The sequence below is a fragment of the Gobio gobio genome (genome assembly GCF_949357685.1).
Source record: "Gobio gobio genome assembly, chromosome: 22".
NCBI classification, from domain to species: Eukaryota; Metazoa; Chordata; class Actinopteri; order Cypriniformes; family Gobionidae; genus Gobio; species Gobio gobio.
In genome coordinates, this window is record NC_137118.1 from 31160142 (window position 1) to 31304320 (window position 144179).

Consider the following 144179-nt stretch of genomic DNA (forward strand, 5'->3'; position numbering starts at 1 on the left):
GAGACTGTGTTCGTGGGTGGTCTATGCTCTCTCATGAGAGCATAGCCACGTCGGCGCGCTGTTCGTCTTGCCTTTTTCATAAGGGCTTGAGTGTTCAGCGCGCCGTGTGCCGTCTCACGGCCACGCCCACTGTCTCACGTGTCTGCTGGTAGCTTACAGATGGGATTGCTGGTCCTTGAAAGGGGACCTAGCATTTCATTTGGGGCTCTAGCAGAGGACAGATGTCAATCGCTGCATCGGAGAGAGGGCTGTTATGTGTTGAAAATGAAGATGATGCTGAGATTCCCACCGTAATAGTGGGCGCTCGTGCTGAATCAGATTCATACTTGACAGCCATGCTTTCCCGGATGGCTGAGGCATAGTGCAACGCGTAAATCGCCTTGCCTGCCCCTTGCCTTTTTTCGGATGTGCATTGGAAGGCTTTGGCATTGTGGAACTATTGGTGGCAAAATATGGAACACCAAAAGGGCCATAATCTGTATAAAGTTTTCCTCTCTCTCACTACCCTCATCGGTGGGGTGGCAGTGCCACTGGCAGGCCACCTCCGCCCTGCTTAGTGCAAGAGGGTAGTTCTGAGCTGAGGTTGAGCTGCGCACAGCGCTGGCCCTTGGCTAGACGATGTCCACCCTGGTCCAGAAACACAATTGACCCGGATTTGGTCTGGAACTGTTCTTCCCCGGAGGAGGGCCGGGTGGAAAACCATGAGTAATTCTGTTCCGCCACTGATGTTAAAAACAGCCAGTCGTACCCCAAAAAAAAAAAAAGAGCAGTTCCAATACCTCTGGGTCTCGGGAGTTCAGGAATGGCAGCGTGTGACGCTACAGACCCTCGCCGCTTTCATTCCCCTCCCCACAAGAGGGCGAGAATGGCAGTGTGTGACGCTACAAAGCCTCGCCACTCTCATTCCCCTCTTCTCAGCGGTGCGTGGACAACAGTGCGCGACGCTATGCCTCGCCACTCTTGTTCCCCGCTGAGGAAGGAGGTGAGGCAGACCGTGCGCAACGCCACAAAGCCTTGCCACGCTCAGCCCCTCCTTCATTTGGGAGCGTGCTTGGCGGTGGTCGACGCTCCCATGCCTCGCCACCCTCAGACGCCTCTCCCTTCGCCAGCAGGGGGCGCTGGCTGTGGGAACGCACTCAAGCGGCCTCCCCACACTCGCACGCCCCCTCCGCGGATGCAGGTAAGTGTTGCACAGCACACTCAGATCCCACTTCGGGCCGCTCCATGCCGTCCGAGTCGGATCCCTGCATTCCGCGTCGCTGCCCCGCTGCGGGTATGTCTGTGGTTAATCCCCTTGCTCGGTGTCTGGAAGCCTGGCTAGAGCTTCCCAGCCCGTCTCGGGGCCGTACCATCAGACTCGGCTATGCGATTCAGTTCACCAGGCGTCCCCCTAAGTTTGGAGGCGTTCACTTCCCAGTAGCGAAGGAGAACGCCCCCGTGCTCCGGGCGGAGATCGCAGTCCTACTGGCGAAGGACGCGATGGAGCCGGTCCCTCCAGCCGAAATGAGGTCCGGGTTCTACAGCCCGTACTTCATTGTACCCAAGAAAGGCGGCGGGTTATGGCCGGTCTTGGACCTGCGATTCTTGAACCGGTCCCTTCACAGGCTGCCGTTCAGAATGCTAACGCAGAAGCACATCTTCAGGTGCGTCCGTCCCCAAGATTGGTTTGCAGCGACCGACCTGAAGGACGCGTACTTTCATTCTCGTTTCCCCTTGACCGGCCCTTTCTGCGCTTCGCGTTCGAGGGACGGGCATGTCAGTACCGCGTCTTGCCCTTCGGCCTGTCCCTGTCGCCCGCGTCTTTACGAAGGTTGCGGAGGTGGCCATTGCCCCCATGAGAGAGCATGGTGTTCGCATTCTCAACTACCTCGACGACTGGCTGATCCTTGCCCAGTCCTGAGAGCAGTTGTGCGAACACAGGGACAAGGTGCTCAGTCACCTCAGCCAGTTGGGACTTCGGGTCAACTGGGAGAAGAGCAAACTCTGTCCCACACAGAGGATCTCTTTTCTCGGTATGGAGATAGACTCGGTCGCCATGACAGCGCGCCTCACCGAGGAGCACGTCCAGTCAGTGTTGAACTGCTTGAACATTTTCAGAGGCTCCTGGGGCATATGGCATCCGCAGCCGCAGTAACGGCGCTCGGATTGCTTCATATGAGACCGCTTCAACGCTGGCTACACGATCGAGTCCCGAGATGGGTGTGGCACAGCGGTTCCCTCCGTGTCCAAGTGACTCCGAGGTGCCGCCAAACCTTCGGCCCATGGTCGGACCCTTTGTTTCTACAGGCGGGAGTTCCCCTAGAACAAGTGTCCAGGCACTCCGTTGTCTCCACGGATGCCTCATCCACGGGTTGGGGTGCCACGTACAACGGGCTTGCAGTTTCGGGTCTGTGGATGGGGCCTCAACTGCAATGGCATATCAATTGCCTCGAGTTGTTAGCAGTTCGTCTTGCACTCAGCCGCTTCAAAGTTCCGCTCAGAGGCAAGCAAGTTCTGGTCCGTACGGACAACACTGCGACCGTTGCGTACGTCAAAAAACAGGGTGGTCTACGCTCTCATCGCATATCACAACTCGCCCGCCATCTCCCCTTATGGAGTCAGAAGCATCTGAGGTCGCTTCGTGCCATTCACATTCCGGGCCTGCTCAATCGTGCAGCCGACGAGCTGTCACGTCAGCCGGTGCTTCCGGGAGAATGGCGACTCCATCCCCAGGCGGTCCAGCTAATCTGGAGTCGTTTCGGGGCTGCACAGGTAGACCTGTTTGCCTCCCCAGAGACGACCCACTGTCAGTGGTTTTATTCCTTGACCGAGGGAACCCTCGGGTCGGATCCCCTGGCCCACAGCTGCCCCGGGAAGAACGCAAGTATGCGTTTCCCCCAGTGAGCCTTCTTGCGCAGACACTGTGCAAAGTCAGGGAGGACGAGGAGCAAGTCCTGGTGGTCGCTCTATATTGGCCCAACCGGACTTGGTTCCCGGAACTAGTGCTTCTTGCGACAGCACCTCCCTGGCCCATTCCTCTGAGGAAGGACCTCCTGACTCAGAGACGGAGCACCCTATGGCACCTGCATCCAGACCTCTGGAAATTCCACGTCTGGTCCCTGGACGGGACGCAGAGGTTCTAGGTGACCTACCGCAAGCGGTAGTTGACACCATCACTTCCGCTAGAGCCCCCTCTACGAGGCGCCTCTATGCGTTGAAGTGGAACCTGTTCGTCGATTGGTGCTCTTCTCGCCGAGAAGACCCCCGAAGATGTTCGATCGGTTCTGTGCTTGCCTTTCTACAAGATGGGTTGGAGCGAAGGCTGTCTCCCTCCACCCTCAAAGTCTATGTTGCCGCTATCGCCGCTAATCATGAGCTAGTAGATGGAAAATCTCTAGGTAAGCACGATCTGGTCGACAGGTTCCTTAGGGGGGCAAGGAGGTTAAATCCGCCTCGTCCTCCCTCCATACCCTCTTGGGACTTAACTCTGGTGCTAACTGCACTACAGAGAGAACCCTTTGAGCCTCTGCAGTCAGCTGAGTTGAAAATTCTGTCGTTAAAGACAATACTCCTGACTGCGTTGGCCTCAATCAAGAGGGTAGGGGACCTGCAGGCATTTTCGGTTGACGAATCGTGCCTGGAATTCGGGCCCGGTAACTCTCATGTGATCATGAGACCCCGGCCTGTATATGTGCCCAAGGTTCCCACTACTCCCTTCCGGGACCAAGTGGTGAGCCTGCAAGCGCTGCCTTCGGAGGAGGCAGACCCAGCCCTAGCTTTTCTCTGTCCCGTCCGTGCTCTCCGGACTTACGTGGATAGAACGCAAAGCTTCAGGACCTCAGAGCAGCTCTTCGTCTTTTACGGAGGACAGCAGAAGGGAAAGGCTGTCTCCAAGCAGAGGATGGCCCACTGGATAGTGGATGCCATCGTCTTGGCTTATCAGTCCCAAGACGTGCCCTGCCCGCTCGGGTTAAGAGCCCACTCCACTAGGGGTGTTGCCTCTTCCTGGGCGCTGGCTCGTGGCGCCTCGCTGACAGATATTTGTAGAGCTGCGGGCTGGGCGACACCTAACACGTTCGCTAGATTCTATAGCCTCCGTGTAGAGCCGGTTCCTTCCTGTGTGCTCACTTCCCATAGTCAGTAACACCGAAGTGCCCGTTCTAGTGTCGGCTTGCTGCGCCATTCCCTCCCCTATGGTAGACGGATGCGTGCGCTTATTCTGCTCCAGTCGAGTTCCCCGGATCGGCGAACCCTGTTGAGTCCTCCGCAACCCGCGGCAGTCGGACATGGCGGAGCGTTCGACGCCAGGTCTAACACTCGTATGCATTGGTGGAACTTGTGTTAGGCTGGGTTCCATATGTAGTGACCCCCACGGCGGTCCCATATGTGTATTCTTCAGCGGTACGGCTCCCTACGGCGAGCCCGTGTCTTTCCCTCGGCAGAGTCTCCTCTGCCGTCCCAGGTACGTGTTGTCCCCCTCCACGAATTGGCCGGGGCCACCCCTGGGACTTCCGTATGTTGTGCTGCCCACGGCCAGCCCATACGTGTATTCTCCACATGTTAACTCCCTCTGGGCATGATGTGGCTTCCGCAGCTGCCTTCACAGGCACGCTTTCCCAGCGTTCAATTCAATTCAATTCAATTCAAATTTATTTGTATAGCGCTTTTCACAATGCACATTGTTTCAAAGCAGCTTCACAGAAAGTGCATTTCATAAATGTACATTGAAAAATGTTAGAAAAGAGAATGTTAAAGAAAAAATGTTAGGATAAGTTAATCAATCATGTATTATTTTAGGCCATAACAACGCTGGCGTTGAGTCGTCTCTTCACAGGCGTCGAGTCGTCTCATCACAGGGGCATCAGAAGTCTCCATCAGAGGCTGGATACAAACTGGAGCTGACGAACTAGTTACCTCGGGACTAGTGTCCCGAGATAACAACAGAAAAGCAGATGGGAAATAATTAGCATAGCTGCTGTTCAGAATATTAATGCTGTTGGTGCGATTTAACTGTAGTATAAAACTTATTTATAATGTGAATGCTTGGCTAAAGAGATGCGTCTTTAATCTAGTTTTAAACTGGGACAGCGTGTCTGAACCTCGAACAATATCCGGAAGACTATTCCAGAGTTTAGGAGCTAAATGTGAAAATGCCCTCCCTCCTTTAGTGGACTTAGATATCCTAGGAATGACCAGAAGCCTCGAGTTTAGTGATCTTAAAGAGCGCGATGGATTGTAGGGCGATAAAAGATCAGTTAAATACACTGGAGCTAACCCATTTAGGGCTTTATAGGTCAGTAGCAATACTTTGTAATTGATACGGAACTTAATAGGTAACCAGTGTAGGGATGATAAAATTGGTGTTATATGATCATATTTTCTTGACCTAGTAAGAACTCTAGCAGCTGCGTTTTGGACTAACTGTAGTTTGTTTATCGATGATGCAGGACAACCAGCTAATAAAGCATTACAGTAATCTAGTCTCGAGGTCATGAATGCATGAACTAACTTTTCTGCATCAGAAATAGATAGCATGTTACGTAGCTTGGCAATGTTTCTAAGGTGGAAAAATGCCGTTCTTGTAACATATGAAATATGACTTTCGAAAGATAAGTTGCGGTCTAATATAACACCCAGGTCTCTTACTGTAGTGGATAAAGCGACAGGACATCCTTCCAAGTTAAAGTTGTATTGTGAGAGGTTTTGTGGGCAATTTTTTGGACCAATAAGTAACACCTCCGTTTTATCTGAATTTAATAGCAGAAAATTACACGTCATCCAGTGTTTAATATCATCAACACACGCTGTCAGTTTAGATAATTTAGCGTTTTCATCTGGTCGTGATGAAATATATAATTGAGTGTCATCAGCATAACAGTGGAAATTAATTCCATGTTTTCTTATAATATTACCAAGTGGCAGCATATATATAGAGAATAGCAGAGGGCCTAGCACGGATCCTTGCGGCACCCCATAGTCTACTGATGTTATCTTTGATTTTTCCCCATTTAGACAGACAAAATGGTAGCGGTCTGATAAATACGATCTAAACCAGTTTAATGCCTGTCCCTGAACACCAGTGTAATTTAGAAGTCGATCTAATAGTATTTTATGATCTATAGTATCGAACGCAGCACTAAGATCAAGTAGAACTAGTATTGAGATACAGCCTTGGTCAGAAGCTAGAAGTAAATCATTTGTGATTTTAACGAGTGCGGTTTCTGTGCTATGATGTGGCCTGAATCCTGATTGAAATTTTTCATAGATATAATTTTCTTGCAAGAAAGAGCACAATTGAGCGGACACAACTTTTTCTAGTATTTTAGACATGAATGGAAGATTTGATATTGGTCTGTAATTTGCTAGGTTATTATGATCTAATTGTGGCTTCTTAATGAGAGGCTTTATGACTGCCAACTTGAATATTCTTGGAACATGACCTAAAGATAAAGACGAGTTAATAATATTGAGAAGAGGCTCTTCCACTACAGGTAACAACTCTTTCAGTAGTTTAGTGGGTATTGGATCTAATAAACATGTTGTTGGTTTAGATGCAATGATAAGTTTATTTAGCTCTTCCTGTCCTATGGTTGTAAAGCGGTGTAGTAGTTCTTGAGGGGCGATAATTGCGGTTGAATCATAAGACATCATTAATGATTGTACATTTACAATTTTGTTTCTGATGCTTTCTATTTTGTCAGCGAAGAAGTTCATAAAATCATTACTACTAAACTGTAACGGAATATTTTGTTCAGGCGATGCTTGTTTATTTGTTAGTCTAGCCACAGTGTTAAATAAAAACCTTGGATTATTTTGGTTATTTTCTATTAGTTTGCGTAGATGCTCAGCCCTGGCTGCTTTTAGGGCCTTTTTATAACGTGACATACTTTCTTTCCATGCGATTCTAAAGACCTCTAAATTAGTTTGTTTCCATTTACGCTCTAAGTTACGAGTTTCTCTCTTGATAACATGTGTAGCACTGTTGTACCATGGTGCTTTAGTTTTCTCTCTAACCTTTTTTAATCTAATTGGTGCTACAATTTCTAATGTACTAGAGAAAATGGTGCTCATACTGCTAGCCATTTCCTCTAGTTCATCTGTTTGTTTGGGTTCACTTAGCAGCTGAGACAGATCCGGTAAGCTATTTGAGAATCTATCTATAGTGGTTGGAAGGATTGTTCTGCCTGGTCGATAACGTGGCACAACATGACAGATTTCAGCAGTACGCAGTATGCAAGTTACCATGTAATGGTCAGTGACATCATCACTTTGTGATATAATATCTATATCGGTTGGGTTGGTTCCATGTGATATAATTAAATCTAGTGTGTGATTAAGACGATGAGTGGGACCAGTGACGTTTTGCTTGACCCCAAAGGAGTTTAATAGATCTGTAAACGCAGCCCCTAACGCGTCATTTGTGTTATCTACGTGTATGTTAAAATCTCCAACAATTAATGCTTTATCGACGTTGACCAATAGATCTGAGAGAAAGTCTGCAAACTCTTTTAGGAAATCAGCATAGGGCCCTGGAGGTCTATATACAGTAGCTAAGGCTAGAGATAATACAGATTTCTTTCTTACATCTAATAGCGTGACATTTAGCACTAGTACTTCAAATGAATTAAACCTGTGACCTGTTTTCTGGGTAACATTAAGAATATCTCTATATATTGTTGCAACACCGCCGCCACGACCAATCAGACGGGGCTCATGCTTATAACAGTATCCTGGTGGAGTAGACTCATTAAGACCGAAGTAATCATTTGGCTTAAGCCAGGTTTCAGTAAGGCAAAGTACATCGAAACTATTATCTGTGACCATTTCATTTACAATAACCGCCTTAGTGTCACATGCCTGTCCTGTCTTGTGTGCACATGTGGGTTTTGTTAGTGTGGCCATGTGCCTCTGTCATTGTTTGATCCCTCCCCCTTGTTATCTGATTAGTGTTTGATTTCCTCCACCTGTTCCCTCCTGATTCTTCCCCTTTATATAGTTCCCATGTGCTCACAGTCTTTGTGGTTACGTTGTTATGTCTACGTCTCCCGTTTCCCCCCGTGATTTCTTGTGGTATGTTTTTTGTGTTATTTTATGTTTTATTATGTGTTTTGCCCCCTCGTGGGTTTTTGTTTTGTATTTATGTTTGTTTTTGTTAATAAATCCTCTATCTGCACTTGAGTCCTCGCACCTCAGTTTTCTTTCAGCGTAACGTGACAGAACGTAACCACCACTATGAGGACTCAGCAGAGAAGGAGGTCACCGCAAGGACCTTCCTCTTTTGTCTCCTGTCCCCTCTGGGACCGCATAGTCCAGTTCAGTTCCCTGAGCACTATGCGGCAAGAGGGAACTGAGATGAGAGAGTTTGCACGGGAGTTTAAGAGGGCTGCTAAAGGACTGGGATACAGAGATGAGTCTCTTAAGGAGCTCTTCAATTATGCCCTCGACGAACCATTTGATTGGATCATAATGAGAGCGCTGGAGGGGACAACATTCGAGGAGGCGGTGGATTATTTCACTGGCCAGAGGAAAAGGGCCCCTCCCCTGAGTCCGGTGGCTCCATTTCCGGTGGTTCCTGTTCCGGTGGACCCAGTTCCAGTGGTTCCGAAACGAAGGAGGAGGAGAAAGGTTCCCTCCATCCCGGTTCCGGCGGACCCTGTTCCGGTGGTCCCTGTGCCGGTGGTCCCTGTGCCGGTGGATCGTGTTCCGGCGGACTCTGTTCCGGTGGTCCCTGTGCCGGTGGTCCCTGTGCCGGTGGTCCCTGTGCCGGTGGTCCCTGTGCCGGTGGTGCCTGTGCCGGTGGTGCCTGTGCCGGTGGTCCCTGTGCCGGTGGTCCCTGCGCCGGTGGTCCCTGCTCCGGTGGCCTCCACTCCAGTGGTCTCAGCTCCGGTGGACCCCCTTCCAGTGGTCCACGCTCCGGTGGTCCCCATTCCGGTGGATCCTGTCCCTGGGGTCCGTAAGCGGAGGAGGAGAGGGAAAGCACGCTCCGTGACTGTTCCAGTGGTCCCTGTGCCGGTGGATCGTGTTCCGGTGGTCCCTGTTCCGGTGGATCGTGTGCCGGTGGTCCCGGTGCCGGTGGATCGTGTTCCGGTGGTCCCTGTTCCGGTGGATCGTGTGCCGGTGGTCCCTGTGCCGGTGGATCGTGTTTCGGTGGTCCCTGTTCCGGTGGATCGTGTGCCGGTGGTCCCTGTTCCGGTGGTCCCTGTTCCGGTGGATCGTGTGCCGGTGGTCCCTGTGCCGGTGGATCGTGTTCCGGTGGTCCCTGTTCCGGTGAATCGTGTTCCGGTGGTCCCTGTGCCGGTGGTCCCTGTGCCGGTGGATCGTGTTCTGGTGGATCGGGTTCCGGTGGATCAGGTTCCGGTGGATCAGGTTCCGGTGGTCCCTGTGCCGGTGATCCCTGTGCCGGTGGTCCCCGTGCCGGTGGTATCAGGGACGGCGGACTCTGCTGTGCCGGAGGTGCCGATCGGGCGCCCCGCGCCGCCCCGGCGCCCTGCTCTTCCCGTGCCGCCCCGGCTCCCTGCTCTTCCCGCGCCGCCCCGGCTCCCTGCTCTTCCCGCGCCGCCCCGGCGCCCGGCTCTTCCCGCGCCGCCCCGGCGCCCTGCTCTTCCCGCGCCGCCCCGGCGCCCTGCTCTTCCCCCGCCGCCCCGGCGCCCTGCTCTCCCCGCGCCGCCCCGGCGCCCTGCTCTCCCCGCGCCGCCCCGGCGCCCTGCTCTTCCTGCGCCGCCTGAACTCTGCTGGCCGCCTGAACTCTGCTGGCCACCCTGGCCGTCCCGGCCGCCTGAACTCTGCTGGCCGCCTGAACTCTGCTGGCCACCCCGGCCGTCCCGGCCGCCTGAACTCTGCTGGCCACCCCGGCCGTCCCGGCCGCCTGAACTCTGCTGGCCACCCTGGCCGTCCCGGCCGCCTGAACTCTGCAGGCCGTCTGAACTCTGCTGGTGTCCCCGGCCCCCCCGGCCGCCTGAACTTTTTGTGATCCCCGTCTCTCCCTTGTTTTCCCCTTCCTTTTCTGTTTCTCCCTTGTCTGTCCCTCCCGTCCCGTCCTGGTCAGTCCCTCCCGTCCCGCCCTGGTCAGTCCCTCCCGTCCCGCCCTGGTCAGTCCCTCCCGTCCCGCCCTGGTCAGTCCCTCCCGTCCCGCCCTGGTCAGTCCCTCCCGTGCCGCTCTGGTCCGTCCCTCCCGTGCCGCTCTGGTCCGTTCCTCCCGTGCCGCCCTGGTCAGTCCCTCCCGTGCCGCCCTGGTCAGTCCCTCCCGTGCCGCCCTGGTCAGTCCCTCCCGTCCCGCCGTGGTCCGTCCCTCCCGTCCCGCCCTGGTCCGTCCCTCCCGTCCCGCCCTGGTCCGTCCCTCCCGTGCCGCCCTGGTCCGTCCCTCCCGTGCCGCCCTGGTCCGTCCCTCCCGTGCCGCCCTGGTCCGTCCCTCCCGTGCCTCCCTGGTCCGTCCCTCCCGTGCCGCCCTGGTCCGTCCCTCCCGTGCCGCCCTGGTCCGTCACTCCCGTGCCGCCCTGGTCTGTCCCTCTTCGTCCCTCCCTGGTCTGTCCCTCCCGTCCCTCCCTGGTCTGTCTTTCTTGCCCCGCCCTCGGCTGATGGAGCGTCTGGTAGCCGCTCCGTAGAGAGGGGGTTATGTCACATGCCTGTCCTGTCTTGTGTGCACATGTGGGTTTTGTTAGTGTGGCCATGTGCCTCTGTCATTGTTTGATCCCTCCCCCTTGTTATCTGATTAGTGTTTGATTTCCTCCACCTGTTCCCTCCTGATTCTTCCCCTTTATATAGTTCCCATGTGCTCACAGTCTTTGTGGTTACGTTGTTATGTCTACGTCTCCCGTTTCCCCCCGTGATTTCTTGTGGTATGTTTTTTGTGTTATTTTATGTTTTATTATGTGTTTTGCCCCCTCGTGGGTTTTTGTTTTGTATTTATGTTTGTTTTTGTTAATAAATCCTCTATCTGCACTTGAGTCCTCGCACCTCAGTTTTCTTTCAGCGTAACGTGACACTTAGGTGTGAGCGATCTAATGTTTAGAAGACCTAGTTTTAGAAATTGTTTTTGTTCACTAATATTGCGATTTTCTGGTTTAATCACAATTAGATTTTTCCTAGATCCTACAGTAGATTTAATGTTTGACCTCACTAAACGAGGAATAGACACAGTTTCTATATAATGTTCTACATTGGTACTTATGTCAGTTAAGTTAGTACAAAATTGGTTTTGTTCACTAATATTATGATTTTCTGGTTTAATCACAATTAGATTTTTCCTAGATCTTACAGTAGATTTAATGTTTGACCTCACTAAACGAGGAATAGACACAGTTTCTATATAATGTTCTACACAGTTATGTTCAGACACAGTTTCTATATAATGTTCTACATTGGTACTTATGTCAATTAAGTTAGGACAGCAAATACTGTTATTTGGACTTTGACTTACTAGTCATATGATGGCGGTGTGCAGCGCTCTGGAGATGTTGTCCGACAGAAGAGCCGCTCCGATTCTGCTGGGGTGAAGGCCATCAGGACGGAAGAGCCTAGGTCGCTCCCAAAACAGATTCCAATTATTTACAAAGAGCAGCTTCTGTTCATTACACCATGACATTAACCATTCATTTAGAGCAAATAATCTACTGAACTTTTCATGTCCTAGTCGGTACGTGGGAAGCGGTCCGGACACGATGATCGCTGCTTCAGGCGATGTTCTGCGCACTGTCTCGATCAGGCTCCTGTAGTCCCTCTTCAGAACCTCCGTCTGCCGCAGCCTGGTGTCGTTCGTCCCCGCGTGCAGCACGACAGCTCCGATGCGCTCGTCACCGTTCAGGATCTCGGGAACCTGCGCAGCGACATCGAGAACTCGAGCACCAGGAAAGCAGTGAGTGATAACCTTGCCTTTACCTGAGGTAGCGTGGACATGCCGGACGATGGAAGTACCGATGACCACAGCGTCGCGTTCCGTCTCGCGAAGAGGGGAGAAGCGGTTCCAGGTGGAGATCTCGAAGACCGGGAGGGGCGGAGAGGTCCTCGCTCTGGTCCTGGCTCGCGTCTTCCGCTGTGGAAACACCCAGGGTCCATGGCGCTGTGTCGGTGCCGGAGTGAACGAAACCAGGGATGATGATCGCGTCCTGGGTGCTTGGGTCCTGTGCAGAGAAACACGCGGAGTAGACGAGGTCGGAGTCAAAATGTTAGTATCCACTGACTTGTGCGCATCGGCGCGTGATGTTTCAAGCGCCGTTCGCCGCTCTCTCAGCACAGCTTGTCTGTCTAGAAGGCCGCGAATCTGCCTCTCCAACGACTGCAACTCCAACTGCACCGAATGCAGCTCGAACGTGTCCTCACCTGCACTCAAAGGTAACATTAGACACACATCCGAGTTATTCGCCATTGTAGCAGAAGTGCTACGATGGCGAATTGTAGCTATCAGTGTTTACCGGGTGTAACGTTAAACAAGTTACCACGCGTGCAAGGCTAGCGGGCTACGGCTAGTAGCGGAAGTTCGGATATAAGTAGCGATATCAAAGCAATCCGATTGTTTTTTATAGAGAATCGTATCGGAGATATGTTCACACGCTGTAAATAATAGAAAGTATTCGTTTGTAAGCGAGTATTAAGAAGACAATCAAGGATTATGAATCAATTTGACGGTATCCAATACAGTCAGCTGAATGGGTCTTGCGGAACAGCAGCTTGGACTCTCCCTGCGTGAACTTTCCCGCCCGCATCAGATCGGGGTCTGAGGGGCTCATCGCTGGGCGCTGGAAGTGGTAGTAACTGTGGCGTTTTCCATAGGGGATCCCAATTCGTCTGTACGTCCGCTAACGTCGAACGTGACCGACTGAATGGGAACGTCTCGGTTACGTATGGTAACCCTCGTTCCCTGAAGGAGGGAACGGAGACGTACGTCCCGTCGCCACAGTTGCTGTACCATCACTGCAGGTTGAGCCACTAAGTTCGGCTCCTCAGTGAAAGTCCCAATTCGTCGGTACGTCCGACGTACGTCTCCGTTCCCTCCTTCAGGGAACGAGGGTTACCATACGTAACCGAGACGTTTTCTATCTTTCCCATTTGCATACAAACATTAAAGAGATGGGGATCAGTCACAAGGCAGTTATGATGAAGGTCAAAGAAACAGTGCAAAAATCAGAAATGGAGAAGACAATATGAGAATCACTCATTACACAGAGAGTCTTGACATAGTCTCTCAAGGAGCCCCAATAAGTGTCATTGTGGTCACTCCATGTGGCCATAAAGTACTCCAATTACACAAGCCTGAAAGCTTGATGGTCTGTTTGGTTGGCGGACATCAGTATGATTGAACACTCACAGTGTTTTAAAAGCTTCTCTGGGTGAGAGCAACCATCACGAACAGAGACTTCCACAAGAGTGCCTGTGGCTTTGAATACTGGACAGATGTTCACTATTAGTGATCTTTGCTAAGACAGGCATTACTATTGTTAAACCTACAGTACTTAGTGATTTCAGCAAACCTCTAACCTTAAGATTTAACCTTTGGTAAATCTTGCTGCACTGTGATACAGTCACAAGGCTTATTGAAGAAAAAGTGTGCTATTACTCATTTAAATGATTAAACTTGCAGTTTTCAACAGGTAGATGACATAATAGACAAACTAACACAGACTTACACTTTACCGTTTACTTTTTTTGTGGTCAGTAAGGTATTTTTATATAAAGTTATTTTTTTTAAGAAATTAATACTTTTATTAAACAAAAAGGCATTGAATTGATCAAAAGTGTCAGTAAATACCTTTTAGATTGTTATAAAAGATTTCTATTACAAATAAATGCTGAAAAAAATGGATCACCGTTTCCACAAACATTATGCAGCACAACTGTTTTTAACATTGTATCAAGAAATGTTTCTTAAGCATCAAAGCAGCATATTAGAATGATTTCTGAAGGATCATGTGACACTGAAGACTGAAAAAACTAAATACAATTCACAAGTTCACACTTACATATCATTTACGGAGAGTAGTTTTAAATGCGTATTTGGCGTGCTATCCGGGGGGAGGGCTTCGAGCTCCGAATTTGGCCTGAACCCAATAATTATTAAAAGTGTGGAGAAGGGGTGGTGGAAGGTTGCTGATAAACTGTCAATGAACGGAGGTAAGACTGCTGCGTATATATATATATATATACCTCTTATTGTTGATTAGCTGAGTGCTCTTCACTTGTGTCAATTATCTGAACGTGCTTCTCCCGACCTTGTTAATAAAACATTTAAATTTAAAATATATAGCACAATTTTTTTTTATTTACTTTAAATTGTAATAATATTTCACAATATTAATGTTTTACTGTATTTTTGATCAAATAAAGGCAGCCTTGGTCAGACTTCTTTCAAAAACATTGAATAAAATCTGTCTGTAACCTACATTAAAGGAGGGAGCCATATAGGGACTAGAGTATCATCAATACTGTATGCTGAGGTGGGCTCTTTTGACTTGGGCAGTAAACAAGCCCCTAACCAGAACACCCTAGCAACCACATTGCAAATCACTAAAACCTAAACTCAAAGACCTTAACACAGTTTTGCCAGACCGATCTTTCTGCAAGTCAAAATTTACTTTGTTCTGTGAAGTAGTTCCGAGCTGAAAGCATTTCAGTGATGAAAATGTCCATCGACAGGCTCTTCACAATATAATTGTAGCAATTGTCATAAACACAAGAAAATAATTCCCACAGATGGCATCATTTTGATGCCTTGTCTTTGAGCATTTCTCATACGTCTTGCAGAGAAATGCAGTGCTGATGGTCTATGACATGCGTTTCACTGATGTGGAGTAGTATAACATCTCTTTTGGACTCAACTGACAAGGATTTGAATTTGAAAGACATAGTCACCCTTCCCCAATGACACTATACTGGCAAAAATGGTGGGATAGAATACAAATTTCAAATAATTTAATTCAACTGCAAAACATTGCAGTTTGTTTGAGGATCCCGTTCCACCCGACAACAGCAACATTGGCTCAACCAGTTAAGTTAATTTGGGGTGGAACTATCTGCCCGACCAATGATAGAAGAGTGGAGTGTTTGAGAAACATGTTTGGTTGTCATGGTTGTTTTTTGCGATTCCATTTGGTGCTGCTAGTGGCCTATACACACTTCACCTTTAAAATTAATGATAATAAATTATTCATTTGTTTTTAAAGTTGTAATTTTTTTATGTTAAAATATTTCATGCAAGTTGTATATGCAACGAAAATGTCTCGGTTACGTATGTAACCCTCGTTCCCTGAAGGAGGGAACGGAGACGTACGTCGGAACTGACCGACGAATTGGGATCTGATTTCAGAGACCAATCTACTTCGAGTGTGTTAAAAACGAGCCAATGGAGATTGGCATGCGATTCACGCATTCCACGCACCGCCCCGCAGTGCGGGTATAAATAAGGAAGTGGAATGCTTGATCATTGCTTTTTTCTGCTGAGGAGCTGAACTAGTAACTCGGCCCCCAAGCTGAAGTACAGCACCTGGCGATGGGATGTACATCTCCGTTCCCTCCTTCAGGGAACGTGGGTTACATACGTAACCGAGACGTTCCCTTTCAGTCGGTCACGTTCGATGTACGTCGGAACTGACCGACGAATTGGGATCCCTACCAAAACGCCAGGGCGCTGGCCCTGCTTGAGCGCACTGGGCCGTCTTAGATGATACGGAAGTCAGGGCTCCAAAGAGGGAGGTCAGTCACTGCTGTTTCTGCAACCCACCCAGTGTGACTATTGGATAATGCTGGGAAAGCGTGCCCGTCTCGGGAGATGGTACACTGCGGAACCACGTCCTTCAGTGGAAGGATTGGTGGTGGAATACACATAAGGACTAACCTAGCAGGGTAGTGCAACATATGGCAGTCTCTGGGGTGGTTCCAGCCTGGTTCCAGGGGGGGAGAACACGCCCAGAGATGACAGAGCGGGCTCTGTCAAGGGAAAGACACGGGTCTAGCCAAGTAGGGTAGCAGGTACCATGGAAGAATACACATATGGGGTTGCCATGAGGGACACGTTTCACAAGCATACGGGTGCAGGCCTGGCGTCAGACGGCCGCAACGTCTGGAACCGCAGGGGTGACAGAGGAGCTCGACAGGGTTAGCCGTTTCCGGGGAACACAACTGGAGACAATAGACGCACGTATCCGGCCCAGAGGGTGGGAGTGGCGTTGCAAGCCGACACTTAGAACGGGCACTTAGTGCTACTGGCCCCTGGGGGCGAGGATGCGGGAAGATACCGGCTCTACACGGAGGCTATGGAATCTAGCGAACGTGTTAGGTGTCGCCCAGCCCGCAGCTCTACATCACAGCATCTCTTGAGCCAGCACCCAGGAGGAAGCAACACTCCTTGTGGAGTGTGCTCGCAACCCGAACTGGCAAGACACATCTTGGGACTGGTAAGCCAAGACGATAGCATCCACTATCCAGTGGGCTAACCTCTGCTTGGAGACAGCCTTTCCCTTCTGCTGGCCTCCGTAACAGACGAAGAGTTGCTCTGAGGTCCGAAAGCTTTGAGTCAGGTCAACGTAAGCGCGAAGAGCGCGGACGGGACATAAAGCCAGGGCTGGGTCTGCCTCCTCCGAAGGCAGCGCTTGCAGGTTCACTACCTGGTCCCAGAAGGGAGTGGTAGGAACCTTGGGCACGTATCCAGGCCGGGGTATCAGGACAACGTGAGAGTTGTCCGGCCCGAATTCTAGGCACGATTCATTGACCGAAAGTGCATGCAGGTCCCCTACCCTCTTGATGGAGGCCAATGCTGTCAGAAGCACTGTCTTCATTGACAGGATTTTAAGCTCCACAGACTGCAAAGGCTCAAAGGGAGGGCTCTGAAGTGCTCTGAGCACTAGAGCCAAGTCCCAAGAGGGTAACGAGTTTTGACGAGGTGGATTTAGCCTCCTCGCACCTCTGAGGAACCTGACGATTAGGTTGTGCTTCCCCAAGGACTTACCTTCGACTGCGTCATGATACGGCGCTATTGCTGCGATGTACACTTTGAGGGTGGAGGGAGACAGCCTTCGCCCCAGCCCATCTTGCAGGAAAGAAAGCATGACACTAACCAAACACCTTCGGGGGTCTTCCCGGTGGGAAGAGAACCATTCAACGAACAGGTTCCACTTCAAAGCGTAGAGGCGCCTCGTAGAGGGGGCTCTAGCAGGTTCTGCCTGTGGTAGCCCACCTAGAACCTCCACGTCCCGTCCAGGGACCAGACATGGAGTTTCCAGAGGTCTGGATGTGGGTGCCATAGAGTGCCCCCTCCCTGAGAAAGAAGGTCCCTCCTCAGGGGAATCAGCCAAGGAGGGGCTGTCGCGAAGAGAGTTAGTTCTGGGAACCAGGTCCGGTTGGGCCAGTAGGGCGCAACTAACAAGACCTACTCCCCGTCCTCCCTGACCTTGCACAGGGTCTGTGCAAGAAGGCTCACTGGGGGAAACACATATTTGCGCAGGTCCCGGGGCCAGCTGTGCGCCAGTGCATCCGTGCCGAGGGTGCCCCCGGTCAGGGAATAGTACCACTGGCAATGGGTCGAGTCCGGAGAGGCAAACAGGTCTACCTGTGCGGCTCCGAAGAGGTCCCATATCAGCTGGACCGCCTAGAGATGGAGTCGCCACTCTCCCGGAGGTGTCGGCTGCCGTGAGAGCTCGTCGGCTGTCCGGTTGAGCGCATCTGGGATATAAATGGCATGAAGCAACCTCAGATGCTTCTGACTCCAAAGGAGGAGGTGGCGGGCGAGTTGGAACATGCAACGGGAGCGTAGAGCACCCTGACGGTTGATGTACGCAACGGCCGCAGTGTTGTCCGTACGGACCAGTTCATGCTTGCGACGTAGCGGCCCCTTGAAACGGCGCAGTGCCAAGTGTACTGCTAACAACTCGAGGCAATTGATATGCCAATGCAATTGAGGTCCCGTCCACAGACCTGAAACTGCATGCCCGTTGTACGTGGGCCCCCAGCCCATGGAGGAGGCATCCGTGAAGAGCACAGCATGCCTGGACACTTGTTCTAAGGGCACCCCGGCCCGGAGAACGAAGCATTGGACCACGGGCTGAAAGTTTGGCGGCTGTAAGGAGTCACTGGGACCCGGTACTGGCCGCTCTGCCACGCCCACCTCGGGACTCAGCCATGAAGCCAGTGTTGAAGCGGTCTCATATGAAGCAATCCGAGCGGCGTTACCGTGGCTGCAGATGCCATATGCCCCAGGAGCCTCTGAAAAAATTTCAGTGGGACCGCTGTCCTGCCTTTGAATGAATTCAAGCAGTTCAACACTGACCGGATCCGCTCTTCCGTGAGGCGCGCAGTCTGGCTGACCGAATCCAGCTCCATACTGAGATAAGAGATCCTCTGTGTGGGACAGAGTTTGCTCTTCTCTCGGTTGACCCGAAGGCCCAACAGGCTGAGGTGACTGAGCACCATGTCCCTGTGTTCACACAACTGCTCCCGAGACTGGGCGAGTATGAGCCAGTCATCGAGATAGTTGAGGATGCGAACGCCGCGTTCTCTGAGCGGAACAATGGCTGCCTCTGCGACTTTCGTAAAGACGTGAGATGACAGGGACAGCCCGAAGGGCAGGACTTTGTACTGATATGCCTTCCCCTCGAACGCAAAGCGTAGGAACGGTCTGTGTCAAGGAAGGATTGAGACATGAAAGTACGCAGCCTTCAGGTCAATCGCTGCGAACCAATCTTGGGGACGGACGCATTCGAAAATGCGTTTCTGCGTTAGCATCCGGAACGGGAGCATGTGCAGGGCCCGATTCAGGATACACAGGTCCAAGATTGGCCGTAACCCACCACCTTTCTTGGGTACAATGAAGTAGGGCAGAACCCCGCTTGTAGACTAGCAAGCCCTGAGCGGGTTGGGCGCCTCCCTTACGTCCGGCACCAGATGGAGGCTGCTGCCTGGGTTTCGCAGGGGCGGAGGCGGACGCAGGGGGGGCGCCCTCGGCGACAAGCAGGCAGAGGCGCTGCGAATCAGGATTTTTTTTTTTTTACCGCCTCTGTCTGCTTCTAGGCCATCGAGAACTGCTGGGCAAAGTTCTCGACGGCATCGCCGAAGAGGCCAGCCTGACAGACAGGGGCGTTGAGGAACCGAACTTAGTCGGACTCACGCATATCTGCCAGGTTTAGCCCCAGGTTCCTGGACCACTAGTGTGGACATCGCCTGACCGCACGCAGTTCCTGCAAAACCCCTGGGTCGGGACTACCCTCGTGCATGCAGGACAGAGGGTAGTGAGAGAGGAAAAAATTTATACAGATTTTGGCCCTTTTGGTGTTCCATATTTTGACACCAAATAGTTCCATACTGCTAATTTTTCCAATGCCCATCCGGGAAAAAAGGCACGGGGGTAGGCAAGGCGATTTACGCGTTGCACTACGCCTCAGCCACCCGGGAAAGCATGGCTGTCAACTCTGAATTTGATTCAGCAAGAGCACACACCATTATAGTGGGAAACTCAGCATCATCATTTCCAGCGCATAACAGCCCTCTCTCCGATGCAGCAATTGACATCTGTCCTCTGCCAGAGCCCCAAATGAAACACTAGGTCCCCTTGTTTTTTAAAAGGACCAGCAATCCCATCTGTAAGCTACCAGCAGGCATGTGAGACAGTGAACGTGGCCGTCAAACTCGACGGCACACGGTGCGCTGAACGCTCAAGCCCTATGAAAAGGCAAGACGAACACCGCACCAATGTGGTCATGTTCTCATGAGAGAACATGAACCACCCACAAACACAGTCTCAGCATGCTTGTGATGCGATAGAGGAGTGGGGGCCCACGGAGATGTACCCGGCGGGGAAGCACCACTGTAATCCTCAGGTCACCAAGGCTTATTAGCCGAAGTAGCCCTTTTCCTGCTTTTGCAAGAAAAGAAACTAGATCGGGGAATAGGCAAAGGGACTCAACCCCATTTGAGGTTTCATAGTCTCGACCGTGCATCTCTAAAGCGCAGAGTGACGTGCTTGGTTGCTGTAGCAACCCCTGCTGTCAGCCGGCGCCTGACGGCACACGGCGCGCTGAATGCTCAAGCCCTTACGAGAAAGGTGAGACGAACAACGTGCCGACGTGACCATGCTCTCCTGAGCATGGATCACCCACGAACGCAATCTCACATTTATGTGTGAGAGAGATCGTGGCCGTCAAATGAGGACAGGAAACAACCGCATCCAGAAACACACGGTTTGAATGACATCTTGAAAAAGACGCAGGGTCAAACCGTGTTGCTCTTTTAGAAGAGGAAAACTGCTCTTTTAGTGCTGAAGCACTCAGGGAGATGACCGCGGCTCACGCAGTTCAGATGGTGCAAGCCTGCGTGAGCACTCAGAAACAGAAACGCCCAGCCAACCAACAAAACCAGCTCTTTATCTCCTCTGAAGCGGCCATCCGCTGAAACGCACCGTCACACCCGTACTGGAACAGCAGTCCTTCTCACGAGACTCGAATAACACTCTTGGTAGACACAGCAATGACACTGTTCGGCTCCGAAGTAAAAAGCAATGATCAAGCATTCCACTTCCTTATTTATACCCGCAGTGCGTGGAATGCGTGAATCGCATGCCAATCTCCATTGGCTCGTTTTTAACACACTCGAAGTAGATTAGTCTCTGAAATCAGATCCCAATTCGTCGGTCAGTTCCGACGTACGTCGAACGTGACCGACTGAAAGAGAACTATAAATAAGCCAGTTGATAAAATGTAAACACTACCTCTTTGGCGCTTTTGAGTATCCCAACCTGCCCGACAACAGCAATATTGACTCAACTAGTGGTGTGAATTTAGAGCAGGGCTATCTGACTGTCCGACCAAAGGCTGAAGAGCGAAGTGTTTGGGAAACGTGTTGGGGGAAAAAAATCATTATTTTTGCAGTTCTGGGTGGCATGAAAATGACATAATTTACCTTTAAAACATGAGGATAATTCATTATCAATCACTTTAAGGCTTGAAAATATACCTGTCTACCTCCTTGTCATCTTACCCACATGAAAAAATACTATAGTATATTATAGTATATTATAGTAAAATTACAGTAAAATTACTCTAGTAAATACTATAGTGTTTTTGAACAATACTATAGTAAAGATACTTCAGTAAATTGTAGTATATTATAGTATTTACTACACTTTGTTAATTTACTGTAGTATATTTACTATAGTACGGTTCAAAACACTATAGTATTTACTAGAGTAATTTTACTATAATATACTATTGTATTTTTTCATGTGTACTTTCCCACATTCTCTCCTTTCTCAAGACACTGTTGTCACTGTCCTCTCTTGATGTAATGCAGTGACATTTACCTTTACATTCCCTGCTTCATTTTTCAAACTTTTCACGATTCCCCTTGGCATATCTGCTTTTTCAGCCGGTTGAACGGACAGACATTCATTCCTTGCTTGGTGCAGTAGCATACAATTCCTCCTTCTAAATGCCACATTCCCCAACTCAGACAAGCAAAACAATGTGTGAGAAAAAGAAGACCATCAGGTTCAGTCCAGAATACTCTGTGGCCTTTAAAAAGGGGTGCAGAAAGGTGAAGTGCATGGTATTTTTTTCAAATGTTTATAGTTTCTCCTGCCCAAGAGTCTATTCATAGAGAATACAAAGTAATATATGTTTGAGCACAATTGAGCTTCAAGCTGCGCATCCATGCAGCAGTCAGGCTGAATTTTTGGACTGTATTCAGGGCGGCTTTTTCCCAAGAACCCTAACTCTCCTGTACTTCCCTACAGCTATATGAAAAAAACAACAGATTCATCCATTCCCTCAAAATGTTTTAGAGAAGAGAAATAGGTAGACCAGCCGATGGGGGCCGTGTTTGGCATGTTGCATTGGTTTGCAAGGCTTTGATGTTGGCATGTGGCGTGGGGTGGGATTGCCCTGAGACGCAGAGGATTCGGGGGGGATAAGTGGCTATCTCAACGGTCCAGAAACCTCCAGCTAATACAAGACTCTGCAACGGTCTGAAACAGCCCACCATGACACACAAGAAGAAGAAAAAAAAAAAAACAGTAGAAAAAGCATTTGTGCTTGTATGTGTATCCTTGCTTTTTAAAATTGAATCAAAAACAGAAAAAAAGCTGGTGGATATAGCTCAAAAAAATATTTTTAGGTCATTCATTTTACGATATAATTTTTTGGGGGTTTTCATTAAATCGAAAGGATTATTATAAAATAATAAATCACTATAAGTAATACAATATAATGAAAATAAATTATAAATATATAAATTATATATAAAATATAATAATAAATATATATATTTTTTATTTATTTTATTTATAATTTAAATGAAAATAAAACCGATTCAAACCTGTACAAAAATAACTTGTGGCAATTAAATAAATGTCCCAACTCTATTTATCTCATGAAGTTTATATGGGGAATCTATTAAAATGTGTTTTAATGCTCTCATAGTCATGACACAAGGAGGGGGTATGAAACTCGCTCACGGCACAGTCTTTAGAAAACTTAATGGGCAAATAAAAATCACATTAAGACCATTACGATATTCACAATGCTGCTCAGTTTAATATCACGAAACTCATGTCAAATTTTTCGTAAATATTCAGTATATATCACCCAACCCTAACAGTGTGTAGTTTTTAAATTGTGTGTTTGTTGTTTGACCCTGGGTTTAGCTCATTTTCATCACAAACATCAATTCACACTGTTCTATTTGTGTGCATGAGTGTGTATGTGTGTGTGCAAACACTGAGTGATAGATGAAGGCTACACACAGAGCTCGGTCCTGATTAGCAGTGTTCGGCTCTGTGAAGTTAATGAATAGACATTACAGCAGGATCAATGGCGCCTCTCTCCCAGTCTCCATATGAACAGGCTTAATGAAAAAGAATTACACTCGTCAAACTAAGGCCTCTGTCTTCCTCCTGTTCCTTGCACTCTGACTCTGCCTCTTCTGCCCCCTCTTGCTTAACAGTTGCTTTTTTGTATCTCACTTCCCTCCAAGAAAGAAAGAACAAAAACTAAAGCAGCAAATAGATCAGGTAGAATAACAAAGACCTGCTAATCTTTGTCTCTTTTCCTCATGATATACTGCATAGCAAAGTCTAATTCTCCGTTTACACTGACGGCAGTTTTATCACCAAAGGTTGGTCACTAGTAGCTGTAAATCTTATCATAAATTGGATGTATTGGCAGTAAAATAAGATTTTTCAAATTTGACAAGGAATCAGTTTTCTTGCTGCTAAAAACGAACATTCTGCAGGGGATTTTTTTGTGCAGCTGTGCATAATATATCATATCATGAACAAGATGAGCGATTATCAATGCATGAATCAAACTCAGTGTCTGCAATTTTTGACAGCTTTTCACATTTTTTTTATTATATCGCTCTATGTGGGCAGATATAAATCATATAGAACTGAAATCGCTTGCAGTAACATGAACATCCATCATGGCTATACATCTAATGCACAGTCTTCACTTCCATTCGTAAACTTTATATGGAAATCAGTTACTCTTATTAAAAATGAATACTGGCCACATTGTTACTACAAAACGGTCACATTTATTTAAAAAATACCTTTTTTTACATTTTTAACTAACTTTAGTCTATGTAATGTTTGAGCATGTCTGCAAAATTGCAAATTCCACTCCAAAGTAGATTATTTCTTTAAATCAGTAAGCACACTTTCTGAACTTCCTTGTAATGCCTTGATTGAAATCTTAAAGGGTTAGTTCACCCAAAAATGAAAATTCTGTCATTAATTACTTACCCTCATGTCGTTCGACACCCGTAAGACCTCCGTTCATCTTCGGAACACAAATGAAGATATTTTAGTTGAAATCTGATGGCTCTGAAAGGCCTCCATTGGTACAATGCACGGTTCACTCTCAAGACCCTTAAAAGGTACTAAAGACGTTGTTACAAAGTCCATCTCACTACAGTGGTTCTAAAATAACTTTATGAATCGACGAGAATAGTTCAGTGAGTCGAATGAGCAGTTTGGATCGCCAAATTTCAGCAGTTTGGCGGTTTGACACGCGATCCGAATCATGATTCGACTCACTGATTCATAACGCTTCGAAGCTTCATGATGCCGTGTTTTGAAATCGTCATCACTATACAAGTCATTTTTTAGGGTTTTTTTGCGCACAAAAACTATTCTCGCCGATTCATAAAGTTATTTTAGAACCACTGTAGTGAGATGGACTTTGTAACGACGTCTTTAGTACCTTTTAAGGGTCTTGAGAGTGAACCGTGCATTGTGCCAATGGAGGCCTTTCAGAGCCATCAGATTTCAACTAAAATATCTTCATTTGTGTTCCGAAGATGAACGGAGGTCTTACGGGTGTCGAACAACATGAGGGTAAGTAATTAATGACAGAATTTTCATTTTTGGGTGAACTAACCCTTTAAGTTTCCTTCTGGGAACGTTCACGTTACAATATTCCTCATTTAAATAATTCCTGCCCAAGACATATGCAAAATAAAAGGGGCGAGGCCTGGTTGTGTTGCGTTAGTAGTGTGTTGTCGCCATGTCCAAGAGACATAGCCCTATTCGCACGGGATTAGTATTATCTGGGGACCTCTGGTGATTTGTAATAATTGCAGAGAACGTCTGTGATCTTAATCCCGTGCAAATCGGCCATGTCTGTAATATGTAAAGTAAAAATTCCCCCGCAAATGACCTACCATATTTCGGCAAACACCGAGTTGATAATATTAGTCCCGTGCGAATTGGCATCTCTGTGATTTGGCCGGGATTAGGCGGACCGTATATCATTTTTGCAAGGTTTTTGTTTCCTGTGCGCATTTTTATCTTTCACGAAGAATGGAGCTAGGCTGCATAAAATGTGTGTGCGGCCGCACGGATTATACTTTCACTTTAGAATGAGCATCAATTTGGGAGTAGCCTAAATTGCTTGAATGGTGGGTTTAATATTATTCTTAATGAAAAACACAAAAACAGAAAAGGACAATGACAAACTCGCTTAAATGGGCACTTTTACATTTATGTTTGAAACGGAATCTTCCGCCGTATATTGTTATTATTGCTCAGTTCAGTTTTTAATTGTAGCGTCTGTCCTCTAACTGAACTAAATTATTTTTATTCCTATAAAACAATCAAAATGATAACGATTCGACTGTTTATAATTTCATACAGCTATATCTATAACGAAAAAACATTTACAAGTCTTGATATCATATCCGGGAGATAAGTCAGTAAATTCGAGTAAAATCACAGGCTTGCTTATCCCGTGCGAATGCGCCACGCAAAATTCAGATGTGGGTGGGTAATTTTTAAATCAGACGAGGTCCCCAGATAATACTAATCCCGTGTGAATAGGGCAAATCATATACTTCCCTTAAGGCAAAAAGTACAGTCAAACCTAAAGATTTTCAGACACCAGAGATAATTCTTTACAAAGGGGTGCAGGGCACTATAGTTAATTTATGTAAGTGAGGATAGCCACAAAGTAAACTGTGACATATAACCCCAAATTCTTCATACAGTGGACTACCAGTAAAATGTATAAAAATTTGGGACCAAAATTATTCAGACACGTTGTCCTGACCATGTTGTAACGGTGACGGCCCGATAAAGTAAAAAAAAAAATCTAATAATTTTTAAATTTAGATTTCGGTCAATTAATTCGGGCGCCAGACAGGCAATCCTGTCATATTTTAAACAAATAACCCAGCATGAAATGCCACACATAAATCAACTCAAAGTCAAAATTCAATATAAAAAAAATAAAATAAAAATATTCACAAAGAACATAGGATGTGGTTTGGAAAATAATATTGCACAGAAGAAAGGAAAAATTAACAACAAACAAAAAAAACAAAAAAAACACAATGCACTCTCAATTCTGGTTGATAAACACAAACATAATAAATTTAATTCAAATCATTTTCATTTCAAAAGTACCAGATACAGGATATTCCCATACACAAAAGAAAACAGTCAAAGAAAAGAAAAGGGCAAAACAAACTGAAGTCAAAGAAGAAAAACAAACAAATGAAATAAGATGATGAAAAAAAAAAAATAAATAAAGCTGCGAGCAGCGATGACGGGCCCAAGCCGGTGGCACCGCCACCCCGGTGGCATCAGCTTAACTGTGCACGGCAGGCAATAGGCATTTAAAATGGGAAAACATAAAAGGACTATGTCAAATTCATCTGAATTCACCACATTAACTGCAGCAGTTGGTGCTGCTATGGCCGTGAACCACAAAAGTCATATTTATGAGATCAGTTAAATTAAATTATTTAATTTCATGTCAGATGATGTTAATGGTCAATTTCAAATGAGTGCAGAATATCGTACTAATACTCATGTGGATTATCTTAACACTTCTCTTCATGTGTTTTTGACCTACCTTAGCTACCGTTTGTTCACCAATCTTATGAATCAAAAAGCGTGCTTTCATTTCAATATGGGTGGCAGGCAATAAAAAAAGTATAATAAAAAAAAAATATTAAATGGAGCCTAATCACAGAAACTGCAAAGATGATTTTAATATCAGTGTCAGGTAAGTGAAGGATGCGTGTCTAAATTTTCTGGAAGTTTATTATAAACAGACACTTGTAGAGAATCATGTGAAATATATTTTTTTTAATAAATGTGAATATCAGTAAATAATTAATTTAAAGACATATGTGTCAAAAGTGAGCTTTGCAAACACAGCATATGACCTTCTGTAAAGCACATGTATAGAAACACACGCATTCCTCTGTTAAAAAAAGAGTTCTGTCTGAATGAGTACATGAAATCACAGCTGTCAGGTGATAAGAATTGTAACTCAAATGTCATTTAGAAAATTAGTCCTGTATGAATAGTGATATAGTGTCACAGTTTAATTTCTAATGTGAAGTTATCATTTGCTGAAATATGATTTTAAATCCATAAAATGAAATGTAAAATAACTATTTCATGTCATAAGATTTCAAAGGTCACAGCAGCTGTAGCCACCCCTCCCCCACGCACACACACACACACACACACACACACACACACACACACACACACACACACACACACACACACACACACACACACACACACACACACACACACACACACACTGCCCCTGCCCCTAAACCTACCCATAACAGGAGACTGTGTAGTTTACTTTCTGTGAAAAAAAAACTCATTCTGTATGATTTATAAGCACTTTGAAAAGTGAGGACATGGGTAACGTCCTCATATTTCACCCTCTTTTTGTAATACATATGTCATACCCATGTCATTATTCACATTTGTGTCCTTATATTTCACAAAAACATGCCCACACACACACACACACACACACACACACACACACACACACATACAGTCCTTATTTAATCCCTCGCCATGGCAACACCGTTTGAGACATCCAATATCCGTTCACATTTTAGCATCTTCCATATCTTTGTTTCATGTTGACCGAGTTCGATGGCGATTGAATAAATCACCTACGAGGAGAACGTAAAAACTCAGAGCCTGAATTATACATATATTCACGTTCAAACCAAAATATCTGACTTCCTGTTGGTCAGAGCTAATGACTGTAAAGTAGAAAGTGTTTAAAATATCAGGAATCCATTCGTATGTCTATATCTGCCATGTTTTGTCATTATACTGATGAAGTTTGAAGTAAATCGGGTGAAAAAAAGACAGTGATTTAGCATTTTTGAAAGTGACACACTTCCTGCTGCCAGTTGGTGGCCACACTCACACACACACACACACACACACACACACACACACACACACACACACACACACACACACACACACACGCACACACACACATATTTGTTTTTGTGAAATGTGAGGACATTCCATAGGCGTAATGGTTTTTATACCGTACAAACCGTATTTTCTATCCCCTTACCCTGCACCTGCCCCTAAACCTACCCATCACAGGAGACTGTGCAGTTCACTTTCTGTGAAAAAAAAACTTGTTCTGTGTGATTAATAAGCATTTTGAAAAGTGAGGACATGGGGAACATCCTCATATGTCACACTCTTTTTGTAATACCTATGTCATACCCATGTCATTATACAAATTTGTGTCCTGGTATTTCACAAAAACACACACACACACACACACACACACACACACACACACACACACACACACACACACACACACACACACACAGACACAGACACACAAAACTCTTAAAGCTATTTCATTTATGGGACACAGGAACATTTTCTCATAAACCATGTTTACATTGTAATTTGTAGTATATTTTTAAAGCTACTTGGTTACATTTTAATAATACATTATTTTGTATGTTTTTAAAGATATTTTTATTATGTAGACGCATGAAATATCCTCATTAACCACTACGTTGTAATAACAGTGTAATACCCATGTCATTATACAAATTTGTGTCCCTAATAAATCACATAAACAAGCACACACACACACACACACACACACACACACACACACACACACACACACACACACACACACACACACACACACACACACACACACACACACACACACACACACACACACACACACAGAGAGAGAAAGAGAGTTTCAAAAATAACACAACACTGCCACCCTTTAGTGAGGGGAGGGCAGACAGAGAATAAATATTCAGAAGAAATATATTAAATAAAATAAATATATTGATCTGAAAAATAGTATGATTATTTTAAAACTATTTGGTTACATTTGAATAAAACATTGTTTTAGTATGTTTTTAAACACACACACATACACGTTGTAATACCAGTGTAATACCCATGTCATTATACAAATTTGTGTCCTCATAAATCACATAAACAAGAGAGAGAGAGAGAGAGAGAAACAAGTTTTTTTTATCCTGCTTCAAAACTAATACAATGCTGCTATCTTGTGTTCATTGAGGGGAGAGCAGCACACACAGACACAGAATAGATTATTCAAAGAAATATTTTAAATAAATAAATATATTGATCTGAAAAATAGTACAGTCATTTTAAATTAATCTAAGTTCAATTACCAAACATACAATCTTAATTTAATTGAAATCAAAATATGATTTTACAAGATATGAGAGAATTTCTGTTCCCCTTTTTTGTCCTTATTTAATCCCTTGGCATGGCAAAACCGTTTGAGATATCCAATATCCGTTCACATTTTAGCATCTTCCGTATCTTTGTTTCATGTTGACCGAGTTTGGTGGAGATTGAATAAATCGCCTACGAGGAGAACGTAAAAACTCAGACCATGAATTGTACAAATATTCACCTTCAAACCAAAATATCTGACTTCCTGTTGGTCGGAGCTAATGATTGTAAATTAGAAAGTTGTCCGGCCTGAAGAGAACATTATATGTACCGAGTTTGGTGACTGAAGATTAAACTAACCCCCCCACTTTTGTCAAAAGGTGGCGCTAGAGAGCCCCCCATCTCTGCCCGTTTCTGAGGCTTTGCCCATGTGTACTGACTGACATCTCTGATGTGTGTGTCGAGTTTCAAGCAGTTTCAAGCAATTTCAAGCATGCTAAGAGCCTCAAAACAGCCAAAAGATTATTAAACTTTGACACCTTGCCATGGCAACAGTATTAAAAATTTCAGGAATCCATTTCATACGTCTCTATCTGTCATGTTTTCACATTATACTGATGAAGTTTGTAGTAAATCGGGTGAAAATAAGATGGTGATTCAAAGCATTTTTGAAAGTGACACACTTCCTGCTGCCAGTTGGTGGCGCTATAACTTTGACTCACAAAAGTCATATCCATGTGATCGGCCTCTTATAACGAACACACAGCTGAAGTTTCCTCCAAAGTTTCCTGCGCCCTTTCAGGCTTGAGCCCTAATAATAATAATAAAAAAAAGAATAATCTGAGGAAGAACAATAGGGCTCTGCGCCCTTTCAGGCTTGAGCCCTAAAAAAAGAATAATCTGAGGAAGAACAATAGGGCTCTGCGCCCTTTCAGGCTTGAGCCCTAAAAATAAAAAAAAGAATAATCTGAGGAAGAACAATAGGGCTCTGCGCCCTTTCAGGGCTTGGGCCCTAAAAATGGAGATACACTATTCACGTCTTAGTTTGAGTACCGTGTTAATGAGTGTAGAAAGTGCCGAGGTGAATTGTGTTAGTGTGTGCGCGGGGGAAAACCAGCCGGGTTGTATGCAGCGATGCCACAACTTTCCGCAATGGTGAGTCTCTGTGTTTGGGAAACAGCACGGATGATTCCGACAATCGTTAAACCAGATTGTTGCAAACGTTCGGCGCAGGAAACATCTTGACTCTGGGAGTGTGAGTGTCGGAACTAGAACTACACTCCAGCGTCCACTCCAGCAACGGCCCAGCGTTCAACCAGTTCTGAAGAATAACGTCACCGCCACCCAGGTAAGAGGAAATACGTTCACGTTCACCTTCATCTTTCTTTTACGATTTCGTGAAGTTAATGCCACAGCAACAGTTCTTCCATTTAACGCGGAGTTGTTGGCTTCTCAGCGCACATGGATTGAGGCTTTTCGGTTCTCACTTCTCCCGCACTCTGGCACAACCTCGAACACCTCTGTCCACAAAAAAACTATTTTTTTCTCTCTCCATTTTCCATTTAAATTCCTCCTTTTTTTTTCTGATTACCTCATTTCCTTTTCCAATTTGGCAACGGAAGTGGGCGGAGATTACATTTGTTTTTGTTTTTTGTATTTCAGCTTTGTTAAAATGTTTTGCTTAAGTGTTTTTTCTTTAATTGCTAATGTGACCTTTTACACCACAGACTGAACAAAATTAAGTATTGCTTGGTAATTGGTTGACCTAAATTGGTATTATCTAATTGTGTACTTAAATTTAACAGCTGATTGGTTGATTGTAATGCATTACATACCTTTCTATTAAAGTTATCTTTGTTCTGACACATATGTGTCCAAAACTATAACGAATAAACTATGGTAATGTGAGATTATTTTGAAGGTGTCTGAATACATTTTGGTTTGACTGTATGTCCAAATTCACAGTAGCATACTCATAAAAGAGTAGGCAAAAAGTACCTGGGTAATGTACTATTTCCGGTGAGATTCGTAAGTGTGTATAGGATGAACACTTTACTATCCAATGAGGCTACGGGAGGCGACATAACTGACGCTGGTAGGTCACATGATAATGACAACATGGCGAATCTAGTATGTCCAGATTCCATTCATACTACACACATTCATAGTATATAGAACATACTTTTTTAGCTGCCATGAAGTAATTACTTATTCAAAATAAGTGCCTACTCAAGAGAGTATGTGATTTCCACCCCAGATGTAACTGTTATGGCAAGGGGGTGTGGAATTTATGAGTCATGCTCGAAGCAGTTGACCAATCACAAGACACTAATTCAGCCAACCAATCGGAGCACATTGTTCTTTTTTAGAAGGAGGGCCTTCGTAGAGACAGGAAATAAAGTGTTACTGGAAGAGAGGTGCTCAACAATGTTAAATATGTGAAAATAAAGTGTTTTTTTTTTTTTTTTGAACATTCAAGAAAACCTATTCTAGTGGGCTCCAAAAACAAAATCAAGACTTTGTAAAAGGTCTCTTTTAACTGAATGCAAATTAACAGTGGCATGATGTGACAGCTACTAGTGGAAGTAAAGGCACTGGAGGACATCTCTTGTAAGATACTATAGCTGTGTGTGGGCAAGCTTGAGAAGTTAATAGTTACAGTGAGCAATGACCCACAGGGATAATGTTTTTTTTTTTATGTTTTTTTTTTAAATGGTGCATTGAAAACCATGCTAGACATATTCAGCATTGCTAATAAATCATCATGTGCATGATATGATGCATCTTGCACAGCACATTCTCCTCCAGAATGTCCTGTTTTATTTATTGTCAAAATGGAATGACACTCTCATTTTACACCCCATTTGTGATCAAATTGTCAAAAGTTATGGACATTTATGCAGCCCACGAATAACATCAGAGCATCTTGCACTAGAAAAACAGACAGCGACTAACAAAATGGTGTAAATGGGGATTAAACGTCTTTACAATGTACATAACACAGAAAATGTGATACAATTTCTGGAATATAGCATGCTGAAAGTTGCTCATAATTGGCTTTTGGTTTTATTATGTGTGCTCTGAATCTATTTTCCTGTATTAAATGAGGCATAGATGAGAATGTGAGGGTTGGCATGTGTGTCTGCTGCGTCTGTGGTCTGAACGATAAAGACTTAAGCATAAACCAGTCAGTGCTAAAAGGGTTCAGAAAGGTTTTCTCCCCAATCCATGGCGATTTATAACCAGAAGTGTGCACATAATCCAGCTGTGTACGAACCACAGTGGCCTGTAGTCACTGTAGGTCCATCTTGATGTGGGGCTTGACATCATGAGTTCAGAACGTCGGCTTGACACGGTACATTAGAGTTGCTTCAGTGTTATTACTCAGCTTTAGTTCGAAAAATACAAGGCATCACTTCTTAAAATGATCCACGCAAAGTTTCTACAAGCTCAAAAACAAGTTTTAAACCCTTTAGTTTTGGTGTTTTTCCTTTTCCCCCCACACACATACTGATTTTTATTTATCTGTACTGATTCCTCAAATCACCCTTTTCTTACATAAACACTCACATATACATCATAAATATGAAAAACTATTATATAGCAGTTGATTTTACAGCATAAATCTGGCAAATTACAATTTGCGGGCAGATTTGCTATAAATATCAGTTGCATAAATTCAACATTAGTCTAACAGGTTTCCAGAGAAAAATATGTGACAAAAATTCAAAAAAGCTATTTCAGCTCTAAATGTTTTCGGACTAATCTCAAATGGTGGTATTAGTTGATTTAGTTGATTAGTAGATTTACGATAACTGCGTGCAAACAGTGAACACAGCGGGCACCATTAAACAGACAGGGTTTTTCCTACATTGAAAATTTTTCGGCGGCCGCCAAACAATTCTTTTGTCCCGCCAAAGCTTTATTTGATGAGTTATTGTGATTTATGAATGATGTAGAATAGATGCTGCGCTTGTAACTGAGTGACAGAGAGAACGATCAGAGTTCCTCCCCCGCTCGCACTCTCTCTGTCTTCAAAATAAGCATTCTTAGCTTTCTAATATTTCACATATTACGTTAATCAAAATCAAAAGGTCGGAAGACCGAATCTATGTTGCACGTGGCGCTATCAGACAATAGCCGCGTTTCCACCGCAGGAACTTTACCCCGGAACCAGGAACTTTGGGGGGGAACTCGGTGCGTTTCGACCTCAGGAACCAGGGTCTAAATGAAGTTCCGGGTAAATATTTCCCCCTCCAAACGGCCCTGCTTGCGAGGTGGGACTTTTGAAAAGTTCGCGAACTTTCGGGGGTGGGACTTAGGCGCGGAACATGCTGATTGGTTGAGCTCTCGCAGCTATTTTTTTTTCCACCGCCATATTTACAAGTCTTTTGCGAGGTGGGTTCCGTGGGTTTTGCGTTCAGTAAATATTTTTTTTGCAACAATGGAGTTCAACAAAAAATTCGACCGATGGACCGACGACGAGGTTCAGGCTTTATTGAGCATATATGCGGAGGAGGACATCCAGCGGGAACTGGAAACGGCGACCCGTAATGAAAAGGTATACCTGAAGATATCGACTCGGTTCCAGTCACACTGGAAAACAGTGCAGAGAGAAGTTGAAGAAATTAAGACAAGATTACAAGAAATTAAAGGATCATAACAACCGGAGCGGTTCCGACCGGCGTATCAACAAGTGGTATGACCGCTTGGACGCGTTGCTGGGACAGACCGTCCTTTTCTAGGGCAGCGGTAACGAAAGACTCGGCTAGTGCGTTGTTGGAAACCATCCAGGAATCCGAGTGGGTTGAAGGTAAATATATCATCTTGTTATCATCTATTAAACTCGTTGCAGTGTTTAAACACGTTGCAGTAACTTTTTTCAACGTGCTTTTCCAGACGTAACGAGTGGCCCTGATGAATCGCAGGCAACGGAGACCAGCGTATTTTCCCCCGCGGTCACCAGTACGTTATAAAGCTGACAAAAATGTGTATATATTTAAAAACTGATGTGTAATCCTTAATGGTTTTGTTGTTTTTAATTGTAAACTTAAATTGCCCATGATAAAAATTGCACACTGGGCATTGTTCAAGCTGGGCAAACAATTGTTCATTATTTGTAGTGAAAACACTTTAAATTAGATTAGATTAGATTAGATTAGATTCAACTTTATTGTCATTACACAAGTACAAGTACAAGGCAACGAAATGCAGTTTAGGTCTAACCAGAAGTGCAATAGCAGCAAGTGCAGGATATACAATGGATGCGTAAGTGCAGGACATGGATATGTACTGAATATGTATAAATATGTATAAATAGAGAGACGTTATTACTATAAACAGAACTGAATTTACAGGTGAATATGTACAGTGAATAAATATACAGATGGCTATTACTATAAACAGAATTTACAGGTGAATATGTTCTATGAATACAATATACAGATGGCTATTACTATAAACAGAATTTTACAGATAGAGGTATACAATAATATGTTAGGCTAATATGAGGAATAGCAGTGGATTATAGTGCAATAAATTATGGACAGAGCTATCCGGAAAAAAAAAAAAAAAGTGTAAAGTGCAGTGGAAAGTGGTTGCATATTAAAGTTAGAAGTACAGTGCAAAATGCAAATGTAAACATTGGTACTATAAATACAGTCGGCAGTGCAAATGAGCATAATCCAGTTAAGATATGGCAGTGTAAGATGCATATGTAAACAGTTGTTACTGTGATAAACAGTCGGTAGTGCAAATAACAAAGTGAAGGAAGATGTGAGGTAGGAGAGTTATCAGTTTATGAGGGAAGTGGATCAATTAATTAAATAATTAATTGATGGTTTCTATTGTTTCATGGTTGCCTTGTGTATTAATTTCCATGTGTTTCTGTGCAATTTTTCTACTTAGAGAAAAGGAAAAGGGACTGTGACTTTTCTTGATGCACTGAGGGACATGGAGGATGCTAACCGGGCCGTCCTGCAGCATGGACAAGAACAGCGAGACCAATATATTCAGCTGTTACTGGATAGCCAGGCCGAGGAGAGATGAGGAGGCAAGAGCTGGCATTCCACCAGTCAGAAGCGGAAGAAAGCAGACGGCAGCAGAGGGACTTTCAGACCGGGTTTCTGTCTGTTCTTGGACAGTTTGTCCAGTCGTTCAAGAAGTAGCCACAATGACCAGCCGCTTGAATGAAGCATTTGCACTACCACATTTGTACTTTATATATTGTTCGTGTTGGCACAGCTCTTGGAAAGGTTACTGAAAAATACACTTTTTTTATATTGTTGTTTTCACATTTTATATTTTCATTTTATTGTTCTAGTAATTTATTTGTCTTTGCACACTTTTATTTTAATTTTGTAAGAACTAATCTGTCTAAAATAAAGTAAAATGTGTAAAATGTCACTGTGTCTTTAATTTCCACATTCTAACTATATAACCACATTCTAATTGTATTCATATAGTGTAGGAAGCAAATAAAAGGGCTGCTGCTCGCAAGTCTTTCTGAATATGCACATAAACATATCTAGAAAACCCAAATATTATATTTTTAAATGTATAACTATGTGAATGTAGTATAATAACTTATAACCACAACTTAAGTGAAGCCATAAGTGTGGTCCTGCTTCATTTCAAATTTGAGGAAGAAGTCTCTAAAATTATGCATTTAATGAAGCATATTGTAATACTAGTCATGTGATTTTTTTTTTGGTGAATGTTAAGAGATGTTATTGTGATAAAAAATAAAATACTTGCAGTCTAGTACCTAATCTTTCAACTGCTTAATTCAGTCTATTGTTTTCATTCAATTAACTTTTCACACATCTGTCATGACTGACTGACCTCATTATCCTTTTATAGAAAATGTTTTGTTTTGGAATTGAGCTATTGCAACACATTCAGATTCTGGATTGCCCATCATCCCATTTTGCATTAAAATGGTCAAACCAGGTGAAAGTGCACGTTTAAATAAACAGTGTTGGTAATGTGTGTACATAATCAGCAAAAGCAGCGCTGCTTGCATCACCTACACTTGTTATTGTTGCAGACAGTATCGCGCAAAAGTGATTACTGTCCGTCAGTAACTGGGAGAAGCAGTCGCGCGCATTCCCACGTCACCGGACTAATTTGCATAATCTCCCCGGTACTTTAGACCGCGGTGGAAACACAGATTGTAGCAGGTCTGGGGGAGAAAAAGTTCCTGGAAAAAAAGTTCCTGGTACAAATAGTTCCAGGTAATTTCGGTGGAAACGCGGCTAATGTTTTCCTTTAATTACCGCTGGGTGTGAAATGCGCTCAAAAAACATTGACTGATTCTCTGACCAGCTGACATAAACCATACTTTCAATAAACGGGAAACAAATCCTATCCGGTTATGAAGTGTTTTCTGTGTGTTGACAAATCTTTCGCGATGTTCTAACAGACGGGATTCGCACACAAAGCGTCTGCTAATGTCCGATTCGCCATAATGACTCCTTTGAACTGAATCATTTTAACGACTGGTTAGAACAACTGATCTGTCCAACACTGAACTAAAGAATCAGTTAATAATTTACTCAGAACACATCTGAAATGAGAACACAAGTGTGCTTACCCAATTTAGCAAGAGTGGGTGTAAGAGTTAGTTTTAATTATCCCCAGTCTTTCAGCTTATTTATGTAAATAGATAAATAAATAAATAGCCTATAAATCACTTAGTTTAGACTGAAGTTATTAGCTAGATGATAATTTTATGAAATTGTATATGGCAGAAAATTAGGCTATTTGTTCATTTTTTTAATACTATTTTTTAATATTGATATGATTATATACCAAAACAATTATCAGTAAATAGTGTAAAAATGAGGAACAAAAACAAACATCAAGGTATCCCACATGAAAAAATACTATAGTATATTATAGTAAAATTACTATAGTGTTTTTGAACCATAATATAGTAAAGATACTACAGTAAATTGTAGTATATTGTAATATATTATAGTATTTACTACACTTTGTTAATTTACTGTAGTATATTTACTATAGTACGGTTCAAAAACACTATAGTATTTACTAGAGTCATTTTATTATAATATACTATAGTATTTTTTCATGTGGGATCAAAATAAGATTTTCTTTGAATTTATTTTAAATGTATTGTCAGTATTGCGCTTGCAGATCACGTGGGTAGGGTACTTTTTTACTGTGCGTGCGTGCGTGTACAGTGTTGGGCACGTTACTTTAAAAAAGTTATTAGTTATAGTTACTAGTTACTTCTTACAAATAGTAACTGAGTTAGTAACTGAGTTACATCATTATAAAAGTAACTAATTACCAGGGAAAGTAACTACTCAAATATGTCAAATAACTTGGATGCCCCCAATATTAGATATGTTAAATGAATGAATTGGACACTAAATAGAATAAATTATTATTATAAAACATTGTACATTAATGTACACTATTGTAATGTTGTTGTGGGACACAGGGGTGTGGCACAAAATCCTGGGCCCTATGCATAGGCAGTCCTGATGGGCCCCCATGTTCCATGTTAAAATATATTCCAGACTTTTCAAAGGGCCCTCTCCCTAGACGGGGCCCTGGGTAGTCAGGTCCACTTTTCCCCCCACTTCCACGCCCATGGTGGGACAATGTGAGAGACACCTATCAAATTCAATGCATTATTGTAAATATTATCAGTAGGCCTAATATTGTGTCAATTTTATCAGTACTATACTTTCCTTTGGTAGTGGAGCTCATGTTATCACCTGGGTTTTTAGCCACTAATTTTGTGGCATATGATGATGTGAGGCGCTTCACAATCACTTGCCACCGACGTGGAGAGACTCTTTCTTCCTGGGCATAAGTTGCACGTTACATAAATATTCTTACCTTTCACCTCAACTAGGGAAAAGTAGCACTTATACTTCCAGTTTGCGAAAGCTACCTTTGAAGTCGTTGGACCATCGCTGAATGTGCATATGCGTGTGCGTCATAGGTGTGTGTGTGTGTGTGTGTGTGTGTGTGTGTGTGTGTGTGTGTGTGTGTGTGTGTGTGTGAACCATAGGCCGTGAAAAAAATAGGTGTGAACTAACGCCGCATTTTTTTTCCTCAGTAACGCTAACGGCGTTGTAACGGGAGAAACAGTAATTCGTTTGATTACTCGTTACTGAAAAAAATTATTCCATTAGTAACGCTGTTTATCTGTAACTCCGTTATTCCCATCACTGTGCGTGTGTGTGTATGGATGACCATGTCTGTCAGCCACCACCGAAGACCATTTTTGACCCAGGAAAAACCCTGACAGAAAAATATATTCTTAAAAACAGATTCTTTTTAATTCAGTCAAGTCAAAGTCAGTCAGTCAAAACAGTTCCAAGTGACATACTTTTTTATTCATTTACATTTACATTTTATTCTAGCTTTATGCATTCCTTTGTTATCAACACTTAAATATGGGTAAGTTTCATAAAAAAGCTACATTTCGAACAAAAAGCTGAGAAAATCAAGTTTTTGTCAAAGACTATATTGATTCAGAACGATGATCAAACACAGATGGAGTAGTCCATCAACATCCCTAAAGCTTGCACAGTCCTATAGCTTGTCGACAATTTATTTAGTAACATTTGGCAGTTTTGATTTATATGATGCTTAATGTTGATGATCACATTATTTTACATATGCATCTGCATACATACGATCGCTTGTTTTTTTGCATCTTCTTCGCCTGTGTTTTGATCAGGAGATTCTATGCTCATTCAGAAGATGCGTAATAGCGCCCCCTAGCGTATAACAGTGAAGACACGGAAACCAGGAAAATTCCATGTTTGGCAGGGAAGCGTTTTCTCACAAATAATGGAAAATTCTGTGTTTGTCAGGGAAAGAGTTAAAGGTGATTTCTGATTGGATGTTAATGTTTTGACCGTTCATCAGCTAGAAGTAGTTATTCAGTGTTGGTATGGCTGTGGTGTGGATGTCACTATTCTCATAGAATTAGAATGATTATTAAAAATGTAGTTATTATCCTTGGTGTGAACTGTAACTAAATGTACTTCACTAAAATGAAACTTGCTGTATATAAGTCTATACTGACTAGTTATTCATATGACAACATGTAGTAGTGTTGTAGGATCCGCGACCGGTCTTAAGGCCCTTTTTATGACGGTCTTGGTCTTGTCTCGGTCTCGATCACATTTGTTCTCAGACTTGTCTTGGTCTCAGACTAAGAGGACTCTGGATTTTGTTTCAAGACCGGTCAAGACCACAACTGCTGGGATATTACTAAATTGCCAGTGCATTGCCTGATTTATTTATTAACATCATTAATGTGATTGGATGTAAAACTTACTGCTTCAAATGCAATCAATAACTTATTTCTAATTTGATTTATTTATTGTGCCGATTAGGAAATTAATTAGGGATTGTGTCAAAAATATCAGCAAAAATGTATAAAAATGCCCACAAAATTCAAGATATTGTTGCAAAAAGTTCTTGTATGAGATCTGAATTTATAACATGTGATATAATTAACCAATATCACAAGAGCAAGAGAGTTGTTTTCGCAAATCTGAGCATGACTGCAAACATGATATTGCTTTAACAAACATTACGTTTTTTTTTTTTAAACATTATCCTTAACATTATTTATGCATTTGTAATAGGGGTCGACCGATATGCGTTTTTCAGGACCGATGCCGATACCGATTATTACAGATCAAGTAGACCGATAACCGATATTTTTAGTCTAGTGTAAAAATTAAAATTGATGTTAAAATTAAGAATAAAAAGGCCTCTGACAAAGACTCCCTTTAAATTCTTTTACCATATCTTTAATTGGAAGAACTGTTAATATTAACAACATTAATATTAAGAATAATAACATAAAAAGTGCATGGATCATCCAGCAGCATTCTGTAAACATTTTGTAAACCTTAAAGAAGTGACCATCAGTGGATTAAATTAATCACACACACACACACACACACACACACACACACACACACACACACACACACACACACACACACACACACACACACACACACACACACACACACACACACACACACACACACACACACACACACACACACACACACATATTTCACAAAAACATGCCCACACACACACACACACACATATATATATATATATATATATACATATATGTGTGTGTGTGTGTGTGTGTGTGTGTGTGTGTCATTTAATAATGATGTTGTAATTCGTTATATTTAGTATTTTATTTGCTTTATTTATACCCCAAATCGCATGAAAATCACACACAACCCGTAGTCTAATTGTGTGTTTATTGATTCTCTTGATTTTTTGTGTAGAAGCTTTTGTTTGACTGTTTATCACAGAGCTAAAAACCAGGATGTGTACAGGACAGCCAGAAACGTGCCATGTGAGATTGACAGCTATTCAGAATGAGAGAGCGCGGAGATCACTGACGCAAATCAGGAGACAGCTCGATCTAAACGCTCTTAGCTCATCAGATCGCATAATTCAGTGAGAAATAATAGAAATGGTATTCTGTATTATATTATATTAACAATTTTTGAGTACAGGCCTTAATGGACGCTGTTCAGTGAAGCTATGTGAACACAAATAACCCTCAGCGGCAGCAGACGTAAGTGAATTCATTCGTGTTGATACTCTATTCACAATATAACGTTAAGATGGCCGAATGGCGAGCAGCTAAAATAGGTTTTATTTACACTAGCACCGATGTGAGGCTATTTTCAACTCTCATGCTGTTGTTCCAAGTAGCTAAACTCCGTTAAAGCTATCACTGCAATGACGGACATTGACTGGGAATTCACAGTATAACTGGAAACGGGGTTGCTTGTCATCAAATAGATTATATTGAGGTGTTTTGCAACTTCAGTGTAGTGATCTCCGTGCAAATGGAATTCTGGCCGTTTGTTGTGGTAACGGAGAGAAGCGATGGTATCGTTAACGGAGTCCTAGTTATCATCAAGAGAGACTAACGTTACGTGGAAACGGCGATCTCTTCAAAAGGTGTTTGAAGTATCTGATTGAAGATGGAGACGATCGTTAACTCATGTATCTCTACAAGTTGATAGTGATCACTGCTGCCTTACCTTTGCATGATCACTGCTTACCAGCTCCTGTTAGCAAGTGCTTTCGGTGAGAGAGAGCAACATTTTCAGTGCCTTAAGCCTTCCACGTTGATTGACCGGACTCGTGACTCCCAACAAATCAGATGGGTGATGGGCGGTCATTAGTCTAGGTCACAGAGCGGGGCGCTCTGACAGAGGTGGCTGGATCAGAGCCAGATCACGCGCATTTCAAAATAAAATTATTTTATCGGCAAATCGGTTTTGAAAATGACCGATACTGATAACCATAAAAATGCTTAATATCGGCGGCGATAATCGGCCACGCCGATAATCGGTCGACCCCTAATTTGTAATTTACCAATTCAGATGCCTCTTCAGTATCACCTCTGTAGCGCAAAGATGAATTTAGTTGTTAATGATTTCATTTGATTGGTAACAACTCTATATAGTGTCTTATTCTAATTATATTTATTATAAGTCATAAGTCATTTCTCAGGTGGTAATGTTGGATCTAGGAGTGCTGGTCTGGTCTTGGTCTTGACACGGTCTCGTCCTGTCTTGGTCTTGGTCTCAACCCCTCAAAGTCTTGGTCTTGTCTTGGTCTTAACACACATTGGTCTTGGTCTCGACTTGGTCTTGGATTAAAGGACAACTCTGGTGAAAAATTAACCTAGGGGTAATTACCGAGTAGATCGTTCTCTGGGATGCGTTTTCATGAAAATCGAATGTAAAGAGTTTTATCTCTAAAAACAGATTAGCTTATAACGCGAGTGAATGGGGCACAGAGTAAATAAAATTAAATCGCTAGTTTATACCACTAACAAGGCTCAAAATAGCCTCACACTAACACAGTAGCATAATGAGGGTCAGAATATTACGCGTACACAGACAGGAGCCATCTTGGAAAACAGCCTCGACAAGTCGAGCCACGAACGCTGTGCTAAACTGCGATAATTCCTATCGACCAGCATTCCTATCGATTGACAGCGTTTGTGGCTCGACTTGTCGAGACTGTTTTCCAAGATGGCTCCTGTCTGTGTACGCGTAATATTCTGTCTTTATAAAGTATCTTCTTATTAAACTGTTTGTACACTTACAAAGTTCTCAATGCTTTGGTTTGCATGTAGGGACCTTGTTTGAGCCTTGTTAGTGGTATAAACTAGCGATTTAATTTTACTTACTCTGTGCCCCATTCACTCGCGTTATAAGCTAATCTGTTTTTAGAGATAAAACTCTTTACATTCGATTTTCATGAAAACGTATCCCAGAGAACGATCTACTCGGTAACCATGTGTTAATTACCCCTAGGTTCATTTTTCACCGGAGTTGTCCTTTAAGTGGTCTTGACTACAACACTAACATGTAGATATACACTATATTGCCAAAGGTTTTGGGACACCCTTCCAAATAATTGAATTCAGGTGTTCCAATCACTTCCATTGCCACAGGTGTATAAAATCAAGCCCCTAGGCATGCAGACTGCTTCTACAAACATTTGTGAAAGAATGGGTCGCTCTCAGGAGCTCAGTGAATTCATGCGTTGTACCATGATAGGTTGTCACCTATTGCAATAAGTCCATTCATGAAATTTCCTCACTACTAAATATTCCACGGCCAACTGTTAGTGGTATTATAACAAAGTGGAAGCAATTGGGAACAACAGCAACTCATCCACAAAGTGGTAGACCACGTAAAATCACAGAGCGGGGTCAAGGCGTGCTGAGGCGCACAGTGCGCAGAAGTCGGCAACTTTCTGTAGAGTCAATTGCTACAGACTTCCAAACTTTGTGTGGCCTTCAGATTAGCTCATGAACAGTCCGTAGAGAGCTTCATGGATTGGGTTTCCATGGCCAAGCAGCTGCAAAGAGTCAGATGCAGTGGTGTAAAGCACGCCGCCACTGGACTCTAGAGCAGTGGAGACGTGTTCTCTGGAGTGACGAATCACGCTTCTCTGTCTGGCAATCCGATGGTTTGGCGGTTGCCAGGAGAACGTTACTTGCCTGACTGTATTGTGCTAAATGTAAAGTTTGGTGGAGGGGCGATTGTGGTGTGGGGTTGTTTTTCCGGGGTTGGGCTTGGCCCCTTAGTTCCAGTGAAATGAACTCTTAATGCTTCAGAATACCAAGACATTTTGGACAATTTTATGCTCCCAACATTGTGGGAACAGTTTGGGGTTGGCCCCTTACTGTTCCAACATGACTGCGCACCTGTGCACAAAGCAAGGTCCATAAAGACATGGATGAGTGAGTTTGGTGTGGATGAACTTGACTGGCCTGCGCTGAGTCCTGACCTCATCCCAATTGAACATCTTTAGGATAATTAGAGCGGAGACTGGGAGCCAGGCCTTCTTGTCCGACATCAGTGCCTGACCTCACAAATGCGCTTCTAGAAGTATGGTCAAAAATTCCCATAAACACACTCCTGAACCAGGAAAGGGTGGGCCAACTCCATTTTAAACCCTACGGATCAAGAATGGGATGTGATTAAAGTCCATGTGCATGTAAAGGCAGATATCCCAAAACTTTTGGTAATATAGTGTATTTTACAAACGTAGAATTGGTTACTAGTAGATTGTGATTATACTCTAGCCTATGTAGTCTTTTCCATCACAGCATGAAATGCTTATTTTTTTCTTCACTTTTTTTTCATCCAATGATTGTTCAATTTGTTAACTTAAAAAGTACATTTAAGGGCCAGTCTTCCTAGGTATGCATTTTTAGTCTGTTAATTGCCTTTGAATGATGTGTCATTCAACACAACTCCTAATTTGTTTTCTGTATGCAGTAGATAAAACAAAGCAATGATACTAAAACACTTGCCATAAGCATATAACACAACACACTGATAAAGAAACAGGCAGCGTCCCACTTCCAGCTGACAGGGGCAGGAAATTGAGTTTGTCCAGAACAAAAGGAGAGAGTGAGCGTGTGAGAGAGAAACAGCGAGGTTCAGTATTGCCTCTCATTAAGACAGACAGTCAGCGCTCATAAGCGCTGTCATTGATATGCATGCGATCGCCGCAGCCCGTCCATCTGCAGCGGCACACGATTGCTCGTCTATTCACTCAGACATTAGAAAAAAATTAAAGGAGCCTTTATGTTTTATCTGTCTCGCTGCTGAAAGGACGGAAAGACACGTACTGACAGATGAGCGCAGAGGGTCAGTAACACGTCCCTGGCACCAGCCTTTCAATTAGTCTTTCTCTTCAACAAGACATCAGCTGTGTCACATGGGAAGGAAGCAGACTCAAAATACAGCCCATAATAATACAAGATCACTTACACTTTTAAAACTAAAGGTTCCAAAATGGGGTTAACACAGAGATGCCATAGAAGAAACACTTTGTAAACAGGGAACAATTCTTATTAATTTTTTCTTAGTGTAAAGACCATTTTAATAATCTAAAGGCCACTATCCTCCAGGAGCAGGACTGGACACGGCTGATATAGAACCTTTTGTGCAATGGAAGGATCCCATGAAAACATGACAGACAATTAATTCACTTACAAATCATTCACAAAATACAAGATATCTGACCAACTCGCTCACTTGAAAATTCCATATAACAAAGAGAATCAAGCTGTATTGTTACTGTAGAAATAATAAATAAATAAAGACATAAATTATATATATATATATATATATATATATATATATATATATATATATATATATATATATATATATATATATATATATATATATATATATATAGTGAGGAAAATAAGTATTTGAACACTCTGCTATTTTGCAAGTTCTCCCACTTAGAAATCATGGAGGGGTCTGAAATTGTCATCGTAGGTGCATGTCCACTGTGAGAGACATAATCTAAAAATAAAAAATCCAGAAATCACAATGTATGATTTTTTAACTATTTTTTTGTATGATACAGCTGCAAATAAGTATATGAACACCTGTCTATCAGCTAGAATTCTGACCCTCAAAGACCTGTTAGTCTACCTTTAAAATGTCCACCTCCACTCCATTTATTATCCTAAATTAGATGCACCTGTTTGAGGTCGTTAGCTGTGTAATGATCGGTTTTGGTGCTAAGACAAAAGCTGAGATACACACCCCAGCAATTGAACAATAAAAGTCACTAATCTTGAGAAAATATCTCACAGAAACAGTGTGACAACACCCTGACAAACATTTCTCCCCCCTCCCCCTTTTGCCCTCTCCTTGCCCTGTTTTCAAGTCAGTAAATGCAGATATACCAGTGATGATGTATCTTGTAAATCTATTGTTTTATCCCTTTCATGTTTGATGTTTTTTTAAAGGTCTCGGTGCGAATGGTAAAATGGTCTCAGTTTCACTGCAACATGGGCGGATCTACAGGGGGGCAAGGGGGGGCAGGTGCCCCCCCACTCTAGAGCCTTGCCCCCCCAGCTGCCCCCCTAACTTTGATGATCCAAAAACTGTACTTGTAAAAACAACCCGCCAGTATGTCCAATACATTTACCAAAAGTAAACCATTTAATTTTTTATTTTAAATGTATTAAAATTAAAATACATAAAATACCCCTCCCCCCGCCCCTCAAATACTTAGCTACGTCCCTGATTCAAACGTGCAGAGCGGCGTTCGCTCAGTCTGGCTCACACACAGCGACAGCGAGTCTGCTGCGGTGCGGTGGCCCTACAAACCGACTGGAGAGACTGAGCTGCCCCAGAGCCCCTGAAGGTGAAGTGAGTTTCCCCAGGTGTAGTTTAAACACACTTTTAACTTAAAATTACATTTGTAATGAATGTATTGTATGCTAAAGACGATTCAGCAGCAGCAAAAACAGCGAGTCTATTACGTTAGCCAAAATCAGCGGTTGTGATTCGTAAGAGCACTCTTCCCTTTGATTAGCCTAATTTTGATTTTGGTAAAGACAAGAACAGCTTAATAAAAAATATAAAAATATTGTATCCATAACTGCCAAATCTCACGCATTCACCGTGAGACACGCACAATTGACACTTTTCACGCTCTCACGCACAGAAAAATCGCGAAGCAAAGAGGACACGGAGACCGACAGACAAGACAGAGCAGGTTACTTATGATATAAAAAAAATCTCAGCTCTCAGATTCTGTCACTTTTATTACGAAATTCAAACGCTTGTAAATGTTACGTGACAGATCCCTAGCTGCACGTGGACCGATCATCTCTACTAGCTAATAGTAAATAAACACGAATGAACAATGTTGAAAGAAACAGTAGCCTAAAACTTACCTAAATGTATATTCATCATACATAATATCGACCAATCAATCTAACAAAGGGGTCAATATAACAACTGGAGAACAATTATGGCACATAACATTTACCTCAGGAAAGCCATTTAATGATTATGATTTAATGATTTAGCCATTTAGGCTATAGCACATTAGTTGGCTAGAAATGTGCTATAGTCGAGAGTATTTTGCTAAATATGTGTAGTGTACCATATTACATATTACATATTTATTATATTTTTATTTTTATAATTAAATAAAGTTGTTATTATAATAAAAAAAACGCATTATATGTAATTTGAGTTATTTTTAACCTTACATAACACTGCCAGCTGATAGGGCTCTCTGTATGTTTACAGCATTAGGTGAGTTGTTTTTTCTTGAGATTAGGTACATCTTGTGTGCCTAATATTTATCCAAATGAGTCAATATTAAATCAAATCACAATAATTTAATTGAATTGAAATAACAAAAAAGTGTAGCTTACCAGAAATTGTACCATGTAAACACTGTAACATGTTGAGAAACACATAACGCTGTTTTTGAAACATTTTGCTGCAAAGCACAACAACAGTCGCCTTAAGCTTTCCTAAAAAAGATGGGTGATCATGGGTCATTTCATTTGTGGACTATAATTATAAGTTTTTAATTATAATAAGAACTTGAGTATTGTCCACTGTTGTATATTTGCAGTCCACTGCAGCTTGGACACAATTATGGTACTTTTTTATATTTTCATTTTGCTTTTTATACTGTTTTGTTTTGTTTGAACACTGGGCTTATTCCTGTTGTGAATTAAAAACCTTTGTAGTGTGTAAGGGCATGAATAAACAATAAGTACTGTAGTTTAAAAGTGGTTTTGTGTTTGTTTTGTTAAAGCAATTCACATATAGTGATTTCCATGTACCGTCTACCCCTGCCACCCTGCCAAGACCTCTTGCCACCCCTTTGCCCCCCCATGTAAAATTGTCTAGATCCGCCACTGCACTGCAGTCACTAGTAGTATTAGAAAGATTGAAAACTAATGAGAATTCAGGAGTCTCTTCAAAGATATCTGATCCACTCCCCCAAAACCAGGTAGTTGTGTTGCAAATATGTGACCCTCTCTGTGAAAACCCAGCTAAAGTCATTTTTTTGTCATTCGCTGTTTTATATAAAAAAAAATCATCCTACATAATGTAAAGAACATTCTGTGAAAATATAACCTTGATATCTTTAATATTGACTGAGTAAGATCATGTCAAAAGTTAGCTGAATTTCGGCCTCAGAAAATCATGATTTTGAGAAATTCCAATTTTAAAATCAAGCTTATTTTTGAAATTGTAAAACATTTTAACCATTATTATTCTGATAATGTGCCATGTACCACATTAAAGCTAAGATTCTCCCATTTTAAGTGATATAGGACACATTTATGGGAAAATTCTTAGTTTTGTAAAAAAAGTCTATTTATTATGATGTGGATGTCCAAAAAGCGTGAAACATTGAAACGAATGGGGGCACCACAAGAGCTTGATTTACCAAGTCAGTTCACTCTAATGATTTGTAGGCTATAACTTTATTAGTAAAATGAAATCTCAGTAGAAAATGTCATTAATAGGCCTATATATATCCATTAATATATAAAACATCCATAGAAAATCTCACTGTGTAACATTTGGAGTAAATCCAGGACTAGGCCTAATGCCCTAACAAGTTAACAGGTCAGTCTCAAACTTTGTGCAGATAGTTCCCTTTCGTTCAGTCACTACGACGTACGTTAGTGACTAACGAATGGGGGTTTCGCTTAGAAACCAATCATCTTCGAGTATTCAACAGCGCCCAATGGCAGTGCCAATGCCATGGGCATGCAGAATTTGCATGCGTAACTCCGCCCCACCTCGTGGGTATATAAGGAAGTACGCTGGCAACATCGCATTATGTTTCTACTTTGGAGCCAAGAGCATCTCTTCACTCCTACAAGCCTGAATTCTGAAGTCTTCTCTTCAGTCTTCGAGACCAGCGGTTCTCCAGGGTGTTGGTGTGACGGCGCGTTCCAGCGATCTCATGCTGCCTGCCTGCTGATCTGTGCAGTGATCTGCAACAGCTGTGTGTGTGTTTCCCTGGGCGCTTCGGCACTCTGCAGAGCTTTCCTCTCACAAAAAGAGCTTTTTCAAGACGGTTCGCCCGTGCACTTCCGGGTGCGATCGATCTCCGTTGCTGTCGAAGGGCACATTCACTGCTCGATGTGTTTGGGCTTCAGCACGTTCGGGCAGTGTTTGTGGATGCGTCATGTTCCCACTGCGGGAACGTGACCATCGCGATGTCGCGGTCGAGACTCAGTGATCTCCGTGAGGAGAGAGAGTCCCCTCTGCCACACCCCAATCTACCGTCTCCGAGAGAGGTGGTACTTTGGCTGGTGGCCAGGGTGACCTGAGTGCGGTGCCGTGGTATTAAGAACCCCGACGATCATTCCTCGGGCCACGCCCCCTCTCGCACATTGCTTAAACCCGCGAGTGTGGACTGAAACAGCGGCCCGTCTCTGACGCCTCGTTCGTTTCGTTCACGCTCCAGATAGCAGTGAGATGTCGATCGCCGCATCCCAAGGTGGGCTGGAGTCCTTTGGGGATGACGATTAGGTTGTGCTCCGCCTCCGGGTGTGTCAGCGCTGCCTGATCCGACCTAAGGTTGACAGCCATGTTATCTCGGGCAGCCGCGAGTCTCGCGCTGGTGTGGAACTCCGCCCAGTCGCGAGTGCTCGTGGTTGCGCGATTGGTTTTTGGGGGCGGCACCCGACAGCTGTTGGGCCCCGCCCCCAATGCCTTTCGCTCCCGAGATGCATGAGGAGATCACGCGGTCCTGGAAGTCCCCGTGCTTCCCGCGATCGTTTGGTGGCCTCCTCCGCCTTCTCTGCCCTTGATGGGGCCGCGGCCTAAGGGTACACTGGGGCCCCCTCACCCCCACTGTTGAACTCTCTGTTGCGCACTACGGTGTCCACAGAGGGCTTGACGTGGCGTGGTGTGGCTGTCCTAAGCACCCTCCCAAAGCCTGTGGGCTCGTCTACTTCGGTGGCGTGGTCCTGCAGAGCTACGGGCAGGCCGCCGCCCCTTTGCACATGCACAAGGGTGGAGCCGACCCAGGGCTCTTCATTGAGCTGCGTGCCGCAACTGACCCCGCCCCCGGGCGGTGAAGGTGGCCACACGCTCCCTGGGTTGGGCGATGTCCACAGCTGTGGTCCGGGAGAACACCTGGCCTTACCTGGTGATGTGGAGGACGTTGAGCGGGCCCGCCTCCTCAACTCACCCATATCCCAGGCTGGCCTTTTCGGCGGCACGGCTGAGAACTGTGCCCAACAGTTCTCGGCCGCCCCAGAGCAGACTGAGGCTGCAACACGTACTGCCCCGGCGGCCAGCTGCTGCACCAGCCGCCGGCTCAGTCGCCTCAGTCAGCTCGCCGCCGAGGGCGCCCTCCCTCTTCCCGCCCGGCCCCAGCAGCAGCCTTCACCTGGGCCGCGCCGTGGAGGTGGTTGAGGATGTCGCCCAGTCCGCTCCCCAGACTGGTTAAACGCCAGGCTGGAGGCGGACAACTCAGAGATGGGTTCCAGTTCTTCCCAGGGGATGGTAGCAGGGCCTCTCCTTCCCCCGGTGGAGGGCCGGGGGAAAAATCCTTCTGCTGCTGGCCCCCGGGCTAGCAGCGCTTGGGAAGAACTCATGTCCCTGTCTCTGAGGACCCAGAGACCGGTGATGACAGTGCGCGCCACCCACGGGTCCCGCCACTCGCATCCCTCTCTGTCGCCAGCCTCCTGGCAGAGCAGACCCCAGTGGAACGCGCGTCCTTCCCTGGTCTCCTCTGTCAGGACGCAGCCGTTAACCGCACCCCCACACCGGGACGCCCAACAGCCTCCCTTGTCCGGGTCGGTAACGCTGCATCGCTGCCCCACTCCGGGTACGTCTGTAGTCCGAATGACCCTGCTGGTGCAGTTCCTGGGAGCCTGGCTTCAGATTCCAGGGCTGTCCCGCTGGGTCGCGAAGACAATCAGGCGCGGCTACGCGATTCAGTTCGCGCAGGCTCCTCCCTGCTTCCGGGGAGTCCGCTTGCTATGGTCGGGGCCAATGCCCCTGTCATGCAAGCGGAGGTTGCCACCCTACTGGCGAAGGGTGCGATCGAGCCTGTCCCTCCAGCCGAGATGAAGTCCGGGTTTACAGCCCGTACTTCATTGTACCCAAAAAGACCGGTGGGTTAAGACCAAATCCTGGACCTGCGCATTTTGAACCGTTGCCTACACAGGTTTCCGTTCAAGATGTTGACAGCGAGACGCCTTTTCGAATGCGTTCGTCCCGGCGATTGGTTTGCAGCGATCGACCTGAAGGACGCCTACTTTCATGTCTCCATCCTACCTCGACACAGACCGTTCCTACGGTTTGCTTTCGAGGGGCGGGCATATCAGTACGCAGTTCTACCATTCGGGCTATCTCTGTCCCCTCGCGTCTTTACGAAGATTGCAGAGGCAGCCCTTGCGCCCCTTCGGCAGCACGGGGTTCGCATCCTGAACTACCTCGATGACTGGCTCATACTGGGTCACTCTCGAGAGCAGGTTTGCGGACACAGAGATTTGGTGCTCCATCACCTAGCCCGTCTGGGCCTTCGGATCAACTGGGAGAAGAGCAAACTTTGCCCCGCGCAGAGGATCTCTTTTCTCGGTATGGATATCGACTCGGTCGCCATGTGCGTGCAGCTTTCGAGCGAGCGCGCGCAGTCTCTGCTGACTTCCCTTCATCAGATCGAGGGCTAGAGTGCGGTTCCACTGAAACTATTTCAGAGGCTCCTGGGGCATATGGCATCTGCAGCCGCGGTGACGCCGCTCGGATTGCTTCATATGAGACCGCTTCAGCACTGGCTACGCGATCGAGTCCCGAGATTGGCATGGCGGTCTGGCACGCTCCGGGTACAAGTGACTCGGGCCTGCTTACAGACTCTCACCCCGTGGTCGAACCTCAGCTTCTACGGACCGGAGTGTCCTTAGAACGAGTTTCCAGGCATGTTGTTGTATCAACAGATGCATCTTCCACGGGCTGGGGTGCCATGTGCAATGGACAAGCAGCCGCGGGCTCCTGGATAGGACCCCAGCGCCTTCTGCATGTCAATTGCCTCGAGTTACTGGCAGTACGGTTCGCCCTGCACCGCTTCCGAGCGTTGCTGAGGGATCAACATGTACTAGTCAGGATAGACAACACGGCCGTAGTAGCGTACATCAACCACCAGGGCGGTCTACGCTCCCGCCGTATGTCTCAACTCGCCCGCCATCTCGTTTTGTGGAGTCAGAAGCGCCTGAGGTCCCTTCGTGCTGTCCACATCCCGGGAGACCTGAACCGTGCAGCCGACGAGCTCTCACGGATTCAGTCTCTCCCCGGAGAGTGGAGACTCCACCCCCAGACGGTCCAGCTGATATGGGAACGGTTCAGCGACGCACAGGTAGATATGTTTGCCTCCCATTGCTCCCTGTATTATTCCCTGACCAAGGGCACCCTTGGCACGGATGCACTGGCGCACAGCTGGCCGCCAGGGCTACGCAAGTTTCCCCCAGTGAGCCTCCTTGCACGGGTTCTGTGCAAGATCAGGGAGGACAAGGAGCAGGTCATGTTGGTCGCCCCGTATTGGCACGGCCAGACCTGGTTCCCAGAACTTCTACTCCTTGCGACAGCCCCTCCCTGGCCTATTCCTCTGAGACCGGACGTCCTCTCTCAGAGACGGGGCACCTTCTGGCACCCGCGTCCAGCGTTCTGGAAGCTCCACGTGTGGCTTCTGGACGGGACGCGGCAGGTTTGAGTAGTCTTCCACCTGCGGTGGTCGCTACCATCACTTCCGCTAGAGCTGAGTCTACGCAACGTCTCTATGCGTTGAAGTGGAACCTCTTCGTCACATGGTGTTCTTCCCGCCAGGAAGACCCCTGGAAATGCCCGATCGGGTCCGTGCTATCGTTTCTCCAGGAGGGGGTGGAGCGAAGGCTGTCTCCTTCCACCCTTAAAGTGTATGTGGCCGCAATATCTGCCTACCACGATCTCCTGGGAGACAAAAAGGTAAGTCAACACGACCTGATCATCAGGTTCCTGTGGGGGGCGAGGAGACTGAATCCTCCTCGCTCTCCGATCGTTCCCTCTTGGGACCTCTCAGTAGTCTTAAGTGCTCTGCAGAGGCCTCCCTTTGAGCCTTTGCGGTCGGCTGAGATTAAGTTCTTGTCTATGAAGACGGCTCTGCTGACCGCATTGGCCTCGCTCAAGAGGGTCGGGGACCTGCAAGCATTTTCGGTTGACGAAGCGTGCCTTGAGTTCGGGCCGGCTAACTCTCACGTGATCCTGAGACCCCGGCACGGATATGTGCCCAAGGTTCCCACCACTCCGTTCCGAGATCAGGTGGTGAACCTGCAAGCGCTGCCTTTGGAGGAGGCAGACCCAGCCTTGGCATTGCTCTGTCCAGTACGCGCTCTCCGCGCCTATGTAGACAGTACGCGATGTTTCAGGACCTCAAACCAGCTCTTTGTCTGTTATGGTGGAGAGCGGAAGGGAAGTGCTCTCTCAAAGCAGAGGTTGTCTCACTGGACAGTGGACACCATTGTTTTGGCTTACCAGCAGCAAGGTCGACCATGTTCCCTTGGTGTGAGGGCACACTCCACCCGGAGTGTGGCCTCCTCTTGGGCTCTAGCGCATGGCGCCTCGCTAACAGACATCTGCAGAGCTTAGGGTTACATATTTAAATTAAAAATTAGCTCAATAGGGAATTGTGGGTATTAATATTTAGGGATTTATGATTAATCATAACGGGTTATAATCTAATCACCAATCTCCAAAATCACCCAAAATGGGAATACCTCACCTCGGTATTTATACAATATAATATATATATATGGTTAACAACAATTTATTGTAATTAACTACAGATCTACATTAAATAATCACAGAATAACCTCTAGGGAGTTGTTTCAAAATTCCTCTCCGTTCCGTTTAAAGAACGAGCGGAGATTCCTTATCCACTCACCAGGTCTATTCTTCCTACCCAATTTTCGGGAAGTTCATCCCTCTGGCCACAAAGGACAAACTTTCCGAGTTATGGTATTAATTAAAGCATTCAACGATGCTTATAAGAGCTCGTAGCTTAGATCTGACATTAAAGGGACTTGTGTTCCGTGAGCAAAACAATGACAATCAAAACGTGAATATCATAGTTTTAATAAAGATTAATACTACGATTACATATGACTACATAAAGAATACATGTATTTACAGAATAGTGGAAAGTAAAGAGTAGGATGAGGGGAAGGGAAAGGAAAGGAAGGAGGGTAAGATCGTGTCCGATCCGACACCTTCCCAGACAAAACCATTGGAGCCAGCAAGAAATATCACCTTAAACAGGGGTACAATCTTTACAACGCATCTAAATTTCGGTAGAATTGATACTTGCATGGTTTCTTGGTGTTGTGTAAAGCAAGATGCGTGCGTTGGCGTTTCTCAGAGAGTTTGCGCGCTGAAGCGTTCTCTCCGTTTGGTTCTTCCAGAGCTTCGTTGGTCCACGGGACTTTTAAAGGTGTCGTCTTGGAAGGGAAGTTAATCTCGTCCAGCTAAGTGCGTCCGCTGACTGCGTCGCGGAGCGCGTCGATCTTCAAAGGAAACATCAGCTTGGCTGGACCGCGCCGGCTCGCAGGTCGAAAACCCGCGAGCCGCGCTGATGAGATGGGAGGAAAAGGGAATTCGTCTCGTCCGGGGTTCTTGCAAGATGACTGAGCCCCGATATGCTTGTGTTACTGTCTTTTGAGATCCATTAAACTACGCCCACTTTCTCTGAGATGACCAATCATAGATGTGGATTGGAGGCGGGAAAATCCCTTTGTTCGGACTTTTAATCACTCACTGGAATGTTCTCGCTGGCAGCCAAATGAGTAAGGTTTCGCTCAAAAAGGGATAAACCTACCAAAAGGTACATCCCATAATCATCTACTTTGCACCACTGACTGGGACAAAGAAAGAGAAACCTTTAGACATCAAACATGCCTGTGTTTAAATGCATGAAAGACAGTGTATCTCTTTTACAGAGCCATTTTGAGCATTTAGGATTAACATCACACACACATACAAATATATACTTTGTGGTCAACATACATATAACACAAGGGTCATCAAATATTTCTGGGATGGTTAAATTAAAGGCTAATATGAAGAGGAATACTTGTGTGTGTGTGTGTGTGTGTGTCTGTGTGTGTGTGTGTGTGTGTGTGTGTCTGTGTGTGTGTGTGATAGGAATCTATTTGAAGTTCCTCACAAGGTGATAACGGCATGGCCTGCATTGTCTCTGCTGGTCGTAAGGGTGATAGTGCGGCCATTTGGCCAGCCTCAACTGGCACCACTACACTCATTTATATGCTAATACTAATTCATAGGCAGAGCTCTGCAAAAGATCTGCATCTCTGGTGTTTCTCGAACGACCCACCACTTTGATCTCATGTCAAGAGCGACTCCAGACGCTACAGTGTCCTTCGTCCGTACTAGTCTTACGACAGGGTACTCACACTTACGCAGGGCACTGGATGACAGCTGAGTGGCGTTGTTGTATTGGAACCCCCATTCGTTAGTCACTAACGTACGTCGTAGTGACTGAACGAAAGGGAACGTCTCGGTTACGTATGTAACCCTCGTTCCCTGAGGAGGGAACGGAGACGTACGTTTCCTTTGCCACGTCAGCTGTGCTGCCTGGAACGCGGAGTTCAGTCTTGGCTCCTGCAGCAGTAACATAATGCGATGTTGCCAGCGTACTTCCTTATATACCCACGAGGTGGGGCTGAGTTACGCATGCAAATTCCGCATGCCCATGGCATTGGCACTGCCATTGGGCGCTGTTGAATACTCGAAGATGATTGGCTTCTAAGCGAAACCCCCATTCGTTAGTCACTAACGTACGTCTCCGTTCCCTCCTCAGGGAACGAGGGTTACATACGTAACCGAGACGTTAGTCATAACTGTGAATCTTCACTTGTCTCACAATTCGATTAGATTATGATTCATTAGCATTTTTCATGGTTCATTGTGCTTAATAACTCTTTTAGCCTACATAAAGCACGTCCTGCACTTTATGTTCTCATTCATGCATGTTCTATTCGTATAGGTTTACAAACCGAAACCAAAACATCAGACGCAAGAGCTTTGCTTCCAAAGGACACACGCAACTTTTTTCTATTAATATATAATACGGGTTCTTTATTTAGCCTACAAAAAACAGTAGGCCTATATTAATCATTATTAATTAAACTATCAGCTGTTCTGTTCCTTGCACTTCACTTGTCGCGGCCGCCCTGTCAGAGAGCGAATTCATAAACCCAGCGCATCATCATCAAAAGACCAAATTATTTAGACACTTAGCAGCCATTAAATGTCTTTAAAATAAGATGGATGTATAGGCAGAAGGTGGAGTTAGGAAACAAATAAACTGTTCCTGAAATGTTGGTGATGACGCAAAGAAATCCACACAGAAATCGGAACCCGGCTTAAGTCGCCGTTTTCTTGCCTTTCCCGACACTGATCTGATCTTTGGTCGTGCGGATTGATATTATGGTCTGTTTGCACTTTGTAATTGTAAAAAATACGTTTCTGAACCGAATGATATAAGAATCAGGAGTTATTTCTACGTCCAAAGTAAACAAAGAGACTATTCAAATCAATATTTAAGAAGCCCACGTCCGGTATTTTTTGGTGCAAAATAATAAAACGTAGCGTCAATAAAATCATTAATTTCAGCATTTATAATATTTTAAATGAAAAATTGAGTACTGCATCTCAAAGCCCTTGGTATAATCTATCATTTACAGCAATGAACACAAATTGCCGGTTTTGGTCATTTTTATGGCTATGACTACTTTGACGCTCTATATCTCCTAATTAGATTATGCGACTTTAGCCGGGGTTTCACAGACGGGGTCATATATTTACAACCCTTTTGTTCTAGTTGGATTATTTAAGGGTGGGTAACCTAACTCTCGGGGAGAATATTCTGTAGTCAGAACCCCCATGTGGTGCTGGGTCAGTGTCTTTGAGACACTGACCCAAACTGCATGTATTGTGCCAGACATGATGACTCTTTTAAATTATTTTCATATTGCTTTGCAATTGTGTTTTATGTTTTTACGCTGATCAGTTGTGTACCATGGACTTATTTACTTTTCCTGTCTGGCCAAAATAAATGTTAATCTTGATTTATTCTGTATCTTTCTGAAATCATTATTTTAGTAGAGTCCATGAGGAGTAAGTAGGAGTTACCGCAGATCTCTCAGCCAGGGCAGATCATACTGGGGACCCCATGACGGGAGCATGGAGCCAAGCATGAGGGAAAACGTCTCGGTTACGTATGGTAACCCTCGTTCCCTGAAGGAGGGAACGGAGACGTACGTCGGACGTACCGACGAATTGGGATCACTTCTGGGAGCCCCTATCAGCTTCGAGCTATCTAGAACCGGCCAATGAACAATTGGCGTGCGAGATTTGCATCTCGCGCTCCGCCCCGCGCCGCGGGTATAAACAGGAAGCGAGAGCGAATGCACGCTGTTTTTCACTGAGGAGCTACACGTAGTGGCTCGACCTGCAGTGATGGTACAGCAACTGTGGCGACGGGACGTACGTCTCCGTTCCCTCCTTCAGGGAACGAGGGTTACCATACGTAACCGAGACGTTCCCATTCAGTCGGTCACGTTCGACGTACGTCGGACGTACCGACGAATTGGGATCCCCTATGGAAAACGCCATAGTTACTACCACTTCCAGCGCCCAGCGATGAGCCCCACGGACCCCGATCTGATGCGGGCGGGTAGGTTCACGCAGGGAGAGTCCAAGCTGCTGTTCCGCAAGACCCATTCAGCTGACTGTATTGGATAACGCTGGGAAAGCGTGCCTGTGAGGGCAGCTGCGGAAGCCACATCATGCCCAGAGGGAGTTAACATGTGGAGAATACACGTATGGGCTGGCCGTGGGCAGCACAACATACGGAAGTCCCAGGGGTGGCCCCGGCCAATTAGGAGGGAGACAACACGTACCTGGGACGGCAGAGGAACTCTGCCGAGGGAAAGACACGGGCTCGCCGTAGGGAGCCGTACCGTGGAAGAATACACATATGGGACCGCCGTGGGGGTCACTACATACGGAACCCAGCCTAACACAAGTTCCACCAATGCATACGAGTGTTAGACCTGGCGTCGAACGCTCCGGGTTGCGGAGGACTCAACAGGGTTCGCCGTTCCGGGGAACTCGACTGGAGCAGAATAAGCGCACGCATCCGTCTACCATAGGGGAGGGAATGGCGCAGCAAGCCGACACTAGAACAGGCATTTCGTTGTTACTGACTATGGGAAGTGAGCACACAGGAAGATACCGGCTCTACACGGAGGCTATAGAATCTAGCGAACGTGTTAGGTGTCGCCCAGCCCGCAGCTCTACAAATATCTGTCAGCGAGGCGCCACGAGCCAGCGCCCAGGAAGAGGCAACACCCCTAGTGGAGTTGGCTCTTAACCCGAGCGGGCAGGGCACGTCTTGGGACTGATAAGCCAAGACGATGGCATCCACTATCCAGTGGGCCATCCTCTGCTTGGAGACAGCCTTTCCCTTCTGCTGTCCTCCGTAACAGACGAAGAGCTGCTCTGAGGTCCTGAAGCTTTGCGTTCTGTCCACGTAAGTCCGGAGAGCACGGACGGGACAGAGAAAAGCTAGGGCTGGGTCTGCCTCCTCCGAAGGCAGCGCTTGCAGGCTCACCACTTGGTCCCGGAAGGGAGTAGCGGGAACCTTGGGCACGTATCCAGGCCGGGGTCTCATGATCACATGAGAGTTAACGGGCCCGAATTCCAGGCACGATTCGTCGACCGAAAATGCCTGCAGGTCCCCTACCCTCTTGATGGAGGCCAACGCAATCAGGAGTATAGTCTTTAACGACAGTATTTTCAACTCAGCTGACTGCAGAGGCTCAAAGGGTTCTCTCTGTAGTGCAGTAAGCACCAGAGCTAAGTCCCAAGAGGGTATAGAGGGAGGACGAGGCGGATTTAATCTCCTCACTCCCCTAAGGAACCTGACGATCAGATCGTGCTTACCTAGAGATTTCCCATCTACGAGCTCATGATTAGCGGCGATAGCGGCGACATAGACCTTGAGGGTGGAGGGAGACAGCCTTCGCTCCAACCCATCCTGTAGAAAGGTAAGCACAGATGCGATCGAACATCTTCGGGGGTCTTCTCGGCGAGAAGAGCACCAATCGACGAACAGGTTCCACTTCAACGCATAGAGGCGCCTCGTAGAGGGGGCTCTAGCGGAAGTGATGGTGTCAACTACCGCTTGCGGTAGGTCACCTAGAACCTCCGCGTCCCGTCCAGGGATCAGACATGGAGTTTCCAGAGGTCTGGACGCGGGTGCCATAGGGTGCCCCGTCTCTGAGTCAGGAGGTCCTGCCTCAGAGGAATGGGCCAGGGAGGTGCTGTCGCAAGGAGCACTAGTTCCAGGAACCAAGTCCGGTTGGGCCAATACGGAGCGACCAACAGGACCTGCTCCTCGTCCTCCCTGACTTTGCACAGTGTCTGCACAAGAAGGCTCACTGGGGGAAACGCATACTTGCGTTCTTCCCGGGGCCAGCCGAGGGTCCCCTCGGTCAAGGAATAAAACCACTGACAGTGGGTCGTCTCTGGGGAGGCAAACAGGTCTACCTGTGCGGCCCCGAAACGACTCCAGATTAGCTGGACCGCCTGGGGATGGAGTCGCCATTCTCCCGGAAGTACCTGCTGACGTGACAGCTCGTCGGCTGCACGATTGAGCAGGCCCGGAATGTGAATAGCACGAAGCGACCTCAGATGCTTCTGACTCCATAAGAGGAGATGGCGGGCGAGTTGCGACATGCGACGGGAGCGTAGACCACCCTGTTTGTTGATGTACGCTACGGCCGCAGTGTTGTCCGTCCGGACCTGACCGTGCTTGCCTCTGAGCGGCACTTTGAAGCGGCTGAGTGCAAGACGAACTGCTAACAACTCGAGCCAATTGATATGCCATTGCAGCTGAGGCCCCGTCCACAGGCCCGAAGCTGCAAGCCCGTTGTACGTGGCACCCCAACCCGTGGATGAGGCATCCGTGGAGACAACGGAGTGCCTGGACACTTGTTCTAGGGGGACTCCCGCCCGGAGAAACAAAGGGTCCGACCACGGGCCGAAGGTTTGGCGGCACCTCGGAGTCACTTGGACGCGGAGGGAACCGCTGTGCCACGCCCATCTCGGGACTCGATCGTGTAGCCAGCGTTGAAGCGGTCTCATATGAAGCAATCCGAGCGGCGTTACTGCAGCTGCAGATGCCATATGCCCCAGGAGCCTCTGAAAATGTTTCAGTGGAACCGCTGTCCTGCCTTTGAACGAATTCAGGCAGTTCAACACCGACTGGACGCGCTCCTCGGTGAGGCGCGCAGTCATGGCGACCGAGTCTATCTCCATACCGAGAAAAGAGATCCTCTGCGTGGGGCAGAGTTTGCTCTTCTCCCAGTTGACCCGAAGTCCCAACTGGCTGAGGTGACTGAGCACCTTGTCCCTGTGTTCGCACAACTGCCCTCGCGACTGGGCAAGAATCAGCCAGTCGTCGAGGTAGTTGAGGATGCGAACACCATGCTCTCTCATGGGAGCAATGGCCGCCTCCGCAACCTTCGTAAAGACGCGGGCGAGAGGGACAGGCCGAAGGGTAAGACGCGGTACTGACATGCCCGTCCCTCGAACGCGAAGCGCAGAAAGGGCCGGTCGAGGGGAAACGAGAATGAAAGTACGCGTCCTTCAGGTCGATCGCTGCAAACCAATCTTGGGGACGGACGCACCTGAAGATGTGCTACTGCGTTAGCATTCTGAACGGCAGCCTGTGAAGGGACCGGTTCAAGAGTCGCAGGTCCAAGACCGGCCATAACCCGCCGCCTTTCTTGGGTACAATGAAGTACGGGCTGTAGAACCCGGACCTCATATCGGCTGGAGGGACCGGCTCCATCGCGTCCTTCGCCAGTAGGACTGCGATCTCCGCCCGGAGCACGGGGGCGCTCTCCTTCGCTACTGGGAAGTGAACGCCCCCAAACTTAGGGGGACGCCTGGCGAACTGAATCGCATAGCCGAGTCTGATGGTACGGCCCCGAGACGGGCTGGGAAGCTCTAGCCAGGCTTCCAGACACCAAGCAAGGGGATTAACCACAGACGTACCCGCAGCGGGGCAGCGACGCGGAATGCAGGGATCCGACTCGGACGGCATGGAGCGGCCCGAAGTGGGATCTGAGTGTGCTGTGTAACACTTACCTGCGTCCGTGGAGGGGGCGTGCGAGTGTGGGGAGGCCGCTTGAGTGCGTTCCCACAGCCGGTGCCCCCTGCTGGCGAAGGGAGAGGCGTCTGAGGGTGGCGAGGCATGGGAGCGTCGACCACCGCCAAGCGCGCTCCCAAATGAAGGAGGGGCTGAGCGTGGCAAGGCTTTGTGACGTTGCGCACGGTCTGCCTCACCTCCTTCCTCAGCGGGGAACAAGAGTGGCGAGGCATAGCATCGCGCACTGTTGTCCACGCACCGCTGAGCAGAGGGGAATGAGAGTGGCGAGGCTTTGTAGCGTCACACACTGCCATTCTCGCCCTCTTGTGGGGAGGGGAATGAAAGCGGCGAGGCTCTGTAGCGTCACACGCTGCCATTCCTGAACTCCCGAGACCCCGAGGTATTGGAACTGCTCTTTTTTTTTTTTTTTTTTTGGCACCACTGGCTGTTTTTAACATCAGTGGCGGAACAGAATTACTAATGGTTTTCCACCCGGCCCTCCTCCGGGGAAGAACAGTTCCAGACCAAATCCGGGTCAATTGTGTTTCTGGACCAGGGTGGACATCGTCTAGCCAAGGGCCAGCGCTGTGCGCAGCTCAACCTCAGCTCAGAACTACCCTCGTGCACTAAGCAGGGCGGAGGTGGCCTGCCAGTGGCACTGCCACCCCACCGATGAGGGTAGTGAGAGAGAGGAAAACTTTATGGTCCATGGTCCATGGTCCATGGTCAAGCGATCCTCGAATTCTCTGGGTTGAGCGGTGCTTGCAGCCGGTTTCTGTTCGCGAGTCGGACAGAGACTTGTCCTGTGTGCCTTCGTCCCCCAGGTGTATTCCATCTGAACGGCTCTACTTGACTTGGCGGCCCCGAAATCACCTTTTGCGAGAGCGGATCTTGCGTCCTGTTACCTGCCAGGTAGCAAGTGACAACCCTGTGATATCTGAGCGTTCTCAGCCGGCTCGATTTGCTTTGTTCAACGCACGCTCCATCGCCAATAAAGCATTCTTTCTCCGTGATTTATTTACAGAGAAATGCATTGACTTTTTGTTCATAACGGAGACCTGGCAGCGAGAAATGGAATATACTCATCTCAATGAACTGTGTCCCCCAGACTGTTCTGTGTTTGGGACACCGCGAAAGTTGCGGCGAGGAGGAGGACTCGCGCTTGTTTACCGTAACCGTTTCTGCTGCAGGCTGATGAATCCTGATCCCTTCGATTCCTTTGAACTACAGATGTCTAAGGTTGGAAATATTGACTCATTCTATTGTGTGTTAATTTACCGACCTCCTGGTCCTGCTCGTTTGTTTTTAGAGCAATTCGCTGAGTTTTTATCCTCAATTATCAAACTTGATAATGTTTTGTTGCTCGGGGATTTTAACTTTCACATTGATGATCACTCGTGTACTGTAGCATCTGAATTTTTAAGTCTCACTGAATCATTCAATTTTAAACAGTGTGTCTTTGGTCCTACACACGTAAAAGGCCATACACTGGACCTTGTTTTTTCTCTGGGTCTTAACATTGACCAGTTGAGTATTGTGGATATCAATGTGACTGACCACTGTTGTATATTTTTCAATTTGTCTTTTAATATGGAATATCTGCCTAGTAAACCAATGTTACAAAGACGCGTTACAAACCGAACTACCGCTGAAAAATTTTCCGAGTCATTTGATCCTAGTTCGTTCAATGATAGTAATGATGCTGAATCTTTTTTACAGTCTTTTAATAATCACTGTCAATCTGTTTTAAATAACGTTGCTCCACTGAAAAGCAAAAACACTTTCCCTAAGAAACCTTGTCCGTGGATGAATGAAGAAATATTGTCTCTTAAAAGAAAGTGTCGTAAAGTAGAACGCTTGTGGAAATCAACTAGTCTTGAAGTGCATAGACTGTACTTGAAGGAGCTTATTACATCAATGAATTCTATGATAAAACAGACAAGGTCGGACTATTTTGCTAATCTAATAGTTGTAAACAAGAAAAACCCTAAAGTCTTGTTTGATACAATATCTATGATAGTCTCTCCTCTAGCCCCTCAAGTGCCGGTTTACTCAAAAGTTGATTGTAACAGTTTTTTACACGCTTTTGTAGACAAGGTACAAGACATTAGAGCCAGTATAAACCCATCCGAGGTTACATCTTGTTGTTTCTCTTCCTTGTACTCTTGGGAAACGTTTTCACCTATCAATGGTGAGGACATTAAGGGTTTACTAAGAAAAGTGAAACCATCTTCATGCCCGCTAGATGTTTTGCCAACTTCTTTACGGTTAAATGTGTTTGATTTAGTGGGACCATATGTTGTTAAACTGATCAACCTTTCCCTTTCAACTGGATCAGTGCCCAGCCTTTTTAAACAAGCTGTTGTTAGTCCCATTCTAAAAAAACCCAATTTGGATATTTCTGTTCCAGCTAATTACAGGCCTATATCTAAATTACCTTTTTTATCTAAATTGCTTGAGAGAGTGGTAGCAGAGCAGCTGAATGCGTTTCTTGAAAGTAAAAAGTTGTTGGATAAATTTCAGTCAGGTTTTCGTAAAAATCATTCAACTGAGACTGCGCTTCTAAAAGTATCAAGTGACATTCTGATGGCTGCAGACTCTGGACACCACACTGTGTTGATCTTACTTGACTTATCATCGGCATTTGATACATTAGACCATACTGTATTGATAAATCGGCTACAAAATGAAATGGGATTCTCAGGGTCGGTTTTAAAATGGTTTGCCTCTTATTTGAGTGACAGAACATTTTGTGTGCATGCTAACAATATCCTTTCAGAAATGACTCCTCTGTTTTGTGGAGTTCCTCAGGACTCGGTTTTAGGTCCTATTTTGTTTTTAATGTATATTAGCCCTCTTGGTGCAATCATTCGTAATTTTAAGAACGTGTCTTATCACTTTTATGCTGACGACATCCAGTTGTACTGCACATTCAAAGAGTCAGAATTAGATAAATTAACTGAATTGATGGAATGCATGTCTAGCATAAAGGTCTGGTTAAATAATAATTATTTACAACTAAACACAAAAAAGACTGAAACCTTAATTATTGCTCCAGACCAAAAACTACCTCTAATTAAACAACATCTCTGTTCCTTGGACTCAACCATTCAGTTGAGCCTAAGAAACCTTGGTGTTCTGTTCGACCATTCAATGTCTCTGGATGGTCATTCTAGACAGTTGGTCAGAAACTGTTTTTATCACTTGAGAAACATCTCTAAACTGAGGACCTTTTTGCCAAAAGATACCATGGAGTTGATTATTCACGCTTTCATTTCTTCACGTTTAGACTACTGTAATTCTCTTTTTACTTGTTTTAACAAATCCTCACTGAGTCGTCTCCAAATTGTGCAAAACGCTGCAGCCAGGCTTCTAACAGGAACCAACAGAAGGGCACACATTACTCCAATCTTATTTACATTACATTGGCTGCCTGTCAAATACAGAATTGATTATAAAATCTAAGTTCTAACTTTTAGAGCACTACAAGGTCAGACCCCCCAATATATCACAGACTTGCTGTCACCATACGCTTCCTCTCGTACTCTTCGTTCGTCTGGTCAAAATCTCCTGAGTGTCCCCAAAACCCGTCTTAAAACACGGGGAGACCTGTCCTTTCAAGCAGCTGCCCCTAAATTATGGAACGCTCTCCCCCCCGCTCTGCGTGTGGCAGAATCTGTTGACTCATTTAAAAAGCAGCTGAAGACACTTTTATTTAGACAAGCTTTTAGTTAATTCTCGGGCTTTCAGGTTTTGTTTTGTTTTTGTTCTGATGTGTTAAATTGTATATACATTGTAAAGCACTTTGTGATCTTTATCTGTGATAAGTGCTATATAAATAAATTTTACTTTACTTACTTACTTACTTTACTTTATACAGATTATGGCCCTATTGGTGTTCCATATTTTGGCACCAATAGTTCCACAATGCCAAAGCCTTCCAATGCACATCCGAAAAAAGGCAAGGGGCAGGCAAGGCGATTTACGCGTTGCACTATGCCTCAGCCATCCGGGAAAGCATGGCTGTCAAGTATGAATCTGATTCAGCACGAGCGCCCACTATTACGGTGGGAATCTCAGCATCATCTTCATTTTCAACACATAACAGCCCTCTCTCCGATGCAGCGATTGACATCTGTCCTCTGCTAGAGCCCCAAATGAAATGCTAGGTCCCCTTTCAAGGACCAGCAATCCCATCTGTAAGCTACCAGCAGACACGTGAGACAGTGGGCGTGGCCGTGAGACGGCACACGGCGCGCTGATCACTCAAGCCCTTATGAAAAAGGCAAGACGAACAGCGCGCCGACGTGGCCATGCTCTCGTGAGAGAGCATAGACCACCCACGAACACAGTCTCAACATGCTTGCGATGCGATAGAGGAGTGAGGGGCCCACAGAGATGTACGCGGCGGGGAAGCCTCACTATAATCCTCAGGCCACCCAGGCTTATCAGCCAAAATAGTCCCCCCTCTGGTGCACCAGAAAAGAGACTAGATCGGGGTATAAGCGAAGGGACTCAACCCCGTTTGAGGCATCATAGTCTCGACCGCGCATCGGAGGCGCCGAGTGACGCGCGCAGAGTTGCCGTGGCAACCCGCGCTGTCACCCGGCAGCCAGACGGCACACGGCGCGCTGAACACTCAAACCCTCACGCGGAAGGTGAGATGACCAGCGCGTCGACGTGATCCCGTTCCCCTGGGAGAACATGGATCACCCACGACACAGTCTCAACATGTTTATGCGAGAGGGATCGTGGCCGTCAGGACAGGAAACAACCGCATCCAGAAACGCACGGGTGGAATGCCATCTTGAAAAAGACGCAGCGTCACCCGTGTACTCTTTTGTGAGGAAACGCTCTGTGCTGAAGCACTCAGGGGGAAACGCGACAGCGCACGGGATTGTAGTGCAGCCCGTGCCTGTACTCAATACAGGAAAACGCCCAAACCAGACCAACAGAAATTTGTTGCTGTGAAAACAGCAGTTTTCTCTGTAGCGCAGAGGCAGCTGATGAGTCTTCCGCGGTCCCGCTGGAATGTGCCGTCTCTCCAACACGCGTTTCTCCTCTTCTCCGGTTCTTTCAAACTCTTTAATGTCTTGCTGATAGCAGCGAACTCAATTTGAGTCGTCTTCATCTGCCGTGTGGCTCCGAAGTGAATGACAGCGTGCATTCGCTCTCGCTTCCTGTTTATACCCGGGGCGCGGCGCGGGGCGGAGCGCGAGATGCAAATCTCGCACGCCAATTGTTCATTGGCCGGTTCTAGATAGCTCGAAGCTGATAGGGGCTCCCAGAAGTGATCCCAATTCGTCGGTACGTCCGACGTACGTCGAACGTGACCGACTGAATGGGAACCTGATTTCTGACTGCCACTGTTATTATAAGTTGCAGTTTCCGTGACTATCACTAAAATTACACGTTTTGTTATGAGTAAACGTGTGACTCACTTAGAGGTAAGATAGTTCACCCTGCAATCCTCTGTAATATCAGAACTGACTATCTGTGTTCGTTAGAGCAAGCGAAACCGGACGCTTAGCCTTTTTGCGACTCCGGGTCACATGGAGGAACGAATATTTGAAAATAAGTGATACTAAGGAAAATCAACGATCTAAATTAAATCGCTAATCTTATCTACTAATCTTAAAATCAGCTGATAAACTCTAAACGTAACACACTTTATGGAGTCACATAGAATTGGAGTCAGATAAAATTATTAATGGAGTAAGATTTAAAATGAGATATCAATAAATTAAGAGAACTTCACCGAAAGGCTGAAAAGGCTTACACGCAGAATTCCTTTTGACCAAGCCGTTAGCATCCGGTTTTTGGGATAAATGGATGGAAGTTTACACTGCATAAAGACACCTGTCCACCCCATACAATCAGTAAGAATCCAACTACTAACATGGCCAAGACCAAAGAACTGTCCAAAGACACTAGAGACAAAATGGTACACCTCCACAAGGCTGGAAAGGGCTTCGGGGAAATTGCTAAGCAGCTTGGTGAAAAAAGGTCCACTGTTGGAGCAATCATTAGAAAATGGAAGAAGCTAAACATGACTGTCAATCTCCCTTGGACTGGGGCATGCAAGATCTCACCTCGTGGGGTCTCAATGATCCTAAGAAAGGTGAGAAATCAGCCCAGAACTACACGGGAGAAGCTGATCAATGACCTGAAAAGAGCTGGGACCACCGTTTCCAAGGTTACTGTTGGTAATACACTAAGACGTCATGGTTTGAAATCATGCATGGCACGGAAGGTTCCCCTGCTTAAACCAGCACATGTCCAGGCCCGTCTTAAGTTTGCCAATGACCATTTGGATGATCCAGAGGAGTCATGGGAGAAAGTCATGTGGTCAGATGAGACCAAAATATAACTTTTTGGTCATAATTCCACTAAACGTGTTTGGAGGAAGAAGAATGATGAGTACCATCCCAAGAACACCATCCCTACTGTGAAGCATGGGGGTGGTAGCATCATGCTTTGGGGGTGTTTTTCTGCACATGGGACAGGGCGACTGCACTGTATTAAGGAGAGGATGACCGGGGCCATGTATTGCGAGATTTTGGGGAACAACCTCCTTCCCTCAGTTAGAGCATTGAAGGTGGGTCGAGGCTGGGTCTTCCAACATGACAATGACCCGAAGCACACAGCCAGGATAACCAAGGAGTGGCTCTGTAAGAAGCATATCAAGGTTCTGGCATTGCCTAGCCAGTCTCCAGACCTAAACCCAATAGAGAATCTTTGGAGGGAGCTCAAACTCCGTGTTTCTCAGTGACAGGCCAGAAACCTGACTGATCTACAGACACACCGTGAAATATTGCAAAAATAGACTGGTTACATGAGCCTAAGCTCTCTTCAATAAAATCCATGCAAAAGTTAATATCAGATCATTTTAGAATACAGTATAGGATGTACCAAATATTCTTCAGTTTTATGCAAAACAGAAAAATGACAAATAGAATATCAGACCTCTGTCATATGGCCAAAAGTAAAGTCCTTGAAAGGTTCTTGAATTTGAAGTTAACCAAGCTGTGGGAACGCTGTATTAACAACTATCCAAACTCTAAAAGAGCCTTTGTAGGCCTATGTTACCCTTAAATGTCAGAGAAAAGAACAGAATCAGAGATTTTTTTTTTTCTTATAGAAAATTGTACTTTGCATATTATACTATAAAAACACATAATTATAGTTGATTTTAGTTTATCATAGTTGATCATGACGGTTATCACAGAATCCTGTTAAAAAGTCCCAATGCTACACAATGAAATCAATTCACCAAGTTTTATGTAGAAAACCAGCAAATAACAAATAAAAAGGTTTTATAAAAAGATAAAACTCACATATTTCAGCCTCTAAATCATTTTTAGTCAAAAAAGATAAATTACTGACATTTACAATGCACATTATCCTTTATTATTAATAGTATGCGGTCCGATTGTAACCATGCAGCTTTACAGGGGGAGCTTTACAGGGGGTATGGTTTATCTAAATGAGATGTAAATGAGCCCTATTGTCACTCCCAGCAGGTGAGAACAAAATCTTTAGAGGCAAATTTCTCCCTGTTAAGCTTTTTTGAGTGCCTACTTTCAAATGGCCACAACTTCTCCAAATATTATCAGATTTCCATGTGTTACACATCACTGGAAGGCTTGGAGACTACACTTTCAGAATCTGTAAATAACTCAAAATGCCCCAGAACCGACTTGTGTCCCTACCTTCCGTGACTGGTCACATATTCAATGTGACCGGGACCTCTTTTACTAAAATGGCTATAACTTGTGAAAGGAATGAGATATTTTCACCAAATTCAGGTCACATGTGTATGCGCTCAGTCTGAGATCACATGAAAAAATCGCAACGATTGACCACTTGGTGGCGCTATAACAGGGGAAAAACACATGAAAATGGCAATATACGCACCCAAACATTAGTCAGATGAAAATGGGCATTCATTGTCTTCGTCCAGGGTGCCATGATAGTCTATGAGGACATTCGTGTATCTCAAAAAACTCTGTATACGTCATTGCCACAATGCCTTGAAGGAGCCTGAGAAATTTCAAGCCAGCGTTTTTCACAGCATTCACCTCCTTAGACTTCTGAATCCTTGCTGAATCCAATGATACCAAACATGCCAGGTTTCACCTTAAGATTTGTGAAAAGGTGTACCTTAGCACCTAAAAAACATTTGCGAATGTCTTCGAAACAGTTAGTCCAATCAAAACAAAACCACATCAGAAAATTCAGAAACATAGGTCAATAGCTAAACAATAATGACCAAAAGCCAACATTTTTGAAGGAAGTGGCAAAAAAATCCAATCAATGCAGCCCATGCTCTCATAAATATAAGTGGCTATAACTTCAAAACAAAATGAGATATTAACAACAAATTTGACACATATATTTATGGGCACACATTGAGGACACCTAAAAAAAAGCAGAGATGTGTTATAACTGTTAAAAAAACAACAACATATTTTTCCTTAGTTAAATTGCTTGTATTGTCGTGAATGCTCTTTCCCATCTATGATCTAAGTTTATTTGTTTCTTTGGATCCCCATTAGCCAACACCTAGACAGTGACTACTCTTCCTGAGGTCCCAAAAAGTAAAAAATACAAAACTACATTAAAGCTGCAAGAGCAATGAAAGGGTCCTCGCACCCGTGCCACCACCACCTTGTGGGCTTTAGGAACACAGTCACTTGCCACACTTCCTGCTACGAGCTGGACTAACTATGACTAACTAAAATTTTGGCAAAACATCAGACTTTGTCAGGAGGCCACAGACACGCCGTTCAACAAAACTCAAGATCTTTGAAATTTAACATCACTAAGACTTAAGATTAGACTGACCAAATATGATGTTGTTCTGGTTCAATCTTAATGAGGAGTTGCCCCCAGGTGGCACTATAACTATCTAAATATTGGCATGTAGACCACCATCGGTGCTCGGGCCCTAATTAAATCAACAACAATAAAATGAAACATAAAAATACCATTAAATGTTCCTTCCGTTTAAAACTCATTTTACTTCTTAAAATATGTAATATATCTGATAGTAAATCATTGCATATTTTCATTCCTCTAGATATTATAGTCCATTGTTGTGCAGTGGTTTTCAGAACAAAATACATGACTGTCCGTGCACACTTTAAAACAGGAGAAAGATCATTGGTAAAATAATGATAATAATAGTCCTAAACAACTTCCTCGAGGAACACCACATTACTCTTTAAAATCGGAATAACTTCCATAATAACATACACATTGTCACATATTAAACAGAACTTTTAAACCAATGCACACAGTAAGAAGTACATTTGTGACATTTCAATTTATCCAGCAATAATTTATGATCCATTACATAAAATGCTGAGCTAAAATCTAACAATGCAGCTTCTACTAAGTTATTGTCATCAATTTGTGCTCATACTACTCCCTAATATTGATCTGTTAATTCATATTTAGACATTATAAAAAAACGAAATGAGATATTTTCACCAAAATCGACAAACATGTTTATGGGCTCAATCTGAGGACACATAAAAAAAGTGGTGGGATTGTGCCTCTTGGTGGCGCTATAATAGAACACAACATGAAATTCCCATTGACTACAATGTAGTATTATGATATAAAATGCTAATACTATACTTTACTTTAATGGCTAATTGTTGCAGTTGCTCTAACACTCCCAGCCATGTTGGCATGTCTTATTGTCTTATTTGCGCTTGGCCCCGGTATTGCTGCTTGCAGCTATATTTATTATTCCATTTCTTCTTCTTCCGCTCTTGGGTCTATGGCAGCCCATAGAACCGTATGGTACAAATATGTGAAATTTGGCACACATATAGAGGATAGTCTGAAATGTCACCATAGCAAATTTGGAGTCTCTAACTCAATTTCTCTAGCACCACCACCAGTCCAAATTTTGACTCATGTTTATGCTAATAACTTTTGAACCATACAGGCTAGAAACAAAATTCTTTTTTCAACCGATTCCGTGGCTCATGGCGATTCGATTGCACCATATTCCCGCCATTTAGAATTTTCAGAAAAACCTACTTTTGCGAACTCGTTCTAGACAGTTCGTCCGATTTGCACGAAATTGAACCAGATCATCTTCAGACCATGCTGACAAAAAAACTTGCAAATCAAGTTGATAAACGCGTAGACAAATGTTATGTAGCGGTTGCGAAAATACACTTAAGGCTATATCTCAGCAATGCTTTATTGTATTCAAACCAAACTTGGTACATGTCATCACAAGCATGACCTGAGGCAACGTGCAGCGTTTCGGCGCTGTGCCACCTATTGGTCCGGAGATACAAAAAATGGCTATTTTTGCTTATAACTTCTGAACCGTTTGTCCAAAAATCATAAAAGGGCCGAGTCGTCTGATATACAATTTTACCATATTGGCCATTTTGGCTGTCGGTCTTTTTGAATTATGTGCTAAAATGCTGTATTTTATGAACACATGAACGGATTGTTACGAAACTTGGTATGGGTCATCAGCACAATACCCTGAAGGAGCCTGAGAAGTTTCGAAACAGCGCCACCTAGTGGATAATTATTTTTCAAACGCTTATAACTTTGGGTGTGATTGACTTATTTTCATGGAAGTAACTTTTTTAGTCTCCTGAATTCTTGCCGAGTCCAACGATACCAAACTTGCCAGGTTTTGGTGTATGGTTTGTGCAGCGTTGTAATTTAGTGCTTAAAAAACGTTAGCTGATATCTTCGAAACCACTAGTCCGATCGAGACGAAACCAGCGTCAGAAGTTCGGTAACATAGGTCGATAGCTAAACATCAAAACCCAAATGTCAAAATATTGATAGTAAGGGGGAGTAAAATCCAATCAAAGTCAGGTGTCAGTAATTTTTTACGTGTTTTTTCATATAAATGTCTATAACTCCAAGATGAAATGAGATATTTTCACCACAATTGACACACATATGTATGGGCTCACTCTGAGGACACTTAAAGAAATGGTAGGATTGTGCCTCTTGGTGGCGCTATAATAGAACACAACATGAAATTCCCATTGACTGCAATGCAGTATTATGATATAAAATGCTATACTTTACAAATGAATTGGTGTATCATTACAAAACTTGGTATGTGCCATCAGCACCATACCTTTAAGGTACTTAAACCGCCATGTGGTTCATACTTATAATGAAAAAAGGCCTCTTGAGGCTATATCTCTGCAATGACAGATTGACACCCTGCTTTGAAATATTGACACCAAACTTTGCATGTGTCATTGTTCCCTTATTCTGACCACACCACATCAATTTCGTAACTGTGCCACCAATTGTTTGAAAGTGATAAATCATTATTATTGACCGTATTTATCATTTTACAGCTATTTTGCCTAAAATCACCTTAATAGACCAATGCAGTTGGTCTGAGACTCCCAGCCAAGCTGGCATGTCTTGTCTTCTTCTTTGCGCTTGGCCCCGATAATGGCTGCTTGCAGCTATATTTCAAACTGTCACCGCTGCCTACACCCAGACTCGGCTGGTACACTAGCCTCCTGCGGGTTAAAAAAAAATAATTATCTATAAATTTTAATAATTTATTAAATTCTAATATCTACCAGAGTTATAATCCAAATATATGAGACAGAGGGGGAAAAATGAGAATAGGAACAGAGCCAGAGGTGACCGGAAGGTTTTTCTACGCCTCCCAGAACGTGGAGGGATTTCTGCAGCCTCTGTTATGTGATAAGAGAGAAAATCAAAGAGGGTCATTATGGAGGCGCGAATGAAAAATGAGAACAAAGGACAATGGATTGAAAAGAGGGGGGGTATCGTGTGCATATTCAAGTCTACAGACAATAAACAAGTAGCCTACGCAACAAATGCACACAACCACATACTTAAAATAAAACATCCCAATTTGATCTGAAACTAATTACAATCCAGCCAAAGGAAATTAAATAGAGAAAAAGGGAGTTACATGATCCTTAAAGAAGAAGGAATAAATTAAGCGATTATCATGAGAAACGGGAAAATGAGGATTAGTGACGATCAGTGTGAAGCAAGGATGTATTAACATGCTCTGCAACACTAACATATGACTTTATGACACTAAAAATGTATAATTGAACATTGGCGTTGAATATAGACTAAGCTAGCAGGCCAATGCTAAGATAATACATTGAACAGTTTGCTTTATAAACCTAAACTAACTAAACACACACAGAGAATAATATTTTTAAACAATATATAGTTTCAGTTTTATACTATTACACAGTACAAAAACGTTGGATTTGGTAAGATATTTGATCAAAATACAGTAAAAAACAGTAATTTGGTAAAATATTCTTACATAAAAAAAACAAATTTTTTTTTTATTTTAATAAAAGTTGTTTTTCTTATATATATTTTTGTGGAAACAGTGATGCATTTGTTTTAGGTTTTTTATTAATAGAAAGAACAGCATTTATTTGAAATGGAAAACTTTTGAAACATTATAAATGTCTTAATTGTCACGTTTGACCAATTCAGCAAAGTCTTTGCTGAATAAAAGTATTTCAAAAATCTGCAGAACCAATGTACCAGTGTTTCAACCGGCTAGTTAGCAATCCTTGTATTGACTTGCACAAATTCATCAAAAACTGCCTTTCAAATACAACATTACAATTTCAACTATAAGTTCATCATAAATCGCACTAAACTACCAGCTCTCAGCAAATAAATCCAATCTTGAGCTTTACTAGTAAAATAAGGATCTTTGCCCAAAGGGTTCAATTAAAATGGTTTGAAATTATTCCGGACAGTTAATGGATGCTAATTCTCAACAGTAGGTGCTATGATGTCAGGCGGTCATTAATCAGGGCTGTTTAACCTTTCTGTAACCTGCAGAACTGATACTCAAATACATTTTCATTTGCTTCAGGGGAAAAGAAGACGTGCTTTGACCTTTTATTTAAGTGTTAGTAATCTAACGCTTCTAAACGACCGTTTTCATGCTCGCTGGCCTTTCCTAAGCATTTTGTGGAGTAGCCTATGTATGTGTGTGTGCACGCATTGAGGCCGAGAAACCAAAATGAGATAGAGACATCCGGTCTATAAGAGTTATTCAGGTGCAATACAGCATGGTAATACCCGCTGGTTTGATCTGAGTCCATTTTCATAATCAAATAAAGAGAATCCTATCAGACAAATTCAATTCATACTGCCAGCAATATGCTGTGTATTCAGCATTCATTTTCAGAAGAATACACTTAATTTCACTGGACAATTTTGTTGACGTTGTTGGACTGCTGTAATAAAGATGAAAAAGTCACGAAAAAAGCCTGGTGTCAAATAGAAATGCAAACATTTAAATGCGAAGGATTACACATGTCATCCGAGGCTGTGCGAGATTTCACGCTGTATTAGGCATCGGGTGCTATCTGAAACAAAGCTTGCTTGGAAAAGGTCATCCGTCAAGTGCATGTATACCAAGGAGATCAGCGTAATCTTAAATAAACACAATTATATATGTCGAGGCATGTACAAACACATACAATGGAAAATAATGACCCGACATTGCTCCTTAGAGCTTAGAAGCTGGTCACTCTTTCCATACAGTTACAATGAAGGCTAACTGAAGCTTTCAAGCTATAAAAAGGACAATAAAGCACCATATACACATTATTTTATGAATTATGTGTCTTCAGAAGATTGAAAATTATAAAGTTAATTACAAAATTATGTAATTATTCACTTAAAATCTTGACATCTGGCTTAGTTCTCCATGGTGCATTCATGAAAGAACAGATCAGAAATTATTTTTTATTCCTTATAATAAATTGATCAATCCAGTTTGCAGAACTGGTCTGAATGATTTGTTTTGTGAATTGCACTGATCTGATTTTTGAGTTCTCGATCTCAATCTGATTAACAGCCCACTGGGAGGACGATTAAGAGTTAATGACATTGCAATTAGCTTCAGAAGACCTGAATTATAGTGCTCAAATTGTATTAACCATTTTTATGATGATATTATGGTGTTTTTTTAAAGCTTGAAAGCCTCAGTGTTCACTCATTTTACTGACTAGAATAATTCTACCACCTTTTGTGCCCCACGGAAGAAAGTCACCGGTTTGAAATAACATGAGGATGAGCAAATGATGACAGATTTTTCATTTTTGGGTGAACTGTCTTTTAAACACTACCCGTGGTTTAAGCAACAGTATCCTGTCACGCTTCCTGCTGCTGAGTGTGTGTGAAAGAATAGTAATGTTTTATATCAGTGTCAGAACACCCTGTATTATGCCACATCACTCAGCTCTCTGCACAAGTTTACTGGGGCTGTCAATATCAATCTCTCTCCGTCTCTCTTAGTGAACTGATCCTTTTAGTTCTTGTGCATCTGAAATGACTCACACATTCCATCTCTTCCTCAAAACTCTTCCCACTGCGGTGCACCTCGAAAACCTCTCTCTCTCATTCCCATTTCAATTCGACATCAAAGAGGTGAATCAATGCTGAGCCACTAACGTTCACTTATACAACAGCGCCCTTCATCACAACCTCATCCTCATGGTTTAATAATATATTGTTATTCCTTTCTCCCTCATCTTTTTTTCTTTCAAAGATTTTTCATTCTAATCTGTTTCATGCACACACCAAAAAAATGTTCATGTGTGCTTGCATTTAATTCCTCTTTAACCTTTAACATTGATTTTTGTCTGCTTTTAAAGTTCAGCCTTGTGGGTCGGGTGTATTCAGAAATGGCTATAGATGGAGGCGGAAATTGTATCTATATAAATATCACAGGCTTTTTCTAATTCTTTTTTTGTACTCCTTCTACCTTTACTGTGTACAGTGACATGGATGGTTGGACCAGGGGTTTTATAATATACTTTATAATATATTATACTGTATGTAATATAGGCATACTAGATAGGCATACTACAATATTCTGCTTACAGTTTTTCTCCATTGGTTTGGCTCATTTCTTGAAACAGAAATTACATTCTCAAAACAACATGGACAAATCTCCAAAGCACTTGGCAATTGTTCACAACAGAATAGCCTTTCTCATTCATTTCATCAAATTGCAAATGTCTAAGTACATGTCTCAATGTCTCTGTACATCTTTGCAAATGATTAAGTACAGGTAGCCTACATTTAGCACAATTTCCAAGTGAATAGATCTTGTTGATCTAAACTGATTGTTTGATTGTCCAATGGTCGTTCGCTCCAAAACGTATCAGTGTCATTTAATTGTATCAGTGTCATTTAATTGTATAAGTCATCACATGCACAATAGTCTGTTCAATTGTCAAAATTAGTCAAGAACATAATACCATGAATACCATATATGAATCCCTTGGAACATATGATAAATTTATTACAGCAATTGACAGTCAGGTGAAACTAGAACTTGACTAATGAAGGAGGACTTTCACACATCTCAGATGACCAACTGTCAGGCACAACCGTAAGAACAATGAGACTGTCATTGGGGAATGGGGTAGAGCTGCGTACATGCCCTAAGCCCTGGCCGCGAGGTCTCCATGCATTAGCCATTACACTTCCACAGGGGCTTTGCAGACAGATGTATTCACCAAATGAAAACACTAAAATAGCGTTGGCACTTCAGCCCAACCTCAGCAGATATAAAAAACAAACCTTTGAAAATGCATGAATGAATCGAATGATTTTACAATGTGGAGAGAAATAAATATTTTCATCAATATGCAGTACTGGTCTTGTGTGTACTGTTTGGTCAATATATTCATATAATTTACTCTAAGTCAAGTCAAGTCAAGTCAACTTTATTTATATAGCGCTTTTAACAATGTAGATTGTTTCAAAGCAGCTTTACAGTGTTAAACAGGAAAATAATGCAGCATAATTTTATCCAGCTGTATAGCCATCCTGGAAAAAACGCTGATGTCATCAGTTCATTTCAATTATCATACAGTGACAGTGTGGGCTTTAGATCAATAATTAGATCAGTAATTTAGTTTAAATGGTTAATTTAGTTTATTAATTAGATTTATTTCGATGTTTAGTTGAAAAATTTAGTGTCCCCAACTGAGCACGCCAAGCCAGAGGCAACAGTGGCAAGGAAACCAAAACCCCATTAGGTGACCTAATGGAGAAAAATAAACCTTGGGAGAAACCAGGCTCAGTCGGGGTGCCAGTTCTCCTCTGGCCAATTAACAAACAGCGTATTATTATTATTATTATTATTCTGGCAGCTTTACAGCTCAGAGGTGATAATAGATCAGAATATTCGAGGGACCGGGGGCAACATGCTGGAGACGGGTTTATTGAGGATGATGTTGATTAAATAATTATTAAATTTCAATATTCAAATGATCGGAGGCAACACGCTGGAGACGGGTTTATTGAGGATGACATATCGATTTAAGTATTATTTAATTGTAATATTCGAACAATTGGAGTCAACACGCCGGAGACGGGTTTATTGAGATGCCGTGTCGATGAGGCAGTTGCAGGGGGAGTCTAATCACGGTCTCTGCAGACACTTCGGGGTCCTGTGTTGGTCTTCTCTGGGCGCAGGTCCACCATCTGATCTGGATACGGCCCGGATCCGGCTGACTGCAGTAAAACTCGGGATAAACAGAGAGACTATCATTAGCGTAGATGCCATTCTTCTGATGATGTAACGAGTACATCAGGTGTTATGGGAAGTGTTCCCGGTTCCGGCTGACCTAGTTAATGCAGCCTAACAATCATTTCATTGAAAAAGTATTTTATGTGTATGCCACAGTAAAGAGATGTGTTTTTAGTCTAGATTTAAACTGACAGAGTGTGTCTGTTTCCCGAACAATGTTAGGAAGACTGTTCCAGAGTTTCGGAGCTAAATAGGAAAAGGATCGACCGCCTGCAGTTGATTTGGATATTCTCGGTATTATCAACTGGCCAGAACTTTGAGACCGCAGTAGACGTGATGGAGTATAATATGTTAAGAGCTCGCTCAAGTATTGGGGAGCTAAACCATTTAGTGCTTTGTAAGTAATAAGCAAGATTTTAAAATGTATGCGATGTTTAATAGGCAGCCAGTGCAGTGTTGACAGAACTGGGCTAATATGGTCATACTTCCTGGTTCTAGTAAGAACTCGAGCTGCTGCGTTTTGGACCAGCTGGAGTTTATTTATTAAGCGAGCAGGGCAACCACCCAGTAGAGCATTACAATAATCTAGCCTTGAGGTCATGAACGCATTAACTAACTGTTCAGCATTTTGCATTGAGAGCATGTGTCGTAATTTAGATATATTTTTAAGATGGTAGAAAGCAGTTTTACAGATGCTAGAAACGTGGCTTTCAAACGAAAGATTGGTATCAAAGAGCACACCCAGGTTCCTCACTGACGACGAGGACTTGACAGAGCAGCCATCAGGGACTGCAGGGACTGGGGACTGCAGGTGAAAAATAGCCTTTTGGCTAACTCTGGCATATTGACAGATATGTTCATTAATATGCACTGTCCCTGTAAATAAATAAATAAATAAATAAATAAATAAATAAATAAATAAATAAATCAAGTGTTAGACAGTATTCTAGGTTACTACTTGTGGAGCTTTTTTGTCCAATAATTAAAAATTACGTTTTTTCTGAATTGAGTTGCAGGAAATTACCGGTCATCCAATGGTTTATATCAGCTTTGCATTCCATTAATCTTGTGAATTGGTAAGTTTCTTCAGGGCGTGAAGAAATATAGAGCTGAGTATCGTCAGCATAACAATGAAAACTAACGCCATGCTTCCTAATGATATCTCCCAGTGGTAGCATGTACAGGGTGAAGAGTAGCGGTCCTAGCACTGAGCCTTGTGGTACTCCATACTGAACTTGCGATCGGTGTGACATCTCTTCATTTACTGCTACAAACTGATAACGGTCGCATAGGTATGATTTAAACCATGATAAAGCAATTCCACTAATACCTACATAATTTTCGAGTCTATTCAAAAGAATGTTGTGGTCGATAGTATCAAATGCAGCGCTAAGATCGAGTAACACTAATAGAGAGATACAGCCACGATCGGATGATAAGAGTAAATCATTTGTAACTCTGATGAGAGCAGTCTCAGTGCTATGATACGGTCTAAATCCTGACTGGAAATCCTCACAGATACCATTTCTTTCTAAAAAGGAACATAATTGTGAAGACACTGCCTTTTCAAGTATTTTTGACAGAAAGGGTAGATTTGAGATTGGTCTATAATTGACAAATTCTGTAGGATCAAGTTGCGTTTTTTTAATAAGTGGTTTAATAATAGCCAACTTTAAGTTTTTGGTACATATCCTAATGACAAAGATGAATTAATGATATTAAGAAGAGGATCTATGACCTCTGGTAGCATCTCTTTTAATAGCCTAGTCGGTATAGGGTCGAGCATACATGTTGTTGATTTTGATGATTTAACGAGTTTAGCCAATTCTTCTTCTCCTATAGCAGTGAATGAGTGTAATTTTTCCTCAGTGACACTACAATACTCTGTCTGATGTGATACTGTAATAGACGGCTGCATGGTAGGGATGGGCGATATCTTATCGTTTGCGATATACCAGTAAAAATTCTCCCCACGATAAGAATTTGACTTCCCGCGATAATAACGATAAAGCCTAGTTGATAGCGCGACCCATCCGCACCGTGCCACCGCTGGCCGTCTCTTGATGCTTAAAGCGTTATTACTTTATGATGGCCGCGGTGGCTGCGTTCGTCAATTTGTATAGCTGAACGGGGTTGGAGAGAGAATTGTCTTGTGGTGCCCCCCGCAGCACTCGGTGCCCTAAGCGCAGCGCAATGGGAGCGGCGGCACTGAATCCGCATCTCACGTGCAGAGCGAAAACAACTATGGCAGAAGCTGCGGAAGAGTTCATAGCTAAACGAGGGGCTACCTGAGGGCAATCTGAACCTGTACATACAGATGTATTTTCACTCGCTGAGCACTTGGACTGAGCGCTTAAGAGATTCGCTCTGTGTCAATCGATCGGTAAAGCATACTATTTCTGTTCATCCCAATGAATGCGCAGTGTATTTGACGCACAGTAAACACTAGTGTGAGGCGCGCGACTGAGAGCGCTCAGTGTTTCACACACACTCAAAAAGAGAGCGAGAGAGTCTTATACCACAAATAATTGACGTGCTACATGTAAACAATATCCTTTGTTGTATTTTCCTGTAAAATAATGGCGTTTATTTGGAATTATTCAGCCTTTCGTGAACAGGAAGAAACGAATGCACAACCGGGAATCTCATTGGCTGGCGTGCACCTATTACTGTGCCTGTTTTGATTTCAGCAAATCAGTTAGAATGAGCGCTGACAACGTGATTAATATTCATGAACCCAGAAGTTCATTAATCCTTAGTGCAGTTTATTTTTATTAGTAGAATAATTTGTGGTATTATTATCTTATCAACTCAAATTACTGAAGTTCTATCAAAAAATCATTATTTTCAACTTTTTTGTAATCTGAAGACATTTTTGGGATAATTACTTTTGCTGTTTCTGCTATTTTTACCACTGTTTGCACCATGAGTGTATGAATAAATACAGAATCGGTTTACATGTAAAACTTGTCATTGATTTCAAAGTTATTATTGTTTGTATTGTGTGATTTTTTTAGCACAGTTGCACTATTTAAACATTACCTGCACCTTTACAGAAGACAATTATATATGCAACTTTTCCATTTCTGAAAAGGCTGGTGTGGAATTTTACATTAAAAAAAATAATTAATTAAATATATATATATATATATATATATATATATATATATATATATTTTTTTTTTTTATTTTTTTTTTTAATGTATTATAGGAGCCTATTTGATGACATGTACGTTTTACTTTAGATCATTGTTTGTTTTTCTGAAACTCGCAAGAATGCATGCAGCTCTCACTTGTATCCAAAAACATGGGGAATGATACTACATTTATCGTCATTGATATCGTTATCGCAATAAATACTAGAAAATATCGGGATACATTTTTAAGTCCATATCGCCCATCCCTACTGCATGGTTAAAAAATTTTTCCTAATATTATCAATCTTACATGTGAAGAAGTTCATAAAGTCATTACTGCTGTGCTGTTTACAAACATCAGATGTTGAAGCTTTATTTTTGGTTAATTTAGCCACTGTATTGAATAAATACCTTGGGTTGTGTTTGTTTTCTTCCAAGAGAGTTGAGAAATAAGCAGATCTAGCAGTTTTTACGGCCTTTCTGTATGTGATCATGTGCTCTTTCCACGAATTACGAAATACCTCTAATTTTGTTTTCTTCCAGCTGCGCTCCATTTTTCTGGCTGCTGTTTTAAGGGCCCGGGTGTGCTCGTTGTACCACGGCGTTGGACTAATTTCTTTAATCTTCTTTAAGCGCAGAGGAGCAACTGTGTCTAAAGTACTGGAAAAGAGAGAGTCAATAGTTTCTGTTGCAACATCGAGTTCTTCTATACTATCTGGGATGCTGAGGAGATGATACTGATGAGGAAGATTATTTAAAAAGCAATCTTTAGTAGCGGCAGTGATTGTCCTGCCATTTTTGAAGTGAGGAGGCGGCTTTGCAACCTTAGCTAAATTAAGTATACATGATACTAAGTAATGATCTGAGATGTCATCGCTCTGCTGCAGAATTTCAACGGTATCAACATTTATTCCATGTGACACTATTAGGTCTAAAGTATGATTATGGCGATGAGTGGCTCCTGACACGTGTTGCCTAACTCCAATAGAGTTTAGTATGTCTTTAAATGCTAATCCCAATACGTCTTTTCGGTTGTCTACATGGATATTAAAATCACCAACAATTAGTACTTTATCTACGGCCAGTACTAACTCTGATAGAAAATCAGCAAATTCTTTGATAAAGTCTGTATTATGCCCTGGTGGCCTGTATACAGTAGCTAACACAAATGTTGAACGGGTTTTATCATTTACACTACATAGCATTACATAAAGCACCAAAACTTCGAAGGAATTATATTTGAAACTAGACTTCTGAGTAATACTGAAGATATTATTATAAATTACAGCAACCCCTCCCCCTTTACCTTTCAGATGCGGCTCATGTTTATAACAATAATCTTGGGGGTTTGACTCATTTAAGGTAATGTAGTCGTCAGGTTTTAGCCATGTTTCTGTCAAACAGAGCACATCTAGATTATTATCTGTAATAATATCATTAACAATAAGTGCTTTTGGGGAAAGGGATCTAATATTCAGCAACCCAAGCTTTATCAATTGTTCATCTGTATTATATCTTTTGTTTATTTGTTGGACATCAATTAAATTTTTACTGTTGAATGGTTTTGATGTTTTTTTGTATTTACTAATTCGGGGAACAGACACAGTCTCTATATGATAATATCTAGGTGAAAGAGTCTCTATGTGCTGGGATTTATCTGACTCCGTTAACGTGAGACAGCTAGCAGATGGTCGGTTTAGCCAGTTTGTCTGCTTCCTGACCTGGGCCCTAGTGAGTCAAGGTTTAGCTCTAAGACTATGTGCCAAATTACTAGAGAGAAGAGCGGCACCACCCCAAGAGGGATGGATGCCATCCTTCTTCAACAGGTCAGGTCTGCCCCAAAAACTTTTCCAATTGTCTATGAACCCTATGTTATTTTGCAGACACCACTTAGACAACCAGCCATTGAGTGATGATAGTCTGCTAACTATCTCATCACTCCTTTTTACAGGGAGCGGCCCAGAACAATAAACAGCCTCTGACATCGTACTAGCAAGTTCACACTCCTCTTTAATGTTAATTTTGGTGATCTCCGACTGGCGAAGTCGAACATCATTAGTGCCGATGTGAATAATAATCTTAGAGAATTTACGATTAGCTTTAGCCAGCACTTTTAAATTTGCTTTGATGTCAGGCGCTCTGGCTCCCGGTAAACAAGTGACTATGGTGGCTGGTGTCTCTATCTTCACGTTCCGTGTAATAGAATCGCCAATGACTAGGGCACTTTCAACAGGACACTCAGTGGGTGCTTCACTGAGAGGGGAGAACCTGTTTGATGTTCTAACCGGAACGGAAAAGCGGTTCTTTGGTCTGCGATGCATATCATTTTCAATGTTTTTTTTTTTGTGTATTTATATTACACATTTTCTTTTTACTCTGATGTAAGGAAGTTACTTTATGTGTGTGAATGATAATGGTTACAATTTCCTTGGCAGTATGAGTGCAATGTATGATGTCAAACCTTGGAGGCTACTCTTACCCTAAAATCCTATTTCTTTTTTTTTTTCAGTTTTATACACAATTGTATTCTGTTAACTAGACAAAAACAGTACAGTAACCATTGTCAATGAAGGACTGGGCTAAGACTGAGAGGTGGACATGAGGGATATTTCAATGGTCCTCTGCCATAGTGACAATCTAAACATGTTGACTTGCAGTGCTTACACAATGCCAAAGGGACGAAGCATTTTGGGGGCACTGACTGTTTAAATGAGAAGGAAATTTAGTTTTGACACACGAGTGAACTGTTTTGGGAGAGTTATGAGCTTTTGCAGGGGAACCATGGTGTTGTGCCGAACCATCCACGTTATTTTGGCAAAAGCACCAAGAGTGTTGAGAACGTCGGGTCTGTTTCAAGAAATGAGCCAAAGCAATTGAGAAGGATCTTTGCCATTTTCATGGCACTGACTATTTATATGGGAAAGGAATTTAGTTTTGAAGCATGAGTGAAACGTTTTGGGAGAGATATTAGCTTTTGCAAGTGAGTATAGTTGTGCTAAACTGTAAGACTGTTTTGTCAAACGATCTTACAATTTTGAGAATGTAATTTCTGTTTCAAGAAATGAGCCAAACCAATGGAGAAAAACTGTAATAAAAGTCTTTTTAGATCAGTTGATCTAGTTCAGAGCAAAGTTATTATAGTTTTGCATTTTTAAATTAGTTTTTATTTTATTTTCGTTTTCGATTTTGCAACAAATTTCAGTTTAGTTTTAGTTCGTTTTATAAATTATTTTGCTAGTTTTAGTTTAGTTTTTATTTTGTAAACACATTTCTATTTAGTTTTTATATATTTCGTTTCAGTTTTAGTTATTATAGTTTAGCAGATTTACCAGAACGAAGTGACCAAATCAAGATTTTTAATTTCAGCAAAGTTTAATGTTTGCACCGATTAGAGTTTACTCTTATGCAAAACCTTTTCATGCATAATCTTACTTAATAAGTTCTTAAGTGAAATAACTTGATAAAAGAGCATTCTTGTTTTAACCCAGGACAGTCCAACAAAATATGTTTAACGGAGAGGGGAATCTACAAAACATGCATAAAGTTGGGTCTTTACCTTTAAGCAAAAAAGCTTGAGTCAAACTATGACCTATACGACAAAAAATGGTCTGAGATTGAACAAAGAACCAAATAAATGCATGAATGCAAAATATGAAAGTAAAAATGATAAATTGCAGACAAACTCATTCATATTAAAGATGAAATATTGTTAAACAATTAAAAGATTATTTATTTAAAGATTATTTCTTCAGTAGTACAATGTAGGCTAGCAGTGTGACCACAGCTAAAGTCATCTGACTACAGCCAACACAAACTGTTGTGAAGACAGTGATTAAATAATGAAGTGTATGCTGTCTGCGTGCGTGCGTGTGTGTGTGTCTGTGTGTGTCCTGGTATTCCCTACTTTGTGGGGAAATGTCTCCACACGGATGATGATATTATTATTAGTTAATTATTTGTAAAAACAATGATAACACCTTTGAGCCTGTCAATATTATGAAACATGAACATGAAATCTCAAACATACAGTAGCACTTGCTACTATAGGCTAGTTGCTGTTGCACCTGCGTCTCTCGTCGCGTATGTAACGGCATTCTAAAAGCAGTGAGCTTAAGTTCAACGTGCATCTCATTACCTTGTGTCATGTCCCATTTCACTGCCACGAACGCATTCTTTGTGAACAGCCGTTGAACAGGACTAGCGATGTGTTCACAGCACGCGTCGCGTCACAGAACAGCGGTTAATCTCCTCAACTCACTTCACGCGCCGCGCTGTAGCTCCATATACAGACACTCCCTCAACCGCTACAGGTCAGATTTTGCGCCACAGTAAAGAGAGCTTATTAAATATGAAAATGAATATTTATTTTTGCTAATTATTATTTTATTTCAGTTAGTTTTTCAGTAAGAGTTCTTAGTTTCGTTTAGTTTTAGTTTTTCATTTATTATGATTTTTGAATTTTATTTCAGTTTACGAAAATGTTTTTTGACCAATAGTTTTAGTCTTAGTTTCAGTTTTCGTTTACGAAAATAACCTTGGTTCAGAGAACTAGAATGATGTGTATAGCTATACAGATATTGTATAGCTATATGTATAGCAGATATTGTATAGCTATATGATGTGTATAGCTATACAGATATTCACAATATACAACACCCGGAAGCTGCGTTTATTGTTGCAGGTGACTTTAATCATTCAAACCTAAAGTCAGTGCTACCCAAGTTTCACCAGCATGTTTCCTGCCACACCAGAGGAAACAAAACCTTAGACCATGTATATACAAACATGGCTGGAGCTTACGTTGCGACACCCCTCCCCCACCTGGGACAGTCAGACCACCTCTCTTTGTTTCTATCACCCAAATATTCACCCCTCATCAACCGTGTGAAGCCATCAGTAAAGACCATCAAGGTGTGGCCTGCGGGGGCAGACTCCACACTCCAGGAAAGGTTTCTAAACACAGACTGGAGTATGTTTGCTTCTCAAGCCACCAGTGGCGCTCACACGGACATTGACTCATTCACTTCCTCTGTATTGGATCATATCAATACCACCATCGACAGTGTTACAACCCAGAAACAGATCACCACATACCCTAATCAGAAGCCTTGGATGAACAGGGAAGTTCGACTCCTGCTGAAGTCACGCAATACTGCCTTCAGATCAGGTGATGCACAAGCCTACAGTACATCCAGAGCTAACCTGAAGAGGGGCATCAAAAAGGCCAAGCACTGCTACAAGCTAAAGATAGAGGGTCACTTTTCCAACTCTGACCCTCGACGCATGTGGCAGGGCATCCAGGCCATCAGTGACTACAAACCCCCCCACTCCACCCCCGCAGCCACTGATGTCAACTTCCTGAACGAGCTAAATTACTTTTATGCTCGTTTTGAAAGAGACAACAGAGAAACTGCCACCAAGCTCAAACCCTTAGCTGACCACCCACCAATCACACTCTCCTCCACAGATGTCTGCAAGGCACTGAGCCGGATCAGCGCACACAAGGCTGCTGGACCAGACAACATCCCTGGACGTGTGCTCAGGGCATGTGCGGAGCAGCTCGCTGGGGTTTTTACAGACATTTTCAACCTGTCTCTTGCCCAAGCAGCTGTACCATCATGCTTTAAACGCACTTCCATTGTGCCAGTGCCAAAACACTCTAACCCGAGGTGCCCTAATGACTACCGCCCTGTAGCACTCACACCCATCGTTATGAAGTGCTTTGAGCGGCTGGTCCTGGAACACCTAAAAGACTCTCTACCATCCACATTGGACTCACACCAGTTTGCCTACCGCAGCAATAGGAGCACAGAGGATGCCGTTTCCATGGCACTGCACTCTGTGCTCACCCATCTGGACCATAAGAACACGTATGCACGCATGCTGTTTGTTGACTTCAGCTCCGCATTCAACACTGTAATCCCATCCAAGTTAATAGCTAAACTTGGAGACCTGGGCATCAACACTTCAATGTGTAACTGGATTTTGGACTTCCTAACTGACAGACCCCAGAATGTTCGTTCAGGATTCACCTGCTCCACATCCATCACACTCAACACTGGCGTACCACAGGGCTGTGTGCTAAGCCCGTTTCTCTACTCCCTCTTCACCGCCGACTGCAAGCCTGTGTATGGATCTAATTCTATCGTCAAGTTTGCGGACGACACTACGGTGATCGGGCTCATCAGCAACAACGATGAGACTGCCTACAGGGAAGAGATCCAGCACCTGGCCACATGGTGCGCTGATAATAACCTGCTCCTCAACACCACCAAAACGAAGGAGCTCATCGTGGACTTCAGGAAAGAGTCAAGAGGCACACACGACACCATCCACATCAATGGAATGGCTGTTGAACGTGTCTCCAGTTTCAAGTTCCTGGGGATCCACATCTCGGCGGACATGTCGTGGACGACCAACACCTCCAGCCTGGTCAAGAAGGCTCACCAGCGCCTCTTCTTCCTGAGGACACTGAGGAAGAATCAGCTCTCCTCGGCTATCCTGGTGAACTTCTACCGCTGCGCAATAGAAAGCATCCTGACCAACTGTGTGGCAGTGTGGTATGGGAGCTGCTCTGTTGCGGAGCGCAAGGCACTGCAGCGGGTGGTGAAAACTGCCCAGCGCATCACAGGGACTCCACTGCCTGCCATCGAACACATCCAGAGGAAACGCTGTCTGCATCGAGCTCGCAGCATCCTCAAGGACTCCTCTCACCCAGCCCACAGACTGTTTTCTCTCCTGCCCTCCGGCAGGCGTTTCAGGATCCACCGGACCAGGACCAGCAGACTAAAGAACAGTTTTTTCCCCAGAGCTGTCTCTTTATTGAACTCAAACCCCCGTTGATCCACTTCCCTCATAAACTGATAACTCTCCTACCTCACATCTTCCTTCACTTTGTTATTTGCACTACCGACTGTTTATCACAGTAACAACTGTTTACATATGCATCTTACACTGCCATATCTTAACTGGATTATGCTCATTTGCACTGCCGACTGTATTTATAGTACCAATGTTTACATTTGCATTTTTGCACTGTACTTCTAAATGTAATATGCAACCACTTTCCACTGCACTTTACACTTTTTTCCGGATAGCTCTGTCCATAATTTATTGCACTACCCTAATCCACTGCTATTCCTCATATTAGCCTAACATATTATTGTATACCTCTATCTGTAAAATTCTGTTTATAGTAATAGCCATCTGTATATTGTATTCATAGTACATATTCACCTGTAAATTCTGTTTATAGTAATAGCCATCTGTATATTTATTCACTGTACATATTCACCTGTAAATTCAGTTCTGTTTATAGTAATAACGTCTCTCTATTTATACATATTTATACATATTCAGTACATATCCATGTCCTGCACTTACGCATCCATTGTATATCCTGCACTTGCTGCTATTGCACTTCTGGTTAGACCTAAACTGCATTTCGTTGCCTTGTACTTGTACTTGTGTAATGACAATAAAGTTGAATCTAATCTAATCTAATCTAATCTAATAGAATTAATAGCCCACCATTTCAGATTATCCATCATTTAATTTAAATTTAATAATGTATAGCTTTATTAACACTCACATTTGCTGCTTGTCTGGTGTTAAATCAAATATAATTATAATAATACACAGAATAACTTCTGCAGATCCATGGGTAACTCTTTGATGGATATTGTTTTTATAAGATAACCTTACAGAACATAGTTGCTAACAATACAAAAGTTGTATTTTGGGATGGAGGTCTCCCAATCAGGCTTCTTTATATTGACTATCAAAGTCAACCAGAAGGTTTTTTTCCTTCTCCATTCTGTCACCTAATGGATTTTGGGTTCTTTGCCACTCTGGCTTGCTTATTTGGGGATACTTAATACTCAACAATATTATTGATTTGACTGCACTGTAGGGGTCAGTGATGCGCGGGTCAATGTATAAACAACCCGCACCCGACCGACGTTTTCAACTAACCCGCCCGCAACTCGGACCGCAAAAAAAAAGAAGAAAATATTGTACCCGACCCGCTTCCTGACCCGCATTTTTTAAAAGTAGTAAATGCTCATCGTAGCTCATTGGGCCATTGAGAAAATGTTTCAGGCCCTGGCGTGGTGCGCTCAGAGGTGCAGCAGCGAGAGCAGGAAGTTCTTGAGACGGCCCATCATTTTCCATTTCAGCTCCAGATGCATATTATTGATGAACGCGATGTTTATGTTTCGACCCGGCTTGAAGAATTCATCAGCCCACATTTGGAAAACATTTGGAAAAGTGTGAAAGCCCTTAGGAGCGCAAACTGTTATTTTTCTGAATGCTGTATGATATAGCCTAGTGTTATGTAATACAGGCTTGATTTATTCATTTATTTCGTTAAATTTTCTTAACAATTAAGATGCTGCATGTGTTTATCCAGTCTAATCGAAGTGTGCGTCTCTCCCCCGACTTTCCCAACAAAAATCCCGCCCCCTCTCAGAAAATACATAAAACTGACTTTAAATGCGTTTAAAAGTAGCCTATTAAAATGGTACAATGGCATTGCTCAGTTCAACGTTTTGGGAAATCGGGCATTTTGTCCCGCGTCAGCATTTATTCAAAAGTTAATAACGCTCAACATTCAAAAGGTAAATAAAGATTTATTGACGATCCGACCGACCGTGACCCGAATATCATTAAAAATATTTTTGGATGACTCGTAACCGCGGGTAACCGCGGGTGGCCGCGGGTGGCCGCGGGCACCCGCTCATTTTGGATCAACCCGCGCATCACTGGTAGGGGTGTGCCGGTTTCCATGACAGTTAAGATGTGAGTCAAGTGTGACAGTTCGTAACATAACCGTCGTCGGGGGGTGATGTGATGATGTTCGTCTGTTATAGGACAACTTAGTTTGAATAAACGAGCAGACACTGATTAGCTACTTAACAAAAAAAAACCTTTGCAATGAACATGCTTTGTTTTAAATAAATCACACACAGTAAACTAATCCTTTAAAACAATTAGGCTACTTAAATTCTATAAGAGCTGCATAAAAATGAATGAGTAGCCTAGGCCTAAATTACAAATGATAAAATCTACATACCTTTATCAAAGAAAAAGAAAAAAGTCGAACAACGACTGTTGTGATAATACCTTAATTAAACTAACTAAATACAGGAAACAAAAAAAGTGCAATGACATTTTAAATTCCTAATCTTTTTCGACTCCCAAGTTCCGTGACAGGAACACCAACATGTTCACTTTACTCGGTTTTAGTGACGATCTGACAGGGGTAGCTATGTTACCCGCAGTGCTAAAAACTCGCTCTGATGCTGTGCTTGTAGCACAAATACACATGTATTTATTTACGTGCCAATTTTGCTAAGAGCGGATAGCGTGTTTCATTGTCTCTCCACCATGCTAGTGGATTAGCCGTAGAGTCAATTGGTTGTTCTTGGAGATAGCGGGTTAACTCCGTGTCAGCACGCGCTCTGATCGGTAAAGGGGCAGAGATTTCAGACCTCCGTTTATTAAGGAGATCTCCAAGATTTCTCTTCTTGGTAGGGGGTGGTGCACAGACCTCTCCCAAATCATCTCCAGCAGTAGCAGCCTCCGAAGCACCACTAACTCCGCCTCCGTTTCCACCATGTCTCCCGATAAATTGCGCAACTTATGATCCTATCTAAAAAATGTTTTTTTTTTTTTTTTATGTCTGTAAAAAATATTTTAATAACACGGTTTTGGCGGTTATAGAGTTCTAATGACGGTGTTTAACTATAACCGTCGATCTCACGGTTATATACTAACCGTCACACCCCTACTGCACTGACACGATGAGAAGTGAACTGAGCTGGATGATAACATCACTGTTTTCTGCAGAACTGCTTTATAGATTAAATTATATTTGATTGATGATTGATGAGCTTTACAACAGAACTGAATCCACACTGATTTCAGCTGAACAATGGCAATATTTTCTTTTCAAGCTGTTGTACAGTAATGTTTGCCCCATGGAATCATTTTCCTGTGATCATTGTAAAGCTGCTTTGACACAATTGGTATTGTATTAAGCGCTATATAAAGAAATGTGACTTGACTTGATAATTGTGGAAGGTCCATCAGCTAGAACAGCACTAGCCTGCATAAACCAGTCTGGAAATTCAAAATGGTCCAAGGTGCACCAATTTAATTTAATCTTTTTTTTTGTTTCCGTCTTTCCATAGGCTGTGGTCTGGAGTTTCTCCTGGTGCTGTGTGGTTTAGAGTTGACCCAGGCGTGTCCCCGTCACTGCATCTGCTACGACTCTCCCAGCACAGTTAGCTGCCAGGCTCACAACTTCCTGGTAGTTCCAGAGGGAATCCCGGCACAGAGTGAGCGAGTCTTTCTGCAAAACAACAAGATCCAGCGATTGCTGCAGGGCCATTTCAGCCCGACCACCGTCATGCTTTGGCTCTACTCCAACAATATCTCATACATCCAGCCCTCCACATTTATGGGCTTCACCCGCCTGGAGGAGCTTGATCTGGGGGACAACAAACACCTCCACTCTTTGGCTTCTGACACTTTTCAGGGCCTGACCCGTCTCCATGCCCTGCACCTCTACCACTGTGGCCTAATCACTCTGCCCGCTGGGTTATTTGAAGGGCTGCACAACCTGCAGTACCTCTATTTACAGGTCGGTGTCATATTCTCAATGTCTTACTAACGATCAATCTCTATTTTAAAAAAAGGTGCCATTTATGTCCCTCTTATAGAGTAGATATGTAAAACTATAACTTTAACCAGAAATAGCTGATGCCTGCATTTACTATGTGCTACTATAGATACTTCTTTTTGTAAACACATCAACAAAAATCCAGTAACTATTTTCTTCTTTCTTCATGAGGTAGACAATATACTTGCAATGTAAACTTTAATATAAATGTTTATAAATTCTGAAATTTCAAATGAAGCATGTAAAATTTCTAGGCATAATTACACGTTAAATATTATATTAAAATGTTTGGTTACACTTTATATTAGGAAACACATTCACAATTTACTATGAGTTTTCCCTCAATAAACTCCTAATTACTGCTTATTGACACCAAGTATGATTATGGTGATGCAGAATAAGGCATTAATGTTCTTTATAAGTACTTAAAAACAGTCAATATGCATGCTAATAAGCAACTAGTTAATAGTGAATATGTGTACCTGAATCTAAAGTGTTACCACATGTTTTTATTTAGACTATGGTGGCACATTGCAGTTTATTGACACTTAAGCACATTTGTCCCATAGAATGTTTAAAATAAGAAAATGTCCTTGTGAAACTGGAAATGGCACCATTTCATAGAATGACTCATCTATAGACCTTACGCACCAGAGAAACAAGCGTGCAGCCATCTTTAGAACTTTGTCTTTGAACTTTCATGTTTTGTTTTTGTTTGTTGTGGTAGCTCTGTATATTTCTATGGCATCACTGTTGAAGAGTAATTAGCTAGTCAAGTGGATTTACTTATTGTAGAGTCAACGAAAGGTATCATGAGCATTGTAATGTTTGAAGCGGATGTCATAACAAATGTCAGTAGATTGGGAAGATTTTAAAACGGTTAATTCATAAGATCTTACCTTCATGTTGTGGAAATACAAACTGGAAAACAGAACACAAGCTCTGGAAAGGGGTGGGGCTACACAAGGTCTATAGAGAACACTCAAGAATCAGTGGAATTGAAATAGTTTCCATTTAAGATTCCTGAGTTTCCTGTGATATTAATGTGTCTGTTCTGCTAGGTCTTACATTATGTGTAAATATATCATATTTAGGTCCTCAGCCAAGTTGAATGTGAATTTATAAGACGCTTGGCTTGGCACATTTGTGCTGACACTTTAAGAAATCTGACTGGATACAATACCATTTTTAGGGAAGCAAAAATGCCCTCTTGAATGGATAGATTGGAAGTGCTCCCGGTTTGAACTGTTGCTTGGGAATCATCTGACTTGCCAAATAAATCCAGATAAGATATGCTCAAAATGTTCAATATCAGCCCTGGCAGCAAAAAGTGCTGCACTAAAATGATGACCAGAGACAATATTTTGTTCTAATGAAAATGTCAAAAAAGTAACATACTCCTCAGGTGCAAAGAACATTACGAACACACAGTGGAATTTTATTAATGTTTAAGGTCAAGTGTTTCTGACCTTTTATGAGGTTTCATAAGGATATTTATATGCATAAGGTTATGGGTATTTCGGTTAATCTACCTATCTGAAGGTCTACACCGTACAAAAACGGTATCAAATAATAAAGACAAAAGTTGAAAGTGCCATACATACACGATCAGGCATAACATTATGACTCCCTTCCTAATATTGTGTTGGTCCCCCTTTTGCTGCCAAAACAGCCCTGGCCCGTCGAGGTATGGACTCCACTAGACCGATGAAGGTGTGCTGTGGTATCTGGCACCAAGATGTTAGAAGCAGATCCTTTAGGTCCTGTAAGTTTCGAGGTTGGGCCTCCATGGATCGGACTTGTTTGTTCAGCACATCTCACAGATGCTCGATTGGATTGAGATCTGGGGAATTTGGAGGCCAAGTCAACACCTCAAACTCATTGTTGTACTGCTCAAAACATTCCTGAAGCATTTTTGCTTTGTAGCAGGGCGCATTATCCTGAAAGAGGCCATGGCCACCAGGCAATAACGTTTCCATGAAAGGGTGTACATGCACTGTGTATTCTGACAGCTTTCTATCAGAACCAGCATTAATTTCTTGAGCAATTTGAGCTACAGTAGCTCGTCTGTTTGATCGGACCACACAGGGCAGCCTTCGCTTCCCACGTGCATCAATGAGCCTTGACCCTGTTGCCGGTTCCCCACTGTTTCTTCATCGGACCACTTTTGACCGGGAACACCCTGAAAGACTGAAAACTTGCATAACTCCAGATTGTCTGGTGAAAGACAATTACTCACTGAGAGGACACTTCTCGCAGCCGACGTCCCACTGAGTGAATCAACTGGGAATGGCCTTAATTTGCATGCATTTACCTTGCCCCAAAGTTCCCCCATCTTATTCCACTTCCTGCTGAGATATCACTTAGAATTCACCCAAAATCTATTGGATTTAATGACAACTCTCACTATACAGTATTATATGTGTTTGATATCATTTGAAATGTCTCAGTGCGACTGGTACAAAAATCTTATAACCACAGAAGTATACTAGAAGTTAATAAGAGTTTTCAGAGCTTAGAGATATTTTACATATTTTGATGGGTGTGGCTTTTGGAGCCATTTGGTCTCTTCTTTCAATCCAGGCAAATGGGACATCGATTCAATTTAAATTCCTTTTGTTATCAGATGTTTCCATTTGAAAGAGGTTTCGGTCTGGTCTGAGTTACTTAAAGCGATGTAGCAATGAGTTCGGGGCGCAAAACTGTAATGAGGTTGGCCCGTAACGTGGAGTGTCTTGACACTCTGCGTTACGTAATATTCAGAAGTCAGGTATCAATATCTTATTCTTTGCTACAGAGTATTTGATGTTGTGTATGGATCATCTTTGAATTGATTATGTAATTGGCATTATACATTTACCTGACTGATAATAAATTGTTACATTTTTTGATCCTTTCTGAATTACTCTGTAATTATTAACTATCTTTAGTACGGAATGGTATAATTACAACAAAAGGTTAAAACAGAATGATTAAATGTGTGACTAACTAGTAAATATAAATGACCAAACAACCAATTGGCATTCTATCTTAAATTCGACAATATGATAAAATGGAGTCAGATAAAGAATATTATAATCAAATCCATTTTGCCCAGCTGAAACACTGAACGCGCAGCGACCTTCAACCGCAGTTCGTTACCTTCCTTGGAACGAGATTTTTGCGGGCCTTACAACCCGAGGAGTGTGAATTATCAAAGACGCGATAAGAGAGAATCGCCGATGATTCAAAATCCTGCTGTGTGAAATTAGTTCTGACTGAAAATAACATCGGCAATGACCTATAGCCAATGAGAGAGCAAGATACAAGGAAGCGTAAAGTTCAGGAAGGAGTTATAGACCAGAATATCTTTATTATATTGTATTTTAATATATATATATATATATATATATATATATATATATATATATATATATATATATATATATATATATATATATATATATATATATATATATATATATATATACAATTATATAAAACAGAAACAAAGCACAAACATTTGCTTGACCAGCCGCAACAGCAGGACATTGCAAAATTATTTATTTACCTCCAACTCTCTTTACAGAACACAATTCTTGCTCCCTGTGTCTCCCCAATCATTTCCTCTGCCATAATCTTTTTTCTTTTTCTCATTTTTGCTACAAATCAGCGCACAGACAATTTGGATTGCAAAGTTTCTGCAGTCTATATTTTTAATAACAATTCCAGTCTCACACGAGAACTCCGGTCTGACTCTCGTGATCTCGCGTTGTTTCCTTGTCACTTCTCGCATCTTTGCTTGTGAAACGTAGTTTGCGCACCGGACTGAGTTGGCTGTGATTCTTCCTCTTGAAAAGTCATGCATTGTGAAACCCCCTGTCGCCGATCCATTGTGCAGTGTGAACACAGCAGCAACTGAATACTATACCAGATAGTCATGCCTTTTTCCCGAACTCGCTCTACTCTTTTTTCCCATCACATATCAATTTAGTTTTGTCTGCCTCAACCATACGTTTAGTAAACAAGTCGATATATTTGTACTTAATGTAAATTGCATCTACTCCAGTAAAATATTTCTGTGAAAGACTCCGACGCCCATGCAATATAATATATATATAGTAGCCTACTGTATAGTATAAAATATATATTATACTATATATATTTTATACTATAAAATTTGTACATAAAAATATTAGGTCTTTATTTTTAAATAAGTAGTTACTTTATTATTCTTACATTACCCTTTCCCAGTCTATGGTTGAGAGTGAGAACGATTCAAAAGCATAAGGAGTCGTTTGCTCTCGAAACACTCTCGCGGTACTTTGATGTCATACGCCAATTGGTCTGCGCAGTGCTGGTGCATCGAACAGGCCTATAGACCCTTTTCACAGACTGTGATGACGCATTTTAACGTCATTAATATAGTAAATCCTGCAACGTTTTTTGTATTTTCATTTTTTTTTTTTAAATATATGTACGTTTATATATTGTATTTTATTACTTTTGCATCAAATTACAAAAAACAAGTTACCGTTGCTTTGAGGGTGTTTCTAATACAGCGTCTATGGTAGTGATGGTAAAAATGTACATGTTTCTCTCTTTTGCATTGCATCTTTTGACTGCCGTTATCAACCTCACTCTATTTTTTCCGCTCTTTTTGAAAGTTGTAAAATCACTATTGTGGCGTTTTTCTTTTGCTATTTGAGCAAATGGGCACACAAACAAATATTTTATGTATATATTAAAATAAATATTATATGCATTCACAGCTATAATATTTAACCCAACTATGACGATTTCCGCTCTGAGAAACCCGGAAATGTGAAAAGGGTCTATTTCTAGCCATTGCGCATACATCTACTGTACACTCATTATTGCGGTGCATTGAGGGATTGAATGAGTGCACTCAAAAACGTCCACTATGGTTTCAGACAACACTATAAATGGATGTTCCCTCAAATAATGCCCTATTTAAGGGTATGGGGGTGATTTTGGACACAGCCAAAATGTTCATTTGCTGCCTAATATATCCCACTCACTAACAGGTGCCATGATGAAGAGATAATCAGTGTTATTCACTTCACCTGTCAGTGGTCATAATGTTATGCCTGATCGGTGTATATTTTAGCATGCATTTCACATCTATTGTAATAATATTTATATATATTTTTTAAATTATAAGTTAATTTATTTATAAATTATAATAGTTTATAATTACTATTGACATGTAAAAAAAATTAAAAATATTACCAAAAAAAAAAATTGCTGTGTTTGTGAATAAAATATATATATATATATCATCTTCTTTTTCTTATATAAAACACTATTCTGTAAGCAAAATATGTCAAGAATAGCAGACAAAACTGTACAGTACCTTCCACCTGAGCGTACACTGCTTTCTGTTCCACTTGTATTCACAGTATTTAGCTTCTCATATAGTTCAAAACCTGATTAAAAAAGGCACAAGGATGAGGAAGGATAACTGTGAGGGGTTTGTTTGGCATACATTTGCAAATAAACAATTAGATAAAATAAATGCACAATATTAAATCACTCTCATTCTTATCACTTGTGTGCCAGTCAATGCAAACACTGTACCATCACGCATGTCTAAATTTGCAGACCCCCTGACATTATCATTAATTCAAATGCAAAGGAAAGGAATTCAAATACTCTTTAAATATATTTACCCTCAAAACATTATGTCCTGAGAACACAATAAATTAAAGGCACTTTGGATTTTCAAAAAGACTCTTATAACAGAAATATAAGTGAAAAGGTAAAATCTAAAGAGTTATCTTTGAATTGCCTTTAGGAAGATGACACAGAAGCATTCACATGATTTGATTTGGTGTTTTTTTTCTCAAGATGTTTTGCAGTTTTAATCTCATCAACATCATCTAATCTGATCAACAACAATTTTTTTTTAATTCGCAGACAATAACAAAAAAGACAAAGAATATGATAAACCATTTTAAACAATAAAACTATAATAATACTATTACTATAATAAATACTATTGTTGAAAATATGATGAGAAACAAATAATACTGCGAAATATTAACAATGCACTAACATTGTTTTTAGTGTTTTCTTATTCAAATAATCAAATCATAGTTTTGGAGCTGATTGACTAAATTTAATAGGACATTTACTCAAAAGACAAAATCTGGAATAACACTGTTGCTTTATATATTTATATGTGTGACTTGTTTTTTTCTGAGCCTGCTACTGACTGTTGGTGTTTATCTGACATTCTGCAGAACAACCAGCTGGAGTTTCTTGAGGATGACATGTTCATTGATCTGCTGAATCTCAGCCATCTATTTCTGCATGGAAATCGGCTGTGGAGCCTCCACCAGAACACTTTCCGTGGCCTAGGGGCCCTCGATCGCTTGCTGCTGCATCAAAACCGGCTACAGTGGGTTCACAAACAGGCTTTCCATGACCTGCGGCGCCTGACGACTCTCTACCTATTCAATAACTCCCTACCTGAGCTGCCAGCCGAGAGTTTAGCTCAGCTGCCGGCGCTTGAGTACCTGCGTCTCAACGACAATCCTTGGGAGTGCGACTGCAAAGCCGTGCCGCTCTGGGATTGGCTGCGGCGCTTCCGTGGCTCCACCTCCTCATTAACATGCGTGGCTCCGCCAGAGCTGGCGGGTAAAGATCTGAAACGGCTGACTAAAGAAGAGCTGCCTTCCTGTACGGGCTCGGAGTCACTCCACCAGAGCAAATCCAGCAGCCAGGGGGATGTGGGGGTGTCGCTGAAGAAAGATCATCATCATCGATCACATAATCATCATCATCCTCACCTGCCACATCAGGATCAATACTACCCCACCTCCCCGTCGCCGCTCCCTCGACCACCCAAGTCAGGACGCAACAGGAACTGCACAAGGCATCGCAGCCGCAAGGGCAACGGTCAGAATGAGGTGTATAACCTAAAGGAGTTAGCCAACAAGGAATCAGGCGACAAATATGACCTGTCAAAACCGAGACGTAAGAACAAGTGCATCCCACGGACTACGGTGGGGCCCCCTAGTGGCGTGCAAAAAGTAAACAGCAGGGCGGCATCCCTCTTGGCACCTTGTTTCATCATCCCTCTTTACTTATTAGTGTGTCTCACTGCCCTTATTTTCCGCTGAGCCTGTGGAAGCCTCTACAAATGGTTTTACTGAAAAAACTCAGCCCTCTGTCTACACTGGCTCCTACACTTCAGTGTGTGTGTGTGTGTGTGTGTGTGTGTGTGTGTGTGTGTGTGTGTGTGTGTGTGTGTGTGTGTGTGTGTGTGTACGTCGGTGAGCCCCTTTTGAGGGACAGAGGACTTGTGCAAAGTTACGAGCCTGGAATTAAACCGGAGATGTGAAGAGACACTGGGGTTTGTGGGCAAGAGACGTGACACTAAATGGACCACTCCCTGATCATCACCATTTTTACATCATTTCCTGTTGCTGCTGATAGACCGGGGCATAATATTCAGTAAAAACAAACAAACAAAAAAAGTGCATTTGTTAACTACATTTAGTTGTACATCACATCTCTGCAGAATAATTATTTGCCATTTGTGGTCAAGCTTATTACCATTAAATCCTCAGAATCCTTGCCCTGACCTTCGACCTGCATACAGGCAGCAGCTCAGAGGGGGGAGGGGGGAGTGTGAGCGCAATACATAAACAGACCATTTACACAAATGTACATGGAAGTGCTGCAATAATGCGTTAGCATCTCTGCAGTTTCTCTGGGAGGGTTGTTAACACCTGACAAGATACAAATTAAAACCAAGCACACAGGAGAGGGATTGTGTTAGTTATAAGGTTGTGGTTTAAAACATGTATATTTGGTTATAATGGTTGCATTTGCAATATTCACACATTAAAGATGGTTCACACAGCCCCAACAAATGCTAACAGAGTTAGCGCTAATCTAACAAAACCCAAAGTTGTTGTTTGTTGTCGCAATGTGAATTAGCACTCACATTCTACAGTTCTGAAGCTGCTATGCTGGCATACTTTAAAGTCGGCATGAAACGGAAGCTGAGATCGTCTTTTTCTCCTTATTGTGACGTATATCCGAGTGAAACGGCTTCTGAAATTAGAAAAAATATAGGGCGAGGCTTGATTTCGTCCTTCGGGAATTGATTGGATCGTTGGAAGTTGGGCGTTGGGCGTTGCTAACAAAATGGAGGCAGATTTGAAGTTTGCACTCAGTTGTGGAGAAAAACTCGATCTATCTCTTAAATAAATGTATTTTCTCTCTAAATCTTTTCTACATAATGTTACTGAGCATATTTCCTCACTTTTCGCTGGTTTATGCTACAGATTTTACTTATTTTAAGCCTTTTATGGCTTTATTTCTGTAAAGCTTTTTTCTCAGCTCTCCCTTATAAGGGGGGCGCGCCGTAAGCGCGTTCACACGCTGCATTCCTCAGTGCGAGTCGTCACGATAAGCTGTTCGTCCGACTATATTGAGTAATTTTTACATTAAAAAAAGTTTTTATTTCTCATATATTTCTCTCTTTTTGCCTCAAGTCCTTCTTGAAGAAGGTATTGTGTATATCGAGAAAAATGCACCTAACCACGATCAGTGACATGTTTCTGAGAGGAGGTGCAGAAACGAGACGGGGCGATAACCCCGCCCTTGCGCCATAGCACATGACCGGGAGAGAAGAGAGGTCGTTTCGATGGGGGAGGGAAAGTTAACATATTTGATTAAAGATTATAAGAGTAAATGAATTTTTAAAAAATAATGAAGTGCACAGATAAATCAGTTATAGTAAACACTACAATATTAATATAAAAATACGAATTGTAAAATTTGATTTCATGCCGCCTTTAAGGTCAGTGAGAAAAAAAAGTAGAGTTTATGAAAGATAATGGGATTGCTCTGGGTTTGTGTCTGTTGTTATTCATTGATTGTGCCCTTAAGATAGTATTTTGCATAAAAAAACTGGAAGGAAAAAGACATTAAAAGGTCAAGTGGAGCTTGAAAAAAGCATCATGTGTTATCTGTTACTCAGCTGCAATAATGTGCTAACCTAGAAGGGAAACAACAACACTACATTAATATCTGCATATGGCACAGTTTGGAAAAATGAAACATCTCACAAAGGGGGAAATAGAGCTGTGACATTGAGGCTAACCTGGAAGACTAATTCACAATAGGTTCCCTAAGGAAGTTCCTATGGGTTTTTGGACTAGCGTTTTTTGGTTTAAATCGCTATGGAGGAGGGCAAACATCTCAAACGTTTAGGTTTTCTTGATGATATATAAATAGCACTAATTGGAAAAGGAGCAGACGCAGTGCTAACATCTACATAAACCTTTTCAAACCACGTGTATATTGTAGAGGAACATAGAGGAAAATGGGTTTTAATAATATGTGAAAAGACTGTTCTACATACATAAATTAGAGTCACACCTGCGACATGAAGTGTTGTAAACTGATTTTTGTGGTCAAAAACCACCTTCTGAAAACCCATTAGAGACTCCAGAGGGAAACCAATGGCCCAAAATTGCCAATTCCCATCCAGGTTTCAGGTAAAAAACTGAACAGCTCCATATAGAAAGCCAATGCAAGTTCTGAGGTAAAAATCCTTGCAATCCAGATTAATCCTTGCAAGCCATAGAAAAACACGTCTGTCACTCACCATCTTTGACCTCTGCCGCTGTTAAGCCATTGAACACATGTCTGAATTGACATCCTAAATCTGAGAGATAAATTGTCAATTAAACATCATAGAGCCCCTTATGGACAGGTGGAGTAATAGCACTTTCCACATGTCTAACTTGTCCCTCATTAAAGACTTTCTACCTTTATACAAAAGTGAACTGAGAATATTATGACATGTCCATTGTGAAAATGTATTTGTTTAAGAATATGTCACTTACTAACAAAAGACTATGTGTGAATAACATTGTTGGGGGAAGGATGAAATTATTTTCTATTCATGTACTTTTTCTTTGTACGTTGTCGTCAAACTGCAATTTTGAACATACAAGTGCACCATGTTAACACCTTTCCTGTCTTCCTTGGTCTGCCCATCCTTCTTCCTCCCTTTTTCATGACTCAAACTTTCTGGCTGTTATGAAACACCACCAGACTCAAAAGCTGTTTCTAAAGAACATTAAAGAGAAATGTGGTCTCACCGCTGATGGTTTTGGATGCCTCTGTTTGGATTCTGCTTGAAAACACACACACACACACACACACACACACACACACACACACACACACACACACACACACACACACACACACACACACACACACACACAAAAACAAAAACAAAAACAAAACAACAACAACAAAGTAAAAATCAGGTGATGTTTAACCTGGGAAATGATCACACAAGAAAGAGCTTTCCATTTCTGGACCAAATGACATTACAGCTGAAACATTTCATAATAATTCACATTAAATCACTTGGTTGATTTAAATTCTGAATATAAAAGGCAGACAAGATATAGCGATTTCTCAATTGCATATATTTTACGTACTCTGTCACACACTGTGGAAACAATTAAACAACAATTGAATATATATGCCTATATATATATATATATATATATATATTAAAGCATAATTTCTTCAGAGACTTGCAGGACATCTTTCCTGAGGGGGAATTCTGTTACAGAGATAGATAGTGAAGCCTATTCAAACTGTTTTTACACTATGACAGTAGTTGATTTGAAACAGAAAAGTGACTGTGGAATAGGCCTAATATGAGTTTATGCTAACGCCTGCTATAGCGCCTCCTATGGTTGGGGCCTATAGCTAAAACACTTCCACTGCATTCAGTTTCTCAATCACACAGAAAAAAAAGATGTATATTAACAGAAACATTATAGAACAAAGTGACACTGTCTCAGGACAGAAAATGGTTGACACAGAAGGTCAGGATGATTGTTAATGGAACTTTTCCTGCTTTCCCCCCTTGGCACCTGATGAAAGTCTAAGAGATGATATATGAGTTGAGATAAAATCGAGTTTTGTCATTCACAAAAGGAAGGATTTTTATGCAAGATTACAGTACAGACAGGCCCTGTAATATCTCAATGTCTCAATTTCTTTTCAAAGCACACACAACTGAAATTCTCTGTTATGCTTATTCTTGTGTAAAACTTCAAATATTTTGATGAGAAAAAGAGATGTTTGAAAGTCAGAAAATAGTATAAATTGACTGGAAAAGCAGTCCATGATTGTTTTTCTGCATATGTACACTGTGCACAGTTAGCACATTTTTTGTATGCTTGGAATTTATGGATGACCTTCTACATTTTCCAATATATTGTACAAAGACTGTGCAATATACAATGAGAGCACAGTGGGAGTATATTGTGTCCCACAATGCAATATGTTCAACTTGACATTCCTTGACACAAATCGGAAGCAGTATAATCTCTTTTCTATTTTTTGTATCAATTTTAGAAAATATATTTTTTACACAAAGTTGAATCAAAAAGGCAAAGCTGCATACTGTATATATATACACACCTATCAGGCATAACATTATGACCACCTTCCTAATAGGTGTGTTGGTACCCCCTTTTGCTGCCAAAACAGCCCTGACCTGACATCCGTTTTTTGGGGGGGCTTTATTGTTAACCAAAAATTCACTATCATAATTCAACAAATATTTTATAGTTTTAAAATCAAAGTCAGGTATTACATATTTCAAACTTAACAAATATAAAGGTCATCCCAGATTTTTTTTTTGAAAATTTGCATAAATAAAATAAATGTTCCAAGACTCTATGTCTGCTTCACAAAAGGTGCACTCATCATCAGATTAAATCTGTCTGAGGAACTCATTACAAAGATAAACGTAGATGTGACGTGAGCAACCTGTCCGACAGTGGCAAGTCTTCTAGTAGTTGTGCAAAGTGAAATCTGAATCACTGAATCTTGCAGAGACAGAGAGCAGGAGCAACTTTTGATGAATGAAGCAGGATCTGCAACATCTCTATCTGCGTTTATGCCTCCACGTCCCCCCGATTGCCTCATAGACAGTAAAAGATTGCCTACGAGCTTCTCCTCGGGTCTATACGATAATTTGCTCAACAGCGCGACACAGTCGCGTGGTTATGACGCAATCGTTAGCCTATATTTTACAAAGACAGCTTCAACGGGGCGATAGTGTAAGATACAAGGTAATGGAGCCTTTAATACATTGTCATGTTTGTTTAGAAATAAACAATGGACGAATGGAGTCTTTAACCGCCTCAGATGTAAAGATATTCACTGTCAAAATGAGGCCAAAATGAATGGGAGTCAATGGGATGTTAACAGCAGGTGATGGCTTAGTTAGCAATGGCCGCGCCTATGGAAGGTACGGTTTCCGGGGGCTGGATAACCCCCTTGTGAAAAACAGAGTTACGACACTCCCATAGACCTCCATAGGAACTGAGGAATGCGGAATTAAAGCGTATCATGGATCGACCAATAGTTCCAAACAACCAATAGTTCCAGCATTGAACCCCATTCATTTCAGTGTATCTCAAGCACACTCGCTGGCAAATTGATGAAATTAATGTACATTTTGAGATTGTATGGCATTAGTTGACCTCTCAGGAATATTAATAGAAGTGGTATTTTATGAAGCGCTTTATAGTTAATGTTTATTGTTATAGATCGTTAGACTCTAACTGCAGTTAGATAACGTGAGCAGCAATGCAACAGCTACTATATCCAGATACTATAGGTCATATTTAAACAGTTTTTAGTCTCTCTGAGATCTTTCTGTCGAAAGCGTTTCTATGAAGTCAGCCCATTCAAGGAATAACGTATAACGCCTATGAATAATGAATATGAATAACGCCTGGATAAAAAGAGTTAAATTAAAATAGATTGCCCTGTTTTTTTAAACACTATTTAAAACTTCTTTCTTGGGTTAAATTCTGTATATCATTCATTTATATTCACCTGTTGTGTATCGAGTATCATAAAATAACATTCGGACGTTAACAACATTTTATAAAATAAATTGCCATTAACCAGTAGATGGCGGAATAGGAGCGCTTATTGGCTCAGTAATTTTTTTAATTTTTTTTAATTAATTTTTATAGATTATCAAACCATTATTATAACATTAAAATATCTATTTTTGTTACTTTATTTGTACTTAAGTGCAGTGATGCTCTAATCTGACTACTTTTTTCCAATAACTAGTAATCTAAGGCGTTACTATTTCCAAACCAGTAATCAGATTAAAGTAATTTATCCAAGTCACTGTGAATTACTATTTTAGTCATTTTCCTTAGTAAAAATATATATTTCTTTCTTCTTGCGTCTCGGGGAGAGTATTTACCTGTGTTTCCTCAAATAAAAGCCTGTAGTCAATTAAACGCCGGACCTTTGATAGTGGCCGGGAGCATGGCCAGCACAAACAAATAAAGGCCGGTTTTAAATTAAGTGTGGATAATCTCCTAAGTGCCTCCTAGGCGATTTCCTAGGCAGATATTGACTTGGGACTATATTATGGGGAAGCAAAGGCGAAGCACTGCTACTTGGGCGCAGAGATATCACGCAACACATGAAATCCCACAACTTCCGTCAACATACCGGCGTGAATAGTAGCTGGCTATTTTTCATACAGTACATGAATGGCGATGAACATGGCTGATTTTGTGAGAGACGAAGAGGGTTACTTCTTAAACAGTCAAGATCCAGAACCATACCTCTATGAACCAGAGTTTTAGAACGACAGAAGGAGGAGGTTGTGATCGTTCAACAGCCGGAGGACGTGAGGATGAGAGCCAACACGAACTGGTGTTGTGAGTGTGGTGGAAAATGTCACTCTATGCCGACTAAAATAGAGTGTCTGTGCTGTGGCGAGTGGGACAAGTTACTGCCATCGATGACCAGGCTCAACGCGTCAGATCAAGATGAGCGTGCCCGCAGTTGTGTCACAGCTACCGAGGATTTCACGGCGTTGATCCATCCTGCAGTACTAAATTTTTTTTGCGATGTGATAAAGTGAACTGGAAAAAACGGCCCACGCCAGATGGACCCAATGGACAGCTGTCCACAGAGTAAGTGATTATTTTAAACATGACGCATGCAATGCAATACACAGGCAATTACCATGTTTGCTGTAACTGCTGTAACTTCTCAAAATAAAAAATCCAAAAGATAAGACACTCGGTGCAGTTCACGCAGGCATGTTATACTTTTTTCCTGTTTTTTTTGTCGCGTTGCTTCGCCTATGCTTCACCCTAATATAGTCCCAAGTTAATATTTGCCTAGGAAATCGCCTAGTCTTAATCTGCATCGCTATTTGTATTCGTTGTGAATACGCAGGCCACAAGAAGTAATTAGGTGGGGTTTTTTATTTGGATCACTTTTACTCGGGACATGGTAGCTGGCAACATAGGATTCCATTCATTATGCTAAGCTAAGCTAGCGCCGACCCTGCCAAACTAAAACTGCATGCACTGAGACAAAAATGCATTTGCCCACATATCTACATGTAGAAAAGATATTGAATAAGCCCTATTTCTAAAAACGGTGGAGTGTTCCTTTAACCTAAAACTTTGCGGGGATTGCTCTGTAAATTAAATAGAGAATATAACTGATGCATATATGCTATTTTAAATACTGTAGTCTATAAGAGATGTGACGTGTGTTGAGCCCTATTCGGACGGGATTAGTTTAACATGGGGAGGTGGGGGTAAAGTAATTTTACCTCAGGACGTCTGTAATATTAATGGCCAATTCGCACGGGATAAGACATCTCAGTAAAACTAGCAGAAGTGGGAGGGGTAACTCGCTTTACGCACCACCGTAACCTCCTTGTCGTCATGTGCGTTGCTTCCTGTTTTCACGTGAGCAAACACACAATATATATATATGTGTGTGTGTGTGTATATGTGTATATGTATATGTATGTATATATGTATATTTATGTATATAAACATAAACATTTAGGTCCAGTCTAACGATTCTGTTTGGATTGTGTTGGTAATAGACACCTAGAGCTAAAAGAAGTGTTGTGCCTCTAAAAAGTGCTTTCGATCTTATTTTTGCTTTAAATTGAATGCGGAAAATACTGGAGGTTTGCCACAGAGTTGTCCCACCCAGTGACGCCGCTACCACCACGTGCATCACGCGCTGCGCGTAGGGCACCAAGTGCTCCGGGGAGCACCACAAGAAAATGCTCTCTCTACCCTCCCGTGGCTCTGCAAAATTTGCGAACGCCGCCACCGCGGGCATCATAAAGTGATCGCGCTTAGGGCATCAAAGCGGCCAGCGGCGGCACTGGTCCCACCACCTACAACGAAACCGAGTGCTTCTTCAAGCGCTTCCATGCTTGCAAAACGCGGCAAAACTACTTTTAAACAGGAAATGAAGGAATTTTACCGTACATTTTTACAGCGGGTCTATTCGAACGTGATTAGTTTTACCCAAGGTCATTTTTCCGGACCTTTTTACAGAAGGTAAAAGTCTCCGTAATCTTTACTGACATTGTCCGTAGTGATTACCGAGATGGCACATTCGGACGGGACTAAAATCACAGAGAACCTCTGGTAATAATTACTTTGCCCCCACCTCCCCATGTTAAACTAATCCCGTCCGAATAGGGCTTTGGTCTGTGAAAATACAGTGTCAGGCAGGCTACACAAATGATCTTGACAATCTCTTAGCCTCTTGTCTTTTTTACATGTCTTACTCTGCATTTAACTTAAAATATTTTATTTTGTACAAGAAAACAGCATAGGCTTCAAAATAAATTATGTTATTGAAATATTGTAAAGTGGTCATATGAACTACATGAACGAATGTTTAAAAGCCAATATGCAAAATCAAAATTGAATAGCTCCATAACGGATTGAGCAAAGTGTGCGCAGTGAGAAATTTGTTGGGTTAGAAAAATAACGAAATTATAGTTTTTAAGTATAAAAAAATATGTAAAGAGATATATTAAAATAAAAAGTGCTTAAAAGTGCACAACTCTTCTTAAGTGGAAGGAAGCTTTTTTTCCCTCACGTGCAACCAATATAGAAAGCGCGGATGCATTGGGTTAGTAAAATAACGAAATTATAGTTTTTTAAAGTAGAAAATAACATTTATGTAAAGAGATATAGTAAAATAAAAAAATGCTTTAAATGTTACAAGCACGCGAGGCTCCCCCCGCTCCCAGACCCAGCATTCACAATAACCTGAGTATTGATCACACACACCTGCACATCATCAGCACTGCAATCACCTCCAGCACTTAAGCTCCATTCTCACACTCAGTCTTTGTCCGGTATCGTTTGTACACTCACCTGCTAATGCTAACTACGGACTCACCTGTGTTACCCACCTGTTCTCCTAGTCTCCTGAGTGTCTCCTCGTCTTGTCTCCTGGCTCTGTGTCTCCATCGCTCCATTCCTCCATCGACCTGCTCTCCGTGTATCCTGCAACCCAGACGTATAGTATTACCATTGACATTCCACCGGATTACCCTGCCATTACCCACTCCAACTGCTCATTACCTGGTCCTGTCAATAAACTCTGTTAACCCCTGTCATCAGTTCTCCGTGTCACCTCTGTTTGTAACAGAATACCGGACCAACACCGCACAGCACCAGGATGAGCACCCCGGATCCCTTCAAGGAGCTCGTCGACGCCGTTCAGCGAGCTCTTCCCTCCAGCCCACCTGCACCTTCACCAGCGAGCACTTCCGGAATCAACACCACCGCTTCTTCGCCCCTGGAATGCGCCAGTCCCATGGCCAGACCGGCGCCCTTCTCTGGTTCGGCGGAGGATTGCAACGGATTCCTTCTACAATGTTCGCTGGTCCTTGAGATGCAGCCTCATTTGTACCCACACGATCGCGCCAAGGTAGCATTTATCACCTCGCAGCTAGCGGGGAAAACGCTCCTTTGGGCAGAATCGTTGTGGTCCAACGACAGTCCCGTGATCCAGACCCTTTCCGGTTTCACAACCACTTCAAGGAGGTCTTCGGAAAACCATCCTGGGATTCGTCGATCGGTGAGCAACTCAATGAGTATGCCCTTCAGTTTCGCACCCTCGCTGCTGCGAGTGGATGGAACGAACAATCCCTGATTACGAACTACCGACAGGGTCTGGACCCTCGGGGGAGGCTGCATCTCGCTGCATACAAGGATACCATCAGGCTTGAACGATTCATCCAACTCTCCATCCGCTTCGCCACTCCTATGCAGTCGTGTATCGAAGAACACCAGGGCCAGCCGTCATTCTCTCCCTTCCTCCGCCGGCCAGTTGATGTCAGCCATCCAGAACCAGCCCACGAGGCGATGCAACTGGAGAATTCCTGACTGACAGCGGCTGAGCAGCAGAGGCGGCTGACCCAGAGTCTGTCTATACTGTGGGTTACCTGGGCATTACATCTCCGAATGCCCAGTCCGTCCTCCACGTCCCATGGTGAGTGCTATCATTCCCTCTCTTCGCAAAATGCAACCACTCACCACAACTGTAAACCTTACTGCTGCCGGTATCTCTCTTCCAGTTACTGCCCTCCTCGACTCTGGGTCAGCCGGCAACTTCATCTCGGGCACCCTCTGCCGCCAGCTCAGGCTCCACACGTCTGCGACTCCGACCATCTATCAGATCCAGTCAATAACCAGGAAACCCCTCAGTCGGAGGCAGGTCAGTCAATCTGTGGGTCCCATTGGAGTGCAAGTGGCAATCCTCCATATGGAGTGGATACATCTGCTGGTTCTGGAGGAATCCACCGCTGACATCATTCTAGGGCACCCATGGTTAGAGCAGCACAACCCAGTCATCTCCTGGAAGACGGGAGAAGTCCTGAAGTGGGGCGACAGCTGCTTCCCGGACTGCTTCCCGTCTCCACCGGTACGTCCCTCTCCTTGTCTTCAAGATCTCCCTGTCTGCACCACGTCCATCGAGAGTCCGGTAGAGAGACGTTCGGTGGATGTTCCATCCTGCTACGCTCCCTTCAGTGACGTCTTCTGTCCCCAACGGGCTTCCAAGCTGCCTCCCCATTGGCCATGGGACTGTGCCATCGATCTGCTGCCCGGTGAACCAGTGTCCAGAGGAAAGATCTATCCCCTCTCTCGTCCAGAGGGGAAGGCCAAGGAGGACTACATCAAGGGGGCGCTGGAGCAAGGTTACATCCGTCCATCTACTTCCCCTGCTGCATCAAGTTTCTTCTTTGTGGCAAAGAAGGACGGAGGCTTGCGGCCCTGCATCGACTACCGAGCACTCAATAACATTACCGTGAAGTTCAGGTACCCCCTTCCTCTCGTCCCAGCTGCCCTGGAACATCTCCGTGGTGCCACTGTGTTCACCAAGTTGGACCTCCGCAGCGCGTATAACCTCCTCCGGATACGTGAGGGGGACGAGTGGAAGACCGCCTTTGTCACGCCCACCGGTCACTATGAATACCTAGTGATGCCTTATGGACTCGCCAACGCCCCCTCCGTATTCCAGAATTTCATCCACGAGGTGCTCCGGGAGTTTCTCCACAGGTTCGTTCTGGTCTACAGCGGTGACATCCTCATCTACTCCCGGAGCCTGGCCGAACATCGCCACCACGTTGCGGAGGTCCTCCAACGCCTGAGGGACTTCCACCTATACCTCAAAGCCGAGAAGTGCTCGTTCCATCAGCCCTCAGTACAGTTCCTCGGCTATAACATCGACCACAGTGGCATCCGGATGGACGAGGGGAAGGTGAAAGCCATCCGGTCCTGGCCAACCCCCTCCACAGTTAAAGAACTCCAGAGATTCCTTGGCTTCGCCAACTTCTACCGCCGTTTCATCCACCTCTACAGTTCCATCGCCAGTCCCCTAACCAGTCTCCTACGTCAAAAGCCCAAGTCTCTGTCCTGGACCCCATCTGCCACAGAAGCCTTCCAAACCCTGAAGACCGCCTTCACTACCGCTCCCCTCCTCGTCTATCCCGATCCTGAACTGCCCTTCATCGTGGAGGTGGACGCCACTACCACCGGAGTGGGAGCGGTACTTTCCCAGCAGCAGGGGAACCCCAGTTGCCACCATCCATGTGCCTTCTTCTCCCGCAAGCTCAACCCGGCGGAAGTGAACTATGACATCGGGAACCGTGAGCTCCTCGCCATCAAGCTCGCATTGGATGAGTGGAGGCACTGGCTCGAGGGCGCCAAACATCCCTTTCTGGTACTCACCGACCACAAGAACCTAGGATATCTCCGAGAAGCCAAGCGGCTGAATCCACGTCAAGCCAGATGGGCTCTCTTCTTCACTCGGTTCCACTTTCAGATCTCCTTTCGACCCGGTGCTAAGAACATCAAGGCGGACGTCCTTTCCCGCATCCACAGCCCAGGGGAGAAGACAGAGGAAACCGAGCCCATCATTCCGACCCAGCTGTTCATCAGTCCCATCACCTGGTCTGAAGAGTCCCTGCCCTCAGCCAGTGTCTCCACCGACGTTCCGCCGGGTTGTCCCCCGGACTTACAGTTCATTCCTCAACCGCGACGTCTTCCTCTGATCCACTCCTCCCACACTTCGCTGGGCACTGGTCACCCTGGGGTCAATGAAACCCTCTCACTGCTACGTCAACGCTTCTGGTGGCCCCAGATGACATCAGATGTCAAAAGGTACGTGCAGGGATGGAGGGAATGTGCCATATCCAAGAGTCCACGCCATCTACCTGCTGGAAAACTGCATCCTCTGCCAGTTCCCAATCGCCCTTGGTCACATCTAGGAGTGGATTTCATCACAGATCTCCCTGTCTCCAACCACTGTACCTGTGTCCTCGTAGTGGTAGATCGTTTCTCTAAGTCCTGCCGCCTGCTTCCACGACGAGGACTGCCCACTGCCCTAGAGACTGCCGAATCCATGTTTAACTACGTCTTCCGCTACTCTGGGATACCCGAAGACATCGTATCGGACAGGGGTCCCCAATTCATATCAAAGGTATGGATGGCCTTCCTCTCCCTCCTAGGTGTGACCGTCAGCCTCTCGTCGGGATACCACCCCCAGACGAACGGGCAGACGGAGCGCAAGATCCAGGAGATTGGCCGTTTCCTCCGTACTTTCTGTCATGGCCACAAGGACTCCTGGAGCCAGTACCTAGGATGGGCCGAGTACGCACAGAACTCCCTGCGTCAGCCTACCACCGGCCTCACCCCGTTCCAGTGCGTGCTAGGCTAGCCTCCCCTCTTCCCGTGGTCAGGGGAACCTTCCGATGTGCCTGCAGTCGACTACTGGTTCCGGAAGAGTGAGAGGGTCTGGGCCTCCGCCCTTCACCAACTTCAGCGGGCCCTTCGCAGACGCAGGATGACAGCCGACCTTCGACGCTCAGAGGCTCCCACGTTCCAGGTTGGGCAGAAGGTCTGGCTGTCGACCCGGGACATCAGACTGCGTCTGCAGTGCAAGAAGTTGAGTCCCAGATTCGTTGGCCCCTTCACCATCTTGCAGATCAACCCCGTCACGTACAAACTCCAACTCCCACCTCTGTACCGGATTCACCCCACGTTCCATGTCTCACTTCTTAAAGCACATCACCCTTCTGTTTCTGTTTCCCCAGAGCCTGGCGTTACCCCGGAGACCCCTCCTCCGCTTCTTCTAGAAGACGGCGCGGCATACCAGGTCCAGGAGATCTTGGACTCCCGGCATCGTGGTGGTCAGCTCCAGTACCTCGTGGACTGGGAAGGGTACGGCCCAGAGTAGCGATCGTGGGTACCCAGACACGACATCCTAGACCCAAACCTGCTTGAGACCTTCCACTCTTCTCGTCCTGACAGACCGGCGCCTCGGGGTCGAGGTCGACCACCACGGCGTCGGGGTCCTCGGCCCTCAGTAGATGGCCATGGGGGGGGGGGGGGGGGGGGGAGTGTTAAAAGCACGCCAGGCTACACCTTCTCCCAGACCAAGCATTCACAATCACCAGAGTATTGATCACACACACTTGCACATCATCAGCACTGCAATCACCTCCAGCACTTAAGCTCCACTCTCACACTCAGTTTTTGTCCGGTATCGTTTGTACACGCACCTGCTTATGCTAACTACGGACTCACCTGTGTTACCCACCTGTTCTCCTAGTCTCCTGAGTGTCTCCTCGTCTTGTCTCCTGGCTCCGTGTCTTCATCGCTCCATTCCTCCATTGACCTGCTCTCCGTGTATCCTGCAACCCAGACGTATAGTATCACCATTGACATTCCACCGGATTACCCTGCCATTACCCACTCCAACTGCTCATTACCTGGTCCTGTCAATAAACTCTGTTAACCCCTGTCATCAGTTCTACGTGTCACCTCTGTTTGTAACATAAAAGTGCACAACTGTTCTTAAGTGGAAGGAAGCTTTTTTCCCTCATGTGCAACCAATATAGAAAGCGTGGATTAGTTGGGTTAGTAAAATAATGAAATTATAGGGGGGTTTTTTTAAGTAGAAAATAATATTTATGTAAAGAGATATAGTAAAATAAAAAAATGATTAAAAGTGCACAACTCTTCTTAAGTGGAAGAAAGCTTTTTTTTCCTCACGTGCAAACAATATAGAAATGAAGCGCGGAATAAACTTTGTCGCCCTTCTGGCTGTTGTTGTAAATGGTGATATTTTTGCAAATGTTTCTTAAAAATATCAATGATATCTGTCCACTTGAACGCAATTGCTTTTAATTTAAAACGGTTTATTTAAAACAATTATTTTTCAAATAGATGGAATTAGAAATACAGGCCTGCCCCTAACAAAAGCCTACTTCAAATAAAAGCCTGTGACCTTCTGCAGTTCAGGTAAATAAAGGCCCCGGTTTTTATTTGAGGAAAAAAATTATATTAAGTGCAGTCAAGAAAGACTGTCTTTATACATTTTTTTATTAAAACATGTTTTTTTTTCAGAAAATATTTTTTAATTTCAACTTTAAATGTCAGAAGATATATTGTTGACGTTACTGTTAAAAATGCACTTCCAATAAAGTGAGTGTTGGCAAAAACGGTTGTCATTTCTATGTTGAGGTGGCAGGGGTGTTGTCTGGAACTGCTGAATGTAACTAATAAAGTAACTTGTAATCTAAATTAGTTACTTTTAAAATCAAGTAATCTGTAAAGTAACTAAGTTACTTTTTAAAGGAGTAATCAGTAATCAGATTACTTTTTCAAAGTAACTGTGGCAACACTGCTTAAGTGATAAATAGGCCTATATGGGCTAATTGTAGGGAAAATCACAAAGTCTCATGAAAAACAAAAACTTGTTTAACTTGTAGTTAACTGTCTTAAATACACAATAAATCTTTATTTAAATTGTCAAAAATTCATTCAGCGTTTTGAGACTGTATAAAACTTGTTTTGATCGATATGGATTCTCATTCCTGGTAAATTAAACATATGACTGGTCATTATTTTCAACAGAAATGCCCGTGATAGGCTACAACACTCAACGCTGTAAAATCATGCACTCATATGACACACATAAAATAACCAGATCACTCAAAAAAACATGAATCAACATTATCTCTCCCCAGAGTAAAATGCTACTGTAAAGCCCAGTCGAAGTTGATGCACATTTAATATTACCAGAAATTGCTGCAAATATTGTGAAACTGCTGTCTGTCCTGCTTAATCCTATTCAAACAGATTGACAGCGCGGAGTTGTTTGGAACTATTGAGAGCTCCATGAACCACGTGATCGCGTGGCGGCGAGATCAAAGAGTGTCGCAACTCTCTTTTTCTATGGCTCTGATCTGAATGACAGGAGATGAAAGAAGCACTGCGTTTGTTATGCTAATGTTTTAAATGGCCAGGTCCTCTGTCCACAATCCGGTGCGGGTTGAGAAGTTAATAATCAAGTAAAATGAAATGTATACCTGTACGATATTACGCTGTTTCCACATTATACTAGCAGTTTTGAAATTGGATGGATGGATGATTCAGCTGCAGGCAGGAATTCATTCGGCATGACCGTCACAGTGCATTATAGGTATTCTTTAGCTGTTGAGTGCACTTCAGTTATACTTTCATTATTGCGGTGCATTGTTGGATTGAATGAGTGCACTTGATAACTCGACTATGATTTCGGACACTAAATGACTGTCTCCTAAAATAGTACCCTATTTAAGGGTATAGGGGCGATTTCCAACACAGACTATGGGTGCGCCTCAATCAGCTCCCTAGTTCCGTAGTCAGGGCACTGATCAGGACATAAGTCAATGGGCTGGCTCCCTGATCAGTGCCCTAACTACTGAACTAGGGAGCTGATTGAGACGCACCCTGTGTCTCTGTACTATCAAAACACTATTTGTTAGAGCATCACACCCACCCCAACAACAGCAACACTGACACAACCAATGGAATGAGTTTGGGGGTGGGGCTATCTGAATGTCTGACCAATAGCAGATCAGGGAAAGAGTTCATGAAACTTTGATTAACAGGTGTTACGAGATTTTTGGTTTCTGAGATTTTCGGTTTCAGTGGGCGGAGCTCACATGAATATTCATGAGTTTACCGGACATGCGCATGAAACTGAGAATTTTAGTTGACGCTCCTCCTTGAATCTCAGCAGGTTTATTGTTTCAAGAAAAGGTATATAGTTTCAATGTCGTGCAAATTTATGCCTAAACTTCCATTGTTTATTGCGTTTACGACGAATTTATTAGTTTGCAAGTTTTGTGCAGTCGAAGCCTACCTGACTGAAAGATTGCAGGCATTAAGCAAACTTCAACTCGTCGTATTGATTTCATTTCTTTGTACTTTTCTTTTCCTTTGTACCATGAGATGCTTTAAAACGGTCTTTTACTGTCATTTGTTCATAAACCTCTATAAATGTATTTGTGGACTGAGGCGAGGGGGGCGTGGTTTAGCGAAGTCTGTGACGGGAGAGAGAGTCGGAGGATGAGTGGATCAAACACAAATGATGAACACCTGTCTCTTGTTGCAGTAATTGGCGTGGAGAGAGTATATAGATCGGGAGGAAACGAGAGAGAGGGAGAGAGAGCTGGAGACGGAGAGACAGACTGGAACTCGGCTGGAAACCGATGATTGAGAATTTATGAGAAACCTTTGTGTTTGTGCGAAGTGCTCAGTATTATAACCTGAGTAAACTGAGTTAATAAAACCAGTATGAGTTCCAGTAAGCCGACCCCTTTGTCTTCTTCCTTACCATCACACGAACATCACAACACTGGTGCCGAAACCCGGGAGAGGAAGAAGACCAGAGCCACCACCATGCAAGCCCCGTCCACGCCAGGTACGCCATTCGTGGAGATAATCCAATCACTCGAGGTTAGAGAGGAGTAGGAGCGGCGGTTCCAGATGCTCCTCCTGACCCAGCAGTAGGACCGCGAGCTGATCCAGAGCTGGATAGACCGGGAGGTTCCGGCCGGGGGAACACCATCGACCCCGGCCCAGGCCACCCACATGCAGCTCAGCAAGATGGGACCGCAGGATGATCCGGAGGCTTTCCTGGACCTCTTCGAACGGTCCGCTGAATCGTGTGGGTGGCAGCGGTTGGACTGGCCAGTTCGCCTCATCCCGCTGCTGTCGGGGGAGGCACAGATCGCAGCCCAGCAACTGCCAGTCCAGAACCTCCTGGTGTATGACGACCTTCGACGGGCCATCCTCCAACTGGTCGGTCTCTCCCCCGAACAACATCGTCAGCGGTTCCGATCGCTGACCTTGGGGGAGAGCGGCCGGCCCTTCGTGATGGCCCAGCAGCTCCGGGATGCTTGCCGCAGATGGCTGATGGCCGACCAGGGCGACGTCGACCTGATCGTGGAACGAGTGGTGCTGGAGCAGTTCACAGGGTGTCCAGTGCCATCGGCCGGCGTCGCTGAGTAGGGCCATCGAACTGGCGGAGGACCAGCTGGTGGCGTGCCCGGGGGTCGGCGAATCCCTTCCGGCGGCTTCACTCTCTCTCCCCACCCCTTCTGTTTCTCCTCCTTCTCCTTATAGGCCGGTTCCGGCTCCCCGGACGAGGGGGGGCTTCCAGAACCGGGGTGCAGCTCGGGGGAGGGCTGGAGGTTTCCCGGAGCGGTTACTGGGAGCAAGGGCACCACCAAGGGGCGTGGAGTCGACTGAGCGGAACTCGTCTGCGGGTCCAGTTTCCTCACTCTCTCCACGCCAATTCGTTGATCCGCTTGCTGCCACCGGGGCGGCGGGGAAGCCTGGGCCGGCCTGTTGGCGCTGCGGGGACCAGGGCCACTTCATAGATCGCTGTCCAGTGGTGGAGGTGGGGACGTTGATCCGGGTCCCCGACGCGCCACAGGCTGCCCTCGATCGAGACGGGCTGTACCAGATACCAGTGAGTATCCAGGGGGGTACCTATCTGGCTTTGGTGGATTCAGGATGTAACCAAACCTCCATCCATCAAAGCCTGATACAGGGGGTTGTTTCAGAGGGACAGAGCGTTGTGGAGAGGCTAAACCTCACCGAACGTGATGACTTCCCTCTGGAACAATCCCAGGATCCCTGAGCAAACGCTTAAAAAATGCGTTTGCTCAGGTCCGAGCGATTGACGGTCAGTTCATTCACCCTGAACAATCGGTCTCTTATCCTTATTTTGCCATAATAAAAGACAGGTTGTATCGAGTGGACCAAGACACTCAGACAAAACAGGATACAACTCAGTTGTTAGTTCAGAAGAGCCGTCGGGAAATGCTTTTCCAGGCGGCTCACTCTAATCCGATGTTAGGGCATTTAGGGCAAGCGGCGACACTGAATCGTTTAATGGTCCGGTTCTTTTGGCCGGGCATTCACGAGAATGTGCGCAGGTGGTGAGTGTCGTGTCGTGAATGTCAGCTGGTAAATCCGCCGGCCGTACCAAAAGCGCCATTGCGCCCTCTTCCATTGATGCAGGTCCCCTTCGAGAGAATTGGTATGGACCTCATCGGACCATTAGAGTGATCTGCACGAGGGCATCGTTTTGCATTACTGTGCGTTCACACCGCCGCCGGCGAGAGCGTCAAAGTGGCCGGAAGTCATTCATTCTCAATGGGAGCCCGGCGGCGAGCTCCGGGGAGAGCGGCGCGCCGCGTCTTGGACGATTTGGGCGTCGAGGAGAGTTGGGATCAGGTCAACTTTATGGTAATGAGCTACGACGCGCTTCGGCGGCAGCCGGCGGCAACCAATGGGAATGTAGAAGTGCTCCGCTTGAGATGATTCTAGAGAACGCAGCGCTGTAAACTTTGGTTCCGACCACATTAGTTCCCAAGCAAAATAGAGAGAGGTTGATCACTGCTGGTGCGGCGGGTTTGATAAGAAGATGCGCAACATTATTTATACACCACACAAATGGCTTTTAATTGGTTTATTTCGTTAGCAAACATGTAACTATAATTGTTAAGTTCTTTCCATCGATCTGCTTTTTTTTAACTTTCACATTTAAATGATTTCATGAGGTTATATTATACGGTTATACCCTACTTGTGGTCAGTCAGCACAAACGCCGATCAACATGATTGTTTGCTTTGCAGCCCCTTTAAATGCTGTTTCAAAAAAGACCAAGCATTCGATCTACGTCAGAGCGGCAGCGCGTCCACGAATCTTCTACAGCGTCGATGGCAGAGCGGCCAAAGCGAAGTTTGACGCTCTCGCCGGCGGCGGTGTGAACGCACAGTTAGTCCTGGTGGATTATGCAACACGATATCCCGAAGCAATTGCCCTCCGCAGCATTTCGGCAAAAAGTGTTGCGGATGCGTTGTTTCGCTTAATCTCCCGAGTGGGGATCCCGAAAGAGATCCTCACTGATCAGGGCACGGCGTTTATGTTACGTACACTACGCAAACTTTATGAATTATTGGGCATTAAATCGATTCGCACCAGGGTTTATCACCCACAAACGGACGGCTTGGTGGAACGATTTAATCGCACGCTGAAGACAATGATTTGAAAGTTCGTACAGGAAGACGCCAAAAATTGGGATAGATGGTTGGATCCCCTGTTGTTTGCCGTGCGCGAGGTCCCGCAAGCCTCCACGGGGTTTTCCCCGTTCGAGCTCCTCTATGGACGTCAGCCCCGCGGGGTGTTAGACGTTCTCAGAGAAGCTAGGGAGGACGGACCTTCGCCAGCGAAAAACTAAATTCAGTATGTCATGGACCTGAGAACAAAACTCCACACATTGGGGCGGCTATCTATGGAAAATTTGTTACAGGCTCAGGACAAACAAAGCCGGCTATACGACAGGGGAACTAAACTCCGCGAATTTGCACCGGGAGATAAAGTGCTTATATTACTCCCAACTTCCAGCTCAAAATTACTCGTCAAGTGGCAAGGGCCGTTTGTGGTCACACGGCGAGTGGGGATCTCGATTATGAGGTAATTCGGTCAGATAGGAGCGGAGTGCATCAAATATACCACCTTAACCTCCTAAAAAAATGGAGCGAGGTGGAGTCAGTCATGCTAGCAATGGCAGTGAGTGGAGAGGATGATCTCGGGCCAGAGGCGAGCACGAAAAGCGCATCTATCGCTCTGGCCTCGGGGGGAGATCATCTCTCGCCCTTGCAGCTCACTGACATCGCCCAGTTGCAGAAAGGTTTTTCCGATGTGTTCTCGCCCCTACCCGGCCGAACCGACCTCATTCAGCACCATATTGAGACGGAGCCGGGCGTGATAGTTCGCAGCCGGCCCTATCGTTTGCCTGAACACAAAAAAAGGTGGTTCAGGACGAATTAGAGTCAATGCTAGACATGGGAGTAATAGAAGAGTCATACAGTGACTGGGCCAGCCCGATAGTTTTGGTGCCTAAAACGGACAGCTCGGTCCGGTTCTGTGTGGACTATCGCAAGGTGAACGCTGTGTCGAAGTTCGACGCATATCCAATGCCAAGGGTTGACGAGTTGCTCGATCGGCTGGGTTCAGCTCGATTTTATTTGACACTGGATTTGACGAAGGGATATTGGCAGATCCCCTTAACGCCTCTATCTAAAGAAAAAACAGCCTTCACGACGCCGTTTGGGTTACACCAATTTGTTACGCTTCCATTCGGGTTGTTCGGGTCTCGGCCACATTTCAGCGCTTTCATGGATAAAATTCTTCGGCCGCACACTGCATATGCCGCTGCCTACTTGGATGATATTATCATCTATAGTAATGATTGGCAGCGGCATATGGAGCACGTGCGTGCGGTCCTGAGGTCGCTGAGGGTGGCAGGGCTGACGGCCAACCCGAAGAAGTGTGCGATTGGGCGCGTGGAGGTGAGGTATCTAGGTTTCCACTTGGGCCATGGGCAGGTGCGTCCGCAAATTGACAAGACAGCTGCAGTTGCGGCCTGTCCGAGACCCAAGACCAAAAAGGAGGTGAGGCAGTTCTTGGGGCTGGCAGGATACTATAGGAGATTTGTTCCTAATTATTCGGACCTCACCAGCCCGCTGACTGACCTCACTAAAAAGGAAGCGCCAGACCCGGTCCAGTGGTCAGAGCTGTGCCAGCAGGCTTTTACCCAGGTGAAGGCTGCTCTATGTGGCGGGCCGCTCTTACAGTCACCTGATTTTTCTCTCCCTTTTGTGTTACAGACGGACGCGTCGGACAGGGGGCTGGGGGCAGTCCTAACCCAGGAGAGGGAGGGTGAGGAGCGGCCGGTGCTGTACATCAGTCGCAAGCTCTCAAAGAGAGAGACGATTTACAGCACCACAGAAAAGGAGTGCCTGGCGATTCGGTGGGCCGTGCTCACCCTCCGGTATTATCTCCTGGGAAGGAAGTTCACCCTCTGTTCGGACCACGCCCCTCTGCAGTGGCTCCACCACATGAAGGATACCAACGCGCGGATCACCCGTTGGTAACTAGCTTTACAGCCGTTTAAGTTCAAGGTTGTCCACAGGCCGGGGGCGCAGATGGCTGTGGCCGACTTCCTTTCCAGAAATGGGGGGGGGGGGGCCCGACCTGAGACGAGCGGTGGGGGTATGTGGCAAGGGGGGCGTGGTTTAGCGAAGTCTGTGACGAGAGAGAGAGTCGAAGGACGAGCGGAGGACGAGCTGTAAGTGGATCAAACACAAATGATGAACACCTGTCTCTTGTTGCAGCAATTGGCGTGGAGAGAGTATATAGATCGGGAGGAAACGAGAGAGAGGGAGAGAGAGCTGGAGACAGAGAGACAGACTGGAACTCGGCTGGGAAAAGGAAGCAGAGAGGAACTGCTAGAGAGAAACCGACGATTGAGAATTTATGAGAAACCTTTGTCTTTGTGCGAAGTGCACAGTATTATAACCTGAGTAAACTGAGTTAATAAAACCAGTACGAGTTCCAGTAAGCCGACCCCTTTGTCTTCTTCCTTACCATCACACGAACATTACAACATGGACTAAGAAGTTAATCTATCCTGGTGTGATTGTTCTTAAATTCTTGTTCATTTTTATTCATCAAATAACTTAAAACTACACACATGCACCTTATGCGTTGCTAGGTACAATTTGTCAAATAAGAGCAATTTGGAATAAAAGTGTCATGAGAAAAGTCTACCTGTTTTGTTATAGGCTAATAATAGGCATGTTCAAATGTATTTATTTTCATATTCACCAAGGCTGCATTTACCAGATTAAAAAAAACAGTAATGTTTTGAAATATATTTTTTTTACCAACTGTTCTCTATATTATATATATATATATATATATACCTCTCCTTGAACTGTCACCTTATCATGGTGGAGAGGTTTGAGTACCCGAATGATCCTGGGAGCTATGTTGTCTGGGGCTATATGCCCCTGGAAGGGTCTCCCAAGGCAAACAGGTCCTTGGTGACGGGCCAGACTAAGAACAGTTCACAAACCCTTATGACCACAATTACACCAAGGACAGTGACGTCGCCCGGCATGGCGCAGCCGGGGCCCCACCCTGGAACCAGGCCCGGGGTTGGGGCTCGTATGCGAGCGCCTGGTGGCCGGGCCTCCCCCCATGGGGTCCGGCCGGGCTCAGCCCGAATGAGTCACGTGGGGCCGCCCTCCTGTGGGCTCACCACCTGCAGGAGGGAGCGTAAGGGGCCGGTGCTTTGTGAATCGGGCAGCAGTCGAGGGCGAGGCCCCCGACAACCCGATCTCTGGACACGGAATCTGGCTTTAGGGACGTGGAATGTCACCTCGTTGGCGGGGAAGGAGCCTGAGCTTGTGCGGGAGGTCGAGAGGTACCGACTAGAGATAGTCGGGCTCACCTCCACGCACAGCTTGGGCTCTGGAACCACACTCGAACCACACGAGAGAGAGGCTGGACTCTCTACCACTCTGGAGTTGCCCATGGTGAGAGGCGGAGGGCTGGAGTGGGTTTGCTTATAGCCCCCCAGCTCAGCCGCCATGTGTTGGAGTTCACCCCGGTGAACGAGAGGGTCGCTTCCCTGCGCCTTCGAGTCGGGGATAGGTCTCTCACTGTCGTTTGTGCCTACGGCCCAAATGGCAGTGCGGAGTACCCGGCCCTCTTGGAGTCTCTGGGAGGGGTGCTGGAAAGTGCTCCGACTGGAGACTCCGTCGTTCTACTGGGGGACTTCAACGCCCACGTGGGCAGTGACAGTGACACCTGGAGGGGCGTGATTGGGAGGAACGGCCCCCCTGATCTGAACCCGAGCGGTGTTCTGTTATTGGATTTCTGTGCTAGCCACGGTTTGTCCATAACGAACACCATGTTCAAGCATAAGGGTGTCCATCAGTGCACGTGGCACCAGGACACCCTAGGCCGGAGGTCGATGATCGACTTTGTGGTCGTGTCATCAGACCTTCGGCCATATGTCTTGGACACTCGGGTGAAGAGAGGGGCGGAGCTGTCAACTGATCACCACCTGGTGGTGAGTTGGATCCGATGGCGGCGGAGGAAGCTGGACAGACCCGGCAGACCCAAACGTACTGTGAGGGTCTGTTGGGAACGTTTGGCCGAGCCCCCTGTCAGAGAGATCTTCAACTCCCACCTCCGGCAGAACTTCAACCGGATCCCGAGGGAGTCTGGAGATATTGAGTCCGAGTGGACCATGTTCTCCACCTCCATTGTCGCTGCGGCCGCTCGGAGCTGTGGCCGTAAGGTCTCCGGTGCCTGTCGAGGCGGCAATCCCCGAACCCGGTGGTGGACACCGGAAGTAAGGGATGCCGTCAAGCTGAAGAAGGAGTCCTATCGGGCCTGGATGGCTTGTGGGACTCCGGAGGCAGCTGACCGGTACCGGCAGGCCAAGCGGACTGCAGCCCGGGTAGTCGTGGAGGCAAAAAATCGGGCCTGGGAGGAGTTTGGTGAGGCCATGGAGAAAGACTATCGGTCGGCCTCGAAGAGATTCTGGCAAACCGTTCGACGCCTCAGGAGGGGGAAGCAGTGCCCTACCAACACTGTTTACAGTGGAGATGGGCACCTGTTGACCTCAACTGGGGATATCGTCGGGCGGTGGAAGGAATACTTCGAGGATCTCCTCAATCCCACCGACATGTCTTCCGTTGAGGAAGCAGTGGCTGGGGACTCAGAGGTGGACTCGTCCATCACCCGGGCTGAAGTCATCGAGGTGTTTAAAAAGCTCCTCGGTGGCAAGGCACCGGGGTTGGATGAGATCCGCCCTGAGTACCTCAAGTCTCTGGATGTTGTGGGGCTGTCTTGGCTGACACGCCTCTGCAGCATCGCATGGCGGTCGGGGACAGTACCTCTGGACTGGCAGACCGGGGTGGTGGTCCCTCTTTTCAAGAAGGGGGACCGGAGAGTGTGTTCCAACTATAGGGGGATCACACTTCTCAGCCTCCCCGGGAAAGTCTATGCCAGGGTACTGGAGAGGAGAATTCGGCCGATAGTGGAACCTCTGATTCAGGAGGAACAGTGTGGTTTTCGTCCCGGTCGTGGAACACTGGACCAGCTCTATACCCTTTCCAGGGTGCTGGGGGGTTCATGGAAGTTTGCCCAACCAGTCCACATGTGTTTTGTGGATTTGGAGAAGGCATTCGACTGTGTTCCTCGTGGCATCCTGTGGAGGGTGCTCTGGGAGTATGGGGTCGGCGGCCCCCTGCTTAGGGCTGTTCAGTCCCTGTACAACCAGAGCAGGAGCTTGGTCCGCATTGCCGGCAGTAAGTCAGACTTGTTCCCGGTGCATGTTGGACTCCGGCAGGGCTGCCCTTTGTCACCGGTTCTGTTCATAATTTTTATGGACAGAATTTCTAGGCGCAGCCAAGGGCCGGAGAGTGTCCGGTTTGGGAACCACACGATTTCGTCACTGCTTTTTGCAGATGATGTTGTCGTGTTGGCTTCCTCTAACCAGGACCTTCAGCATGCACTGGGACGGTTTGCGGTCGAGTGTGAAGCGGCTGGGATGAGAATCAGCACCTCCAAGTCCGAGGCCATGGTTCTCAGTCGGAAAAGGGTGGCTTGCCCGCTTCAGGTGGGTGGAGAGTTCCTGCCTCAAGTGGAGGAGTTCAGGTATCTTGGGGTCTTGTTCACGAGTGAGGGAAGGATGGAACGGGAGATTGACAGACGGATCGGTGCAGCTTCTGCAGTAATGCGGTCGATGTACCGGTCTGTCGTGGTGAAGAAGGAGCTGAGCTGCAAGGCAAAGCTCTCGATTTACCGGTCAATCTACGTTCCTACCCTCACCTATGGTCATGAGCTGTGGGTCATGACCGAAAGGACAAGATCCCGGATACAGGCGGCCGAAATGAGCTTTCTCCGCAGGGTGGCTGGGCGCTCCCTTAGAGATAGGGTGAGGAGCTCAGTCACTAGGGAGGAACTCGGAGTAGAGCCGCTGCTCCTCCACATCGAGAGGGACCAGCTGAGGTGGCTCGGGCATCTATTTCGGATGCCTCCTGGACGCCTTCCCAGGGAGGTGTTCCAGGCACGTCCCACCGGGAGGAGGCCCCGGGGAAGACCTAGGTCACGCTGGAGGGACTATGTCTCCCGGCTGGCCTGGGAACGCCGCGGGGTTCCCCCGGAAGAGCTAGAGGAAGTGGCTAGGGAGAGGGAAGTCTGGGCGTCTCTGCTTAGACTGTTGCCCCCGCGACCCGGCCCCGGATAAGCGGAAGATGATGGATGGATGGATGGATATATATATATATATATATATATATATATATATATATATATATATATATATTAGTGGTGGACATAGATGATTTTTTTTAATCTAGATTAATCTCACTGTAATCTTGGAATTAATCTAGATTAAAATGGCTCATTTGAATTCTGCCGAAGGCATTCAGAATATGTGTGCTCGTAAGTGATCGTTTGTCTTTTTGTAGTTTAAATAATAAATAACTTCTGTCCCTTTAAGTCCTGACGCACGCATGGATCCCACTGTTCCTGTGAGCTAGTTAAGACTGTGTTTACGTTAAAACTCACCAAGATAGGCATTGAGACATTTTTGAGTGTATTTGACCATTAATAAGCTGGAAAAAGGAGCTAATTTTTGCACTTGTATGTCCGAGGCGGCTTTATTATGGAATGTGTGTGCGCGCTTCAGATGCGAGCGCGAAATCTGCGGGAATTAGTAGAATTAACGTTATGTGCAACCCCGCGCAAAATTCAGACCGGTCACACCAACACTAACAAAAATCCAGCAGAACACGCGTTCGCAATGTTCAGACGATTAAACGGACTGAATGAGAGGAGGCGGGTGCGTGTCAACTCGCTGTCGGTCGGAGAGGAGAGCGCAGCTGATATCGATACTGTAGAAAATGAGTATCGTATCGTTTCAGATATTTCAGTATTGATACATATCGAAATATCGATATTTTTGACAACACTAGTAGGCATACACACAGGTTCGAAGACTCGTTCTCTCGCCCCTACAGTGCAATTCGTCTAGGTATACATCCGCGCTAAAATATCAAGGTGAAAGTCATCATAGCTTGCGTAGTATAGACCCAGCTCCCAACCCAACTTTGAGAATAGATTAGCGGCAATATTTTTTTTATCGCCCGATAAGAGTCTCACGTTAACGCAGCACGTTAACGCCGATAACGGCCCACCACTAATATATATATATATATATATATATATATATATATATATATATATATATATATATATATATATATATATATATATATATATATATATATATTTTTTTTTTTTTTTATCTTGTGATGGCAGAGCTCCAGTTCAGTGACACATGAGTCACGACCCTTCAGAAATCATTCTAATATACAGATTTTCTGCTCACGAAACATTGCTTCTTATTATCATGTTTGAAAATGGTTATGCTGCTTAAAGGTCCCATGGCATGGCATTTTTCTATTATTTTATAATGTTTATTGAGGTGTACTTATATTGTTAGTATGATTTTTACATAAAAAAAAGTCATAATTTAGAAATAAAAGGCATTTTTTCTATACTGTTATTACCCCTCTGGCTGAATGTCCTGTTTCAAGGGGCGTGTCTGCTGTGAGACTTCAGTGAAAATGCCCACTGTTGTGATTGGCTAACATCTTTGATTTGAAATGAGTGTTAGATTATGTTGCAGAGGAAGGGAGGTAACCTTTCCTGGTATGATGATGGTTCCTCATCTGAGCTCTCATTTTCAAGGCAGAGAAAGACCAGAACTCGGTTTACACCCATCAACATTTCTAGCCACTTGGGGACCATACACAGGCTAGGGGAACTCATATTAAAGTTAAAAAACCTCATAAAATGACATTTTCATGCCATGGGACCTTTAATGAAGTGTGGAAACCGCAGCTGTCTGTTTTCCAGATTCTGAATAGGAAGTTCAGAAGAACAGCATTTATTTAAAATATAAATAATTTGTAGCATTATGTCTTTACTGTGATTTTATTTTTTACCAATAGAATGCATTCTTGGTGAATAAAAGTTAACATTTAATAGTGATTCCAAACTTTTGTCATGCAAATCTTAAGAGTGATTAAAAAAAAGCCAGAGTCAAGATGTCAGGGTTCTGTCACTTCTGTCTAGTTTATTCATGGTTTTGTGACAGAGCCCTGACACTCCTGTATTGTTTGTCTTGTCTTGTGTGAGCGCGCAGCTTTGAGCATGCACGAGCTGCGTGCTCTTCTGTCCTTGTGTTTTGTGTGCGGGCGTGGTGTTCGGATCCCAGCACTTCGGTCTAGTTTGGGTTTCAGTTTTGTGTTGGGATTCGGACATTCATCCTCCGCGTGTTTGTTTTGTCACGTGAGCATGTGCTCTTCTGTCTGTGTAGCACACGGTTCATGTTTACATCGGCCGTGCTTTCATGTTATGTTTTGTCTTATGTTGTGTAGTGGTTGGTGTTTTTCACTGGCTACGTGCTACGTCATGTTGTCATGTTTTGTGTGAACATGCAGCTGATGAGTTCTCATTAGCTGCATATTCATGTCATGTTTGGTGTGAGCACATGTCTTGTCAAGTGTTTCTTTGTGCCATGTGCTCGTGTCTATTGTCTAACCCCGCCCACCTTGTTTCCTGATTATTGGTTAATTTGCCCCACCTGTCTTCCTTCGTTACCCTCTTTTGTTTGTTCCCTATTTAATCTCCTTGTGTTTGCAGTCCAGTGCGGAATCGTCGTCAAATGTACCTCATGTTTTCCTGCCCAAGCCAAGCCAAGCCAAGCCAAGCCAAGCCAAGCCAAGCCAAGCCAAGCCAAGCCAAGCCAAGCCAGTTTTTCCCCCTCGGGATAGTTTGTTTTGTCTTGTTTTTTTGTTATTATCATTAAAAGCCCATTATCCTCTGCATCCTTGAGTCCTCGCTCCTTTCCCTACAACAACCCTGACACAAGATGACAATGTCATAAATGTTTTAACATAGATTCAACAGTTTAAAGAATTTCATTTTTTCAAGATTTAAAGTCAAAGGTGCTTCTAATGAAGCCCAATTAAGAACCTATGTTTATGAAACATACAGGGACGACTGCACAAAACATGCAAATAATAAAAATAAAATAAAAAAAAACAAACATAAACTGATCTGAAATGATAAATAGGCTAGTTGTAGTTTAGGCATAAACTCTCTTTTTTGAGATAATTCATTAAACCTAGGTAACAAAGGTGCGTGAACTAAAATTCTCAGTTCCACCCGCATGTCCGGTAAACTCATGAATATTCATGTACGCTCCGCCCACTGAAACTGAAAATTTCAGAAACCAAAAATCTCGTAACATAGTCATATAGCAGTCCCATTAGGTGAGGCTAGTGGTGTGCAATCAGACACCTTTAACTTTAGTTAACATTAAAAGGCTCTTTGTCTCTGCAGATTTGCATTGCTTATTCGCTATGTACTCTAGCTTCTCGTTAAGGCAGCACAATGAGTGTTTAATTAAATACAAGCATATTAAACACAAGAATATTAAATCGCAGGATATCAACAGAGTGAAGGAGTGCCCCTCATGGAGTCCTGGGGCCTCATTTATAAAACTTTGCGTAGGATTTGCGTCAGAAGTGGCGTACGGATGAAACATAGGACGTGCGTACGCACAGAAATATTCGGATTTATAAAACCGTGCGCACGCACATCCTACGCAGTTTTCCCTTAATAAATCACAATCAATTCTAAGTGTAGCGCAGCTTTTGCGGCTTCATGTCACGCCCATAGTTGCCCATAAATAGTCCGTGAAACGCCCACAAATTAATATTCATCGATTGCAAAATCATGGCAAATACAGAGAGGAAATCAAAAAAACGTAACTTCACTCAATGTGAAGTAGAAATTATCGTTGGCGAGGTGGAAAAGAGGAGAAAAATATTTTTTGGAGGGCACAGTGTGGCCATTAGGCTACTAATGCCAAAAAGGCACTTGAAGTGCAAAAGGTTGCAGACGCCGTAAATGCTGTAGCCTCACAACCTCGGACCGTGGCCGAAAAAAAAGAAATGGTCGGACATCAAAGTCGAGGCAATAAAGCGTCTAGCGCTGCATCGCCAGAGTGTGTCTGCCACGGGTGGGGGAAAGGGGACACCGGAGCTGACCCCTCTTGATGAGAGACTGGCGGCAATTATTGGGGAATCCCTATTAATCCCTATCCCTATTATCTACGTGGAAATGGGAAATAGTTCAGTGCAAATGTAATTTCTTGCAGCTTTCTGAATGGTTGAGACATACGTCAGTTATTTTATCGAAAATAAAACAAACTAAAGGCATTTGCATGAATACCATGATTCCGTAGCTGATGAAGAAATTTTTACTATGAAAACAACTTTCCCCAGTGGACCATTAATACATCTATCTATCTATTTATCTATTTATCTATCTCCCTAATTATCTATCTATCTGTCTATCTAATTGCATCTATATCTGCTCCGCCAGACGGACACATTGACGAGAATATCAGTTTTGTACATTATTTCGTTCTGTTTACCATATTATATATGAGGATGAATTGCATAACATGCCAATATTGTTGCAGAACATATTTCACTTTTTTTTTTGTTGCATTTCTGTTGTAATTTTCGTTTGATTTTGTTTGTTTTACACTGCAGATCGATCAAACAGGTGTTCGTGAAGGCTGTTAATTGTAATACTTGTTTTGTGAAGTCTTCAAGTTATTTATGAGAGGCATAGCCTATTGCCATTTCTTTTACACAACGGTCTACAGTTTCACACACTTTCACGTGTTTCTTCCATCTGCCGACGGTGTCGCCATTTCTCATTTCATCCGTTTTTGTGCGTACGCCTGGGTCAGAGCTTGCGTGAAGGACCGCACATTTTCCCGTCAAGTTTGCTTTTTATAAATACCAATTATTGCGTAGAGAGCGGCGTACGCCTTCTTTTGTGCGTACGCAACGTTTATAAATGAGGCCCCTGGAGCGTAAGGGGTGATGACACTTCAAAAAATGTGTCTAAGAAGGAACGGAGGCAGGTGGAGACAAAAAAAAATAGGTATTGGTAAAGAAAAAATGAAAAGGCTCTCTTGTTTCTTCTGTCTACCTTGTGAATCCCTCTTGCCCTCCGTCCCCCCTCCATCAGTCCCTTCCTCCCAGATCAATCATAAATCTAATGTTGCCTGTTCTCCTAAAGCTCTTACTTTCTATAATCCTTTTATCCTGGTTATTTACTAATTCAATAGTTTCCTTCTGAGTCCAAGGACACCTGGCAGCCTGACGGGGGCCTGACAAGAGAAAATTTTTAAATAAAAAACAGAAAAGAGGTGATGGTATGGGTGAGATAGCAGCACCTCCTACAGGTAGGGGGTGGCAGTGCACAGCCACAGGCAAAGTATGATGCAGCAAATTGAATTACATCTGCATAGATTCACACAATGTTGAAGAGTGTTATTCATCTGGGATCAAATGCTTTGGATAATGGTCTCATGGCTAACTCTTAGTGGGAATCAAACCAGAAACCATCTGGCTACAAGCCTAAGGTAGCTATTCCCAATTGTCCCCATTCAATATTGCAAAACACCAGCTGTTTTGAGATACACTTTTGATCTTACTGTTTTTACAAGACTTTTCCCATAGGTAAGAAATGTCACAAAATAAATAAATATATATATTTTTAAATATCTCTTAATTGTTTCTCCTAGCAGTGAGAATAAATTAAATTAAAACTTTTAGTTTTCTCTTCACATTTCTGTTTCAGAAAAAAAAATGCTCAAAAATGTCCATAATAGAACGTCAGAAATTGCAATAACAAAAAAAAAATATGCACACAATTCTTCCAAGATTATTATCCAAGCCAGTGTAATGTAGTGATTATCACATGCCTGTCCTGTCTTATGTAGCACATGGGTGTTTTGTTATTTTGGGCCATGTGCTCGTGTCTCTGTCTGATCCCTCCCCCTTGTTATCTGATTAGTGTTTGATTTCTTCCACCTGTTCCCTCTTGATTTGTTATATTTCTTAAGCTCCTTGTGTTTGGCAGTCTGTGTCAGTACGTTTTCTAATGTCTCCTGTTCCCCATGATCCCATTGGTATGTTTTCGAGTATGGTATGTTTTTGAGTTGTTGTTTTTCTTGATTATATGTTTTCCCCCTCGTGGGTTTTGTTTTGTGATAAATTCTATCCTTCCCGCATTTGAGTCCTCACCTTAGTTTTCCTTGATTTCCCGTAACATAACGTACCGACCACATGAGGACCCAGCGGAGAAGAGGTGCGCAACCGGTCTCCTGTCCGCAATTTGAGCGGTTGCTCCAATTTAAGGAGCTGATCTCTCTCCGTCAGCAGGGGACGGAGATGAGAGAGTTCGGCCGGAGGTTTAGCAGTGCAGCAGAGGGGTTGAACCTTAGCGAGGAGGCTTGTAAGGAGCTGTTCAATTATGCGCTTGACGAGCCAATGGACTGGCTGCTCAGAAGTGTATAAGATGGGGTCAGTTTTGAGCTTATGGTGGAGAGTCTTGCCCGCCATCAGGAGAGAGCTGCCAGGGAGATGGTCCCAGTTCCGATGGTCCAGAGTCCGGTGATCCCGAGTCCGGTGATCCCGAGTCCGGTGATCCCGAGTCCGGTGATCCCGAGTCGGGTGATCCCGAGTCCGGTGATCCCGAGTCCGGTGGTCCCGAGTCCGGAGGTCCCGAGTCCTGTGATCCTGAGTCAGGTGGTCTCGAAACGGAGGAGGAGAAGCAAGGCTCCCTCCGTGACAGTTCAGGTGGTCCCAGTTCCTGTGGTCCCGAGTCCAGTGATCCCAGTTCCGGTGGTCCCGAGTCCAGCGGTCCCGAGTCCAGCGGTCCCGAGTCCGGCGGTCCAGAGTCCGGTGGTCCCAGTTCCGGTGGTCCCGAAAATTTTTCTTGGGCGGAGCTATGGAGTCATGGCCTGGAACTGTCTCTGGATGCTAGTCAGTGGCTTGAGCCGTCTCTGCACACTGGTCAGTGGCCTGAGCCATCTCTGGACACTGGTGTAGCAATTATGGCCACAGACATATAGATGAATTAATCTTACAAATGATTCGATCAAATTAACATCCTTTTCACAAAAAAAGCCCAATTCAGCTCTAGACCCCAGGAAATCGACCATCGATCACAAGAGAGATGGGGGCTCGATTCTGCCCGGAGCTACTAGTTGTGACTTCCTACCAACTGACTTCCTATAGGACTCATGACCAAACTCAATTAAAGAGGACAAAGGATTCGTTGTGTCACAAGACAAAGAAACAACCAGACCTCTGTCTTTGCAATCAGCAGTAAATGAACTCCACGCGACAGCTAAAACTCCAAGCAAGCTCACAGAAACTGTTAGCTTATGGAGTACATCAAATAACTGATTATTGGACTTTCATTCAAATAGCCTTCAACATAGCTTGTTAGTGTGTTTACAACTGATACACGTGCCTATTATGCATGTACATTACTCCCAATTCATGCAATTATGTAACTATTGAATGAGTGGATGAAAAAGCATCATGTTTGGTACCGGTGCGTTCGTATGGGTATAATCCAACAGATGAGCTGAATGAAATCTTTATAGAATTGATCATGTCCTTATAGTAAGAAATTAGGTCTAAATTTACTCTCTGCTTAAGAGCAGGAAAACTAAATTCTATAGTTAACCCAATTTTGTGAGAGGGGTGGAGACACAGTCACCCCTGAAGCCTAATTGGCCAGAACCCATCCAGGGGATGGGCAAATGTTTGAGTTTAATCTCAGAACACGAACGAAGAGACCAGTTCTGTACAGTTCAGTGCAGAGTTCAGTTTTCACGTCACAACCAGTTCGGTTCGAGCTGGTTTGCGGCCTGTTCGCAGTTCAGAGATGAGCTAAGTCCTAGCAGTTTGACCAGAGTGAGTTCTGAACGGAGAGCTCCCAGGAGACGGTCTGACGATCGTGACAGACCAACATCAGAGAAAATGGGTTAACAACGATTTCATTCAGGCCATCTACTTTTCTCTCACTTTCCTTTCTTTTACTTAGAGTTATTTTATTTCCGTTAAGTCTCGGTTTCTGTTAAGTTTCGCCGCAAAAGTCTCTCAACAACGAGTTTCTAACAGCGCGCTCCAACTTCAAACAACGCCCACAAGACTTTCATCCAGCCGCCAACACGCCACGTGGTTGGTTTCCCCAGACGTCGACCAGACCTTCAGCGAATCAAAGATCCGGGAGAACCCCTGTCCAGCCAGGAAAAGGTAATCCCCCTTGTCAGACGACACGCGAAACACAAACGCAAGTAACACCTCTTGATTTCGAGCTGAACTGGTGCATTAGATCAAATGTAATAACCCTGCCTAAGAAACGATAGGAGGTTAAATTACTGATCAATGGTTTCTTCAGGTCATGTGTCATAAATGCATAGATTGCTTAGGATTTCATAATTTCTCTCTCTTAGAACTTATTCTTTCCTCACCTTCTTCCTTTCTGCAACGTGTGAATGTGCGAGTGCGTGTGTTTGTTAGATATTAGTTTGATGTGTTAGAGTACTCAATAAAGTTCCGTTTGTATTCAAAGATAACTGTTCTTGTGTTAGGTGCTTATCAATTTAATGTCTTGAACTGCCGATCTAAGTTACCTGGCTGTTAAATAGTGTTTCACTATTGTTCGGATATTAATATCCGCTGCAGAGTTGATATTTACGGCCCATTCAAATGAACGCAGGACGAGTCATTTGCTCGGCTGTAAAATAGACTCTCAAAATTCCCTATGAATTCATTAATTCATTCATTTGAGCTAAATATACATGTTTCCCTTTAACAGAGCCCCCTTTAAGTTCTTACATATCGGCGGACGAATAAGTTAAGGTGTAAACATTAATTTTGAATTATTTATAAATTATAGTGTCATTTGAGTCTCTTTCATTTTAATTCAGTTCCCCGTTGAGTTATTATTTTATCTGACTCATAGTCGCTACACTGGTCAGTGGCTTGAGCCATCTCTGGACGCTGGTCAGTGGCTTAAGCCGTCTCTGGACACTGGTCAGTGGCTTGAGCCGTCTCTGGACGCTGGTCAGTGGCTGGGGCCCTCTCTGGACGCTGGTCAGTGGCTGGGGCCCTCTCTGGACGCTGGTCAGTGGCTGGGGCCCTCTCTGGATGCTGGTCAGTGGCTGGGGCCCTCTCTGGATGCTGGTCACGGGCTGGGGCCCTCTCTGGATGCTGGTCACGGGCTGGGGCCCTCTCTGGACTCTGGACGTGGACAGGAGACTCCGCTTGGCTCTGGACGTGGACAGGAGACGCCGCTTGGCTCTGGACGTGGACAGGAGACGCCGCTTGGCTCTGGAAGTGGACAGGAGACGTCGTTTGGCTCTGGACGTGGACAGGAGATGCCGTTTGGCTCTGGACGTGGACAGTCATGCCTAACGAAATCAGGCGTGGCAGGCATGACGTGAACGAAATCAGTTGTGACAGACATGACGTGAACGAAATCAGGCGTGGCAGTGGGGGCATGGAGACACTCTGGTGTGGTGGGTACTGTGGATTGGCAGGGCTCCTCAACTACCGTTCCCACAGTAAATGAAAAGCCACTCAGCAGAAGGGCTTGGTCAATATACTGGGCCAGAGTCAAATGAATTTTCCCCCCAGGCAGCTGTGCGCACAAGCGCTCGTTTAACCCATGCCTAAAAATGTCTTTGAGCGCCACATCATTAAAGTCCACAAGATGACAAAGTCCACAACATAATCCTCTAGGGAACGACTCCCCTGGAGTAAACAAAGCAGGGCAACTGCTGGGTTCATTGTAGATGGTTGAGTATTCTGTAATGTAATGATCCACTGGAGGAAAGTTGAAGTGAGAACCCAAGTGCAGTTTATTTACAGTGAATTTACTCACCCTCAAGTCATCCTAGGTGTATATGACATTCTTCTTTCAGACGAACACAATCAGAGTTATATTACTAAAGTCTAGGCTAATCCAATCTTTATAATTGCAATAATAGTTGCTCTGTTTTTGAAGTCCATAAAAAAAATGCACCTGTCCATCGAATAAGGTGCTACACGCAGCTCCGGGGTATGAATAAAGACCTTCTGAAGCGTATCGATGCATTTGTGTAAGAAAAATATCCATATTTAAAACTTTATCAAGTAAAGTTCCAGCCGATTGCCTTCCATGGAAAAGTGTTGATAGTTGAAAGTGAAACTCAAGATGCGTACGTGACGTCATGACGAGCGTACCTGGTCGCGTTAGTCTTTCGATTGGCAAAGGACCTTTCGACACTTTTTCCATAAATTGAACATGGAAGACGGTCGGCCGAAACTTTACTTTATAAAGTTTTAAATATGGATAGTTTTCTTACACAAACGCATCGATTCGCTTCAGAAGGCCTTTATTAACACCCCGGAGCCACGCGGAGCACGTTATTTGACGGACAGATGCATTTTTTTTATGGACTTCAAAAACTGTTACTGCTAAAATAACGCTTAGATTAGCCTGGACTTTTGTAATATAACTCAGATTTTATTCGTCTGAAAGAAGAATGTCATATACACCTAGGATGACTTGAGCGTGAGTAAATCATGGGCTAATTTTCATTTTTGGGCTAATTTTTCAATTTTACTATCCCTTTAACTGTTGCCATTTAACATTTAAATTTAACAGGACAAATAATTTTATTTTGACAGAAACCGAAACAAAAAAGAAAGAACCATACAATCATCATTTCCAAGTTGGCCACCAAATGGACTGCCTTGCTTTATAGGGTTTCTAAAGGTAGGGACACTGCAACACCTCCTTTTTAAAAAAAAAAGATGTTACACTGAGGGGGTTCAACAGAAATTCGAATGGTACTGAATAATAACCCCACTTCATCAAACAAATATTCTTTCTTTTCCTTTTTCTTTTATTCCCACCAGTGCATAGATATAGATGTATATATAATTACCCAAAAAATAAACAATATATCAATAGAGCAGTCTTTGTCTTTGTGCAAATGAGTCAATAAAATGTAATGAAACTTATCGTCCAAGTCCAGTCTTTAGGTGAGCTGAAATGATGATAATGATGATGATGAATCCACAAGGTTATTTGAGAGCGATGTAATGTTATAATCCAGTGAGTGAAAAGTGAAGTCAATGCGTGCTGATGAAAGCCACACGTCGTGCCTTGCTACGCTACGCATGGTGATACACAGCGTCCTCTTTGTTGCTTCCTAGCAACACCCCGTGCCTCCAAACTATGCTCAGTAATAAACCCAGTAAAACAAACTTCATGAGCAGTCAATGGTGATCAACTGAAACATAAGATGAAGCAAAGAAAGTCCTTTCTACAAGAGAAAGCAAAATATCTACCATTAATCATTCATTACCACAGAATTTTTTGACGTTCTAGAGTACTGTAAGCTGGTTGGCCTGGATCTGGTGGATTCTGTAAGGCTCTCTGCAGAGGACCTTTCAACTGTCGTCCTAGTGCTATCTCAGCAGGTGAATACCCTGTACTTTCATGCCAAGCAGTATTAAGTGCAAATCTGAACTCACATATCCACTGATCCCAGGTACTGTGGTTTTGTTCGACGTACATGGCAATCATAGTTTTTAAATTATGATTGACTTGTTCAGTGAGGTTCGACTGAGGATGATATGCGGTGGTGAGTTTTTGTGTTACTTGCCACTGCTTGCATACCTGGTCCAGGAGGTTTGCGGTGAACTGTGTACCTCTGTCAGACACGATGAAGGCTGGTGTTCCCCATCTTGTGAAAATCTTGTAGACCGCCTGCAGGTTTTAAGTTAGAGGTGCAATTACTCTATCCTGTCCATTCACTTCCAAGCCCACATCACTTGCATCGGTCTGTACTTTAAAAGAAGAATCAAAGTTAGGTGTAATTAAAACAGGTGCTCTGGTAAGTTCATCTTTGATGAGGTCAAATGACCGTTGACACTCGTCTGTCTATTTCCACTTCACTTCTTTCCTCTTCAGCGCGTGTAAGGGCGCTGTTTTAGTGGAGAAGTCCGCAATAAACCGATGGTACCAAGCCACAAGGCCTAGAAATCGTTGTACCTGTTTTAAGGACTTGGGAGTTGGGAAAGTTTTGATTGTATCCACCTATTCTGAATTCACCTTGACTCCATCCACTGTGATGGTATGGCCTAAGTAGTCAAGTGAAGAACAGATGAACTTACACTTCTTGAGGTTAAGGGAGAGTCCGGCCTTGTGTAGACTATGAAAAACTTGTTTGAGATGCTGCAGGTGCTTTTGGATGTCTGGAGAGTACACAATAATGTCATCGATGTAAACCACGCAACACTTTTTCTTATGCTCTCTGAGAACTTGTTCCATCAGCCGTTGAAATGTTGCTGCAGCATTTTTAAGGCCAAAGGGAAGACACAAGAATTCATATAGCCCTGAAGCAGGAATGAATGCTGTTTTTTCTATACTTGCAGAATCCATTTCAACTTGCCAATAACTGCTCTTTAAGTCCAACGTGCTGAACACTTTGGCTCCTTGGAGAGCATCAAGAATATCCGTGATCTGAGGCATCGGATATGCATCAAGGTGAGTTTTTGCGTTAAGACCACGGTAATCTATGCATAATCGCGATCCTCCATCTTTCTTATCCACGACCACCACAGGTGAAGCCCACGGAGATGTAGAAGGTCTAATGATTTTTAGTTGAAGCAACTCCTTAATCTGTTCTTCAATAAAATAATTTTTCGTTCTAGAAGCTCTGTATGGTCTCTTTCTTAAAGGAAGTTCATCAGTTGTTTTGATCTCGTGTTTAATGAAGTTTGTACGACCTAGCCTATGGGTACATACTGAAGGCCAATCACACATGAGAGCTTTCAGTTGATTCTTTACCTTGGCTGAAGCATGCGAGTTTTCCACTGCTTGGTCAATCAGCTTTGAATTTTCCTCATTGTGAATCATTCCGTCTTCTCCCTGTGCAGCATAAAAATGGACAGCCGCATTCTCGTGCATTTTGTTAAACCACAAAGGGTGACTAGAGTTAGCATCAGGCAAATAAATGCGTGAAACGTTAAAATCAATAGTTAGTTTGGCTTCTTTGAGGAAATCCAATCCCAAGATGACAGGAACAGCCAAGTTTTCATCTTCCATCACATAAAATGTGACCTCATGTTTCACCCCGTATATTTCGCATTCCCAGAGTACTTTACCCTGGGTTCTCTGACTCTGGCCATTAGCGAGCATGAACGTTTGAGCACTTCTGGTCAATTGCGCATCCTTCTTCCTCAATCTCTGCCATACTTTTTCCTGCAACAAAGAAAAAGTGCTTCCTGTATCAATTACAGCATTGAAGTACGAGTGATTTAAAATTATAGGAGCTTGCAGTACATTGTTACATTGAGAGCTAAAAGCGGGATCAATAAGCATGAGGCGATTCGGTTGACCTTTCTCACCAGAAGATTTTTTCTTCTGCTCCTCATCTTTTCCTTGACTCCATCTTCTCTTGCTCTCTGCCCAGTCCTTCTCTATTTGCGTGCCGAGACGAACCAGATCATCAATTGTTTTTACTGTTCCCCTCAACAGTGAAGCCAAGCGAGGATTGCAGTTTCTCAACGTTGCTTGCACTAGCTCATTTTGGTCATTATAGGGTTAATCTTTAGTGACAACGCTCTATAGTTAAAAGCAAAGTCTCTTTTACTTTCATTAACTCTTTGTAGATAATTTGCCAACTTCTGAGCAGCAACTTCCTTGTGATCTTCATTCAAAAACGAAAAAAAGAACTTCTCCTTGAATGAGGGCCAATCTCTAATATTTTGCTTCTCTGCTCTCCACCAGCCCTTAGCGGTACCCTTCAGGCTCACGGATAAAGCTGCTAACAACTCTTCGTGATGCAGAGGTCTCAATTCGTTGTACTCTTCAAAACGGTCAATGAAATCAATGGGGTCCTCTGAATCACGATTACTAAAAGTAGGCAATTTAAGTTTAACAGTAGGGAGGGGGGAAGATGAAGAGAGATACGTTACTTGTTTTGTGGTGTCTTGAGGAACTGAAGCAACCTTGGTTGGTGTTTGTGACATCTTGTGAGACACAGCAGTACTGGAATGCACAGGAGTGGACATGATGGGTTTAATAGCTTTGAATTGTTGCTCTAGTTGGTTATCTCTCCGCTTTAAAAAAATCCAAAATACCTCTACTCAAGTCATCAACTTTGGAATAAAATTGCTGTTTAACACGATCCAGCTCTCTCTGTAAACAGTAGTTAATCCTGTCTTCACATCCTTTTAACTTTGTGCTCAGGGTTTCTGTGGTGACATAATCGCTAACCCTATGTTTAAGATCAACGAGATGCTCTTCGATACTACACATGCGTTGGTAATTTCCATCATTGCCACATTGCAGGTCATCTTCATGAAACTCCAGTGGTGGAGGGGGTAAGGGTAAGTCGTCAGGAGTAACAATATGCTCAGATCTCTGCTCAGTGAACACATCTCTTTCTTCCTCCTCTGAATCTAAATACAACTCACTAAAAGTATCTATGAGATTTGTTACCGGGTCTCTGCAATGAACGAAAGCTTCATCTGAATAATCAATAATGGGCGACCTCTCTTCCATTGCAGATACTGGTGTATAATATTAGCCTATGAAGTGTATTCAGTACCATCGAAATTTATATTTAATACAAGGGACTCCTCAAAAATTCAAAGAGGTCCCTGTTCAGGCACCATTCTGCAACACCTTTTTTTTAAAAAGATGTTACACTGAGGGGGTTCAACAGAAATTCGAATGGTACTGAATAATAACTCCACTTTATCAAACAAATATTCTTTCTTTTTCTTTTATTCCCCCCAGTGCATAAATATAGATGTATATGTAATTACCCCAAAAAATAAACAATATATCAATAGAGCAGTCTTTGTCTTTGCGCAAATGAGTCAATAAAATGTAATTGAAACTTATTGTCCAAGTCCAGTCTTTAGGTGAGCTGAAATGATGATGATGATGATGATGATGATGATGATGATGATGATTAATCCATAAGGTTATTTGAGAGCGATGCAATGTTATAATCCAGTGAGTGAAAAGTGAAGTCAATGCATGCTGATGAAAGCCACACATCGTAGCCTTGCTACGCTACGCATGGTGATCCTCTTTGTTGCTTCCTAGCAACACCCAGTGCCTCCTGAACTATGCTCAGTAATAAACCCAGTAAAACAAACTTCATGAGCAGTCAATGGTGATCAGGGGCGGACTGGCCATCTGGCGTACTGGGCGTTTTCCCGGTGGGCCACTGGACAATGTGGGCCGGCCTGTTGCTACGTAAATATATATAAAGAATAAATTATAGTAAAACTACGTAGCCTATATCCTTCCGTCAGCCCACACGAATTGCCCGTGCAGCCCACTTGAGGCAAAACTCTAATCTATCCATAGTTTTCACGTGTCATTAAGACTTTTTAAAATGTTTTTGAAAGAAGGCTGAATTTATTTGATCAAAAATACAGTAAAACCACAAATATTAAGAAATATTAATACAATTTCCAATAGGCCTAGTTGTTTTCTGTGAGAATGTATTGTAAAATGTAATTTATTTCTGTAAAAGCTGACTTTTCAGCATCATTACTTCAGTAAGTGTCACATGATCCTTCAGAAATCATTTTAATATGCTGTATTTTTCATATCATTTTTAAACTCTTTTCCACTCTTTGAGCTCTATTCCATAAAATTACAGATGTCTAGATACTATAACCATTAGAAAGGCACCCTAAAACAGTCCACATTTTGCACTACATCCTAAGTCTTCTAGACCATAACATTGTATACGGTCTGATTTTATGGTAGGTATTGAACTTAATGATATTAAACTACAGTGTATGGAAAAGAGAAATCAAAATTTGTATAAAAAAAATATATATATATATTTGCCATGTGCACCAGGAAAGACAAATTATAACCTGAAGAAGTATGCCAGTCATTCAGTATGATAAGCATTTCAATAAAACAATTAATATATGTCATATTTTTGTATAAATAACTTCGGTGTTTAAAATTGCCCTGTGTATAATGAGCTGGTGGGTTTATGGTGAGGTGTGTTGCAGACCAGGTGTGATGGGCCGCTTTGTGCCAAAAAGTCCAGGGCCACTTTTTTGCCCCTAGTCCACCCCTGATGGTGATCAACTGAAACATAAGATAAGAAACATAAGAAACACAAAGAAAGTTAGTGATGTTAACAGTGACACCAAAGCTCCGAAGCGTGTGTCAAAAAAATGAAACGATTTTCAGTGAAGCTTTGTATCGATGCTTGATTCATTCTATCAAAATCACGTGACCAATGACGTCCGAAGCTTCGTTTCGTACACACCCACTTCGGACTCTGATTCAAAAAGGTTTAAAAATGCGCGACACTGGTTGTTAGAACTGTTGTATTGCGCTAGTTTATTGTTGCGAGACTTTGTCATGGTTCTGAAATGTGGGAACACTTTCATTTGAGATGGCTTAATAAGGTTGATAATATATTTGGGTTTTGTTCTGTGGCCTTTATATATATATATGTGTGTGTGTGTGTGTGTGTGTGTGTGTGTGTGTGTGTGTGTGTGTGTGTGTGTGTGTGTGTGTGTGTGTGTGTGTGTGTGTGTGTGTGTGTGTGTGTGTGTGTGTGTGTGTGTTTCTTTGTGTGCATGCACCTGCATTTAGTCTACTTCCTTTATTCATAAGTTTTATTTGTTCACAAACAGGAAAAATGTCCACATTCACAATACCAAATGTTATCTTTTATTGGTTTGAGTTACTAGGAGTATGCAATGGAACAGATTGTTGTCATGTATTTAATTTATTGATTCATTCATCTATCCATTAATTAAATTTTGCTTCTAAGATAATGGTTGCAAAACATTTTGTGACACAGTGCTTTCCCTCACTTTCACCAGCAGAGGTCCTCGTCGAGCTCTGATTTGAAAAGCTTCGAGTAATGAACCTTTTTCTGATACAATTGTGCTGAAAGCTTCACTGGTTCAGAAAGCTTCACTTCGCCATCACTAAAGAAAGTCCTTTCTACAAGAGAAAGCAAAATATCTACCATTAATCATTCATTACCAAATACATCAAAATATTAGCACAGTCATTAGCAGAGTCATATACTCACGATTGAGCGTAAACTCTAAGAGTTCTCAAACTAGGACTTCAAACGAGTATGCAGGTAGCATTAGATCAACCATAAAGTTTCCCTCTACCAAACTAACTGACTTGCTCGTGGATTACCTGGATCATTTCCTGTAACAATTACGCCCTAGCGCCCTCAAGCGGCTCCTTGTGGTATTACACTTGACAACTCTTTGGGTAAAAGAAAATTAAAATACAATTAAAAAAAACAAGTAACGCTTAGCCTGTTACACACACCAAACTGACGCCATGAATTACCGCTGATGAAAGCGGGCTGTGTTGTCACCTCGTGTCGCCTGCGTCGGGGGAAAAAGCTGCACTTGAATAACTAGCATGTTCTACACCTACGTGTAAATAAGACAACTGTCTATTTCTGCAGATATATTTGTCTATATTCATCATTTAGAAAGGGAAACCGACGCTGCAGACTGCAGATACACAAACTGTAAGCAGCGCGTGCTTTGTTTTGAATATTAATCCTGCTGATCACTTTCTTTATTCCACTCCGCTTATGTTAATATTAAAATATTCACCCAGGAACAGTGAAGATGACGTAAAATTAGAACAGCCTTCTATCTGTTCTTCTTTGCTCGCTGCTTTGCTATTTGCCTATTCTGGTGTACTGACTCATTCACTAAGCTAAACAGCCAATTTTCTCTCACCGACTGCCCGCCGCCAATTCTACGTTGAATCAGTCCAAAAAAATCCAGATGGCGTCCGACTAGAGCCAATGGTGCGGAAAAACAGAATAGGCCAACGCTCAAAAACAGCCCGATATTGCCCGACGGCCTATCATCGGCTTGGTGTATCCAGGGCTTAAAGCTATAAAAGAGCAACTTCTAAGTAATCAAATTGTGCTGTGGGTGTATCTTAGTTAAATTATATCAGTTTAGTGTCACTGATCTAATAGGCTACGTTTCATACTAGAAGAGCACCATAAAGTCTTTTCATGTTTATGAGAGCACAGCCATGCTCTAAAGTGTCATCTAAAAAGCCTCAGCAAGGAACTCTTACAGAATTCCTTGCACTCCTTTCACTGACATGAGCTCAATGACTCCAGTTTTGAACATGTGACTCCAGAAGTTTCGATGTGATCCTCTCTTAGTACTTCTAAATCCACTGTGCTGTCAAGTCAAAGAAACACTTAACTCAGAGACCCAGAGAGAGAGAGAGAGAGAGAGAGAGAGAGAGAGAGAGAGAGAAAGAGGGGAACAAAAGAACAAAGTCAAAATGAGAGCCCAAATCTCAGCTAGAGTCTTCATAAGACAATTGTGGTGAAAAGGAGTTTGATGCAATCACTGATGCAGAGCTTCAGACGTGGTTCATCATATGCACGCCTCACAGACTGAGACGATTACTAAGACACTGGAGAAGTATTTGTGTTCATCTATCTATCTATCTATCTATCTATCTATCAATCTATCAATCTATCTATCTATCTATCTATCTATCTATCTATCTATCTATCTATCTATCTATCTATCTATCTATCAACATTTGAACTTCAAGGCTTTTGTAATTAATTAAACATTAATTACTGTGAATGTCTTACATTTCCTTGCATTCAAATTCGAATTGCAATTCAAATTCAATTGCAATTTAAATTCAATTGCAATTTAAATTCAAGGACTGATATACTCACCATCATTTGCAAATGAAACAAATATACCAGGTAACTCTTTACAATAAGATCTCATTAGTTCACTACATTAGTTAACATGAACTAATAATGAATAATACTTCTACAGCATTTAATAATCTTAGTTCACGTTAAATAAAAAATTTACTACTAATACAGTTTTAAAATCAAAAGTTGTCAATCTGTTGACATTAGTTAATGCACTGTGAACTTCGTCACGGTTCATGAATTCACTCTCTCTCTCTCTCTCTCTCTCTCTCTCTCTCTCTCTCTCTCTCTCTCTCTCTCTCTCTCTCTCGTGTGTGTGTGTGAGTGATTGGGCGTGGCAGCTGATCGGGCTCACCTGCCGCAGCTGATCAGCGCACCAGCTGCTGCTGTTTAACGCACCCTATTTAGTGTCTCTGTGTTTCCGTTTGCATTTGTCAGAGTGTTGTTGGATGTTCCCCGTGTGTTCCCGCCTGCCTTCCTGTTTGTCTCCTGCTGTCGCCTGTTCCCGTGTGCTCTTCGTCTCACTGTTCACCAGTCCCTGTGGATCATCACCGTCACCACCATCACCGCTCTTCACTGGAGGTCTGGGCTGTGCTCAGCGTCCCTGGACTGTCCTCAGCGTCCCTGTGCTGCCAAGCGTCCCTCCGCTCTGGACTTCCCATTCTGTGCTGCTGTTCTCTGACCTACTGTCTAATAAAGACTTTTACTTGCAATTGAATCCGACTCTGCTATTCGTTACAGAACGCTCTGACCTTCAACACCTCGCCAGTCCCGCTGTGCCCAGCCCACCGCTGATTCCCCCCACACCATCAGCACCTAGTCGCCAGCCTGAACCACGCCTACCAAGTCCTGAGTTATACGCTGGTGAGCCTAATTACTGTAGAGCTTTTTTGACAAAGTGTTCTATGTTCTTTGCTCTTCAACCCCAGACTTTCAGTACAGAGGAGGCTAAGGTGGCCTTTGTTTTGACGCTACTTTCTGGACGGGCGGCGCTGTGGGGAATGGCGGTGTGGGAGAATCGTCATCGCTGCTGTTCCTCGTTCCAGGCACTCTCGGAGGAGATGAAACGTGTGTACGACCGGGCGGTGGCAGGAAGGGAGGCGGCCCGCCAAATTGCCGACCTCCGTCAGGGTAGCCGCTCGGTCTCAGACTTTTCCATCGAGTTCCGCACCCTCGCCGCCGAGTGCCACTGGAACGAGGAGGCACAGTGGGACATGTTCCTGCATGGGCTGGCTGACCGCATCCAGAAGGAGATTTTCACTTTAGATCTGCCTAAAGAACTCAACGGACTTATCGAACTGGTTCTGAGGGTGGACGCTCGCCTTAGTCGACTGGAGCAGCAGTCCAGGAGGGTTCTCCAGCCTGCGAATGTGGAATGCCCTCAGGCCAGTGGAGGGGGTGCGGTGCTCGGCTTTCCCGTGAGCAGAGAGAGAGACGGAGATCCCGGGGTCTTTGCCTCTACTGCGGCGGAGCAGGTCACTTTCTTAACAGCTGTCCGGTAAAAGACCAAGCCCGGCGGTAAACCAGAGGCTACTGTCGGGTGGGATCTCCGTGGAGAGGACCTCATCCTCTACTCTCCTTCCGGTAAGACTGCTGTGGGCAGCCCGGTCGCACGTCTGCCAGGCACTTTTGGATTCAGGGGCAGAAGGTAATTTCATGGACTTGACATTGGCTCGCACACTGGATATACCCATCACATCACTTAAAGACACCATCTCTGTCAGTGCACTTAACGGTCAGGAACTTCCCCAGTATCACGTACACCACCAAAACTTTGACACTTGTTACATCTGGCAATCACATAGAACTTATTTCATTTCTGCTTCTGGACTCACCCCTGGCTCCCATCGTCCTCGGTCATCCCTGGTTGGTCCAGCATAACCCTAGGATTGACTGGGGACATCATTCCGTTTCATCCTGGAGTAATAAGTGTTACGAGTCTTGTCTTGTGTCTGCCTGTTTGTCTGTGTCTCGTTCTGTTTTTCAGAGTGAGGA

The 144179-nt window shown here is 43.9% G+C and overlaps 1 protein-coding gene across 1 annotated transcript; it reads left to right on the forward strand.

The window, feature by feature from the left end:
- Positions 1 to 8211: 8211 nt before the first annotated feature.
- Positions 8212 to 98038, forward strand: rtn4rl1a (reticulon 4 receptor-like 1a; the record flags this gene model as incomplete). Its single annotated transcript, XM_079805209.1, has 5 exons — positions 8212 to 8649; positions 9331 to 9432; positions 89542 to 89554; positions 90421 to 90872; positions 97157 to 98038. The coding sequence occupies 5 exons, from the start codon at positions 8212 to 8214 to the stop codon at positions 98036 to 98038; spliced, it is 1887 nt and encodes a 628-aa protein (XP_079661335.1).
- Positions 98039 to 144179: the final 46141 nt, after the last annotated feature.